We start from the raw sequence: 144,179 nt of genomic DNA on the forward strand, positions 1-144,179 counted from the left end.
TGAGGTCCTGTCTCAAAAAAATGAAATAAAAGTAAAAAGTAAAGAAAAATAACTACATAGCAAAAATAATCAGAAGAATTTTAAGGTCTCCAGCGAAAGGACAAGAGGCTTGTTGTGCTGTACACAAGCACGTGTTAGGTGCGAGTCACCCATGTTGTTGGTGTGTCACTGGTAAAGGGTTGTGACTGCCAAGTTGTTGTCCAGGTTCTTGGCGTTTTGAACAAAGAATTGGACAAAACACCCAGCAAAGCAAAGAAAGAACGAGGCAACGAAAGAACGAAAGCAGGGATTTTCTGAAAACGAAAGGACACTCCAGTGTGGGAGAGGACGCAGCAGAGCTCAAGGGCCCGGATACAGAATCTTCTTGGGTCCAAATACCTACTAGAAGTTTCCTATTGGCCATTTTATGCTCACCTCAAACCTGATTGGTTGCAAAAAGCAAGCAATCAGAGGCTAGGGTGAAGTTACAAAGTTATACTTCTATGCAAACGAAGACTGGACCCCCAGTCAGTCTGATTGGTTGTGGACAGCAACCATTCAGAGGCTGGAGTTAAGTTACAAAGTTGCAAAGGAAGACTCTACCAGTAGTAAGTCTGATTTGTCTGGGACAGCCAGTTTCCTGTCTGCCCTGCGGAAAAGGTGTGGGGTTTGCAAAGGGAGTAGCCTTTGGTCCTTTCGTTACTTAGGCATGGCAAATTAGGGTTTTCCTTTGAGTTTAGCTCTAGGAAGTCAGCGTGAGACAGCCTTAGGTTCCCTGCCTCCGGACCCTATTCTCCTGCCTCAGGTACAGTCACTATCGTGATATTATATATCCCTGTTTCAACACAACCCCAATCCAAGCCCAACCTCAGTTCTTTCAGCCCTGCACCGCTTCGGGGGACCCAGTTGGCTACATGAGGGTCGCTCCGCCCCGGAGACCCGCTTTCCTGAGCTGGGGACTAGACGCGACCTCGCGGGGCTGAAGTTCTGTCCCTTATTGGCTGGGTCAGGGGGCGTGGCACGGCCTGACCAATCGCGGGCGGCGCGCTTAGGCACGTGTGGGGGCAGGCCTGAGAATCAGAGAGGCCTTCTCTGGGGCTGCCAGTACGCGAACCCAGCCGCAGTCCCAGCCAGGCAAGCAGCAGTGGAAAGTGCCGGCTCCCGGCCAGCAAGGGCCGCTTTCTCGCTCTCTCGGTGCCCGCCGCCATGTGGGCTGCCCTGAGGTTAATCCTGCGGCCGTGTGCCCGCGCTTCTCCCGCCGGGCTGCGCGCCTATCACGGGGACTCGGTGGCCTCGCTGGGCACGCAGCCGGACGTGGGCTCTGCCCTCTACCAGGTAGGCTGAGCACCCCGGTGGCCTGGCCGCCGGTGCCAGGCTAGGAAGCAAGTGGAGGAGGGGCAGGTTTCAACAACTGCTGCTCTCTTGTCCGGAGCCACAGTCGATTCTGTGACGCGCGTGAAGTTTGAAGAAGAAAAGCCTAACAGATAAAAGAAAGTTTAGTTCACTTTTAGAGCTGGCCCTGTACTTTGTGTCTTTGAAATCAGTGGTTCTTTTTTTTTTTTTTTTTAATTTTTTTTTTTTTTTTGAGACAGAGTCTTGCTCTGTCGCCCAGGCTGGAGTGCAGTGGCGCGATCTCGGCTCACTGCAAGCTCCGCCTCCCGGGTTCACTCCATTCTCCTGCCTCAGCCTCCCGAGTAGCTGGGACTACAGGCACCCGCCACTGCGCCCGGCTAATTTTTTGTATTTTTAGTAGAGACGGGGTTTCACCATGGTCTCGATCTCCTGACCTTGTGATCCGCCCGCCTCGGCCTCCCAAAGTGCTGGGATTACAGGCGTGAGCCACTGCGCCCGGCCAAAAAAATCAGTGGTTCTTAAAGCCTGGTTTAGAATTGTCACCTGGGGAGCTCGTTGAATAGCTGCCTGAGCCCCACGCCCACTCTGGACCTTGTGGGTCTCAGGTGGAGTCGCGGTGTTTACGTTGTTAGTGAAGTCCTTAGGGGACTTTGGGCAGCCAGCTTTGGGAACCACTGGCCTAGAGCAGCCCAAGAGTGGCGCTGTGCTTACATACAGCCCTGAATTACACACAGCCCTGAATTAAAAAATTACAACTTTTAAATTTGAGTTTAAAAGTTGGTTATGATGGACGGGCCTGGTGGTTCACGCCTGTAATCACTTTGGGAGGCCCTGGCGGGTGGATTACCTGAGGTCAGGAGTTGGAGACCAGCCTGGCCAATGTGGTGAAACCCAGTCTTTACTAAAAATACAAAAACTAGCTGGGCGTGGTGGCGCGTGCCTGTAATCCCAGCTACTTGGGAGGCTGAGGCAGGCTGAGGCAGGAGAATTGCCTGAACTTGGGAGGCGGAGGTTGCAGTGAGCTGAGATTGTGCCATTGCACTCCAGCCTGGGCAACAGGAGAGAAACTCTGTCTCAAAAAAAAAAAAAGTTGGTTATGTTAATAGAAAATATCCCACAGTATATTTGAGTGACTTTTCTTGGAATTAGGAGGCATCCAATATAAGGCCAAAAAACTCAAAACTTGTGAAATATCAGAGCTGGAAAATTTCATTGTGTTCCCACGATTTCTAAGCCTATACAGATAACATCTAAATAGTGCAAACAACACACAATTATTTGTCAGGACAGAATGTTTAATTCAGAATCATTAAGTGGTTATTGTGGTCCAGGCACTATTTTAGATATTTGGTATAGATATGTGGGAATGGAACTAATAATTTTGTAGGGAATATGGACAAGAAAGCAGGTAACTGTGGTACAGTGTGAGAAGGGTTGTCTAAAGCTTGAGAAGGTGGTTACAGAAGGCTACAGATAGGAAGTAATAGGTGAGATGAATCTTGGATAAGAGCTGGCCAAGTTCAGGGTGCAGGATGGAAGGCAAGACTGTACAAACCAAGAGAGTTACGAGAACATAGGTACTGAGTTATGAAAGTGTATATCTGGTGTGAGGACTTGAATTCCATGTCTAGGGCATGGAATTCATTGAACAGTGTCTGGTGATGGGATTGATTGATTATGGGGCCAGATAGAGGAGGATCTTGCATGCAAAAGCCACATTTAGATTCCATTTTGCAGGTTGTCCATTAAAATATTTAAGTAGATAAGTGGCATGATCCTATGGATATGGTAGAATCATCAGTGTGGTGGCAATGTGGAGGATGGATTGATGTAGGGAAAAAACTAGACCTAGGTGACAGTGGAGAGTTGAGTCTTGAGATGAAGTAGTCAAAGTTAGAATTGTATGTAGGAGGGGGGCATAGATACCCGAGGAGCAAAGACTGTAGAGTTAATAACTGAGTGGAAGGGGAAAATGGATGACTTTGGAGTTTTCCAACTGAGCGGAATATTTAGGTAGGTGGAACTGCCATTAATAAAAAGAAGGCTTTGGTGATGGGTTTTGTATGACTCACGTTTTGCTAGGTTGCGCTTTGTAACAAACAATCAAAAAATCTCAGTAGCTCACAACAGCAAATATTAGTCTCTCACTTGTTTTTGTTTTGTTTCTTAATCTCTCACTGGTGTTGGTGGCCTTTGGTTAGTTAGTTGCTGCTGTGACTGTTCCACTGCAGGGTAGGTTCAGGTCTGCTCCACGTGTCTTCCCATTCCTGGACTGAGGCTGAAGAGCAGCCCTGAATTAAACATGCCCTTCTCATGGCCGAAGGCACAAGAGCAAGAGGCTGAACACAAATTGGATTTAAAGTTCTTGCTGGCATGTGATGAAATTCATGTGTGCTCATATTAGACAAAGCAAGTCCATGAGGGTGGGGGAGAATGGGATGAATGATCCAGTTTAGCTGTGTTTCCTGATTACAAATAACAGCAACTATAATAAGTAATAATAATGCAGAAATGTTATAGTGTTCCCATCATTTTTCTAAAGGCTTTATATGGTTTTACTCATGTATTTATCATAATGATCCTGTGTAGTAGGTACAATTGTTATTTCTGTTTTATAGGTGGGAAAACTGTGGTATTTAGCGTCCAAGTAATTTGTCTGAGATAACACAGAGCCTGAATTTGAAGCCAGGTGGTCTGGCTCATAACTCTTAAGTCCAGGGTCTTAACTGTTGCTCTATAATGCTTCTTACTCACCCAGCTCTACCTAAGTGGGTTCTATGGTTGAAAAGACGGGGTGGGGACTTGTCAGTGGCTCGGCTCCAATTCATTATGACTGTCAGGCACTAACCGCTGTGGTTGCTCAGCTTCACAAGAAAATTACTAGGTTGTAGAAACTGTTGTTTTGTAGGTGATTACACACACACACACACACACACACACACACCCACACACCCCCCAACCTGGGGCCCTGAGAGATCACAAGATTTGCCAAATGTCAGTATCAGTAAGTAGGGAAACTAAAAGTTGAACTTAGTTTTGCCACTAAACTACACTGCCTCTTGGTTAGTGAGCCTCATGCTAACGAGGCTAGGTTGGTTGACAAAGGATTGCCTGGGAGGTGAACTGTAGCCAGTACTGGCTCTTCTGTGATTTAAGTCTGATGGGCTGAGCCTGGCACAGATGTTGCCCAGTCTGTACAGGCAAATGTCAGCTTCAGTGGGTGACTGCTTTTCTTCTTTGACCCACTGGTTGTGTAAGAGTACGTTGTTTAATTTCCATATATTTGTGAATTTTCCAGTCATCCTTCTGCCATTGATTTCTAGTTTCATTCCATTGCAATTGAAAGGATACTTTGGGCCAGGCGCGATGGCTCATCCCTGTAATCCTAACGCTTTGGAAGGCCGAGGCTGGTGGATCGCTTGAGGTCAGGAGTTCTAGACCAGCCTGGCCAACATGGTGAAACCCTGTCTCCACTAAAAAATAAAAAAAAATTAGCTGGGTGTGGTGGCGCACGCCTGTAATCCCAGCTACTTGGGAGGGTGAGTCAGGAGAGTCGCTTGAACCCGGGAGGCGGAGGTTGCAGTGAGCCAAGACTGTGCTAGTGTACTCCAGCCTGGGTGACAGAGCCAGACTCCGTCTCAAAACAAAACAAAACAAAACAACAAACAAACAAAAAACCAACAAAAAAAAAAGGATACTTTGTGTGATTTCAATCTTTTAAAATTTATTAAAATTTATTTTGTGGCCTGACATGTAGTTCATCTTGGAGAATGTTCCGTGTGCACTTGAGAAAAGTTACTTTTTTCTGCTGTTGTAGGGTGACAATTTCTGTATATATGTGTTAGCTCCAACTGGTTCTTTCCCTAATACCGTGCTACTTCTTTGTTTTTTATTTTCTGGATTTTGCAGAGCAAGAGAATGTAGCAGAAATCATGACCCCCAGAGCTCTTGGAGCTGTAGAAAATAGGAAATAATGGAGATATACTGTAGACTGAATATTCATCTAAGTTTGAACAATTAGGAAGTTGCTTAGTGTTCTGTCAAATAGAAGGAACTAAATAACAAGAGATGCTAATACATGGGGGGCAAAATGTATTAGTGGGCCAAAGTCTGAATTTCAAAGATAATTAGTTAAGTATTGTTCGAAAGTAATATGCTGACCAAAGAAAATTTAAAAATACAGAAAGGTTAAAAGTTAGTCCCTCTACCTCTTTTCTACTTCTCACTGTCAATATTTCCTTATGTAGTACCTAGAAAATTTCTGAATACATACCAGCATAGAGTTTTTTTTTTTTTTTTTTTTTTTGAGATGGAGTTTTGCTCTTGTTGCCCAGGCTGGAGTGCGATGGCATGATCTTGGCTCACCGCAACCTCCGCCTCCCGGGTTCAAGTGATTCTCTTGCCTCAGCCTCCCGAGTAGCTGGGATTATAGGCATGCGCCACCACGCCCAGCTAATTTTGTATTTTTAGTAGAGATGGGTTTTCTCCATGTTGGTCAGGCTGGTCTCGAACTCCTGACCTTAGGTGATCTGCCTGCCTCGGCCTTCTAAAGTGTTGAGATTACAGGTGTGAGCCACCACGGCTGGCCGAGTTTGTTCTTTTTTAATAATTTATTTATTTATTTGAAAGAGTCTTACTCTGTCACCCAGGCTGGAGTACAATGGCACGATCCTAGTTCACTGTAGTTTCAAACCCCTGGGCTCAAGAGATTCTTCCACCTCAGTTGGCCAAGTCGCTAGGACACACCACCATGCCTAGATAATTTTTAAATTTTTATTATTTTTACTTTTATTCTTTTTGTAGAGATGGAAGTCTCCCTGTGTTACTCAGGCTGGTCTCGAACTCCTGGGCTTAAGTGATGCTCCTGCCTCTGCCTCCCAAAGCTCTGGGATTACAGGTGTGAGCCACCACACCCAGCCTATTCTTTTTAAAACACAAAATAGGATCCCTGGCCAGGTGCGGTGGCTCACACCTGTAATCCCAGCACTTTGGGAGGCCGAGGTGGGCGAATCACTTGAGGTCAGGAGTTCGAGATCAGCCTGGCCAACATAGTGAAACCCGGTCTCTATTAAAAATATAATAATTAGCTGGGCGTGGTGGCACACACCTGTAGTCCCAGCTACTTGGGAGGCTCAGGCAGGAGAATTGCTTGATCTCAGGAGGTGGTAGTTGCAGTGAGCCAAGATCGCACCATTGCACTCCAGCCTGGGCAACAGAGTGAGATTCTGCCCCCAAAAATAAAAATACAAAATTAAAAATAAAAATAGGATCCTTTGTTTCCCTCTGGGATTTGTTTTTACAACTGTACTTTGTCAGTAAGCAAGCATTGGTTGGAATCTCAGATAGTGACTGATGGGACAGGAAAAATAAGATGGTATTCTAAACTTCAAAAAGCTTATATTCCTTAAAATAGGAAAACAAATAGAGATCAATTTAAGTTCAGAAGATGTTTAAGGAAGAAAGATGTTAAACGGAGTAGGAGTGGCCAGAAGTAGAGTTGAAGATGAGATAAAACATGAATTAGGCTTACAGAGGGGTAAGATTTGGAGAGATGGACAAGTGGGGTGGTGAAGAAGACCTTGAACAAGACAGGCAGGGGTGAATCTTTTCCATAGGATCCAGTGGTCCAGTGTGGCTGCCATGGATAGGGGTGGCCCAGTGTGGCGGCCACACAGACTTGGCACAGACCACTGTGTTTTGTTTTGTTTTTTTTACCTTTATTTTGGTAAAAAGGAATTGCTTTCTAATATTTCTCTCCCCCATCTCCTCTATTTCTGTTTTAGGAGAACTACGAGCAGATGAAAGCACTAGTAAATCAGCTCCATGAACGAGTGGAGCATATAAAACTAGGTAAACACAGCATTTATTCCTCAGTTTATGCCTTTACTTAAGATGTCCTAAAATAGTTATTGGTTTTGGGAAAAACTACTGGAATTAAACTTTTGACTTTTTTTTTTTGAGATGGAGTCTTGCTCCGTTGCCCAGGCTGGAGTGCAGTGGTGCCATCTTAGCTTACTGCAACCTCGGCATCCTGGGTTCAAGCAATTCTTCTGCCTCGGCCTCCCAAGTAGTTGGGATTACAGGTGCCTGCCACCATGCCCGTCTAATTTTTGTGTTTTTAAAATAGAGACAAGGTTTCACCATGTTGGCCAGGCTGATTTGGAACTCCTGATGTCAAGTAATCCATCTGCCTTGGCCTCCCAAAGTGCTGCAATTAGACGTGAGCCACTGCTCCTGGCTGAGCTTTTGACTCTTAAGACTATGCATTTGTTGGTATGCAGGCATTTAATTTTATTTTTTGTATTACTTGGCCAGTTTCTCTTCATAGAATACTACCACTTTTGGGGGGGAATTAAAGATTTAAATTCATAAATTTTATGAATAAATAATTTATTTTTAATTTTTATTATTATTATTTTTTTTAAGAGATGAGTTCTTGCTCTGTTGCCAGGCTGGCCTCAAACCCCTGGCTCAAGCGATCCTCCCGTCTTGGCCTCCCAAAGTGCTGGGATTACAGGTGTGAGCCACCATACCTGGCCAGTGATTTCTTAGTAGGTGTTTAATATTTCTTCCCTAAGTGCTGAATCTCAGATGGAAAGAATTCTTCATATTTGATTGACTGTTTCAGATAACTTTTATCAACAAGTATATAATACTTAAAATAATATATAATACTTTAAATGTAAAATTGTACATTTAGAGTGGAGTAGTTTAAATACTAGATCTCAGGAGTATGAAAATAGTGAAAAAGACTGGATTTGGAAAGTATGGTCTAGAATTGCTTATTTACTTGTTTATTTAGAGACAGGGTCTCCTCAGTCTGTTGCTCCGGCTGGACTCGAAGTCGGGAGCACAAGTGATCTTCTTGCCTCAGCCTCCCGAGTAGCTGAGACTATACATGTGCCCCGTACCCAGCTACGGAATTCATACTTTTGAAGCCATTTTAGATTAAGGTGGTGTCTCCAGAAAAAGAATCCAGGCTCTTGCTGAAAAGAAAATGTGTTTTGTTAGGGGCAATAACTCAATCGTTATGTCCATTTTGAGAGTTTGATTTGGTGAACCCACTATCCCCCTTAGACATTAAGGTGGTGGGTTTTGGGGCCAGGCATGGTGGCTCATTCCTGTAATCCCAGCACTTTGGGAGGCCGAGGCAGGCGGATCACATGAGGTCAGGAGTTCGAGACCAGCCTGACCAACATGGTGAAACCCTGTCTCTACTAAAAATACAAAATTAGCCAGTGTGGTGGCACATGCTTGTAATCCTAGCTACTCAGGAGGCTGAGGCAGGAGAATTGTTTGAACCTGGGAGGCGGAGGTTGCAGTGAGCCAAGATGGTGCCATTGCACTCCAGCCTGGGTGACGGAGCAAAACTCCGTCTCAAAAAAAAAAAAAAAAAAAAAAAAAAAAAAAAAGATGGTGGGTTTGACTCAATGGAAGGGTGAGGAGTCCTGTGGCATTGGGTGCCTGCTGGGGATAGTGAGTGCTGAGGAACCTTGGTGAAGTCTGGTGGCCACAGGAGGGTAGAGGACTGAGCCGGACTCCCTGGGGAAGGAGGTAGGGAGAAGGGGGAAAGGACAAACTTGGCCTTCACAGTTTTGCCAAGAATTAAATGTCAGGTAGCTTAATTATGTGCTCTGTGAGCCTGCATCAAGAATAACCCTCTTTCTGGTTCTTCCTAATAAAACCAGAATTCACCAGCTGCTCCAAATTGTAAGGCCCCACTCTAGGCAGAATTGCTAAAGAATGATGTTGTCTTAAGTCTGTTTTTTTTTTTCTTTACTGAGATGGAGTCTTGCTCTGTTGCTCAGGCTGAAGTGTAGTGGCACGATCTCGGCTCACTACAACCTTGGCCTCCCGGGTTCAACTGATTCTCTTGCCTCAGCCTCCCAAGTAGCTGGGACTACAGGCATGCACCACCACACCTGGCTAATTTTTCATAGTTTTAGTAGAGATGGGGTTTCACCATGTTGTCCAGGCTGGTCTCAAACTCCTGACCTCAAGTGATCTGCCCACCTCAGCCTCCCAAAGTGCTGGGATTACACGTATGACCCACCGTGCCCAGTGTTAAGTCCTTTTTTTTTTTTTCAGTGTGTCTTATCACACCTCTCTGTCACCCCTACTCTCCTCTTCTCCCCTTCTCCGTCTCGCAGCTTAGTGGGCACTTTCGCTGATTCTCCAAAGACCTTCACCCAGATCTGGATTTCCTTGCAGTGCCTTAGGTCATTTTTCCTTTAATATGTATTTTGTTTTTCTTTCCAACTTTTATTTTAGGTTTGGGGATACGTTTGCAGGTTTGTTACATGAATAAATTGCACGTTGTGGGAGTTTTGTGTACAAATAATTTTGTCTACCAGTTAAACAGGATTATTGACATATAATTGACATACAGTAAACTGTTACTTAAAGTGTGCAATTTGATGAGTTTTGACATGTGTATACACCCATGAAACCATCTGGGCAATCAAAATAATGAACATATAATTCCCTAAAGCTTCCTTGGCCCTTTGTAACCTCTTCGTCCCTCCCTCCCCCTCCCCTCAACACACCTCAGCAGGGGGGACTCAGCCAGTAGTTGGAGAAAAGAGAAAAGCAATTTGACTTAACTCACACTATCTTGTACAGAAGTCTGTCTTTCCCTCCCAGAAGTATTTTCATTTTAAAAGAAGATTAGACATGTGATACAATTTTCTTGGCAACCTAAAGGCAGATTTAATCTTTTTTTTTTTTTTTTTTTTTTGAGACGGAGTCTCGTTCTGTCGCCCAGGCTGGAGTGCAGTGGCCGGATCTCAGCTCACTGCAAGCTCCGCCTCCCGGGTTTACGCCATTCTCCTGCCTCAGCCTCCCGAGTAGCTGGGACTACAGGCGCCCGCCACCTCGCCCAGCTATTTTTTTGTATTTTTTAGTAGAGACGGGGTTTCACCATGTTAGCCAGGATGGTCTCGATCTCCTGACCTTGCGATCCGCCCGTCTCGGCCTCCCAAAGTGCTGGGATTACAGGCTTGAGCCACCGCGCCCGGCCGGCAGATTTAATCTTAAAAATATGCTATGTATCTCTTCAGGGAAGAAAAAATTCCTTTCGGGTATAGCAGAGTCCAGGTTTGAAAAATAAGGTCATAGCCGGGTGTGGTGGCCCACACTTGTAATCCCAGCACTTTGGGAGGCTGAGGCGGAAAGGCTGCTTGAGTCTGATCTTGAGGTTACAGTGAGCTGTGACCACGCCACTGCACTCCAGCCTCGATGACCAAGCTAGACCCTGTGTCAAAACAAAGAAAGGCTGCGTGCAGTGGCTCATGCCTGTAATCCCAGCACTTTGGGAGGTCAAGGCAGGAGAATTGCATGAAGCCAGGTGTTTGAAACCAGCCTGGGCAACATAGTGAGACCTCATCACAGAAATTTATCTGGGACCACGTGCCTATAGTGCTAGCTGCTGGGAAGCCTGAGGTGAGAGGATCACTTGAGTTTAGGAGTTCAAAGCTGTGGTGAGCCATGATGGCACCACAGCACTCCAGCCTGGATGACAGAGTAAATTTTGTCTCAAAAAAAAAAAAAAAATCCTACATGGAAGATTGTTTGAAATTATTTTCTTGCCTAAATAAAGAAATAACTTTCTGAAATAGCTGAACATTTCATTAGACAAAGACTATATTAAGATGAAATTCTTGGGCACCAATAAAAATAAACTAATTTTTCATTATTAAAGGTACAATTTGATACTTTTGTTCTTGCTCCATTACCTTGGTTTGCCGAGAGTGGGTTATAGATATTCCCAAGAATACCCCTGTGGGCTCTTCAGTTATAATTTTTTTTGTCTGTCATGATGTGAGCAATGTTGAGAAGCACTGAAGACAATCTCTGAGTCAAGTAAGGGACTTTTAAATTGCTAAAGTGTTCAATTCGCCCAGTTGCAAGCCTACAAAGTTACAGATCACTAATGTCTTCTTTAGGTAAATTTACTGCACTTATCATGGAAGTAATCTCTAAAATTATATTTTTACCTGGTACAAATGAAGATAGGAATTTTCCAGATCTATCATAGCATGTATGTAATAAATGTGGCGGAGATGAGGCAATATTTGCAATATGTGAGCTGCGGAGAAAATACTCTGTAATTTGAATAACTACTAGTGAATGCAGAACATAGACTCTAGTATATACTCTACAATCAGGGATAGATTGATTTTTTTTTAATACCAGTTTTTATAATTACTTCAGAAAACTGGCAACTTGTGAGTTGAGTGAGTGATTAGCCTTTTCTCAGAGGATATGTTGAACTTTTAAAAAGTGCTATATTTTGGATTAAGTATTACGTTTCTCTGGCATTAAGTTGAGACCTTTTTATCGTGTCAATCTAATCTAATCTAATCGTGTTTTTATCATAGGTGGTGGTGAGAAAGCCCGAGCACTTCACATATCAAGAGGAAAACTATTGCCCAGAGAAAGAATTGACAATCTCATAGACCCAGGGTGTGTACACAGCCAAGTACTGACTCAGAGTGTTCTCTGTTCCATGGTACTTTATTAGACAGTCTTGTAAATCAGTTATTTTGAATTCTAGTTCTTATCGTAAGATTCAGGAACATGTGTCTATTGAGAGCCTACTATGTGTCAAGCACTACGTGTTGATGTATTTATTGAGAGCCTACTATGTGTCAGGTACTAGTGATATATCAGTGACCAAAACAGATGCAGATCTTTGCCCTACTGGAGTTTACATCATAGCAAAGGGAGACAGAAAACAACAGTAAAGATTGTAACTTCTGTAGTGTGTTAGTAAGTGATAAATATCATGAGAAAAAGAAAAGGTAGCCCAGAGTAAAGGAGAGGAAGATATGGGGCAAGTTGCAGTTTTAAGGGGTGGTGCCAAGGTAGGCCTCATTGAGAAGGTGATGTCTGAGTGAAGATTTGAAGGAGGAGAGAGAGAGAGAGAGAGAGCCTTGTAACTCTCTGGGGAAAGAGTGTTTCAGGCAGAGGGAACGGCCAGTGCAAAGGCCCTGAGGTGGGAGTGTGCCAGATAGTGCTGGTATGCTCAAGGGGCAGCCAGAAGGCTGGGGTGGTTGTGGTGGAGAGGGGGAGGGGAGAGGAGTAGGAGATGGGTCAGATCTTGTATGGCCTTGTGGGTTATCGTAAAGGTTTTGGTTTTCACCATGGGAGAAATGGGGAGCTATTGTGGGGTTTTGAACAGGAGATGATTATGATCTGACATAGCTTAAAAGAGTGATTCTGGCTGCTGTGTTGTGAGTAGACGCAGCAGCAAGGGTGGAAGCCCTGTGACCAGTTAGAGGACGATTGCAGGGATTTGAGGGAGACGTGATAGGGACTCGGCCTAGGGTGGTGGTAGTGGTGGTGGTAGGAGTGCAGGGTTCTGGTTGTATTGTGAAGACAGAGCCAACCCAACAGGATTTCCTGAAGGATTGGATATGGGGTACAAGGGGGAGAGAGGGGTAAGTGAAAACTCCCAAAGTGTTTTTTCTCCTGACGTGCACACACATCCAACCTGGAGACAGCACTGTTAACACCTAGTCTATTACCCTTCCAGGCCATTTGTATGCATATATATACCAGACACCTACATTTTTAAAAAACAAAAATGAAATCATGCTAAATTTGCTGTTTTGTAACCAACTCTCTTTTTTCCCTCCTAATGTATCTTGACCATGTAAGTAAGTGAGAGGCAGACTGGTGGTTAAGAGCCTGGCCCCTGGAGCAAGATTGCTTATGAAGCTCCCGGCTCTGCTACTTACTTACTGTGTAACCTTAGACAAGTGGCTTGATCTCTGTGTGTTTCAGTTTCCTCATCAGTAAACCAGGGTCACAATAGGATCCATCTCAGAAGGTGGTTCTAAGGAGGACATGAGTGAGTGTGTTTTTTTTGTTTTTTTTTTTTGTTTTTTTGAGACGGAGTCTCACTCTGTCGCCAGGCTGGAGGGCAGTGTCGCGATCTTGGTTCACTGCAACCTCCACCTCCTGGGTTCAAGCAATTCTTCTGCCTCAGCCTCCCAAGTAGCTGGATTACAGGTGCGCACCACCATGCCCAGCTAATTTTTGTATTTTTAGTAGAGACGGGGTTTCACCACGTTGACCAGGATGGTCTCAATCTCTTGACCTCGTGATCTGCCCACCTCGGCCTCCCAAAGTGCTGGGATTACAGGCATGAGCCACCACGCCATGCTGTAAGTGAGTGTTTCTAAAGCTCTTAGAAGAGAGCCTGGCACTTAGAAAGGATTTTTATTTTTATTAATTAATTAATTAATTAATTTTTTGAGATGGAGCCTTGCTCTGTTGCCCAGGCTGGAGTGCAGTGGCGCCATCTTGGCTCACTGAAACCTCTGCCTTCTGGATTCTGGTGATTCTCCTGCCTCAGCCTCCTGAGTAGCTGGGATTATAGGCAGGTGCCAACATGCCTGGCTAATTTATTTTATTTTATTTTTATTTTTATTTTTAGTAGAGACGGGGTTTCACCATGTTATCCAGGCTGGTCTCAAACTCCTGACCTCAGGTGATCCACCTGTCTCGGCCTCCCAAAGTGCTGAGATTACAGGCATGAGCCACCGTGCCTGGCCGTTTATTTGTTTTTTGAGACAGGGTCTCATTCCGTTGCCCAGGCTGGAGTGCAGTAGCACAGTCACAGCTCACTGCAGCCTTGACCTCCTGGGCTCAAGTGATTCTTCCACCTCAGCCTTCCAAGTAGTTGGGACCACAGGCGTGTGCCATCCTGCCCAGCTATGTTAAAAAAATTTTTTTTTAAAGATGGGATTTCCCCATGTTGCTCAGGCTGGTCTCGAACTCCTGGGCTCAAGCAGTGCACCCACATGAGCCCCATAAACTGTTGGGATTACAGGCGTGACCCACCCCACCTACCTCCAAAAGTTTTTAAGAGATGGGGTCTCAGCTGGGCACGGTGGGTCACGCCTGTAATCCCAGCACTTTGTGAGGCTGAGGTGGGCAGATCACTTTCAGGTAAGGAGTTTGAGACCAGCCTGGCCAACATGGTGAAACCCCGTCTCTACTAAAAATACAAAAAATTAGCTGGTCGTGGTGGCGCATGCCTGTAATCCCAGCTACTCGGGAGGCTGAGGCCGGAGAATCGCTTGAACCCAGGAGGTGGAGGTTGCAGTTAGCTGAGATCGCGCCACTGCACTCCAGCCTGGGTGACAGGGTGAGACTCCATCTCAAAAAAAAAAGAGACGGGGTCTCACTATGTTGTCCTGGCTGGCCTCCAACTCCTGGCCTCAAACAATGCTCTTCTGTCAGCCTTCTGAGTAACTGGGATTACAGACCTGAGCCACCACAACCATTTTAGATTTTTAAAAATAGATTTTATGTACAACATGTGTATTTGAAACATTGTCCCATTGAGGAAAAATCTTTTCCTTTTCCGTGTGTAACTGTTTAAATGTGTAGTTTTTAATGACATTAATTCAAACAGCATCCTTTCTTCCCTTTAGGTCTCCATTTCTGGAATTATCCCAGTTTGCAGGTTACCAGTTGTATGACAATGAGGAGGTGCCTGGAGGTGGCATTATTACAGGCATTGGAAGAGTATCAGGGTGAGTATTCTACCTGTGCTTCATAATGTAGGTTAAGAAGAAGACTTTGATGAGGCACAGGTATCCAGCACTCACTTTGCATATTAGCATGCGATTTATATGCTATTTATATTATGTAGGACTGGCTGGGCATGGTGGCTTATGCCTGTAATCCCAGCAGTTTGGGAGGCCGAGGTGGGTGGATTACCTGAGGTCAGGAGTTTGAGATCAGGCTGGCCAACATGGTGAAACCCTGTCTGTACTAAAAATAAAAAAATAAGCCAGCATAGTGGCACACACCTGTAGTCCCAGCTACTCGGGAGGCTGAGGCAGGAGAATCGCTTGAACCTGGGAGGTGGAGGTTGCAGTGAGCTGAGATCAAGCCACTGCACTCCAGCCTGGTGACAGAGCAAGACTCTGTCTCAAAAAAAAAAAATAAAAAAGATTTCTTTCCATGGAGACAAGGTCATGGAAGGAGACCAGTCTTTATCTTTTCACTAGAGATGCTCTAGTATTAGATATTATGGCTGAAAAAAATTCAGTCATTTAATAGGTATAAAGTAGCACTTAATTATAGATTCTTTCTTTTTTCCTTTTTTGTTTTTTTTAGAGACGGTGTCTTGCTCTGTTGCCTAGGCTGATCTTGAACTTCTGGGCTCAAACGATGTTGAGAATAGGCTAGCATATCATTATAATTTTTTTTTTTTTTTGAGTTGGGGTCTTACTCTGTTGCCCAGGCTGGAATGCAGTGGCATGATCATAGCTTACTGTAGCCTCAAACTCCTGGCATCAAGTGATCTTCCTGCCTCGGCCTCCCAAAGTGCTGTGATTATAAGCATGAGCCACTGCCCTGGCCTTCATTATAGTTCAAATTGACCTTTTTTACATAAAAATTGTTGTTGAATGGTTTATATCATCACTACTCTTTCTCTTACAAATGACAGATGAACCGGGTTTGCTCAAATTAAGCAAAAAAGAGAATATATTGGTTCTCTTATCTGGTAGAGTCTGGGCATGGCTGGATCTGGGAGCTCAAATGGTCTTAGGTATTATTAGGTCCCAGGCTGTTTTCTGCTCCTGGCCCTGACTTGCTGTGTGTCAGCTTTGTTGCTAGGCAGCCCCCAAAATCCAGAGGCAGCGATGGTCATAGGCAGTTCCTGGTTTATATTCTATAAGTTTAGCAGCTGCAGTGGAAGGCAAGATCCGCTTAGGCTTAGACCCTGTCCCGTTGCCGAACCTCAGTAGGAACTCTGGGTAGAAAGACCTGGTCCCTGTGCCCCCCTTTAAGGTGGGCTCTGGGGTCAGTCCTACTTGACTCACCTGGATTAAAGATAAGAGGCAGTTTCTGAAAGAAAGTTTAGTTTTGTTGCCAAAATAATAGATGCTGGGTAGGCAAAACCAATAGATATGCAATCTAGTATTTTTGTGGGCCAATTTGATTTCTCATTCTGTAATAGGTCTGTGACCTTTAATAGACAAGCAGATACGGCTGTGTCCCTTGTCCATGGTCACATATCTAGCAAGTTGGCGGAGCCAGGATTTCAGTCTCACTTTGTCTGACTTCACAGCCTGGCCTCTTTCCAGTACCAGAGCTTCTTAAACTTTCTAGCGTAGCACCCCCAGTGGTAGGAAGTGTGAGCACACACGCTGGAGTGTGAGGTTATGGCCCAGCAACCTATGAGAAGCCTGCATTTCCTTTGAGGTCTAGTTCGTTTAATGTTAAATCATTAAAAGTTTGCATTCTACTCTATGAAATGTTCATTGCAGTGCAGAAAAAGGTTTTATATGACCTAGGGAATAAAATTGACGCTCAAAGAAGAGTCCTGTTTGTCTTGTGGTGAGCCCTGCTGGCCACATATCCTAGTATGAGAAGCCCAACACTACCCTGTGCTGGGTGTTCAGTTGCCATTCTCTATCTTCAGCAGGGATTTAATGACTCACTCTTTAGAGTTGTAGGCAGTATAAAGTGAGGTAACACAAACATGATAAAGAAAATTGAATTTTGTAAAGAGCACACTGTTGTCATCTCAGATTTCAAGGGTACCTCTGACCTTAAGGTTTCCTGCCGGTGCTGTGCAGTTTCCCCAACCAGCCATTGTTGTCGGCCGCCCTGCTCTTTGTGACTCATACCCAGTAGACTGGCTATGGTGAGAAAGGGCACTGTTGATGACTCAGTACACCCTTCACGTGTTTTCAGTATATTATTTTAAAGTTTGCATTCATTCTGACTTCACGCAAGATAAACGTTATATTTTAGACTACTTTTAGTTTTATAGAAAACCATGGGGCTGTAATGTTGAAGAACAAAAATACAAAAAATAAATCTTACTACTATAGGTCAGTTTTCATTTGTGCAAAATACCCTCCTAAAAGGAGACTTTGAAGGCTTATTATGAGGAAATTCTTTTCCCTTGAGACTTGGATTTTTTTTTTTCATTGTTATCATCTTGTTAGGACCCTTTCATTCAAAGAACCATTATGACACATGGCTTAGGTTGTTAGTTTTTCATTACTAATCTAGGACCGATGACTCTTCAAAAACCAAGTATGAGTTTATAAACTTGTTAAAAGTATTCATTTTGTATTATATAAATGAATATGTGAACTGTGATTAAAGCTTGCATTTATGTCCTAAGACTGTTGCCTGCTAATGGATGTTAATAGTAATGTGTACTGGAAGTTGAAGGTCGTATTGGGGTGTCTTGTAATGAATGTAATTAGTTTTGAAGAAATCTCTTAAATTCTCTCTCCAATGAAATTTCTGCCTTTTAGAGTAGAATGCATGATTATTGCCAATGATGCCACTGTCAAAGGAGGTACCTACTACCCAGTGACTGTGAAAAAACAATTACGGGCACAAGAAATTGCCATGCAAAACAGGCTCCCCTGCATCTACTTAGGCAAGTCACAAGAGTGGTGAAATACACTGTTATTAGCTGGTAAAATGCAAGATACTTGGGAAGGCTGTATGTATTACATTTGGGATGGGCATTTTAAAAATGTGTTGATTTCTCCCATAATTAAAAGGAAACACAAGTTCTTTGCTGAAAACTCTGGGGGAAAGGAACCAGGAACTGCTCATAGTGCTAGTGCATAATAGACATTTTGATGCATGCCAGTTTTTTTCTCTACACGTTGTGTGGTTTTTTTAAAAATTTTTGTTCTCTAGATTCTGTTTTTCTTTTAACCTTATGGATTCAAACTGTGAAAAAAAATAGTCAATGTTTATAGATCTCTTGAGTGCCAGGTACTGTGTTAGATGTTCAAGTATTATATAATTTGAGCAGATGTAATTTAAAGTAAATTTAATTTCCAATGAAAGTAAACTTATATTTGAAATTATAATACATTTAAATCAAAGAACCTGAAAGCAAAGCAGTTTAAAAGGGGCCTTTCCTGGATATTGGGTTAGTCTGGTAAAATTCCAACATATGTTGGTCATTTATGCAGGTATTTGAACGGGTACTGATGTAGAGGTATTTTTTTGTTTTTGTTTTTTCTGTGAAATTGAATTTACCTGGTTAACCCACAATACGAACTGCTCTGCACATAGAGTAAATAGCAAATGAGGCCCAGCTGCTTGCAGGTGCTGTGCCAGTCATCATAGGGGATACAGTGAGGAGGATTTTGTTGTCTCTGTCTTCAGCGAGCTCATAATGAATTGGACACAGCATATAATGTGCAACCAACAAAAGACTTAATGGTTGCAGATTCTGAACAAAGTGCTTTCTATACATTTTTCAAGTCGTCCTAATATATGATATGGCTCCTTTTGTTATCTTCATTTCATGGGTAAGGAAACCGAGGCATAGGATGGCTAGGAGACACACCTGGAATCACACAGCTATGAATTAATGAGCTCTGCTTTGAACGCAGCTGACATATGTACCCACCACTCCAATCTGCAATAAAAACAGTATCAGAAGGCGATATGTATAATTTGTTATATGAATTCTGTAGATGGTTTTTGTATTAGTTTAGAAGAAGGAAAGAGACTTTTCCACCTTAACTCTTCAAGAATTTATGATGTTCCTGGGGCTTTAGCTGGTCCTCAAAGGAGAGAATGTTCTAAATATTTCAAGGAGAATTTTGCACAGAGGTAGGAAAGCCTAATGGGTTTGGGGCAATGAATCCTTTTGGGTGTATTGGGGGTTTGGAGAACGAGGCTGTATAATAGTTTAGAAAGACAGGGCAAGTTTTTTGTGAATGTGACTAAGAACTAATGCTGTCAGTGATACAAGTTTCCCTCTGTGTAGCACATTTTGTTCATAGAGATACTTATTTTTCTCATTTTCCTTGTCTTCAGCTGATTCGGGAGGAGCATACTTACCTCGACAAGCTGATGTGTTTGCAGATCGAGACCACTTTGGCCGTTTGTTCTATAATCAGGCAATTATGTCTTCTAAAAATATTGCACAGGTAATTTTTCATGAATGAAGTGTACAGTGGTGCTTTTTACTCCAAATGTCTTTACTAATTAGGTACTCTGTGGTGGCTTGAAAGTAAAACAGAATTTAAAACAAAATCTAATCTTTTTCCACAGAGAGTATCTTAAGGTTGTCTCCAACTAGAGCCTTTTATTAACTATAGGAATATTCCTATGTTGTAATACGATTATTAAAACAGGTTTTAGGCCAGGTGCGGTGGCTCACTCCTGTAATCCCAGCACTTTGGGAGGCCGAGGTGGGCGGATCACGAGGTCAGGAGATCGAGACTATCCTGGCTAACATGGTGAAACCCCATCTCTACTAAAAGCACAAAAAATTAGCTGGGCATGGTGGCACGTGCCTGTAGTCCCAGCTACTTGGGAGACTGAGGCAGGAGAATTGCTTGAACCTGGGAGGCGGAGGTTGCAGTGAGCTGAAATTGTGCCACTGCACTCCAGCCTGGTGACGAAACGAGACTCCATCTCAAACAAACAAACAAACAAACAAAAAACAGGTTTTTAAAAGGAAAACAGGGTTTAAAAAGAAAGGGCTCCAGTAATTCCTTTTCTAGGGCTATACCCTAGGGAAACTCTAATATATGCATGAAGAAATACTTAGAAGAGTTCATGCCCGGGCACCGTGGCTTGTGCCTGCAATCCCAGCACTTTGGGAGGCTGAAGTGAGAGGATCACTTGAGCCCAGGAGTGAGAGACCAGCCTGGGCAACATAGGGAGACACCGTCTCTACAAAAAATAAAAAATTAGCCGAGTGTGGTGTGGCACATGCCTGTGGTTCCAGCTTTCAGGACGCTGAGGTAGGAGGATCACTTGAGCCTGGGAGTTTGGGGCTACAGCGAGCTGTGGTTGCACCACTGCACTCCAGCCTGGGCAACAGAATGAGACCCTGTCTCAAAAAAAAAAGAAAAGAAAAGAAAAGAAAAATTCATTGTAACATTGTTTGTTAGAGCAAAAGTTAGAGAATAGCCTAATTGTCCATTAATGGGAGATTAATAATACAGTTTTATCTGTTAAAAGGAATGAACTAAAATTGCATCTGTCAACATAAGTCTCAAAAAGTAGATTGAGTAAAAAAATACTAGAATCAATGTACAGCTAATTACTATGTATGTAAAGGTTAAATACATCAAATCCTACTGTATATTATTTGTGTACAAATATGCACGTGGGAGTGATACACTCAGCTTTAGAACAGTGGTTGCCTCTGAGGTGGGAAGGAGGAGACAGGGATGAGGTAGGAGATAGACAGGCACTTCAGCTATATCTCAAACACTGTATTCCTTTTTTTTTTTTTTTTTTTTTTTTTTGAGACAGAGTCTCGCTCTGTCGCCCAGGCTGGAGTACAGTGGCGCGATCTCGGCTCACTGCAAGCTCTGCCTCCCGGGTTCACGCCATTCTCCTGCCTTAGCCTCCTGAATAGCTGGGACCACAGGCACCCACCACCACGCCCAGCTAATTTTTTGTATTTTTAGTAGAGATGGGGTTTCACCGTGTTAGCCAGGATGGTCTCGATCTCCTGACCTTGTGATCTGCCCGCCTCGGCCTCCCAAAGTGCTGGGATTACAGGCGTGAGCCACTGCACCTGGCCTGCCTTCCCATATTTTTATGAACTGTATTTTTAAGTTTCCATAGTATCTTTATCTTTCTCTTACTCTAATTAATTTTCTTGGGCAAGCTATGGTGGTTCACACCTCTAATCCTAGCACTTCGGGAGGCTCAGATGGGGGATTGCTTGAGGCCAGGAGTTTAAGACCTAACGTGGCCAGCATAGTGAGACCCCATCTCTCTGTTTTTTTATTTTTTTTGAGATGTAATTCTGCTCTGTCCCCCAGGCTGGAGTGCAGTGGTGTGCAATATTGGCTCACTGCAACCTCTGCCTCCCAGGCTCACGGGATTCTCCTGCCTCAGCCTCCCGAGTAGCTAGGACTATAGGCACATGCCATCATGCTCAGCTAGTTTTTGTATTTTTAGTAGAGACGGGGTTTTACTATGTTGCCCAGGCTGGTCTCGAACTCCTGAGGTCAAGTAATCTGCCCTCATCAGTCTCCCAAAGTGCTGGGATTACAGGCATGAGCCACCATGCCCAGCCCAGTCCCCATCTTTTAAAAATGAAAAAACAATTTTTTTTATCTGCTTATTTTTCTTCTGACACCCCAAAATTATGTTGGTACCTTTTCTTTAAAGGAAACAAAAAGCACCAAAATGATGCCAAAAGATAAAGACCTTTTCTAGCTTCTGCTGTTTTTGAAGCTTTTCTCCCACCCTAGGTGGCTACTTTCCCGCCCTCCCCACCCCCTTTGAGATGGAGTCTCACTCTGTCATCCAGGATGGAGTGCAGTGGCACAATCTCGGCCCACTGCAACCTCCACCTCCTGGGTTCAAGCAATTCCCCTGCCTCAGCCTCCCCAGTAGCAGGGACTACAGGCATGCACCACCACGCCCAACTAACTTTTTTGTATTTTTAGTAGAGAAGAAGTTTCACTGTGTTGGCCAGGCTGGCCTTGAACTCCTGACCTAAGGTGATCCACCCGCATTGACCTCCCAGAGTGCTAGATTATAGGTGTGAGCTACCACACCCAGCCAACGTTCTTAAGGATTGGCATGGTGTCTTCATTTCTGACTGCTCACTCCTTCAAACCTCCGTGCCCTATGAGAGTTTCACCAGCCGAGACCAGATTGCCACTCTGCACAGCCTCTTGGTATCATCATTTTTTTCCTTTTTCCTGAAATTCTCCTTATGCTTCATGCCACTGGTGTGCCCTTATTTATTTATTTAATGATTTAGCCAGATCTCATTACCTGTCATCTCCCTGATCTTTCTCTAGTCTTGACCCCCCTCTACATCTCCACTTCTGAACCTCAGGGGTTCTGCTTTCTCAGTCAATTTCCTGCTGGTACCTTAGTGTGAAATAACAAGAAATATAAACATTGATCTCTGTCCCCAGTTCCAGGAACAGAGCTCCTAAAATCCTCATACGTTTCTGAGCAGTAGGGTTACTAGGAGGCTCTTTTGTTCCAATATTTGGTGTCTGCCCCAGTTCCTCAGACAGAATTCCTCATACCTTGTAGATAGGGGTACTAGAAGAATCTTTTGTTCTATGATTTGGTCTTTGACCCTCATTCTTGTCACAGAGCTCCAAAATCCCTTGGAATTTCCTGGGTGATAGGAGCCTCTTTTGTTCTAATGAGGTGACTCTTAGTGGGCTCCTGGATGGTGCTGGTCACCAGAAAGACCAAGCCATGACCATAAACTTGGAGCTTTCAGTCCCAGCCCTGTCCTCCAGGGAGGGAGAGGGGCTGGGGATTGAGTTAAAAATGGACTATGCCTCTGTGATGAAGCCTCCATAAAAATCACTAAACTATGGTGTTCAGAGAGCATCTGGGCTGGCAAACTCATCCAAGTGCCAGGAAGATGGTGCATTCCCGCTCTGTGGGGACAGAAGCTCCAGCACTCAGGACTTTTGCAGACTCACCCTATGTATCTCCTCATCTGGCCATTCATATGTATCCTTTATGGTGTCCTTCTTAACCAGTAAACGTAAGTAAAGTGCTTGCCTGAGTTCTGTGGGCCACTCTCGTAAATTAATCAAACCCAAGGATGGGTAGTGGCAGCCCCGATTTACAGTCAATCAGAAATATAGGTGACAGCCTGCTCCTTGTGGATTGGCATCTGAAGTGAGGGCCATCTTGTAGGACTGAGCCCTCAGTCTGTGGGATCTGAGGCTGTCTCTAGGTAGACAGTGTAAGAACTGAATTGGATTAGAGGACAGCTGGTGTCTGCTAGAGAACTGCTTGGTGTGTGGAGAAATACCCCCACATATCTGGTGTTAGAGGTATTGAGTGACTGTGTCAGACAGTAGGAAAATCACTTTTTCCTCGTCTTTTTAGACTTAGGTTCAAACTAGACACTGAACACATTAACTTCCGCTGCTCATTTGTTCCTTCACCTGAGTTCCCATCTGCTGCTAGCACTCCCTTGCTCTCTCCCTAGGACTTGATGTCATCCTTGGCTCTTTTCTCTTCATTTTCCCTTACTTAGTCCTTTTAGGTCAAAAATATACATCTTTGTCATTTTTGTATCCCCGGCAGTTGCTCTGAATCTGGGCACAAAGTCAACACATCCTAAGCCTTTGCCGAATACACTGATGAGTCCTGTTGGTTTCACCTTTGGGTAGGTCCTCTCCACTCTGTTCCTACTGTCACCCCCAGAGGTAGCTCAGGCCTTTGTTATCACTACACTGTGGCTCTAACCTCGCCTGCCTGGCGTCCCTGCCTGCCTAGTTTATCCTTTCCCATACAGTGGACACGTGCTGCAAGGTTATTCTTTTATGTGGCCCCCCTGTTACTATTTGCTACAAAACAAAGCTCCTACTTCTTAGCTCAATACTTAAGTCCCCGTGTGATCAGATTTCAACCTAACTTTCTAGCATTATTGCTCCTGGACCCTAAACTGCAGTCAACCTGATGCAGTCACTAGTCTCCATATATACGCTGGCCTTTTTTGACCGTCTGCTCAGGCCTGTGCTGGTCCTCTTTCCCCTCATCCTCCTGGGTCTGAGTCTCCAACCCATCTTCCAAGACACTTCTCCCATGCCACCCTTTTAAGGAAATCCCGGAATCCTTTACTGGAAGTAATCTTTTCTTTCTCCTAGCTCCCATAGTTCTTGTACGGTGCCTTACTAATGGCATTTATCCCTTTGATCTAGATATATCTGGACTAATTTCCTCTACTAGTCTGTTAGCTACTTGAGATTAGACAATTTAGATGAATTTTTATATCCTCACACATTTCCCTGAGATGCTATTTACTTAATATTTATTAAAAGATGAATCTCCCTATAACTATTAAAGTTGTAACATGATAGATATTGAGTGGTTCTATTTCCTAATTTTAATATTTGTTTTGTTGTTTATTTAAGACTTTGGTTTAGACAGACTGATAAAACAATTCCTTATATTTATTATATAAGTTAATCACTTTTAAGTTCAATTATGTTATGTATTCATTTCAATAGTAAGCACCAGCTTCCTTACTCAAATTTAGTTGTTGTTTTTCTCTCCAAGGTTGGTTTTTATTTAATGTTATTTGCCTTGCCCATTGTAAATTCATTTACCTACTTATTTCAAAGAGTGTGTCTATTGGCAATCATATCTCTATAGTTTTCTATATCTTTGCTGCTATAAGAATGTGGATAGATTCCTATAGACCTTCCAACTTTCAACATTTTCTTTTGCTGTCAAGCAGAAAAGATAGTTAAGCTAGGTGCTTACCTTTATGTTCTCTTCTGTTTCATCTTTCTTTCATGGCAGGTTTTAAGACCCCTTAATTGTTTCTGAAGTTTAAAGAGTTGATGTGTTGGTGTCTGGTGGTCTTTCTTCGAGTCTCATGAGAATGTCTTCTCTGGGCCTTCTCCATATCTCAGGCCTGATGACATGATGATCTTTGCAATGTGCTTCTTTTATTTTCCCAAAGGTGCAGTTTAAATGTGTCCCCCAAAAGTTTATGTGTTGGAAACGTAGTTGCCATTGTGGTGATGTTAAATGGTGGCACCTTTGGGAGGCGATTAGGTCATGAGAGCTCTGCCCTCATGGATGGATTAATGCTGTCATTGTGGGAGTTTGGCCTTTTACTCTCTGTCTCACACACTCTTGCCCTCTCTTGCCCTCCCAACTTCTGCTCTTCTACCATGGGATGACTGTCAGATGGCAGTGCCATGCTCTTGGATTTCCCAGCTTCCAGAACTGTGAAAAGTAAATTTCTTTTATTTATTTATTTATTTATTTATTTATTTATTTATTTATTATTATTATACTTTAAGTTGTAGGGTACATGTGCATAACGTGCAGGTTTGTTACATATGTATACTTGTGCCATGTTGGTGTGCTGCACCCATCAACTCGTCATTTACATCAGGTATAACTCCCAATGCAATCCCTCCCCCCTCCCCCCTCCCCATGATAGGCCCCGGTGTGTGATGTTCCCCTTCCTGAATCCAAGTGAGAGTCTCGCTCTGTCGCCCAGGCTGGAGTGCAGTGGCTGGATCTCAGCTCACTGCAAGCTCCGCCTCCTGGGTTCATGCCATTCTCCTGCCTCAGCCTCCCGAGTAGCTGGGACTACAGGTGCCCGCCACCTTGCCCGGCTAGTTTTTTGTATTTTTTAGTACAGACGGCATTTTCACCGGGTTAGCCAGGATGGTGTCGATCTCCTGACCTCGTGATCCGCCCGTCTCAGCCTCCCAAAGTGCTGGGATTACAGGCTTGAGCCACTGCGCCTGGCTGTAAATTTCTTTTTAAATTTTTCTTTCTTTTTTTTTTGTAGAGATGAAGTCTTGTTGCTCAGGTTGGTGTCGAACTCCTGGCTTAAGCGATCCTCCCACCTCAGCTTCCCAAAGTGTTGGGATTATAAGCATAAGCCACTATGCCAGGCCAAATTTCTTTTCTATATAAATTACTGAGTCTTGGGTATTCTGTTATAGCAGCAGCAAACAGTCTGAGACACTGATTATGGTTTCCATGTCTGGCTTTTTAAGTGTGAGACTTAGAATCCTCCACAGAAGTGGGATCTTCATATGTGTTTTCTTTAGGTCTCATATTACTTTTCATTTTTATAATTTAGTGATAGTCTAGTTTGCTGTAGATTGATCTTTGCTCTGGTGCATTGGTTCTCTTTCTTGTTTTAATATAAGCAACAAGGTGTTTTTGTTTGAATGAATAGTTTATTTCTTCTCAAATAGGCATCATTCATCTAGCCATACTTAGTTGCAATTCCTCAGGCCTTTCTCTTTTCCTTTGTGTTGTATTCTGCCTATTTTCCCTTCGTTTTGGAGACATATTTAAAATTATTCTCAGGTTTCCCGTTTTTCCTCTTACCTTACCTCCCTCCTCCTCCCCGCTTGCCTTAGCTTATTATTTTTGAAATGTATCTTGTTGGTTTTCACTGTTTTCACCTTGGTAATTGTTCTGAGGAGCTTAGGATAGGTACTGCATCCTTTTTCTTTTTTTCTAAGACAGGGTCTCACTCTGTTGCTCAGGCTTGAGTCCAGTGGCACAGTCACAGCTCACTGCAGCCTTGACTTCTAAGGTTCAAGTGATCCTCCTGCCTCAACCTCCCAAGTGGTTGGGACTTCAGGTGCACACCACCATGCCTGGCTAATTTTTATTTTTATATTTGTAGAGATGGAATCTCACTATGTTGCCCAGGCTGGTCTCACACTTCTGGGCTTAGGGGATCTTTCTGCCTTGGCCTCCCAAAGTGCTGGGATTACAGGCATGAACCAATGTGGCCTCTTGTTGTTTTATTTGTTTATTTTTCGAGACAGGCCTCATTATGTTGCCCAGGCTGGTCTTGAACTCCTGGGTTCAAGTAATCCTCCTGCCTCAGCCTCCCGAGTAGCAGGGATTACAGGTGTGTGCTACCCTGCTTGGCTTGTTTTAAAAATGCATTTCAAAGTGGGCGTGGTGGCTCACACCTGTAATCCCAGCACTTTGGGAGGCCAAGGCGGGCAGATCACTAGGTCAGGAGATCGAGACCATCCTGGCTAACATGGTGAAACCCCGTCTCTACTAAAAATACAAAAAATTAGCTGAGTGTGGTGGCGTGTGCCTGTAGTCCCAGCTGCTCGGGAGGCTGAGGCAGTAGAATCGCTTGAATCCAGGAGATGGAGGTTGCAGTGAGCCGAGATTGCACCACTGCACTCCAGCCTGGGTTACAGAGTGAGTCTCCGTCTCAAAAAAAAAAAATTAATTTCAACCTGTCATGGAGATGGATAGGGCCTAGGAGAAATGAAATCACTGTTTGATTACTTTGAGGCTCTCTGACAAAAAGATTGAGGGGGAAACAGAACATACTGGGTAAGATGGACTTTTTGTATTCTGTGTGCATTTCAATCTATCCAGTTGGCATAGATAAGCATGACTACTATCAAATCAGTGGTATTGATCAGTCAGTATAGTTGATAAAGCTCTTAAATTCTTGACAGCTATTGAATTGAGATGTATATTTTGTGGTTTTTATTTTTTAATGGTGGTTTTTCAGGTAGGGGCAGGAAAAATGTGATGTGGGCAGTAGTATCTGCTTTCTACTTTGAATTGAAAAAGAAGTAAGGTGACATTAGAAAAAATTATTATATTTTTAATGGCTTTTTCATCAAGCAGTTGGAACTTTTTTCTCTCTCCAAGTTACATTACATTTATCACAGTATTTCTATGAATTGGATAGTATTCTACAATTTTGCAGGGAGGAACTGAGGTCTAGAGTTCACCTAGCTTTTCAGAATTAGATCAAAAACCTTTTAGCTCCCTGTCAGAGACCCTTTCCATGGGGCAGGCTGCTGACCTACAATATATAATTTGCTTTTGGTGCAAGGAGACCCAGTCTCTATTTGTTTAGGCAAGACCTGGAGGGTAATGAAATTCAATCTAAAGCTTTTCCAGATGATTACCTCTGTTTTGTAGCATCTCATTTCCTTTTGCTCAGAAATGTTGCCTGTGCCTTCTGTGGAGGGGCTGACAAGAATTGTTACTCTCAGGTATGTCTTATCCTCATCCTTCTTGTACTTTCTTACTCTTGATTCAAGTCTTAGAATCACCTTACCTTACAAGAGGTGTTTGTTCCTGTCACAGAGCAGGCCCACCTCACTGGTGACTGGGTGGACTGTAGCCTCTCGGTGGAGTTCTCTGGAGTTTACCTCTGTCCCATTGCAGATGCAGGTCCCTGTGATGTCTGTCCTGGCACAATGCCTGTGTTGTACCACATCACAAGCCAAATCTCTGCCTCCGAGTCTGGTCAGAAAAGTTTCTGGTCGTGCATCTTATGTCCTTTCAGTGTCCTCATGTAACGACTTTGTGGTACCACCAATGAATGCTTTGGGACATGGCAAGTTGTTAATGCTGTTTGGCCCTGGGATTCCTGTGCTTTGTGAGAGGAAGAAGCAGATACAGGAAGAAGCAGATACAGCTGGGCACAGTGGCTCATGCCTGTGCTCCCAGCTTCTTAGGATGCTGAGAGGTAGGAGGATTGCTTGACCCAGGAGTGCTACCTGGGCAATATTGGGAGGCCTCATCTCCAAAAAAAAAAAAGAAAAAGCAGACACAGTGGCAGAACTCTTGTTCCATTCACTTTGTCACCTTTTGTGAATAAGTGAATGACTCAGAACTAAATTACAAAGATTATTAGTTGGGTGTGGTGGTGCACCTGTAGTCCCAGCTACTCGGGAGGCTGAGGTGGGAGGATCTCTTGAGCCCAGGAAGTCAAGGCTGCAGTGAGCTGTGTTTGTGCCGCTGCACTCCAATCTGGGCAACAGAGTCTCAAAACAAAAAGAGAGAAGAGATTGTATGACATTGCATGACAGTGACTAATCATTAGTGAGCTCTTTTATCTCTGTTTTTTAATTTAATTTTTATTTCTGTCATCAGAATTTGTTCTTAGCAATATTAAGATTTTGCCTGTTGGTTACCAGAGGCTGGGAATGGGAGTAGAAGGTTGGGGGAATGTGAGGATGGTTAATGGGTACAAAAAAAAAAGAAAGAATGAGTAAGACCTACTATCTTATAGCACAACCGGATGACTGTAGTCAATAATAATAACTGCACATTTAAAGTAACTTAAAGTGTATAATTGGATTGTTTACAACTCAATGGATAAATGCTTGAGGGGATAGATAACCATTCTTCATGATGTGCTTATCTCACATTGCATGCCTGTATCAAAACGTCTTCGGCTGGGTGTGGTGCCTCATGCCTCTAATCCCAGCACTTTGGGAGGTCAAGGTGGGAGGATCGCTTGAGCACAGGAGTTCAGGACCAGCCTGGGCCACGTTTCTGGTCATGCATCTTATATCCTTTCAGTGTCCTCTTAGTGGAGAATGCCACAGAATTTTCTTTCTGGGGTTTCAGATCACTTGTCCAGTGAGCTTTGTCCAGTAAACTTTGTCCAGTGTGGGCTCATGTAATGTCTTTGTTGTACCACAGATGAATGCAACATGACAAAACCCCATCTCTACTTAAAAAAAAAAAATGAAATTCATGTACCCCATAAATATATAGACCTATTATGTACCCCCCAAAATTAAAAATAAAAACAAGATTTTGCCTGTTAGATACTTGTTTGAGAATTTTGACTCCTTTGTACTTATTTTTTGACTCTTATTAAAAAAATGTTTTTTTTGCGGAACAGAACAGAGCCCTCAGAAATAATACCACACATCTATAGCCATCTGATCTTTGACAAACCTGAGAAAAACAAGAAATGGGGAAAGGATTCCCTATTTAATAAATGGTGCTGGGAAAATTGGCTAGCCATAAGTAGAAAGCTGAAACTGGATCCTTTCCTTACTCCTTATACGGAAATTAATTCAAGATGGATTAGAGACTTAAATGTTTAGAGCTAATACCATAAAAACCCTAGAAGAAAACCTAGGTAATACCATTCAGGACATAGGCATGGGCGAGGACTTCATGTCTAAAACACCAAAAGCAATGGCAACAAAAGCCAAAATTGACAAATGGGATCTAATTAAACTAAAGAGCTTCTGCACAGCTAAAGAAACTACCATCAGAGTGAATGGGCAACCTACAGAGGGGGAGAAAATTTTTGCAATCTACTCATCTGACAAAGGGCTAATATCCAGAACCTATAAAGAACTCAATCAAATTTACAAGAAAAAAGCAAACAACCCCATCAAAAAGTGGGCAAAGGATATGAACAGACACTTCTCAAAAGAAGACATTCATACAACCAACAGACACATGAAAAAATGCTCATCATCACTGGCCATGAGAGAAATGCAAATCAAAACCACAATGAGATACCATCTCACACCAGTTAGAATGGCGATCATTAAAAATTCAGGAAACAAAAGGTGCTGGAGAAGATGTGGAGAAATAGGAACACTTTTACACTGTTGGTGGGATTGTAAACTAGTTCAACCATTGTGGAAAACAGTATGGCGATTCCTCAAGGATCTAGAATTAGAAATACCATTTGACCCAGCCATCCCATTACTGGGTATATACCCAAAAGATTATAAGTCATGCTGCTATAAAGACACATGCACACGTATGTTTATTGCGGCACTATTCACAATAGCAAAGACTTGGAATCAACCCAAATGTCCATCAGTGACAGACTGGATTAAGAAAATGTGGCACGTATACACCATGGAATACTATGCAGCCATAAAAAAGGATGAGTTCATGTCCTTTGTAGGGACATGGGTGCAGCTGGAAACCATCATTCTCAGCAAACTTTCACAAGAACAGAAAACCAAACACCGCATGTTCTCACTCATAGGTGGGAATTGAACAATGAGATCACTTGGACACAGGAAGGGGAACATCACACACCAGGGCCTATTATGGGGAGGGGAGAAGGGGGAGGGATGGCATTGGGAGTACAACTGATGTAAATGACAAGTTGATGGGTGCTGATGAGTTGATGGGTGCAGCACACCAACATGGCACAAATATACATATGTAACAAACCTGCACATTGTGCACATGTACCCTAGAACTTAAAGTATAATTTAAAAAAAAAAATTATAAAGCTAAAAAAAAATGTTTTTTGCAACAGCTTTGTTGAGATATAATTCAAATATCATATAACTTACCCATTTCATGTGTACAATTCAATGACTTTTAGGATATTCACAGAGTTGAATGAATCAATTTTAGAATATTTTCGTTTCCCCAATAGCAGTCACTCTCCATTTCTACCCAGTCCCCCGCAGCCCTAGGCCACCACTAAGCTACTTTCTGTCTATAGATTTGCTTGTTCTGGACATTTCATGTAAAGGGAATCATATATAAGTGGTCTTTTGTGACTGGCTTCTTTTACTTAACATAATGGTTTCCTGGTCTCGAACTCCTGGGTTCAAGTAATCCTCCTGCCTCAGCCTCCCGAGTAGCTGGGATTACAGGCGTGTGCTACCCTGCTTGGCTTGTTTTAAAAATGCATTTCAAGGCGGGTGCAGTGGCTCACACCTGTAATCCCAGCACTTTGGGAGGCCGAGGCGGGCAGATCACGAGGTCAGGAGATGGAGACCATTCTGGCTAACGTGGTTTCCGTGTCTTGTTCCTGGTTTTCCTTCGCTTTCTGGGGTGGCACAGAAAGTTGTACATATTTCTGCAGTATGGTTCATAAACTGTTCTTGAAAAAAAAAAAAAGTTCTTCATACTGTCTGCCATCTCTGGAATAGTTGAACAGTTTAGATAGGTTCTTTGAAGAACAACATTAGATAAGTACTTTCAAACAAAGTCTGTCTCAAGTCTTCAGATGCACTTCAATTGTAGTCACTTAAGATAGATGTTTTTTTATCTCTGTATTAATTGTCCTATTGTGGCAGAACAAATTGTCCCAAACTTGTGCGGTGTAAAACAACACACATTAATTATTTCGCAGTTTCTGTGGGTTGGGAGTCTGGGCGCAGTGTAGCTCTGGGTCTCTCACGTGGCTGCAATCATCTCGGGGCTTGACTAGGAAGGACCCACTTCCTGGCTCACTCCCATGGCTGTTGGCAGGGTCCACCACTTTGCAGGCCTCAGTTTCTTACGAGCTGCTGACCAGAGGCCTTCCTCAGTTGCTTGCCATACGGCCTCTCCCTAGAGCATCTCACAGCTTGTCACGTGGTTTCATCAAAGCGAGAGAGGGAGAAGACAAGAAAGAGGGCCAGCAAGAGCAAGGGGGCCAGCAGGATGGTAGACAGTTTCTCGTGGCCTGACCACAAAGGTGACAATCCATCACTTGCCATATTCTCTTTATTACAAGCGAGTCACTGGACCCACCACATATTCAAGAGGAAGGAACTGCACAGAATGTGAATACCAAGTCACAGGTTTGGGGGGACCATTTTAAAAGCTTGGTTCCCAGAATCTCCTGTCCTTTTCTGAGCTTGTGTAGCTAGTGTCAGAGAGGTGGACTGCTGATTTCCTTGGTTGTTGAGGAACTGTGGAGAAACGTGTCGGAAACGTCCTTAGCCATATGGTAAAATTCCCTGAAGTAGATATGCTAATAATTTGTCAGCTATTCCCTTGTGAGACTTTCCTAGATCTCCTTTCCTAGATCTCCTTTCCATCCTTCTTCCCCTACTCAAATGGTATCTTAGTCATTTCCAGCTGCTATACCAAATTGTCATAGACTACTGGATGTCTTAAACAACAGAGATTTATTTCTCACAACTCTGGAGGCTGGAAGTCCCCAGAGATAAGGGTACGAGCATGGCCTGGTTCTTGGTCAGGGCCCTGTTCCTGACTGTGTTCTCACATGGTGGCCAAAGAGATCTCCTGTCTCTTCCTTATAAGGACACTAATCCTATGGGGGTGGGGGGCCCTACCCCATGACCTCATATCACCAAATTACTCCCCAAAGACCTCTGCCTCCGCCTACTATCACACTGGGGACAGGGCTTCAACAGATGAGTTCGGAGGAGACACAAACATTCAGTCTGTAGTAGATGGTATGATGGCATTTAGTTTTATCATTTCTCTTACTTTTGTCTTACGATGTTTCTTTCTTCCTTTCTTTTTTTTTTTTTTGAGATGGAGTTTTGTTCTTGTTGCCCAGGCTGGAGTGCAATGGTGCGATCTCGGCTTACTGCAACCTCTGCCTCCTGGGTTCAAGCAATTCTCCTGCCTTACCCTCCCGAGCAGCTGCGATTACAGGCATGTACCACCACGCCTGGCTAATTTTGTATTTTTAGTAGAGACGGGTTTCTCCATGTTGGTCAGGCTGATCTCAAACTCCCGACCTCAGGTAATCCACCTGCCTCAGCCTCCCAAAGTGCTGGGATTACAGGCGTGAACTACCACACCCACCCCCTGCCTTTTTTTTTTTTTTTTTTTTAAGATGGACTGTCACCCCGTCGCCCAGGCTGGAATGCAGTGGCGTGATCTCGGCTCACTGCAACTTCCGCCTCCCAGGTTAAGTGATTCTCCTGCCTCAGCCTCCTGAGTAGCTGGGTTTACAGGCATGCGCCACCACACCCAGTTAATTTTTGTATTTTTAGTAAATACTGGGTTTTGTCATGTTGGCCAGGCTGGTCTTGAACTCCTGGCCTCAAGTGATCCACCCACCCCGACCTCCCAAAGTGCTGGGATTACAGGTGTGAACCACTGTGCCGAGCCTGTCTAACTACATCTCAACACAATAATTCCTCTTCCTCTGTTTCCTCCCCCACCTCCCTCCCTCATCTTGGTCTTTGAATTCTTGCTGACAGTTGCTTTCTTTCTCCTCCTTTTGCCCTCTGGTTGTTTTCATGGGACTCTGCCATGCCCGCTTAGTTCTTTAGGTATTATTTTTGAAAACTGTTCCCTTTTAGATTTGACATCACTGTGACTCTTCTCTAAGTTCCTTGACTGTATTTGTTTTTGAGTACTGAAATAGTTTGAGCTGAACTCAGTGTTCTGGTACAGAGAACAGGATGCTAAGGTAAAATTGTGTCCTTTGCTTCCCACAGAAACTTGAAAAAGAAAGCCCATAAAATATTTCAAACATGCAGAAAGTATATAGAATAATAGAACTGAATGCTTGTGTGCTCACTACCTGGATCTATTAAGCGTTAACATTACATTTTGTTATTTTTGCCACAGATTTGAAAAGAATATACCCCTTCAAAAGTTTATTTATCTGTTCAAAATGTATTGATGGACATCTTGGTTATTTACATATTTTTGCTATTGTGACAGTGCTACGTGAGGGTTTCTCTGTGCTCGTAGGCAAGTTTTTTGTAGCCATAGATATCTGTAACACGAACTTCTGGGTGATTGATAAGCAAAACTGTAAGTGATAATCACTTCTGTAATATGTTGACAAATAAATGTTGAAGCCACTTTTAATAACATACATGAAAGCTTTAGTTGAGGAAGAATGCTTTTTGTGTTGGCCATTTAGATGGAAAGATGCTAACTCATGTTACCTTTCATCTTTTGATTATACTAGTATGGCATGCTGTTTTTCAGAACATGCTGTTTGCATGCCTGTAAGGAAAACTGATGGAATATTGGAATTAGTAGCAAAAATTGCTTTCATATGCTAAGTTTAAAAATATTCATTATATACTTTATTTTTCTTTGGTGATATTGTTCATTCCTATTTAGGAGTCATCAGCCAAACCTTTATTTATTATTCTTGGTACCATACTAATTTGCAAGCAAGATTTTTTAAAAGCTTTTTATTATGGAAAATTTTAAACACATGAAACTAGAGAAAATAGTACTGTGAACCCTATGTACACATCACCCAGCTTCAATACAATTGACTTTTCTTTTGAGCAAGGTTTTAAACTGCAGTCTTAACATTAGTTTTATATTTAGAAAATATTACATCCAGTGTAACAAAATATTAATAACATCCATTTGAAGAGTTATTTTAGTATTCCTGTGAGGTAAGTGGCAAATGTTTAGAGGACTTATTATTATTATTAGACATAAAAGTTATCCTTTTAATACAGTTTTGCAAAATTATGGGTATATTGTGGGTTTCTTCTCTCCACTGGTTTCTCAGGCCAGTAGTCTATCAGGCCAGTCTTCTCTCTGACAGAGAGATTAGATTGTCCATAAGTTTTGTACAAGTGAGACATAAGCCCTTGAAAATGTTTTGATACAAGAAGTCAGAAAACTCTTTGAAACATTTAGAGGACTTTGTTTTTTAAATGATGTTCAGGGACCAACCAGTAATGTCCCCTGGTCACTGCAGTGTTTGTGGGATTCTGGATCAAACACTATAGAAGTCACTGCACGAGCTGCATCTCATGTGTTTGTCGTGTGCTTGGATTCCAGATCGCGGTGGTCATGGGCTCCTGCACCGCAGGAGGAGCCTATGTGCCTGCCATGGCTGATGAAAACATCATCGTACGCAAGCAGGGTACCATTTTCTTGGGAGGACCCCCCTTGGTAAGAACATAAGAATGTTGGCTGATGGAAATTAAATATGCATAACATAAAATACACCATTTTAACTATTTTTTTGATGTTTTAAAAAATATTGTGATAAAATATGCATAACATAAAACTTACTGTTGTAACCGTTTTTTCAGTACAGCTTGGTGACGTTTAGTATGTTCATATTGTTGTGCAACCATCACTACCATCTATCTCGAGAACATTTTCATCCTTCCCCACTGAAATTCTCCCTATTTCTGTCACCTCTGCCACCTTGGCACCCCACCATTCTACTTTCTGTCCTTATGAATTTGACTATTCTAGGTACCTCACATGTAAGTGGAATCATATAGTATCTGTCCTTTTGTGATTGACGTATTTCAGTTAGCAAAATGTCCTCATGGTTCTATATTGTAGCAGATGTCAGAGTGTCCCTCATTGTTAAGGCTGAATAATGTTCTGTTGTATGTATACACTGTATTTTGTTTATTCATCCATCAATCGATATTTGGGTTGCTTCCACTCTCAAGCTCTTATGAATAATGCTGCTATGAACGTGGGTGTACAAATCTCTATTCAAGTTCCTGCCTTCATTTCTTTTGGGTATATACCTGGAAGTGAAATTGTTGGATCATATGGAAATCTATGTGTAGTTTTTTGAGGAATCACTTCATCCTTTTCATGGCTGAATAATATTCCATTGTATGGATATGCTGTGTTTTATCTATCCATTCATCAGTTGATGGACATTTAGTTTGCTTCTGCTTTGGGTATTATGAATAATGGTGCTTTGAACGTATAGGTTTTTGCATGGAAATGTTTTTATTTCTATTGGATATGTGCCTATGAGTAGAATTGCCAGATCATGTGGTAGCTATGTTTAACAGTTTGAAAAACTTCCAATCTATCCAATACATGTTTTACATTTCTACCAGCAGCATGTGAGGGTTCTGATTGTTCCACATTCTTGTCAACACTTGTAATTGTGTGTTTGTCTGATGACAGCCATCTTTGTGGGTGTGAGGTAGTACCTCATTTTGGTTTTGATTTGCATTTCCCTAGTGACTAGTGATGTTGAGGCATTTTTTGTTTTTTGAGAGAGTCTCACACTGTTGCCCAGGCTGGAGTGCAGTGGTATGATCTTGGCTTACTGCAACTTCCACCTCCCAGGTTCAAGTGATTCTCCTGCCTCAGCCTCCCAAGTAGCTGGGATTACAGTTGCATGCCACCACTCCTGGCTAATTTTTGAATTTTTAGTAGAGACGGGGTTTCACCATGTTGGCCAGGCTGGTCTTGAACTCCTGACCTCAGGTGGTATGCCTACCTCAGCCTCCCAAAGTGCTGGGATGACAGGCATGAGCCACTGTACCTGGCCAAGGCATCTTTTCATGTGCCTATTGGCCATTTGTATGTCTTCCTTGGAGACATGTCTATTCAGATTCTTTGCTTATTTTTAAATTGGGCTATTTGTCTTTTTATTTAGTTGTAAGAATTCTATATATGTTCTGAATACAAGTCCCTTATTAGATTTGCAAATATTTTTGCTCATTCTGTGGGCTGTCTGTTTTACTTTCTTAGTGATGTCTTCCTTTGAAGCACAAAAGTTTTTAATTTTGATCACATCCAGTTTATGCATTTTTTCCTTTGGTTTCTTGTGCTTTTGGTGTCTTATCCAAGAAGCCTTTGCCTAACCCAAGGTCATGAAGATTTACTCCTCTGTTTTCTTCTGAGAGTTTTATAATTTTAGCTCTTGCATTTGGGTCTGTGATCCGTTTTGAGCTAGTTTTTGGATGTGAGATAAGGAAGGGCCCCGGCATTGCTCTGTATGTGGATCTGCAGTTGTTCCAGCATCATTAGTTGAAAGGACTCTCCTTTCCCCATTGAATGGTCTTGGCAGAAAAAAACTTTTACTTATTTTTTCTTTTACCTCAGCTATACCATTGTTTGACTCAAGAGCGATAGCAAGTTAATAAGCTGTTAGGAGAAAGCAGCAAGGTTCCTACAGTGTATTAACTTTTGTGTAAAATGGAGGGAAATATACATTTGTATGCTTGTATATGCATAAAGAAGTTCTAGAAAAGATACAAAAATACTCCTTAAAATGTAGAGGAGAGGAAACAGGGTGGAAGAAAGACCTTTGATTTTTTTGAGCCTGAGGCTGGGTGCAGTGGCTCATGCCTGTAATCCCAGCACTTTGGGAGACTGAGGTGGGTGGGTCACTTGAGGTCAGGAACTTGAGACCAGCCTGGCCGATATAGTGAAACCCTGTGTCTCCTAAAAAAACAAAAATTAGCCAGGCGTGGTGGTGTGCGCCTGTAATCTCAGCTACTCTGGAGGCTGAGACAGGGGGATTGCTTTAACCTGGGAGGTGGAGGTTGCAGTGAGTTGAGATTGTGCTGCTGCACTCCAGCCTGGGCAACAGAGCGAGACTCCATCTCAAAAAAAAAAAAAAAAAGACACAGAAAAGGACAAATATTTGATTTTACTTGTATGAAATATTGAGAATAGGCAAATTCATAGAGGCGGAAAGTAGATTAGTGGTTGCCAGGGACTGGGAGGAGGGTGGAATGGGAGTGACCGCCATGAGGATGGGGTTTCTTCTGGGAGTGACGAAATTTTCTGGAATTAGGTAGTGGTGATGGTTGCCCAGTTTGTGAATGTACTAAAAGCCACTGAATTGTATGCTTTAAAATAGTGAATTTTATGGTATGTGAATTCTATTCCAAAAAGTTTGTTGCTTCAAAATTTGTCCAGGAATCATCTTTGGTTATGGAATACTAATACAAATTCATTAGAAAGGATGTATTAAATAGAGCTTACATTTTGATGTAAAATAAGTATGTTTCCCAAAAGACAGTGTTAATTTTTCATAACTTTTACTGAAGATCAGGTAGGCCTGAAGGGCTGCCATTTCAAATGTAAAAGTCTTAAGGCATTATTTTAAAAGCCTGTAGCATTATTATTACTATTATTATTATTATTTTAACATGTCTCTTGTATGTGATAGCTGTTATTTGTTAATGAGAGGAAAATGCACTCAAAATTTACCTTTGTATAGTAAAAGGTACAAACTTTCATGGGCCATTCTTGTTTATCTTTTGACTAGAAACTGAGTAAAGATATGGCTACAATTCGAAAATATCTTTTTGGAAATATAGGCAGATCATAATAGTGGAATAACATGAAGGGTTTTGAGAGAAGAGTTTGTCTAAGGGTCAGTAGTTACAATGTCCATTCAGTTAATTCAGTTAACTTGTACATTATAAAGAAGCCACTTGGCAGCCAGGGAAGCCTGAAGTTCTGTTGGACCCCATCCAGCAATCCACCTTTGAAAGACTGCATTCAGGGGGAGAAAAAAGCAGTAGCAGCAGCCTCATCCTTTAGAGAATTCTAAATTCTGACACATGTTTGACTGAATGTTGAGAAAGGGCTTTGAAGGGTTTGCACATAGTGTGGGGTGTAGTTGCTGTAGCTTTTAGTAGCTTAGAGTGGTTGAAAAAAATGGATAGTAAGACAAGTTTTTGAAGGAGCTTTTTGTTCTCCTGTCTTTTGTTTATCTTTTGAACTTGTCATTTAGTCGAATGAGCTGTTTTAATTTCCTCTTTGACTTCTATCATCTTTGCACCTATCACACTATCAAACGTGGGTGTTCAATAAATATTAACTGATGACAAATTCTTATTTTTTTTGGTTGATATTAGTCAGATACCTGAAAATAAATATAATTTATCTGTTGTTTATTCCTTTTTGCAACTTTAAATATCCAGACACCTCTTATAATTTGTTATTGTCTGGACTGATGTTAATTTACCCTGAATGTTTTGGAAGGAAAAGAACCAGGAATTCAGTTCTGGGGGCGGAATAATTGGAGGTGAAAATTTTAACTAACTCTCTCTGCAGAAAGATATTTTATTTAAGACAAAGCTTTTGATGTAGTGAGTAATAAGTTGTTTCTATGCTGTATTTTCTTTTCTTTTTAATTTTTTTTTCAGGGCTCCCCTCAGGAAAGACTTTCTCTTTACCTCCAACCTCTCTGTGCTGTATTTTAGATTAATGTTCATTATTCTAATGAAAGCTTTTCTTATTTGGGTTGATTAATTTGTTTCTTTTTCTTCAGAGAGGTAGGAATCAATAAATAGTTCCTAAGGGGTTGGATTGGCATTTAGCCTTAAATTATTTTTCTTTCTTTTTCCTGGTAGAATTTTTCTGGCTATAATTAAGTTATTCTTAATTTATTACTGAGGTTTCTTTCTTTTTGGCCACATTCTGCTAGATCTTAGGTTTAGGTAATCTTGGAGATTTTTTTCCTACCTCTCTTTCCTAGGCAGAGTTTGTGATAGTAAATGGAATTTTTCAGCATGTTATTAAGTATTCAAAGATGAATAAATCACAGTTCCTGCCATCAAGGAATTCACAGCATAGAGGAGATGACAGACATACATGCACATTACTGAACTACATTCTGACACATGCCGTTTTGGAGGTGTAAGTACAACACCCTTGGACCATGGATAGGCAGGCAGTCCTCTATTAATACCATGGAGAAGGCCTGGGCGGGTCAGGAAAGCTGCAAAGAGGAGGCAACTTGAGGTGGGACTTGAAAGGTAAGTGGGAATTCGTCAGGTAGGTGAGAAGAAGAGATCCCAGGCCTTGGGAGGAACACACACACAGACACAAAGGCTTGACCACATGTGTCAGGGCAGCATGACATAGGGAAAGAGGATGGCCTTTCAGGTCTTTCAGGCTGGAAGCTGGAAACGTGTGGGCTCGAATTATACTCTATTGCTTGCTGTGGACTGTAAGCAAGTTCTTGGTGACTCTGGGCTTAGATTTTTCACCTGTAGAGTAGAGATAATAGTCTCCAGGTTTCCTAGGTGCATGGAATGAGAAAGCACAGTCTTCTTTAGTTCTGTGGAAGAAAAAGTGTAGGTACAGTCAGGTGAGGAGATGTGCATGTTGAGGAAGCATTTTTATATCTCTGATGGACCGGTTTCACTGATAATTTTTATCCTTGTTGTAGGTTAAAGCGGCAACTGGGGAAGAAGTATCCGCTGAGGATCTTGGAGGTGCTGATCTTCATTGCAGGTGAAACAGAAATGGTTGTTTCTTTCCAGGATTGAGTGTCATTTTGTTTGTTTGTTTGTTTAAAAGAAGTTTTACATATTTGTTTCGGGTGCTAAACTTGCCAGACCACACCACAGTTTATTTGTTCTTGATCTGCTGGTTTAATGTTCAATTCTTTGAACTATAGACTTGCATTTCCAAGCTAGAGCATCAGCCAAGAAGGAATGGAGAGACAGGTTTCTTATTTATTTGACAGACATCCACTGGGCACCTGTTATGTAGCAGGCACTGTTCTGGGTGGCTGAAAAAAGAAGTTAGATACCATCTTTGACCTCCAGGGCCTTATATTCTAGTCAGGGCGGTGGGCAATCACAAGTAATTGCACAAAATTATGTAAATGTGGCTGATACGTGATAAGGCTTACAAAGGAGAAGAGGGAGATCATAGAGGAGGTGGGTCTACCCTGGGGTGTGCAGGTAAATGTTTAGTAACTGGTTCTCTGGGGAGGAAAAAAAGCCCCAATTTGTGGCATTTGCCAATTTCTGTGGTATGAGTGATCCCACCATGGCTGATTTCAAGCTGCCAACATGATGCCTCTATGTGGAATCAGACACAGATGCACGTAGTTGGCTCTTGTGAGTTAGGTGTGAGCTGGCTTCGTCATATCATTGGCCTAACTGTGTTAGATTAGAGTGCAGGGGTAAGAAGTTCCTCTACCTCCTAGAATGTTGTCAGAAGTAAATGAGATACAATACATGTGGATTGCTTTAGAATGAAACTATACCTGCTTTTGATAAGTTAGCTATAAATGTTGATTGCCATTATGATTATTTTCTTGTTTATCGTCATAGTTGCTCAATAAAGGTTTTAGACTTTTTTTTTTTTTTTTTTTTTAGGAGTAATTGGGAAGCAGTTGAGGAGGGTTTTTTTTTTTTGTTTGTTTTCAGTTTTTTATATTTTTGTTTTTATTTTTTGTAGAAACAGATGTCTCACTGTATTTCTCAGGTTGGTTTAAAACTCCTTGCCTCAAGCAGTCCTCTTGCCTTGCCCTTCCAAAGTGCTGGGATTACAGGAGTGAGCCACTGCACCTGGACTAAATTTTTAAGCAGTTTGACTGTTTTAAAAAAGTAAAGCTGTAGGCAATTAGCTATATTAGGTAAGGGTGTAGATTCTGGAATTTAACTTCTGTTTACCTCCCCTGTTACCTTTGGGACTTAGACAAACTGCTTACCCTCCTTGAGTCTCATTTCCTCATAAAGTGAAAATTGTGAATAGTGCCTGCCTCATAATATGGCATCTACTATATAACTCTATTACTGTTATTCATAATATTCATAATAACCTGTTTAAATTTGTGAGGAAATGATTGGGGGTGATGAATTTTTTTTTTTTTTTTGGAAAGTACCATGAAATTTATTAGTCACAGGTTGCTCTGTGTTCTCTCAAATGCATCTTTATACCTCTCTTAAGTCATCCTTAAGAGCTAATTTGACACAAAGACTTATATATACAGTGTCTCATTAAAGGTTTTCCTTTCCTGCTGTTTTGGTAAGTACTAGACAGTTTTCATAAAAAAGCATTTTATTTTATTTTAAATATTTACTGATTTAGAAGCTGTTCCTTCTGCTTCTATTTGACTTCTGACAGTGTAGTTAGAAGTCAGCATTTATAACTGGTATTATGTATGAAGCATTTAAAAGATATGGTCAGTCATAAAATGATAAAATGTTGTATTAAATTAAAGAAACTGAAAAAGATCTACCATTTGCGAGGCATCTGTGGGCTATGAAAAGGAGTAAACATGGTCTCTGCTTTTGCTCAGTAACTCCCAGTCCTAAAGTAGAGTGTCATGAAATCACTGAGAGCCTAGCTCTAAGATATGTCTCCCAAGGAGTTTGGTGTTTTCCCAGGCAAGCCATAAAAATTTAGATTGCAGCAGCTTAGTCCTTACTCATAAAATGAACAAATTCTATTATTTTCAGGTATGTATCTATGACTTTATAGATTTTTAAATACTTTATTAGAAAGTCATAGTTTATCTACATCTGAAATAACAGGCCATCTAATTGGGACAGGACTAATAACCAGAGCAAGTCCGTACGTCATTCACTGCACTTGAAATTGAACAGGAACTTCCATGGCCCCTGCCACGGAACCGTTTTATCCGTTCCGATTTTTACCCATAATCCCAGGCCCAATGCATTCAAGCCTTTTCATTTGTTGCCTGTGATGGCTTACTGTCAGTGTAACTTCTAGGGAGAGGGCTCAGAGTTCTCTCAGAAATGAGAGGCCAGAGTTGGCATCTCCATTGGGAGCTCAGTTATGTACACAGTTTATGCTGTAACCAACTACATCATGAAAGCGTGCCATCTGTGGTTGGCCTTCATCACACGCAATTGTGCTTAAGGTACAGGGGATGAGTACTTAATAGAAGCCTTTGTCAGCAAGGCCCCTTGGTGTGGCAGAGGAAGGTTCAGGTTAGAAAATAGAAGGCATGAGTTCTTCTGCAGCTACTTGTGGTCTTAGGTCAAAGTACTTAACTTATGCATACTTCAGCTTTTCCTGTTTGTAAAACAAAGGGAATACAGTTTTACCAGGGTTCTTAAAGGGACTACTTAAGAGGCCATTTATTAAAGATGACAAATTTTTTAAGTGTTTTAGAAGTAAAAGTGCTGTCATCTTTAGATGAGAGAAGAGACTTGGGACTTAAGATATTTAATTATTTTCCTTTTCCCTGTTCTGACGAGTTTAGTTTGCTTACTCTGTAGAAAGTCTGGAGTAGGTGACCACTATGCTTTGGATGATCATCATGCCCTTCACTTAACTAGGAAGGTTGTGAGGAATCTAAATTATCAGAAGAAATTGGATGTGAGTACGATATGTTCTTATATCTTTTATTCTCCTGAAATGCATTTCGACTCACTGCACCTTGAAATCATGTCTTTAAACAGGTTAACATGATCCGTATTTCTGCAGGTCACCATTGAACCTTCTGAAGAACCTTTATTTCCTGCTGATGAATTGTATGGAATAGTTGGTGCTAACCTTAAGAGGAACTTTGATGTCCGAGAGGTATGTGAAAGTGGAACTGTGAGCTTTTTGACCAGCTGTGAGTCTCTTTGTATGTGTATCTGTTTTCAAAGCTAAAGTTTGTTAAGATATGTTCATGCCTAGAAATAGATGTGGATCTCAGTAAGGAGTGACATATGTGGCAACGATACCTTTCCCTACTGTAGATATCATTGGTACAGAGTAAATACTAAAAGAGGGGAGTGGGGGACCTCAGTGACTGGAGAGTTTTCGTTGCGCAAAGCGTGATTTGGTCATAAGTAAGACTCCATGTCCTGTGCACATTACGAATGATGTAAAGCAGCTTAACAATTGTCAGCTATTTCTTTTCATTGTTCTTATTTTGGGAAATGGAGGAAACGTCAGTAAGTCGTTGGAAGAAAAAGCATACCCTTTTAGATCAACATGACATTTGCATGATTAGACCTGATTACAGTTGAAAAAGTTGCTATGGTTACACATTGTCGACATAGTGTTCTGTAATTTAGATGGACAACTTTTAGGGTTTAGAGCATAGTCTTTTATTTTGTTCAGTATCCATAGTTGGCCGAGTAGTTCTTAAATTAGGAAATTATCTTAATATCAAATTCTGTGCTGGAAGTTTTAATATTTCAAATTATATTTTCCCCTTGACTATAAAATGTTATATATTAGTTGTGAAAAATATGGAAAATACAGAAAAGAAAAAAATAAAATTGCATATAATTCCACCCTCTAGAGAAGGTGGCTAATATTTGGATGTTTTAGCTTAATGTGCATATACACACATTTTTATGTAGTTGAGATAGTGCATATGTATTTTTTTTATTTTACTTTTTCTAGTTTAAATTATAAACATTTCCCCGTGTCTTTAGAAATTCTTCATGAAATATTTTCTACGGCTAGATCTTAATTCCTATAATAGTACTTGGCAACATGGGAAGTAATCAGTGACTATTTTCTGACTGCATTGATGGATGTAACGTTCTGTTGTATGGATTTATTTAGGCAATACCCTAGCATTGCTAGTGGGTCTTAAATCCTGGATTTTGTTGAGCTTCAAGTGATACGTCACTTTAGCAAAGGTGACTTAGTTAATTGTAAATTTTTAAATTAGGTTTTTAGTTTGACTTTTAATGAATTATAAGCATAGAAAAAAATGGTACTTAAATTCTGACATACTTGAAAAATGTGTTGGGCCGGGTGCGGTGCCTCATGCCTGTAATCCCAGCACTTTGGGAGGCGGAGGCAGGCAGATCCCTTGAGTCCAGGAGTTGGAGATCAGCTGGCTAACATGGTGAAACCCCGTCTCTACCAAAATTACAAAAATTGGCCTGGCGTGGTGGCATGTGCCTGTAATCCCAGCTCCTTGGGAGGCCAAAACAGGAGAATTGCTTGAACCTGGGAGCAGAGGTTGCAGTGAGCCAAGGTTGCACCACTGCATTCCAGCCTGGGTGACAGAGTGAGACTTTGTCTCAAATAAATAAATAAAAGTAAATAAATAAATTACAAAAAATGAGTTGTTCCAGATAGCCAAGTTCTTTAGTTGGCTAATAATTCACCCTTTTTCACGTAACCACTTTTTCCTTTATCCACAGTATTTATTGAGTATTTGTTCTATTCAGGGGTTGTTTCAGGTGCCAGGCATACAGAAGCGAACAAACAAACAGATACAAATACATGCCTTCATGTTGTTTTCATTTCATTTTAATGGAAATCTTTTTAAAAAATAGACTTGTCTTCTTTTTTTTTTTTTTTTTAATGGAGTCTGGCTCTGTCGCCCAGGCTGGAGTGCAGTAGCGCGATCTCGGCTCACTGCAAGCTCCGCCTCCTGGGTTCACGCCATTCTTCTGCCTCAGCCTCCCCAGCAGCTGGAACTACAGGCGCCCAACACCATGCCCGGCTAATTTTTTTGAATTTTTAGTAGAGATGGGATTTCACCATGTTAGCCAGGATGGTCTCAAACTCCTGACCTCCTGACCTCGTGATCCACCCGCCTTGGCCTCCCAAAGTGCTGGGATTACAGGTGTGAGCCACTGCGCCTGGCCGACTTGTGTCTTCTTAAATAGTAATCTGGACTTATACCTTTTGCTGATCCATGGTCATTATTGTGAATATAATTTATTACATTTTTCTATAGTGGCAAATAAACCTTATATGGAAGTCTTTTTTTTGTTTTGTTTTGTTTAGAGATCTGACTTGCCATGTTTCCCAGGCTGATCTTGAACTCCTGGGCTGAAGCAGTCCTCCTGCCTCAGCCTCCCAAAGTGCTGGGGTTACAGGCGTGAGCCACCACACCCAGCTCCTTATATGGAAGTCTTAATAGTGTATGGTGCTGTGGGACAATGTTGGAATCAGAGTTGGGAAACCTGGGTTCCAGTTCTCATTCTCCCAGTCAATAGTCCTGGGTTTTAACCTCTCTGAACATTGCTTTCTGCTTCTAGAAATAGGGATAGTATCATGTTATCTGTCTGCTTCCTTTAACCCCCCATTCAACAGTTAAAAACTTTACATTCTTTTAAAAAATTGTATTAAAGTTATAGCTTTTAAGTTCAGCTTAAAGATACATTATTCTATGTATAAGTCTAGGAAATGTTCACATTTCCCCACTTCTTCCTAAGAAATTTTCAAATATGCTGAGATGTTCAAAGAATAATGCAATGATCACCTGTATATGAACCTCTTAGAGTCAACAATTGTTAGAATTTTGTGCCATTTGTGTGTGAAACACATTTTAAAGCACAGGCACACCTCAGATACGTTGTGGGTTCAGTTCCAGATCCCTGCAATAAAGTTAGTATCACAATAAAGTGAGTGAGTCACGTGAATGTTTTGGTTTCCCAGAGCATATAAAAGTTATGTTTATACTATATTGTAGTCTGTTAAGTGTGCAGGAGCACCTTGCCTTTAAAAAGTACATACCTTAATTTAAAAATACCTTATTGCTTTAAAACATGCTAACAATCATCTGAACCTTCAGTGAATCATCTTTTGCTGGTGGAGGGTCTTGCCTTGATGCTGACAGGTTGCTGAAGGTTGGGGTGGCTGTGGCAATTTCTTAAAATAAGACAACAATGAAGTCTGCCAGACTGACCGACTCTTGCTTTTATGACATATTTCTCTGTAGTATGCAATACTGTTTGCTAGCATTTGTTCCAGGGTAGAACTTTCTTTTTTTTTTTTTTTTTTTTTTTTGAGATGGAGTCTCGCTCTGTCACCCAGGCTGGAGTGCAGTGGTGCAATCTCAGCTCACTGCAAGCTCCGCCTCCTGAGTTTACATCATTCTCTTGCCTCAGCCTCCCAAGTAGCTGGGACTACAGGTGCCCACCACCATGCCTGGCTAATTTTTTGTATTTTTAGTAGAGACGGGATTTCACTGTGTTAGCCAGGATAGTCTCAATCTCCTGACCTTGTGATCTGCCCGCCTCGGCCTCCCAAAGTGCTGGGATTACAGGCGTCAGCCACCGCGCCCAGCCCGGGGTAGAACTTTCAAAATGAAAGTCAGTCCTCTCAAACCTGACTACTGCTTTATTAACTAAGTTTATGTAATATTCTATATCCGTAGTTGTCCTTTCACAGTGTTTGTAACATCTTCATCAGGAGTATATTCTATCTCAAGAAACTTCTTGTTTTGCTAATTCATAAGAAGCAGCTCCTCATCTGTTCTAGTTTGAACATGAAATTGCAGCAGTTCAGTTACCTCTTCAGACTCCACTTCTAACTATAGTTATCTTACTAATTCCACCATATCTGATGTGACTTCATCCATTGAAATCTTGAGCCCCTCAAAGTTACCCATGAGGGTTGGAATCAACTTCTTCCAGTATCTTTAATTTAATTAAATATCCTTAATGTTGATATTTTGACCTCCTCACATGAATCGTGAATATTCTAGCATCTAGAATGGCGAATCCTTTCCAAAAGGTTTTGGATTTACTTTGCCCAGATCTGTCAGAGGAATCACTATCTATGGCAGCTATAGCTTGCAGAAATATATTTCTTTTCTTTTTTTTTTTTTTTTTTAGACGGAGTCTTGCTGTGTCACCCAGGCCAGAGTGCAGTGGCAAGATCTTGGCTCACTGCAACCTCTGTCTCTTGGGTTCAAGCAATTCTCCTGCCTCAGTCTCCCAAGTAGCTGGGATTACAGGTGCACGCCGCCACTCCCGGCTAATTTTTGTATTTTTAGTAGAGACAGGGTTTTACCATATTGGTCAGGCTGGTCTTGAACTCCTGATCTCAGGTGTTCCACCTGTCTCGGCCTCCCAAAGTGCTGGGATTACAGGCATGAGCCACCACGCCTGGCCCAGGAAATGTTTTTCTTAAATAATAAGACTTAAAAGTAAAAATGACTCCTTGATCCGTGGGCTGCAGAGTGGATGTTATAATAGCAGGCATGAAAAGAACACTCATCTCTTTGTGCATCTCCATCAGAGTCTTGAGTGACCAGGTACATTGTCAATGAGCAGTAATATTTTGAAAGAAATCTTTTTTTCTGTGTAGTAGGTCTCAACAGTGGCCTTAAAAATTCATTAAGCCATGGCACAAATACATGTGCTGTCATCCAGGGTTTGCTGTTATGTTTATAGAGCACAGGCAGAGTAGATTTAGCATAATTCTGCAACTTAAAGTCACCAGCTGCATTAGCCTTTAATGAGAGAGTAAGCCGGTCCTCTGAAGATGTGGACTGACTTCTCTCCAGCTATGAAAGCCCTAGGTGGCATCTTCTTCCACCAGAAGGCGGTTTCATCCATACTGAAAATCTGTTGTTTAATGTAGCCACCTTCATCAGTGATCTTAGCTAGATCTTCTGGATAACTTGCTGTAGCTTCTATAATACATCAGCACTTGCTGCCTCACCTTATACTTTTGTGGTACAAATGGCTTTTTTTTTTTTAAACCTCATGAACCAATCTCTGCTAGCTTCAAATTTTTCTTCTACGACTTCACCTATGCAAGCCTTCAGGGAATTGGAGAGAGTTAAGACCTTGCTCTGGATTAAAGGGAATGTTGTGAGTGACTTGATTTTCTATCCAGACTACTCCAACCTTCTCCATCTCAGCAACAAGGCTGTTTTCGCTTTCTCAACATTATGGATTTTTTGTGAAGATAAGTGAATGTATTTTATGTGGCCGGGTGGTGTTAATTGTAATGCAAATACAACATAGTTTTTCACTAAATGGCCCTAGATTGCTGTGCCCTTTGAGCGGTATCTCTGTGTGGAAGAATGATAGTTGTTACGGGTTAATTGCTTGTTAAAGGTACAATTTTTAGAGGTATATAGCACCCAAAACAGATAACTATGACATTCCCATTATATTACTGGATTTTTTAGGTAAAGAAGTAAAAAATAATTCAGAGTAAACTTTTACTTGATGGGAGAGAAAGATGTTGGGAAGCATTCACTCAGTTTTCAGCCTTTGCATCATACAAAACAAGCTTTTGATTGATGTGGCAAACAGAAAAAGGGAAGTGCAAACTATGTAGGAAAATAGTATGTATCCTCTAAAATAGTTTCTGAAGTTGAAAATAGGCTTCATGTTTAGAACTCCTTACAGTAGTCCTGATATATGGTGATAAGCCCCAGGGATAAACTATTCAACAATTTCTACTCCTTTGTACATATGTGGATGATCCTTCAAGTGTAACAGATTCAGAATCAATGAGTCTTTATTAAGGGCTTAATAATAGTGATAGCTGCACTTTAATGAGAGCCTGGCAGTATGCTTTAGTTAGCACTTTATTTTTATTTCTTACTTTTTTATTTTTCTTTTTTCTACCCTGTTAACTGATAGCGCTGTTTATCCTTTTTTTTTTTTTTCTAATTTATTATTTCTTGCTGAAAGGAATAGTTAGCACTTTTTACATTTTTTTTTTTTTTTGTAACAGATGAGGAAACTGAAGCTTAGAGAATTTTCTAGTTTCTCAGTGGGAGAGCTGAGAGTCAGAGCTGGCTTTTCATCTCAGCATGATTTTTATAGGTTCCTACTTTCTTACAAGTAGATCATATCTTCCCAGCTCTTCTGTTCCATCATTCCAGAAGTGAGAACTGAGACTCAGAGGGGTGAAGTGACTTACTCCAGGGCACACCAGTCATACATGGTACCTTAGATTGGAGCCTGTGTCTTCCGACTGTGAGCCCTGTCTCTGCCCATCTTTCTGATTGCATCCCTGAACCTCTGCCGGTGCATTCGAACCGTCCTTGAAACTCTAAGTCTAGCAACCAGCACTTGGAACCTTTCCTGCTTTTCTTGCATACAGCATGGTGCTGTTGCTTGTATAGTGAAGTATAAAATCAGAACCCAGAATGACTTCAGGGCATTGACCAGGCATGTCAAATGAAATTCTAGTGAGATTTTCTGTGTAGTGTAAAATGTTGTGAAAGTGACAAATTCACTGTGAATTGTTTTCCTGTAAGTAACTTTAATACAAAAATTATTTTGTAATATAATTTCTGAAGGCCAGTGTTGTTTTTCCTCTTAGGTCATTGCTAGAATCGTGGATGGAAGCAGATTCACTGAGTTCAAAGCCTTTTATGGAGACACGTTAGTTACAGGTATAAAGGTGAAGAATTGAAAATATGAACATTTTCTGCTGCTTTGAAAATCAGGAATCTCTTGTCTCAAGACTTTGATACACTTGGCATGGGCTTTGTTGTTGAGAGCACTACAAATGTGTGAGCCAGTTTTCAAAAGGAACTGCTTTATAAAGACAAATTTGTAGCTTAATGGCTTCATGGATCCAAATAGTTTAAAATGGTAATAGCCAGATGCTGTAGTGTGGGTCCCTATCTGTGATTTTGTGATATTAGTTGTATAAAAAGGTTCTTATAGTAAAATTAGTAGAAAATACTTCCAGTTCTTTTTGTTTTTCTGGATAACAATAATTATTTTGAAAATTTCAGCACTGTTTCCTTTGTTCTTCAATGTCCAATTCGACGAGGAAGTTTTATATTGTGTTTAGCTTCCCAAAAGGATATAGAGTGAGTTAAACCTTCTCACAGCCTCTGTGTAGGTCTTAAACTGATTCATGCAGACACTAGATTGAGAATTCAGTATATCTTGTCAGGAAAACCAAAATAAGGATGTTTTTAAAAGTTTTATTTTTAATCTAAAGTGTTTAGTTCATAGGCCTTTGAAGAAGTTTTTAAGGTAGATGCTAGACCTATAATAATCTGTTTAGGACAAATGGAAGAACAAATTTTATGAATTTCACTTGGTCATAAAAAACTTGAAAATATAATAGTTAGTCAAAGGTAATGTCAGGGTAGGAAAAAGCTAGCTACAGAAATCCAAACTGCAAATATACATTGAGGCTTAAGGATAAATCACAGTACTTTGTCCTAGTTTGATTTGTGAACAAAAGAAGGGTTCACACTGGGAGTAGAATTTATGTTTTTGTACTTAGGTGTTTAAGTGATTAAAAGCTTTTTGTTTGATATATAGACAGGATTTGTCACCAAATTGTTCAGAATGTAACAGTCATTGTGTAGCAGTTTAAAACAAGTCAAAGCTGTTTCTGCTTTCTCTAAAGATGGATGGGCTCTCTTTGTCATCTGCTTGTATGGATTTGCCTCCTACTTGCTAAAAGCCCTGTGGCACTCTTGTCCCCAAGAATACACACCTGGTTTCTTCCATCTTTTGACTATACTGGAATTCAAATACATTTAGAGACAGAGAAGGGGAGTGAGAAGGAGAAGAAGGGAATGAGAGGCTGGTGGTGGGGGGTGGGGGTGGGGGTGGCGGATAAGAAGGGTGGGAGGAGGAATGAGAAGGTGGGAGGCATAAAGGGTGAGGAGGTGAGAGGGGAGGACAGATTTTTCTGGGTCTCAAGTGTCTCTGGAAGTTCCTCAGGGTTTCCTCCTGCCTCAGCAGTTACCATGTGTAGCCTCTAGTTGTTTCTTGGACACTGTGCTTTCCCATTTCTAACTCAAGTTTGGATCAGGCATTTGCTGAAGGCCCTCCCTCTATGGGTGTCCCTAATAGGGTGGGGACATGTTCCCTACTCAGCACATCCTGTCTGTACCTGGAGATCCTCTAAGCGGCGCCTAGTGTGGGTTGAATCTAAGTAGTTAACAGGGTTGCACATTTGCAGGGGTAGCATCTTTCCAGTGAGTGATGTTAAATTCCCATGTCTTTGTGCAGTGAAGCAGGACTAAGAATGGATTACTGGACTTTTTGGAAGTTTACCCCTTTGTGAATTGCTTCTGTAAGTGGCAGTGCCATTTAGGATGTACTGCATAGGGTTTTGGCTGGGATTTTAGGACTGAAAGACATGTAGGTGGCATCAAATCAGGGTTTCATTGTATCACATTAAATTAACATGATAAATTATCCGGGTGTAGTGACTCCTGGGGCCTATAGTCCCAGCTACTTGGGAGGCCAAAGTGGGAGGATCACTTGAGCCCGGGAGTTCGAGGCTGCAGTGAGCCATGATCTCACCATTGCATTCCAGCCTGGGTGACAGAACAAGACCCCGTCTCATAAATAGATAAATAAGAACATGATGATTTTTAAAAAGTCATAAATCCAGACAAAGCCAGAGTAAAGAAAAACAAAAAAAAAATAAAACAAAAAAACAACCAAATCTTTCAAGATTCAGGCTGGGTGTGGTGGCTCATGCCTATAATCCCAGTACTTTGGGAGGCCAAGGTGGGAGGATCACTTGAACCCAGGAGTTGGAGACCAGCCTGGCAACATAGCAAAACCCTATCTCTACAAAAAATACAAATACTAGCTGGGTGTGGAGGTGAGTGTCTGTAGTCTTAGCTACTCAGGAGGCTGAGGTAAGAGGGAGGATCACTTGAAGCATGAGAATTTGAGGCTGCAGTGAGCCATGATTGTGCTACTGTGTTCTAGCCTAGGCAACAGAGTGAGACCTTGTCTCAAAAAAAAATTCAGTTTTCTGGCTTATCAGTATGTTGACACTCTCTCTTATCTGTTAATTTTTCTTCAATAATTATTTTGATATTAAAAATGATATTTTTATAGTATCCCTAGTGTCTGGTACATACTGGACACTCAGATATATTAAATGAATAAATGGATAATACACTCAGCCAATTATTTAACCAAATCAGTCAAGACAAATGGATAACTCTACATGTATCATGACCCTTTCTAGAAGCAAAAGAAACCAGACTCTAGGACCTTAGGAACAAGAAGATTGTGACATGAGCTGTTTTATACCATAGACAAAATCTCTTTGCATTTTAATCTTGGATCCAATATTAAAGAATGTGTAAATATGCCTCTTTCTTGTGAATTAAAAGCCCTTGGAAAAACACAAACCATAAATCTTCTTTGAATTTTCTTTTGAGGATTTGCTCGAATATTTGGGTACCCAGTAGGTATCATTGGAAACAACGGAGTTCTTTTTTCTGAATCTGCAAAAAAGGCAAGTACTGTTAAAAATATTTCAAGATTTTCTGTTTTAATGTAACATAACATTGAAGGTCAAATAATGAGTTAAAATTTCTTGCATAAAAGTATAAAAATGCTTAACTAGATGCCTCAGCAACCAGAATACTGTGTGTGCAGGCGTGTGTGTGTGTGTGTGTGTGTGCATGCGTGTATATGTGCATGTACGTTAGTATTTGAAACAGTTTTTATGGTGGTTTACATTAACGTGCTGTGATGAACCATCTGGAGCACTATTAAAAATGTACTCATTTTAGGAAAATTCTCCTAAGATACTTGAGTTACAATTGCTGTAGAGGACATGTACATGTTCTCATGATAGAGAATACTTGTCCTGAAAGTGCTTCATGTCCTGGAGGGACTCAGAGGACTCATGGTTCAAAGATTCAGGTGGTTCTGAGACATGATCTGTTTATTCTCTTCTATCCCATTATCACTTTAACTTTATTGTATTTTTACTTTTTGGAAATGGGAATAGTGGGTCTTTGTTACTGGACCCATGGCTTTAAAAAAGGAAATTCTTTTTGTTTATTATTATCATTATTTAATTTAACTCCAAGACAGCAAAAGAAAGAGGGAGTTCTTGAATATCTTTTCGCTTAGTTATTATTTGATTTCATATATCGTCTCAGATTTACCTAAACTTGGATAAATATAATTCATATACTTATTTGATAAAAATGTCTTTAAAAAAATTTTAATTCACCAAACTGCTTCGGGAAATAAAATGTTTCCTTAAGAAAAAATATGTTTAGTATTGCTTTTTCTCTTGAAATAACAGGGTCAAAGGTCTCTTTATTGATGCAGGTAATAGGCAGCTAAGCTCTTTCATACCCTAATTGAGGAAGAATTTGTCTTTGGTGAAATTTTTTATCAATAAATTTGGTTTCTGTATTCTGCCATTTATTATTACTCCTTCAACTCAATGATAAAATGAGAACAAGGAATTAAAAGTAAAGAAAATATAAATAAAAAATCACTTATAATTATACCAGAAATAGCTTTTAGTAACATTTTATTATTTTTTCTTAATAGTTTCCCTTTTTAAAAAATTGATACGCTATATATAGAGAGGTTTTGCATGTTTTCATTTAATAGTATATAGACAGTATTTCTCAAAATATTAGATATTCCTGAAATAATGACTTTTAATGAATATATATTTATTTCAATAGAGGAAATGTCAGACTGAGTCCAGACAAACTCTGCCTGGCTTTATGTGTCAGCTTGGCACAAAGAAACCCCTGAGGAGTTACGTTTGGCCTCAGCCTGACATTTCATTTGTTGAAATAAGCCCCAAAGGTCTGTGTGATTTTCTCATTCTTGTAAATGTAGTCATATTGAAGTCGAGCAATTACTTTGCGGTTTTGTACCTGACAAGGCATTTCCAGCAGACGTAAAGAGATCTTCAGAGTAAAACATAAAGGAAATGGCTTATAAGAGTTTCCTTACTCATACAATCTTTAGGGAAGGAATAGCTGTATTTTTGTATGATTAAATAATTTCCTAAATTCAAGGTTAGAAGATCTCTATCACTCATCTAATCTAAAATCCCATTTATCTGGGGAATGTTGGCAAGAAAGATGTATTTACTATAATCTTGATGCATGAAAGAATTTCAGATGATCATCAAAACGGAAATGTCATCCTTCAAATGCTGGGAGGGTTTATATTCTGGCTTTTCTAAAGTGGAGAACTAGAGAATTATCATATAGCAGAGTTCAGCAATTCTCATTGGCATCAGTTATTTCTTTTCTGTTACTTAAGTTTCACTTGCTGTTTACAATGTTAGTGATTGACCTCTTTCTTTCTTTCTTTCTCTTTCCTTCTTTCTTTCTTTCTTTCTTTCTTTCTTTCTTTCTTTCTTTCTTTCTTTCTTTCTTTCTTTCTTTCTTTCCTTCCTTCCTTCCTTCCTTCCTTCCTTCCTTCTTTCTTTCCTTCTTTCTTTCCTTCTTTCTTTCTCCTTCCTTCCTTCCTTCCTTCCCTCCCTCCCTCCCTCCCTCCCTCCCTCCTTCCTTCCTTCCTTCCTTCCTTTTTCTTTTCTCTTTTCTTTTCTTTCGTCTTTTCTTTCTCTTTTCTTTCCTTGGAGTCTCACTGTGTTGCCCAGGCTGGAGTGCAGTGACGAGATCTCGGCTCACTGCAAGCTTCTCCTCCCAGGTTCACGCCGTTCTCCTGCCTCAGCCTCCCGAGTAGCTGGGACTACAGGCGCCTACCACCATGCCCGGCTAATTTTTTTGTATTTTTAGTAGAGATGGCGTTTCACCATGTTAGCCAGGATGGTCTCGATCTCCTGACCTCGTGATCCACCTGCCTCTGCCTCCCAAAGTGCTGGGATTACAGGCATGAGCCACCACGCCCGGCCTTTGCTTCATCCTTGACACAATAGTCTTAGAGCCATGTGCCAGTGATTATACAGGTGATTGTGAAAACGAGGATAGTACAGACCTACAGTTACATATCCTATTGACAATGGAGTAGCACTGTACTCTTACTATAAGGTAAGACTAGCCAAACAAAGGGTATTCTTAGCCAGGAGTGGTGGCACATACCTGTAGTTCCAGCTACTCAGGAGGCTGAGGCAGGAGGATTGCTTGAGCCCAGGAGTTTGAGCTGCAGTGAGCTATAATTGTGCCACTGTACTCCAGCCTGGGCAACAGAGTGAGACCATGTTTCTTAAAAAAAAAAAAAAAGAAAGAAAATTAATAAGAGAAAAAATTTTAAAGGGGAGTATTCTTTCTTGTATTTGGCTGAAGTTGTGGTATTTGTAGAATGCATGATGATAATAGAGTTAATTCCCTTTTAAAAAGATTTTTGTTATTTGCTTATAGGGTACTCACTTTATCCAGGTATGCTGCCAAAGAAATATTCCTCTGCTATTCCTTCAAAATGTTACTGGTAAGAAAATAGCTTAATCAGTTTGGTTGTATTGATTCCAGAGCTGTACCATCAGTGTGGCTGATGTATTGGACAGCACACATGTAGACCACTTCATCAGAGCAGTAAGTTCTACTGGACACGCTCTTTCTGGAGGCCCTTTAAGAGTTAGCACTTTTCTTCATGAATGTTAAATATTCTGAGGAAATTATCCATATTTTCTTTCCCTCAAATAGCTGGGCCTACAGGCATGTGCCACCATGCCTGGTTAATTTTTGTATTTTTGTAGAGACATAGTTTCACCCAGACCACGTTGCCCAGACTGGTCTCAAACTCCTGAGCTCAAGTGATCTGCCTGCCTTGGCCTCCCAAAGTGCTGGGATTACAAGTGTAAGCCACCACACCTGGCTGATTATTCATATTTTCTAAGCAAAGCCATTTCTGAGTTATATACATGATCAGCATTCACATGGCCATCCTTTACTCCTGTGTGTGCACAGCCACACACCCAGAAAGCAGCAGGAGCATGATCTGATCACTGAAGAGAGCATCATGCTTTTTCCAGGACTCTGTTCCTCCTCCTCAAGATTTCAGACACATGCTACGGTCTTCCCTTTTATTGTACAGTTAATTCTACTTGAAGCAACATCATTTTAAAATGTATGTGTATACCCTGATCCAAAGTCTGGGGATTTGAGTTTTGGCCCCAAAGAATTGTATGACCAAAGTGTGAGATACGTCACCTCTCTGGACTTCATACTCCAGAGATGACCTGAACATGGTGGATACATTTATTTTTAAGGTCTGTTATGGTTCAAGAGTTCTCTTTCATAAGAATTCTCTGATTCTCTGGTATCCTTCATTATATGTTGCAGAGTGTCTGACATATACAAGGCACTCAGATATGTTGGTTAGCAGAAAACAGCCTCCCCCATCCCAGGCTACCTCAGCTTCAAAGGAAGGAGAGGCTCTTAGTAGTTGTTGGGATCAGGCAAGCCTCTATGAGAAGGAAGAGTCAGGCTCTTGGAAGTCAACAGGACTTGAAATAGTACTGGTGCTAAAGCTTCTTCATCCTGTGAGCTACTTAGGTTCATATTTGGTTAGATGAGTGTTGAGAGAAGTTATATCCAAATGGCAGCCTAAGAGGGTCCTATGTGGCAACCTATGTAAGAGGGCAGATAGAAAGGATTCTGAAGCCTAACTATACCAGAGTTCTTGTTTCTAATAATGATTCCTGGATTGTTAACCACCACGCAGTTAAAACTCTGTGGTTTGAAGATATCTACATTTTTGTTTTGTTTTGGCCCTGTTGGGTTGAGTTTAGTTTTTCAGCATTGCATTTGAGATTCCTGTGCGATATTCACCTGGAGGCATATCGTAGACAGGTGGATAAGTCTCAGCACAGAAGAGGTGTTTTAGGTAGAGATGAAAATGTAGATGTCATCCGAATATGGAGGTGATTTTAAAGCTGTGGGAATAGATAAGAACCCCCCTGAGAGAAGAGAAGGTTCAGTGACAGTCTTCGAGTACCTCTGATTTTTTCCTTTTTCTTCAAGAGTAAAGGAAGATGGGGAGCATGATTATGCAGTTTTCTTAAGATGGGAAGAAGAAGGATTTGAGAAAGCCAAGTGAGAAGCCTCACTCGTCTTTTTGAAGGCAGGATCCCCTCCAGAGAAGAGAGGGGTGGTGGGTCGGGTTGGGTGCGGTGAGAACTGGAAGACAACTGATATTTGAAGTAGGTATGGTGGGAATGTTACAGGGAGTCAAGGCTGGGGAGATTGAGGAGTTTCTGAGCTTTTCTAGGGTCCAGCTGAGTAGGGTAGCTGCAGGAAGCAGATGGTGCCAAGTAATGGGCTGTGCTGCCTTTCCTGTGGTGAGTGCAGGAGGGGCACGTGCTCTGGAGGAACTGGTTGGGTTGAATTGGATGACCAGATACTGGAGTTTGGCAAACCAGGGATAGTGACAGTCAGTGAGGCAGGTGAGTGTGCAGGTCCACAGATGGAAGAAATGCCTTCGCTGGAGACTGGGTGGGGGAAGGAGACAAGTGAAGCCCAACTCAGTGTTATAAGGTGGAGAAAGAGGAACCCAAGTTCTGGAAGGCAGTGAAGTTACAGAGCAGCCTCCAGAGAGCTAGGGGCTTGAAGAAATAGAAGGATCCTGTATTGAAATGGAAAAATAGTTTCTTTTTAACCTTGCTATTGAGTCACTGGCAGGGACTGTTAGCATCTCTGTGAAATATTCATCTTTATGTCATCAAAGTTTTAAAGCATCACTTTAGAAAGAACAGTCTGTTTTAAAACCAGGTCAGTGAAGGCTGAAGCCCTCATTGTTGGGCTCATCACAGCACTTTGTCCTTGGCTAGGCATGTCACATTCTTTTCAGCATCAAGCTGCTTCTTTGACATCATCTCTTTTTTAAAAAGTTTTATTTATTTATTTTTAAATAGAGGTAGGGTCTCGCTTTGTTGCCCAGGCTGGTCTCAAACGCCTGGCCTCAAGTGATCCTCCCGCTTAGGCTTCCCAAATTGTTGGTATTATGGGGGTGAGTCATAGCATCCAGCCAAGATCATCTCTTGAAGATAGATTGCATCCTCATATTGTTTGAAGGTTTCTATGTGCATCCAGATGAACTGCTTTAAGAAAATTTAGAAAGTGATTAGAGAAAACTTTATTTTATCCTTTCAAAGCAAACTTTTTAAGGGTATGTTTCACATATATACATTTTCTTAAGGCGAGAGGCGTTTAGTAAAATGAGTTTAGTAAAACAAGATGTCCTTTTGGTGGAATTGCATTCCACATATTAATCCCATCACCCAGAGGCTGTCTTTCTGATCTTTCTCTCAGGATTTATGGTTGGTAGAGAGTATGAAGCTGAAGGAATTACCAAGGATGGTGCCAAGATGGTGACCGCTGTGGCCTGTGCCCAAGTGCCTAAGATAACCCTCATCATTGGGGGCTCGTACGGAGCTGGGAACTATGGGATGTGTGGCAGAGCATATAGGTAGGGTGTCATGATTTTCTCTGAAACAAAGAAACATACTTTGAGTGTAAAATACATGGTCAGTTTATTTCAGGTTTATTTGAAACACAGAATGCCATTTCCAGATCTCAATCAATTATACCATAATTTGTATCATCTGGAGGGGTGAAATGAAATTTAGTGCCAAAGGTGTTATTTGGAAGAAATCTACAATGGGAGTCAAGAAATACTTGAAATAGCTGATAATGAAAATGCCACACATTAAGATTTGTGCAATGCAGCTAAAGTCTGGCTCTGAGAAAGGTATGTAGCCTTAAAGGCATATATGGGAAAAGAAGTAAGACTGCAAGTCAATGAGCTAAGACTTCAGCTGTGGGAGGTTCAAAGAACAGCATGTTAAACCCGTGACAAATAGAAAGGATATAATGAAGAGCAGACATCAGATAGAAGAATCAGCATAGCCCAAAGTTGGTTGATTTGAAAGGTTAACAAACTTGATAATCCTGTGCTTAAACTAAAAAATAAAGAGAGATGGCACATAGGACCACTATCAGGAATGGAAAACAGGACATGACCGTAGATCATGAGAGGATATTATCAACACTTTTATACCCAGAAATACATGGAGAACTTAGAAGTCCCGTCTGTGCTCAGGCCCCTCCTCTGGAGTCTAGTCTGGGGTGGGTTCCAGGCATTTGTATATTTGTGAAAGCTCCACAGATTATTGTAATGTGCAGCCAGAATCAGGAACCACTAATTTAAAAGGCAAACATGGGCCTCTGAAAATCTATGTTGTATATTGACTTAACTTGCTTATTATTTCTTTTTTTCTCCCAGCCCAAGATTTCTCTACATTTGGCCAAATGCTCGTATCTCAGTGATGGGAGGAGAGCAGGCAGCCAATGTGTTGGCCACGATAGCAAAGGACCAAAGAGCCCGGGAAGGAAAGCAGGTCAGTGTCATTTTCTCTTGTTTCTCCCTGGGTTTGCCTCTCACTATAAACACCCTGGAGTCAAGGAGCAGCATGCTCGGAAGCCCTTAGTGTTCGTGGCTGGGGACCTGGCACACGCTGCCTGGCCATATTTAGACGGTGCTGCCCTGGAAGTTGTTCCAGCAATCGAGGCTCACAGGATTTCTGTTTTTTCTTTTTAAAGCCGTTTCATATGGGGTACCTTCTTTGTGGCCATTTAAAATTTTTTCAGAATTTCCAAGAAAACACTTTGTTTTCTTATTTTTAATTTTTAAGACAGAGTCTTGCTCTGTCACCCAGGCTGGAGTGCAGTGCTGCAATCTCAGTTCGCTGCAGCCTCCGCCTCCTGGGTTCAAGTGATTCTCATGCCTCAGCCTCCTGAGAAGCTGGGATAACAGGCATGCGCCCCCATGCCAGACTAATTTTTGTATTTTTAGTAGAGACGGGGTTTCACTATGTTGGCCAGGCTACTCTCAAACTCCTGACCTCAAGTAATCCGCCCACCTCCCAAAGTGCTGGGATTACAGGTGTGTGCCACCGTGCCCAGCCAAGAAAACACTTTAGAAACTGCCAGTAAGTATCTGAGGCATAAAGATGTTTGATTCTTAGTCATTTGTACTTAGTGAGATTTAAATAAGTCTGATGTACTACTTTGATTTTATGACCAAAAGCAGCAGAATTTTGTTCTTTCTATTTTACTTTTAGATTGTTGTTAAGGATACCCTGAGTGGGAGGGCTCCGTCATCTATTGAGAATTGAATAACATTATCCTGTGTATAAATGAAGAAAAATGGAAAGGGCAGTGGAAACTTGATAAAAGGCAAATCAGCAAGCAGCTGCTTTTAAAATGAATTCTTTTGTTTGTGTCTCTGTTGGAGATTGTTTTGAAATTTTGCATTAATTTTTATTAGTTACAACTTTTAACTCTTGTGTAAGCACCAAGTAGGAAGATGATGGATGTGTGTTCCTGAAGTTGCTTAAGTGCACTGTTGTCTCATTATGGGAAGGAATGAAATGAAGGGAGCCCTGTCTGCTCTGTGCAGGAATCATCAGGTCTTCCACCTAGATTGTGGAGTGAGGTACTGTAAAGCCAGAGGGTGGTTTCTGCCTCCCTGAATGCATCCACCCATGCCTCACATCCCTAGTTGTCTTTTCCAAGCACAGGGAACTCTGGAGGCTTACATTGAGGTTTCAGATTCACTTTAGTACCTATTACTGTCAAAGGAAATGGATAGCTTTGCTTTTGTGCGAGTGGTTGGGGTGTGGGGGTGTGGGCGGGGGAGGTGGTATATGAAATTCTACCTGATACTTCAAAGACATGTCTGAAACTCTATGAAGCCTAGCATGGTGATCTCTCATTAAGTAGTTGTTCTTTGATTACTTCAATATACAGATACTTGAGTTCATTCATTTTCATATAGGAAAGGAAAGCACAGTGTGTTAATGGTTCTCCCTTAGAATTCATGACCTAGAAAATGATATTAAGGTATTAACATATTTACACAAAAGAAGGTAGGGTTTTTTTTTTTTTTTGGAATAAGTCATTTGTTTCTGGTGTCGAGTTGCTTTTTGAGTTGAAAATATTTTTCAGGGTTTCAAATTAAGTTCTGAAGATTTTTACATCTGAATTAATTATCACTTGATCCTTGTAATACTGATGGGAAGGCTGTGAAATTCTTAATTAGGGAAAAATATCTTTCAGTTCTCCGGGAACTTGACTGAAAATGTTATTCAAGATTTGGTTGGTATACTACCCCTTTAAACTTAAACATTTAAGCTTAAGTTTTAAATTTTGGCTATTTTAAATGAAAATCTCATACTTCTCCACGTTGTTAACTGGAGGCTGCTAAGTGTAATGCAGCCCTTTTGTTAGGTTGTGTAATTCACATCCATTATTGTAACCTGTTGTGATACACAGTACCCTGGGTTTTCACCTTATGTGAAATAGCCTCAGGATATTTTCTCTGCTAGGAGAGATGGGATGGGGCACTCACTTGATACTCATGTCTTAGGCGAGAGCATGTATGTTAATGATCACTTGTAATTTGTACATCACCATGCACATGTTAGTTGTAACATTATTATTCATGAAATCTGTTGTTTCTTTTGAATTGAGATGATCTAAACAGGGCCAGTTGTTCACTGAAGCTGACTTACTCATGGCCTTTTTTCCTTTAGTTCTCCAGTGCTGATGAAGCAGCTTTAAAAGAGCCCATCATTAAGAAGTTTGAAGAGGAGGGGAACCCTTACTATTCCAGTGCAAGGTGGGGGCCAGAACATCACTAACTCCCTGATGGGTGTAGATGGTGGTTAGGGGAGCAGCTTTACAGAGCTCTATGTAGTCAGGATGGTCCAGCATTCATAGGAACTGGAGAATAACCTGTGGACACACTTAATTTTGTACTGTTGTTTCTTTACAATGTGAATGGCTACTGCTGAAATGCCACCCCTCCTCCCAGCGTCCCTGCGCTGTGGACTCACCACCACTGGTCTGATTCCCGCTTCTCTTGTCTTGCCCCTAGTTGAGGTGTCTGGGGCCCGCAGGGGTCCTGCAGCCCGAGGTGGGCCATGCTAGGAGCTGAGAATAAGTTATAAGCTGGCTATGTTACTTCAGCAGTTCTAATTTTTGCTTAAAAACCCCTCTTCTTGATCATTTTGTTGTTACCCCATTTTAAGCATGAGATTGCTTGAACACTTACTGGCATCTGTTGACAAGCATGCTTGTACGTTTGGAAGGTGATTAGTCGCTGCCAGGGTCTGTGTGTCAGCGCCAAATAATTACCTCACAGACCATTGCTGCTGTTGGCTCTGTTTGTTTCTTACACCACTTAATGAGGTAATAAATTATCATGCCTGTCCCAGCTGAAGACCCGCTGGTGCCTGCTTTCACATCTGTCTTCAACAACTTTAGTGTTCTGCCTTCTGAAGACTAATCTAAGCTTCATGTCTTCCTTTCATCCCTTGGGCAGATGGAAAAAAGAAAGTAACTCTTTCTGCATCTTGTAAAATTAGCTTATGTTGTAATTTATGCTGGCGAAGGCAAACTGGAGAGGAGAGGGGAGAGAAAAGAAAATCAGGCCAGGCACAGTGGCTCACACTTATATTTCCAGCACTTTGAGAGGCCAGGGCGGGCGGATTGTTTGAGCCCAGGAGTTTGAAACCGGTGGGGCAACATGGCGAGACCTGGTCTCTACAAAAAAATATACAAAAATTAGCCAGGTGTGGTGGTGTGCACCTGTAGTCCCAGCTACTCAGGGTGCTGAGGCAAGCAGATCAGTTGAACCTGGGAGGTCAAGGCTGCAGTGAGCCGAGATCATGCTACTGTGCTCCAGCCTGGGTGACTGAACAAGGCCCTATCTCAAAAAAAAAAAAAAAAAAAAAAAAGGCAAAAGTTAGAGTCCATTACAATTATTTGAATGGTTCCTTGGTGGATACAAAGACAAAACATACTGATTTTCAAGAACATAATTAGTTTGAGGAGATAAATAATACCATTTGGGTGTGTGTATGTGTTTTGTTTTGTTTTCTTTAAAGACAGAGTCTCACTCTGTCACCCAGGTTGGAGTACAGTGACGTGATCTCAGCTCACTGCAATCTCTCCCTCCCGGACTCAAGCAATCGTCTTGCGTCAGCCTCCAAAGCTGGGACTACAGGCATGTGCCACCACTCCTGGCTAATTTTTTTGTATTTTTTGTAGAGATGGGGTTTCACCATGTTGGCCAGGCTGGTCTTGAATGCCTGAGCTTGAGTGATCCTGCCTCAACCTCTCAAAGTGCTAGGATTACAGGTGTGAGCCACCTGTAATCATGGGTGGTCAGCATTTGGGATTTTTAAAAGGTCTTTTGCTAAATATATATTTTTACAAACAAATTTGCAGGTATATTTTGTTGTGGTGGTTTGATTCATTTAATTAAGAGCAAAATATTTTATAGTCTTTGAGAGCTAAACATGTTCCTGATTTGATCATCATGTAAACAGACATATAGTAGCCAGTAAATGGAAAGAAGCAATAGAAAGCCATATAAGAGGTTCGAGATGAAATATAAAATATATATTGTCAAGCTTTTCTATAGTTTTCCACAGAGGATTTTGACTGAAATACACAGGGACAGCTGAAATATTGAAGTTTGAAAAATTGCGTATTTGGTGTGAGCCATTAGCTTGTTTTTCAGCCCTGGCTAAGATAAGTCATCTCTTGCGAAAGAGTTATTATTTTCATACTAACATTATTATTATTATTATTATTTTTAATGGATTACATTCAAGGCAGAAGAGTAAATGGCCCAGAGAGACTTATCTTTGGAAATAAATGTTAACAGACAGTAAAGCTTTCTGTGGATCTGTAGTTTTTTGTTTTTTTGAGACAGAGTTTTGCTCTTCTTACCCAGGCTGGAGTGCAGTGGCCTGATCTCAGCTCACCGCAACCTCTGCCTTCTGGGTTCAAGGGATTCTTCTGCCTCAGCCTCCCGAGTAGCTGGGATTACAGGCATGCACCACCACACCTGGCTAATTTTGTATTTTTAATAGAGATAGGGTTTCTCCATGTTGGTCAGGCTGGTCTCAAACTCCCAACCTCATGTGAACCACCCGCCTTGGCCTCCCAAAGTACTGAGATTACAGGTGTGAGCCACCCTGCCTGGCCGGATCTGTAGATGTTTAACCCTTCTGTTGAAACAGTTGGTGGCATGGAGACAGCAGCTTTCTTTCAAAGCTGAAAGGATTTCCAAGCCAGTTTACCTTCCTTGGGTTTAGTAAATCTCAGCTTCACAGTAAAATTCCCTGACCTGCTTAGGTTTGAACATGGCTAGGTCTGTCTTTTCAGAGACAAAGCTTGTCATGATCAGTTACTGTAACCTACAATGTTTTCCTTAATCCTAATAGGTTATATATGTAGCGTGCCAATTTGCTTCTGCTCAGTTGTTTTTATAATCAAACTTGTATCAGGCATTTCATTAGCGCGTCTTACCTGGGGCAGTCTTTTTAATGAACATTATTAGGCAGCCCCTTCATCACCATGCTTGATGTGCTGCAGGCTTCAGAAGGGAGTGTAATCAATTCGCCTGATTGCGGATGACAAGAATGGCTTTCTTTTTATTGGGTGTTGATACTTTAGGGTCCCTATTATGAATGTTTTATGAGCAAAGATTTGATTCATGTCTGTCAATGTAAGAACGGTTTAATAATTGATGCCAGGTTCCGATACTGAAGGGAGTTTGTATAAAAAAAGCAAACTGCCACCTGCTAATAACCTTTGAAAAATAATATTTCTCAGTCATTTTTCCTTATACATTTGAGATTGTCAATGAAAAGGAAACTAAAATTTCTACTTAAAAGTTTCTTCCGCAAGCAGTTTAAAGTTCCTGTTTTTCCTATTGTAGCAAAAAATAAAGACCTACATTTGAAGATGTCTATTTTATTAATAAAATGTACTGAAGCTGGCCAGGTGCGGTGGCTCACACCTGTAGTTACAGCACTTTGGGGGGCCGAGGTGGGCGGATCACCTGAGGTCAGGAGTTCGAAACCAGCCTGGCCAACATGGCGAAAAACCATCTCTTCTAAAAATACAAAAATTAGCCAGGTGCAGTAGTGCATTCCTGTAATACCAGCTGCTAGGGAGGCTGAGGCAGGAGAATTGCTTGAATCCAGAGGGCAGAGGTTGCAGTGAACCGAAATTATGCCACTGCACTGCACTCCAGCCTGGGTGACAGAGCAAGACTCCATCTCAAATAACAATAATAATAATAATAATAATAATAATAAATAAAATGTACTGAAGCCTATTCAATAATTTTCATAGTTCCTTAAGAGTTTGGGGGGGGTTGGGGAATATACCTTTTCCGGTGAAGTTTGAAGTTATTACCTGGATATATATGGTTCTCCATATTAATGACAGAATATACCAACTTGGTTTGTATATTTGTGTGGGAAGAAAAGGAATAGGAAAATTTTTCCTGAAATAAGTAAACATATTTTCAAACCAGGGGTTACTTTGAGATCTCTTGTAAAAGTAGTTCCTTAAGCCTTAAGACATGACATTCTGTGGTGGCCTGGGATGAAAGTCGTATCATTTTTTTCCACCTTTTCCCCCTCTGTCTTGAACATAGTTTCTGTTGTGGATGCTAATCAGTAGATTCATATATTACCTGAAGGAAAACTTTCTTGGCATTTCTGCGCGTGGAGAGTGTATAAATGGTAGTTCGATGGTAAATTCATAACTCTTTGTTTCTTCTTTTGTCAGGGTGTGGGATGATGGGATCATTGATCCAGCAGACACCAGACTGGTCTTGGGTCTCAGTTTTAGTGCAGCCCTCAACGCACCAATAGAGAAGACTGACTTCGGTATCTTCAGGATGTAACTGGAATAAAGGATGTTTTCTGTTGGACATGTACCAAAAATTAATACATGTAGTAACCTTAGAAATTTAGACTTCTCGAACATGAGGCTATTACAGTAATTTTTTTAACACAGTGCATTGTACTTTTCTACCTTAAAAAAATCAGCGAGGATATTTATTTAATGAACGTCAATTCCTTTTAAATTTTCTTAGAGAATCTTCTCTGTAGCTCAGTTTTACCACCCATAAAGTGGAGACAGTAATTTACAGTTATCCTTTCTGACCCACAAGGTATGAAAATTTCTATAATCTGTAAACTCAGTTCTGTAATCTGTATTATTGAGATGATTAATATGAAGTTGTATTTTCACTGAAATGATTGTTTTGCTGGTTATGCTTGGTGATATTTTAGCAGGCTTATTTTTGACAGGCGTCTGTTACTTCAGTGGCATAAAGTGCTCTCACACTGCTGTGCAGCCATCACCATCATTCAGCTCCAGAATTTGTTCTCAGTCCCACACTGAAATTATACCATTCAAACAGTAGTGCTCCCATTTCCCCCTCCCTCTAGCCTGTGACATCTCCTTATTCTTTTTTTTTTTTTTTTTTTTTTTTTTTTGAGACAGGGTGTTTCTCTGTTGCTCAGGCTAGAATGCAGTGGCATGATCTCGGCTCACTTTAGCCTCCACCTCCCAGGTTCAAGCGATTCTTGTGCCTCAGCCTCCCAAGTAGCTGGGACTATAGGCATGCGCCACCACACTCAGCTAAATTTTGTATTTTTAGTAGAGATGGGGTTTCACTATGTTGCCCAGGCTGGTCTCGAACTCCTGACTTCAAGTGATCCACCCGCCTCAGCCTCCCGAAGTGCTGGGATTACAGGCGTGAGCCACCACACCTGGCCATGTTTCCTTATTCTTAAATGTATGTGATTCTCATGGTTTGATTTACTCTTGCTGGGCCATTTCAGCCCCTGTCATGGCTTCAATTGCCATCTAAATGCAGATGATTACTGCCTTGACAGTTCTTAACCCAGCTCTCCCCTGAGCTGCAGGCCTGCATATCCAATAGGTCTACTGGACATCTGTATTGGTTGTTGTGGAGGAACCTCTAGCTTGCTTGTTAAGCCCTACTGATTTTCACTATCCCCTGAATTCCCCCACTTATTTTTGTCTTTCACTATCACAGGCCTTAGAAGAGGTCTACCTGCCTCCAGTCTTACTAGTCCAGTCTACCCCCTGGAGTAGGCCATCCTGAAGTGAAAAGTAATGTCACATGGTGCTCCCTTCAGTGATTTCTTGTAGAAGTACCAATCCCTGAATGCCACCAAGATCTTAACCTTCACATCTTTAATCTTTTTTCTTTGACTCCTCTTTACACAGGAGAATGGCTCCAGCTGTTCTAGCTGTCTTTCAGTTCTTTGAACCTTCCCACCTTAGGGTCCATCAGGTTCCCTCTGCCCAAATTGTTCTACTCTCCCGTCTTCTTCAACACATCCTTCAGTTTAAGCACTTGCTTCTCTCAGCTTCTCACAGTTGTCTCTGTGACCTCCCTTAGCTTCTCTACTCTATGCTCTTGTGAAACACTATCTACTTCCTTTGTCGTAAACTCATCGTTTTACTATACACATTTCTTTCATATTGTCCTCCTGCTAGAATGTAAGCTCCGTGAGAGCAAGGATCCTCCCGTTTACCCTGTACCTCCAATGCCTGGCACTTGTAGGTGCTCAAATATATGTTGAATGAATGAAAAATCCATATTGTAATTGATGTCCTCCGGCCACATAGTTTTAAAATTAGGTGATTGATTGTATGACCGAATAGAACTATCAGATGTTTTCCTAATAAAGTCAATATTTCAGACATTTGTGTGTGATACTTAATATTTCAAACATTTGTGTGTACTTAATATTTTAAACATTTGTGTGTGATGTTCAGTGTGTATCAGGAAGTCAATTTAGTTTTTGTGGGGAGAATACAGATAGATGATCAAATTCAGTGGTAGGTTATGTTTTCAGAAGAAACACATTAAGTATATTAAAATAGTAAGTTACATTAAAATTTTAATGAAAATGCACATCTATGTCAAAACAAAATTTTCTATGTAAAGACTAGGTAATAGTCCTTTAGTAGGAACCATTAACAAGTCAAGGATTCATGGATATTTTAGGACTGCGTTTGCCTTTCTGGGAAGAAACTGGCCATCAATAAAACCACATTTAAGTGAATTGGATTTTTATTTATTTTTCTAGAGGCAGGGTCTTGCTGTGTTGCCCAGGCTGGACTTGAACTCCTGGGCTCAAGCAATCCTGCTTCAGCCTCCCAAGTAGCTGGGACGACAAGCTTGCACCACTACGCCTTGCTCTATTTTGTATATTTTATCCAATCATAAACATTTATAATTGTCTTATCAAAATAGGTAATACTTTTTTTAGCATTTTGACTATCATAAATATGAATTCCAGCAAGGATAATATGAGCTACTTGGAATTTGAAGAAATATACAAGTTAGTCTCTACATTTGCCCCTGTTGGTACTTAAAGAATGAAAAAGACAAGATTACTTCTATTTTTCAGTTCATAAGAAATATATTTTCAAATTGAATTTGTTAAAAAAAAAAAAAAAAAAAAAAGGGCCCGGCGCAGTGGCTCAAGCCTGTAATCCCAGCACTTTGGGAGGCCAAGATGGGCGGATCACGAGGTCAGGAGATCGAGACCATCCTGGCTAACACAGTGAAACCCCGTCTCTACCAAAAAAGACAAAAAACTAGCCGGGCGAGGTGGAGGGCGCCTGTAGTCCCAGCTACTCGGGAGGCTGAGGCAGGAGAATGGCGTGAACCCAAAAGGCAGAGCTTGCAGTGAGCTGAGATCCGGCCACTGCACTCCAGCCTGGGCGACAGAGTGAGACTCCGTCTCAAAAAAAAAAAAAAAAACAAACACTTTTGCACCAGCAGAAGGCACTATTGATAGATGTTTGAGTGCCACTTGATCATCTGCCAACATGCTTATGTGCATGTCTCTCGGGAGAGAGGCCATATGTTTCCTTCACAGGGACAAATCAAAGCAGATTTTGGGATGATTTCATTAATAAGATTATTTTTGAGAGGCCACATTAGTTCTAAAATGTATTGAGGTTGGTTTTATGAAAGATCAAATCTCCACTGAGAGTCTTGGTAATTTTTTTTTCTTAGTGATCTTTTCTGAAGTTTCATATATGGAAAAATGGCAAGAAGACGAGCTAGATTATCATAGCCTAGTGTCATTCATTTCTCTTAAAATGTTACAATTAAGTACAATTAGTATTTAATGATCACACAGATTTTAATCATTTTTGACAAGTTTTGTGCATTTCCACTAAACACTTAAAAACAGTTTGTTTCAGCAGGACACCCTGGCTTACACCTGTAATCCCAGCATTTTAAGAGGCTGAGGCAGGAGGATTGATTGAGCCCAGCAGTTGGAGAACAGCCTGGGCAACATAGTAAGACCCTGTCTCTACTACCTAATAAATAAATTAAAAATAAATAAATAAATAAATAAATAAATAGTGCTTTTATTTTATGCGCTCCAAATTCTTTTGTATCTGGAATCAGGATCCTGAGGACTAAGTTGTTCTTAGGGATGAATGAAATTTCTATGCCTCTTTTACCTTTCTAGGCAAATGTACATTCCATCTAGTTGACTGTGTAATTTATCCACATTGGGGCTTTTGAGAGTGAGAAAAAGGGGGTCTCAATAATAACTACACTGGGAAACAGGTCTGAACAGGGATGTGTGCTCGCTGCCTGTAGCATCATCATGACTAAATACTTTGGCTGCATATCAGCTTTTGAGAATTCTTAGAAGCCTTTGCTCCGGATACCTGCTTCATGGCTTTTAATATAGGTTTCAGTACTATGATACCAGTCACGTAATATGTGTGCATTCGTATTCTAGGGAGTCATTTAATTGACCCTAGAGGAGAGTTTACCATAGGGTGGGGATAATTTTGTTTCCCAACCGTTGGTTTTCTGAGATCAGTGGTTCAATATGTCTGGCAGCTTTCTCTTTCACAAAGGTGACCCAAATCACATGTGTGTGCTACTTTTTAGGGTTAGCAAGAGAGGCATCTATGAGGGAGAATAAGGTCTTGGAAGGTGGTGATTTCACAGAGAAGTTATCACAGGGAAAATATACCCAGAACCAGATGTTAGAAGTAAGCTGGAGGAAAAAACAAAAAAATTTTTTTTTTTTTTTTGAGACAGGGTCTCACTCCAGTGCCCAGGCTGGAGTACAGTGGCATGATCTTGGCTCACTGCAGCCTCTGTCCCCCTGGGCTCAAGTGATCCTCTCACCTCAGCCTCCTGAGTAGCTGGGACTACAGGCACATGCCACCACGTCCGGCTGATTTTTGTATCTTGTAATTTTTGTTTTAGTAGAGATGGGTTTTTGCCATGTTGCCCAGGCTGGCTTCAAACTCCTGGACTCAAGTGACCTGCCTGCCTCAGTCTCCAAAAGTGCTGGAATTGTAGGCATGAAACATTGTGCTTGACCGAGAAAAACGATTTTTTTAAGTGTAATTCAGTAAGTGTTGATTGTAAGAAGTGAACTCAGAAGAAAAACAGGTAGAATTTTAGAATACTCAGACTAGTTTTAAATGTTTCTATAGAAAATGTATTCAACATTTTTCAGCTGCAGCATTGTTAATGACATTCCTTTATCTACAGGATAATTAGAAGTAATTTTTATCTTAAAATTATTTATAATTTAAAAAATCTAACAATGTTACTTGTGGAAAATTTAGGAAGACAAAGTGAAGAAAATAAAATGAAAAAAAAAAAGCTTCATAGTCTCACTACCTAGAGATAACTACTGCTATTAATATTTTTTGTGTACTAGTCTATCTTTTTCTATTTTTTTTTTTTTTTTTTTTTTTTGAGACGGAGTCTTGCTCTGTCACCCAGGCTGGAGTGCAGTGACTAGATCTCGGCTCACTGCAAGCTCCGCCTCCCGGGTTCACGCCATTCTCCTGCCTCAGCCTCCCGAGTAGCTGGGACTACAGGCGCCCGCCACCTCGCCCGGCTAGCTTTTTGTATTTTTTAGTAGAGACGGGGTTTCACCGTGTTAGCCAGGATGGTCTCGATCTCCTGACCTCGTGATCCGCCCATCTTGGCCTCCCAAAGTGCTGGGATTACAGGCTTGAGCCACCGCGCCTGGCCTTTTTGCAAAAGTGCTGTGCTACATGTTATTCTGTAGTCTGCATTTCACTTAATGTATTGTAAATATATTGACCTGTTTACATGAACTATAAACAGAACCAATCATTGACCTGTTTACATGAAATTTAATATTGTGCAAATTTTTTTTTCCTTTTTTGAGATGGAGTCTCACTCTGTTACCAAGCCTGGAGTGCAGTGGCGTGATCTTGGCTCACTGCAACCTCTGCCTCCTGGGTTCAAGCGATTCTCCTGCCTCAGCTTCCTGAGTAGCTGGGACTACAGGCATGTGTCACCACACCCGGCTAATTTTTGTATATTTAGTAGAGATGGGGTTTCACCATGTTGGCCAGGCTGGTCTCAAACTCCTGACCTCAGGTGATCCACCCACTTTGGCCTCCCAAAGTGCTGGAATTATAGGCGTGAGTCACCTCGCCCAGCCTAATATTCTGCAATAATTCTGATGCTGCATGATAATACAGTACATGAATGCTCCCTTTGATTTAACTACTCCCCTACTGTTGTAGGTTATTTCTGGTTTCCCACATTACCGATAATGCTGCAGCGAACATCTGTTTAGTTTCTTTACATATCTGTGATTATTAGGATACATTTTTAGCAATGGTATTGTTGGATAAAAGTGTACAGGTTAAAGTATACACAGACCTCTAAGACATGTTGGTGAGTTTTGCTCTATAAGTGTACGTTATGGTATTGCTGGATATAATGGTTACCCTGGTGTTTTTAGATACAGAAATAGCTTCCCATAGAATTAAATTGTTTATCATAAACCAATGTTTTCTTTCATTGTTAAAAGTTGTGTCTAGGCCGGGACGTGATGGTTCATGCCTGTAATCCCAGCACTTTGGGAGGCCGAGGCAGGCAGATCTCACGAGCCGAGGAGTTTGAGACCAACCTGGGCGACACGGTGAAATCCCGTCTCTACAAAAATAAAAATGAAAAATAAAAAATTAGCTAGGCATGTTAGTGCGTGCCTGTAGTCCCAGCCACTCAGAAGGCTGAGGTGGGAGGATCACTTGAGCCCAGGAGGCCAAGGCTGCAGTGAACTGTGATGGCGCCACTGCACTCCAGCCTGGGCAACAGAGCGAGACCCTGTCTAAAAAAAAAAAAAGCTGTGTCAAAGTGACCATGTCACATTAGTAATGAGTTGTGAAGACTGAGCATTAATGCATGGGAGGTCACGGTCGTGGAGAGAACACTGGGAGGGATTTGGGCCAGTTTCGCTCTAGTTCAGCTACTAACACGCTGTATGAACCTGAGGAGGATGGGAGCGGATTAAAATCAGCCTTTCTGGCCTAGCGATTGTTTTCCTTCCCTCCATCTACATGCCTAAGTCTTTTCTCCACCTCTCCAGATTCCCTCTTTCTCTGCTAGTGGGTGGTGCTAGGGAAGGTGGGCTGAGGGGTGAGGACTGGAGGGAAGGGTAGATACAGTATGCTGAGAGCCTTTTTTATTCCACAGGAAAGCACGTGCCTCAGGGCTCGGTGAAGCTCATGGTGGCAATCATTTACCAGGTTGACCCATTCTCCAGTTGGTCACAGCTTTTGTTCAAATGAGCATACATTTACCGAGGGCTCACTACGCGTCGGGCTTTGGGATGGTACACAAAGATAAGAAGACGTGGCTCCTGGCCTGGTGCAGCATCTGCTCAGTGACTTGAGGGTTATCTTCGCCCTCTTGGTACCCCTCTGTCTTCTTTTGATAACTGTTCTTTCATTCTCCTTTGGGAACTACCCCTCTCCTGTTCTGTGCAGTCTTGGCCAGTGTGGCAAGCAAAGAGCCCTGGATACTAAGAGCTGGAGACATGTTGAGGCTTGGCCAGGTGGACTCTCTCACGTGCTTTGACTCATGAGCAGAGGGACAAAGATGGAAGACAAACGACCCTGAGTTCAAGTAGACCTGAAGAAGCTGTTTGTTCACTCACCTCTGCTCCAGGGTCCCTGGCACAACCCTGATTACTGAGAATCTGTGAGTCAGAGGCATCTGTATCCTTCCAACAATCTTATTTATTGATTTATTTAGTGGAGTCATGTTTCAATGCTTGTAGCAACCAACCCTACCTGGCAACATGTTCTGCAAGCCAGAGGTTACAGTAAGTCAGTCTGTATTTTCAAACTTGGTGAAAGAGTGATGGTATAGACAGAAGAGTAAACTGAGAATTTTGGTCCTCAAATACACAGAGCATTCAAAGGAGGAGGGTTGTGACTTCTCACCACCATCCCCAGTGAGGATGGATTGAATGTTTATTTTTTAAATTTAATTATTTAATGATTGATTGAGACAGGAGCTTGCTCTATCACCCAGGCTGAAATGCAGTGACATGATCATAGCTCACTGCAGCCTTAAACTCCTGGGCCCCCGGGATCCTCCCACCCAGCCTCCTGAGTAGCTTACAGGCATGGGCCACCATGTGGGGCTTCTGGATCAAGGGTTTAAATTATCACAAGGGCAACTCGATTTATTGCAATGTTTTAATCACTGAACTATGTCACTGAACAAGATTTTAGGTTATTTTTAATTGGAAATCTGGCTAAAATCTAAAAGTCTTCCACTGGGGATAGTTTAAAGACAACCATACCAGGAGACAGAAGGAAGTGACTTCTTAGGTAGTCTTAAGTGGCTTTTGGATAGCCTTAAGGCCACAGTGATGGTCTTATTAATGATAAACGAATTGTTGCCCAGGCTGGTCTCGAATTCCTGAGGTCAAGTGATCCGCGGACCTCAGCCTCCCACAGTGCTAGGATTATCAGCATGAGCCACTGCGCCCAGCCCAGAACGTGCATTGCTAACAAGTTTTCAGCTGACCCTGATGCTGCTGGTCTGGGGATTATGCTCTGAGAACCACCACTCTCAATGATCGCTAAATCCCTTCCTAGCTCCAAAATGTTAGGATCCTAAGATAAATTTCCGCTTTGATGATATTATCATTCTTGCGTATTTGCTAGGTAATTGTGCATTTCTCTTCCCCATTTTCAGGGAAGGGTTTGTATTAACTTCTCAGTGAGTAAGTGTTCTTTTAGATCAGTGATTCACAGCCCAGACTGCACATTAGAATCACCTGAGAAAATCCGAGTACGAAAAATCCTGGCCGGGTGCGGTGGCTCACATCTGTAATTCCAGCACTTTGGGAAGCCATGGCGGCGGATCATGAGGTCAGGAGATTGAGACCATCCTGGCCAACGTGGTGAAACTCCATCTCTACTAAAAATACAAAAAAAAAAAAAAAAAAAAAAAAGCTGTGTGTGGTGGCGGGCGCCTGTAATCCCAGCTACATGGGGGGCTGAGGCACGAGAATCGCTTGAATCCAGGAGACGGAGGTTGCAGTGAGTCAAGATCACGCCACTGCACTCCAGCCTGGCAACAGAGCAATAAATCTGTCTCAAAAAAAGGAAAAAGAAAAAGAAAAATCCTGATGCCCTGGCTACATGCCAGGCGAACTAAACAGACCTGTTCAGGTTAGGACCCAGGTATCAGTAGTTCTTAAAACGCTCTCAGGTGACTTTGATGTGCGGTCAAAGCTGAGAGTCACTTCACAGGGAAAGGCTAGATCAGTAGATTTCAAAATGGGGCACCTGTTCATTTCCAGACACTTTCATGAATTTAAAATCTTAAATTTTACATTGTGTGTAGTTTTTCCAGATAGAGCTCACAGCGCACATAAAAGTTGGCCTTATTTTGGTTTCTTGACCTACCTCACTTCAGGCAAACTGCTGGAAGTGGGTACCAATAGCTAAACATTTCTAATGAGATCCCCAGTGATGGAAATAAATAAGATCAGAGCAAAAACAAACAAGCAAAGACAGAAGGAGTTTATATAATGGGCCATCACAGTAGCTGACGTTTTGCTTCCATAGGATCATCTCCAGAGTAATTTCTTTCTGCTCTGGTGGCTTTGTTGTAACTTCTTAGTGGATTAAACACAGGGTTGAGGTCTCTGAGGATTCTTGTCCATTCATTTCCAACCGACCACGACTAGACTTTTAAAAAAGGGAATATTAGGCCAGGTGCAGTGGCTCACACCTGTAATCCTAGCACTTTGGGAGGCCAAGGTGGATGGATGGCTTGAGCTCAGGAGTTCAAGACCAAGCAGGCCAACATGGCGAAGCCCCGGCTCTACTAAAGATATAAAAATTAGCCAGGTGTGGTGGTGCTTGCCTGTAGTCCCAGCTACCTGGGAGACTGGGGTGGGAAGATCACCTGAGCCTAGGAGAAGGAGGTTGCAGTGAGCCAGGATTACACCACTGCACTCCAGCCTGGGTCACAGAGTGAGACCCCCGTCTGAAAAATAAAATAAAATAAGATAAAATAAAATAGGAAATATTTATTACCAACATGGATGACTGATAACTTGAGATTATTATCTTTTTTTTTTTTTTTTTGAGACAGAGTCTGGCTCTGTCACTCAGGCTGGAGTGCAGTGGTGCGATCTCGGCTCATTGCAATCTCCGCCTCCTGGGTTCACGCCATTCTCCTGCCTCAGCTTCTCGAGTAGCTGGGACTACAGGTGCACGCCACCACACCTGGCTAATTTTTTTGTATCTTTTAGTAGAGATGGGGTTTCACCATGTTAGCCTGGATGGTCTCGATCTCCTGACCTCATGATCTGCCCGCCTCAGCCTCCCAAAGTGCTGGAATTACAGGCGTGAGCCACCGGGCCCGGCCACCTTTTTGTTTTTTATTGTGGTAGAATACATATAACATAAAACTTACCCTTGTAACTATTTTTACATGTACAACTCAGTGGCATTAAGTATTAATCGATTCACATTATTGTGCCACTATCACTGCCATCCAACTCCAGAACTTTTTCCTCATCCTAAACTGGAAATCTGTACCTATTAAAAAATCACTCCCCATTCTCTTCTTTCCTTCAGGCCCTGGTAACCACTATTGTACTCTCTATTTCTGTGGATTTGCCTATTCTACCTCATATGAGTGGAATCATACAGTATTTGTTCTTTCGTGTCTGGCTTATTTCACTGAGTATAATGTCATCAAGGTTCATCCAGAGATTATTTTTTGATCAAATATATTCGTGTCACAATTAAATTGGGTCCATAAAGATGTCAGTCTCATTTCAGTTAAACAAACACACAGGTGATGAACAGAGCAACTATTTCCCCGGAGCTTTTAGGAAGCCCCCGGGATGGGCTGGTGTGGTGTGCATTTAGTCCTGCTCCTGGCAACTGTATCCTCTTACTTGCTCGGTCTGGAAACATGAGTGTCATTGTGATTCTTCCCTCTCTTTTACCCTGACATCCAATTGCTCAATACATCTCATTGATTCTGCCTCACCAAAAGCTCACTAAGTCCTCCTCCGTTATCATTGAACTAGCCTCAGCATAGGCCTTTATTCTCTCTTGGATCAGTGTCAGAGCACCCTAACCAGTTTCTCTGGTTATCTGCCATCAGCCATTATTTCATGAATTCACCCAACAAATACACTGCATGAACATTTCTCATCTGGCCTTGAGCCTGTCTCTTCAATTACCATCTTCCGCATAACCCCTTGAGCCATCTGTCTCGAACAGATCTGATTTTACCCAAGTATGTCTTACTCCAGAGCCGCGCTTTCCTCAGTCCACTCACGGCCTCCCAATAAAGGATGGAATAAAGATTCAAAACTCTTGACAGGTTAAATCAAGGGCTCAGAACAACAAGATGAAATTTAAGAGTAATAAATACAGAATCCAGTCTCTAAACTTAGGAAAATAAAGAGCTTACATACAGAACTGGGGAAATCTGGCTTTGCAATAGTTCATATGGAAAAGTAAAATGACCCTGGAGTTTTGTTTGTCAACAAACTTGACATGGGTTAATCCTGGTATGACATACCTCATGATAACTATTTCTTTTTCTCTTTCTTTCTCTTCCCTTCCTTTCCTCTCCTCTCCTCTCCTTTCCCTTCCTTCCTTTCTTCCTTCCTTCTTTCCTTTTTTCTTTCTTTCTTTCTTTCTTTCTTTCTTTCTTTCTTTCTTTCTTTCTTTCTTTCTTTCTTTCTTTCTTTCTTTCTTTTCTTTCCTTCTTTCTTTCTCTCTCTTTCTCTCTTTCTTTCTTTCTTTCTCTTTCTTTCTCCCTCCCTCCCTCCCTCCCTCCCTCCCTCCCTCCCTTCCTTCCTTCCTTCCTTCCTTCCTTCCTTCCTTCCTTCCTTCCTTCCTTCCTTCCTTCCTTCCTTCCTTCCTTCCTTCCTTCCCTCCTTCCTTCCTTCCTTCCCTCCTTCCTTCTCTCTCTCTTTCTTTCTTTCTCTCCTTTCATTCTTTTTTTTTTAAAAATAGAGTCTCACTCTGTCACCCAGGCTGGAGTTCAGTGGCACAATCTCAGCTCTCTGCAACCTCCGCCCCCTGGGTTCAAGCGATTCTCATTCCTCAGCCTCTCAAAGAGCTGAGATTACAGGCACATGCCACGGCACCTGGCTAATTTTTGTATTTTCAGTAGGGACAGCGTTTTACCATGCTGGTGAGGCTGGTCTCTAAGTCCTGACTTCAGGTAATCTGTCTGCCTTGACCTCCCAAAGTGCTGGGATTATAAGCATGAGACACCACACCAGGCCTTTTAAAAAAAATTTTCAAAATGGAATCTCACTATGTTGCCCAGGCTGGACTTGAACTTTTGGGCCTCAGTCTCCTGAGTAGCTGACAGGTGTGTGCCACCACACCCAGCTTAGCTATCCAATTTTAGACTGTACTAATTAAAAAAATGTACCCTGATCATGGGCCATAATAATCCCTGTTCTTTGGGCTGATCATTGCCTTCAGTTCTGTCAGTCATATCCTTGGAAGAATATTAACCAGCTACAGGGCATGCGGGCAGTGGTTCTGAAGCCTGAGGAATGCCCTGCAGCTGTACTAGGGGAGTATATAAAATACAGAGATTCCTGGGACCACCCCCGGATATTTTCAGGTGATTCTAATACATATCTTAGATTGGGTATCACTGATCTGGAGGACATGAACGACATGATGGTGAAGATACTGAAGGAAGTGGGTGTTTAGCCTAGAAGGAAAGGACATAGGGAGACGAAATTAGGTGTTTCTGATCTCTGAAGCACAGTTACTTGTAAGTTGACAGAGTGAAGGGAAGGTGTGGTTTTCAGGGAAGTTTTCATAAGAATTTAGTAATACTGGCTGGGCGCAGTGGCTCATGCCTGTAATCCCAGCACTTTGGGAGGCCGAGGCGGGCGGATCACGAGGTCAGGAGTTCAAGACCGTCCTGGCTAACACGGCATCCAGGGGACCATCTTGGCTAACACGGCAGTCCCCACTGCACTCCAGCCTGGGGAACAGAGCAAGACTCAGTCTCAAAAAAAAAAAAAAAAAAAGAATTTAGTAATGCTGGGGACTGCATGGTTATGGACCAGGCTATCTCAGGAAAGAGTAGAGAGGATCCCAGATGTCAGGGATGCTGTAGAGAAGTACTTCAAACTTGAATGCTTGAATCCCCTAGGGATCTGATGCAAATGCAAATTTGAACCAGGCACGGTGGCTCACGCCTGTAATCCCAGCGCTTTGGGAGGCTGAGGCGGGCAGATCATGAGGTCAGGAGTTCAAAACCAGTCTGGCCAACATGGTAAAACCCCGTCTCTACTAAAAATACAAAAAATAGCTGGGTGTGATGGTGCACACCTGTAGTCCCAGCTACTTGGGAGGCTAAAGCAGGAGAATTGCTTGAACCTGGGAAAGTGAGCCAAGACTGTGCCACCGCACTCCAGCCTGGGAGACAAAGTGAGACATTGTCTCAAAAAAATAAAAATAAAATAAAAAATAAAGCAAATTCCAATTAGTAGGTTTGGAGTAGGGCCTGAGATTCTGCATTTCCAGTGAGCTTTCAGTGATGCCAGTGCTGCCAGGCTGTGGATTTTGCTGTAAGAGAAGGCTGTAGTAGGCGATTCCAGTACTGGTCTAGACCAGATGACCTGAGCGATCTCTCAGGTTAGAGAGGATATTCAGCAAAGTAAATTCAAGATAGAGAAAGCATCTAACAACACTGCATTGGAATCCTTCAGAACTTTTGGTGTGGAATATGCTTTAATTAGGTTAGTTTAATTCTATCATTTTTCTAGAAACTAGGTATTAGAGATGAGTGATCAAGAGCATAAGAGCACAGCTTTAGAATAAAATAAACTTGAGTTTATGCATTGCCCTCACCATTACTAGGACTATGAAGCTAGGAAGTAATGACCCATCTGAGCCTCATTTCCTCATCTGTAACAACCTCTCACTGGTTTTAATTTTTTTTCTTTAGAGACTGGGTCTTACTCTGTTGCCCAGTCACAATCACTCTAACCTCAAACTCCTGGGCTCGAGTGATCCTCCTGCTTCAGCCTCCTGAGTAGCTAGGACTACGTGTGCGCCAGCAAACCTGGCTAAGTTTAGAATTCTTTGTAGAGTTGGGGTCTCACTATGTTGCCCAGGCTGTTTTTGAACTCCTAGACTAAAGCAATCCATGCAAAATGCTGGGATTACAGGTGTCAACCACTGTGCCTGGCTTTTTATATGAATAATTATTGTGTTACTGTGTGTAAAGTACTTAGCATATATATGTGCTGTTCATTATGATTTTTATTAAGTTATTAATTTAACCAAGCATCAACTATGCACTGCTACACTCCTTACTCCTCCTGTGCTCTTGGAGGATTCTTGAGAACTCTGTAACTGTCATGGGCCATGACGGTGAGTTTTCAGAGGCCAGGCACTCTCCCCAAATTTCTGTGAGGTTACTGGAAATACCTTTTTGTGTGTGTCTCATGTCTTGATGATTGGCATTTTCTGACCTTCACCTTCACAAATTGAGAACTAAATATTTTCTCTACATAGTTTGATCAAAATTATCAGTGGATATAATTTGATTTCCTGGACTCATAGCCATTATTTGGATTTAGTGTTATAATAGAGCAGGTGTCTGTTAGGTGTGTGCCCAGCATCTGTTCCTGTTTCTCTCCTGCAGAACTCCAATTGTTTTTTCTTTTGTTATTCATACCTACAAATGTATCCACGCGTCTTGGGAAGCCAGTTAACTCACAGCTCCAGATGGGCCTGACTGGTGAAAAACTTCCCATTCTCTTTCCCAGGGACTGGCCCTGGGATTGGCATGGAGGGATGTCCATTGAGGGAGATATTTCCTTGCCCCAAGGAAAAGCCAGAAAATTTGATCTGTTTCTTCTCCTGGATCTTGTCATGTGGAGATGTGACTCTGGGATCTGTGGAGCCTTGTTGCTGCCAGTTGGAGGATGAAGCCAACACCGAGGAGGCCGAGCAGGATGAGGGATCTATCTCCTTGATCCTGCCATTGACCCACGGAACCACTGCCTTCAAGCTGCGTCTCTGGACTTTACACTGCACGAAATAATACCTATCTTTAATGTTTAAGCCATTTTAATTGTGTTTTCTATTACTTTAGCTAAAAGTACTATTACTAATACTGATGTCTCTTTGCTTTCAGCAATACATCCCAAAAGTGGTGGGAGGATTAAAAAAATATTCTGTAATCGCAGTGAATTGGGGAAGGAATTTTCTCCACTTGTAAGAAAGAATTACTTCCTAAAAAGTTTTTCAAAAGCCATTTTTAGGAACGTAACTCTAAAACCCTTCTTAAAAGAGAAACTATCTACATACCTGTGTTATGTTTGATATGTTTGATCTATATCTCTCGACTTTTTTTGAGACAGGGTCTTGCGATGTTGCCCAGGTTGGATTCAAACTCCTTGGCTCAAGCAATTCTCCCACCTCAGCCTACCGAGTAGCTGGGACTACAGGTGTCCACCCCTGTGCCTGGCCCTGTCTATATTTTTTGGGGAGGTGACACATAAAGTTAGTAAGTATATCATAATTGGGGACATATCAACTCACAGAAAACAAACATTTCAGGATTGTGTTAGTCTGTTGGTGAATTCTTCCTTTTTCCTTCTCTTTTCCTCCTCCTTCTTCTCTTTCTTTATCCACACTTTCTACATAAACATTTTGGGATAAAATTTGAGGAGGAATATTTTAAAATGTGATTTGCAAGCTGGATCCGTTTTAAGACCAAGTTTGCTAGCCCTCGATTATCTCCCTGTCCACATCTTTTCCATGCATGCCAGCAAGGAAGGGGCATGGAAGCAACGAAGGCCTTTTGAAGGGTGCTCCCCTCCACACTTATTCTGTCCGCACCTTTATCTCATGGCCATTAAACCCCAGGAATCCACTCTGGTCTGGAGATATGTCTCCATATCTCGAGGCAATGATGATAACTGATAGCATCGTGAATCAAAGAAACCAGGTTAGTGTGCTGTCCCACTGCTTGACAGCTGTCTGAGGGATTCACTTATGTGCTCTCACTGCTGGAGCTTCAGCGAAGGTGTCTCTGAAATTGCATGGTGAAATTGATCTTGGGCCATTCAGTGAGGGGACTCACGCTGTGTGGGAGGCTCATCTTCCAACCAGTCTCCCACGCATCCCCACTGCCCTCCAATGCTCTCTTCACATTGCAGACCCTCCTGGCATTCTTAAAAATGATTTTTGGTCATGCCACTCTCTTTTGCTTAAATACTTTTGTTAGCTCCCTGTCACTTAGGGATAAAATTTAAATGTCTTTCCTTGGCAACCCTGAGTGTTTTGAGCCTGGCTTACACTTTAGAAATTTTTTAGAAAATCAAATAATACCTACCAATGGTTAAAAAATAAACAAAGAGGCTTAAAACAGTCCCTTGATCCACCTTTCTCATCATCCGTTATCCACAGAGACACCCACTTTTTTATTTTTAATTTTTGTGGGTACACAGTAGGTATATATATTTATGGGCTACATGAGATATTTTGATACATGCATGCAATGTGTAATAATCACATCAGGGTAAATGGGGTATCCATCACCTCAAGCATTTATCTTTTGTGTTCCAAACAATCCAATTATGCTCTTTTATTTATTTTAAAATGTACAACTAAATTATTTTTGACTATAGTCACCCTATTGTGCTAGCAAATACTAGGTCTTATTCATTTTATTTTTTGGTACCCATTAAGCATTCTGTCTGTACTCCCGAACCCCATTACCCTTCCCAGCCTCTGGTAAACATCCTTCACTCTTTACCTCCATGAGTTCACTTGTTTTACATTTTAGCTCCCACAAATAAGTGAGAACACGCGAAGCTTGACTTTCTGTGCCTGACTTATTTCACTTAATATAATGACCTCCAGTTCCATCTATGTTGTTGCAAATGACAAGATCTCATTCTTTTTATGGCTGAATAGTACTCCATTGTGTACCATATTTTGTTTATTCATTCATCTGTTGGTGGACACTTACATTGCTACCAAATCTTGCTATTGTGAATAGTGCTACAATAAAAACGGGAGTGAAGATATTGCTTTGACATACTGATTTCCTTTGTTTTGGGTATATACCTAGCAGTGGGATTCTAGATTATCTGGTAGCTCTATTTTTAGTTTTTTGAGGAACCTCCAAACTGTCCTCCACAGTGCTTGTACCAATTCACATTCCCACCAACAGTGTACGAGGGTCCCCTCTTCTCCACATCCTCACCATTGTTGGTTATTGCCTGTTTTTTGGATAAAAGCCATTTTAACTGGTGTGAGGTGATATCTCATTGTAGTTTTCATTTGGATTTCTCTGATAATCAATGATATTGAACACCTTTTCATATACCTGTTTACCATTTGTCTTCTTTTGAGAAATGTATATTCAGATCTTTTGCCCATTTTTAAATCTGATTAATAGATTTCTTCCTATAGAGTTGAGCTCCTTATATGTTCTAGTTATTAATTCTTCATCGGATGGATAGTTTGCAAATATTTTCCCCCATTCTGTGGGCTGTCTCTTCACTTTGTGGATTGTTTCCTTTGCTGGGCAGAAGCCTTTTAACTTCGTGTGATCCCATTTGTCCATTTTTGTTTAGTTGCCTGTGCTTGTGGTGTATTACTCAAGAAATCTTTGCCCAGTCCAATATCCTGGAGAGTTCCTCCGATGTTTTCTTTTAGCAGTTTCATAGTTTGAGGTCTTAAGTCTAAGCCTTTAATCCATTTGATTTGATTTTTTCATATGGCAAGAAATAGGGGTCTAGTTTCATTCTTCTGTATATGGATATCCAGTTTTCCCAGCATCATTTATTAAAGAGACTGTCTTCTCCCCAGTGTGGGTCCTTGATACCTTTGTAAAAAATGAGTTCTGTAGATGTGTGTGTTGTTTCTGCATTGTCTATTTGGTTCCATTGGTCGGTGTGTCTGTTTTTATGCCAGTACCATCCTGTTTTGGTTACCAAAGCTCCATAGTATAATTTGAAGTCAGGTAATGTAATTCCTCCAGTTTTGTTCTTTTTGCTCAGGATAGCTGTGGTTATTCGGAGTATTTTGTGGTTCCAAATAAGTTTTAGCATTGCCTTTTCTATTTCTGTGAAGAATGTCATTGGTATTTTCATAGGGATTGCATTGAAACTGTAGATTGCTTTGGATAGTATAGACATTTTAATAATATTGATTCTTCCAATCCATTAAAATGGAATATTTTTCCATTTTTTGGTGTCCTCTTTACTTTCTTTCATCAGTATTTTATAGTTTTCATTATAGAGAGCTTTCACTTGTTTGGTTAATTTCTAGATATTTAATTTTATTTGTAATGATTGTAAATGGGATTATTTTTTAAATTTCTTTTTCAGATTGTTCACTGTTGGCATATAGAAATGCTACTAATTTTTGTATGTTGATTTTATATCCTACAACTTTACTGAATTTGTTTATCAGTTCAAATAGTTTTTTGGTGACATTCTAGGATTTTTTTCAAATATTAGATTTTATCATCTGCAAACAAGAATAATCTGACTTCTTCTTTCCCAATTTGGATGCCCTTTATCTCTTTCTGTTGTCTGATTGCTCTAGCTAGGACTTCCAGTACTATGTTGAATAACAGTGGTGAAAGTGGACATCCTTGTTGTATTCCAGATCTTTGTGGAAAGGCTTTCAGTTTTTCCTCATTCAGTATAATACCAGCTGTGAGTCTGTCATATATGGTTTTTATTATGTTGAGGTAAGTTTCTTCTATACTGAGTTTTTTGAGTATATTTTTTTAATCATGAAGGGATGTTTAATTTTATCAAATGCTTTTTTCAGCATCAATTGAAATGATCATATGGTTTTTGTCCTTTGTTCTGTTGACATGATGTATTACCCTGATTGATTTACATGTGTTGAACCATCTTGCATCCCAAGGATAAATCCTACTTGGTCATGATGAGTGATCTTTCTGATGTGTTGTTAAATTTGGTTTGCTAGTATTTTGTTGAGGATTTTTGCGTCAATATTCATCTGGGACTTTGACCTGTAGTTTTTTTTTTTTTTTTTTTAGTGCGGTCTGGATCTCCCTATGTTGCCCTGGGTGATCTTGAACTCCTGGCCTCAAATGATCCTCCTACTTTGGCCTCCCAAAGTGCTAACATTACAGGTGTGAACCATTGCACCTGGCTAGTTTCCTTTCTTCCTCTCTTCTTCCCTTCCTTCCTTCCTTCCTTCCTTCCTTCCTTCCTTCCTTCCTTCCTTCCTTCCTTCCTTCCTTCCTTTCTTTCTTTCTTTCTTTCTTTCTTTCTTTCTTTCTTTCTTTCTTTCTTTCTTTCTTTCTTTCTTTCTTTCTTTCTCTCCTTCCTTCCTTCCTTCCTTCCTTCCTTCCTTCCTTCCTTCCTTCCTTCCTTCCTTCCTTCCTTCCTTCCTTCCTTCCTTCTTTCTTCTTTCCTTCTTTTTTTTTTTTTTGATGGAGTCTCGCTCTGTCGCCCAGGCTGGAGTGCAGTGGAGCGACTTCTGCTCACTGCAAGCTTTGCCTCCCGGGTTCACGCCATTCTCCTGCCTCAGCCTCCTGAGTAGCTGGGACTACAGGCGCCCACCACCACGCCTGGCTAATTTTTTTTTTTTTTTGTATTTTTAGTAGAGACGGGGTTTCACAGTGTTAGCCAGGATGGTCTCGATCTCCTGACCTCGTGATCCGCCTGCCTCGGCCTCCCAAAGTGCTGGGATTACAGGCATGAGCCACCGTGCCTGGCCTCTTTTTTTTTTTTTTTGATGTGTCTTTGCCTAATTTTGGTATCAGGATAATACTGGGCTTGTAGAATCAGTTTGGAAGTATCCCCTAGTCCTCCATCTTGTGGGATAGTTGCAGTAGGATTGGTATTCATGCTTCGTTAAATGTTTGGTAAAATTCAGCAGTGAATATTGGGTCCCATGCTTTTCTTTGCTGGGAGACTTTTTATTATGGCTGTGATCTCATTACTTGTTACTGGTCTGTTCAGATTGTGCATTTCTTCATGGTTCAATATTGGTAGGTTGTATGTGTCCAGGAATTTATCCATTTCTTATAAGTTTCCTAATTAGTTGGCATATAGTTGCTCATAATAGCCTTTAATAATCCTTTGAATTTTTGTGGTATTGATTGTAATGTCCTCTTTTTCCTCTAAGATTTAATTTATTTGAGTCTTCTCTCCTTTTTTCTTAGTCTGGCTAAAGGTTTGTCAATTTTGTTTATCTTTTCAAAAAACCAACTTTTTGTTTAGTTGATTTTTTGTATTGTTTTCTCCATTTCAATTTCATTTATTTATGCTGTGATCTGTATTATTTCTTCCACCAGTGTTGGGTTTGGTTTGCTTTTGACTTTTCTAGTTCATTAAGATACATCAAGTCAGGCACAGTGGCTCACTCCTGTAATCCCGTCACTTTGGGAGGTTGAGGTGGGAGGATCACTTGAGCTCAGGAGCTCAAGACAAGCCTGGGCCACACAGTGAGACCCTGTCTCAACAAAACATCCAAAAAAATTATCTGGGCATGGTGTATGTGCCTGTAGTCCCAGCTATTTGGGAGGCTGAAGTGGGAGGATTATTTAATTTCCTTGTGTTTTTATAGTTTCCAAAATTCCTCTTGTTGTTTATTTCTAGTTTTATTCCATTTTTATCAGATAAGATACTTGATGTTATTTCCATTTTTTGAATGTTTTAAGACTTGTTTTGTGGCCTAACATATGGTCTGTCCTTGAGAGTGATCCGTGTACTGAGGAGAAGAATGTGTATTCTGAATATCCATTAGTTCCCTTCAGTCTACAGTGCAGATTAAGTCTGATTTTCTTTGTTGATTTTCTTTCTGGATGATCCCTCCAGTGCTGAAAGTGGAGTGTTGAAGTGTCCAGCTATTATTTTATTGAGGTCTATCTCTCTTTTTAGCTCTAATAATACTTGCTTTGCATATGTGTATACAATTGTTATATCCTCTTGCTGAATTAACCCCTTTGTCATTATATAATGACCTTCTTTGTCTCTTTTTATAGTTTTTGTCTTGAAATCTATTTTCAGAGATACTTACTTTTAACCATTTCTATACTTTCTTTTTTGGTGATTACAATATCCCTATATGAATGTCTATATTACAATTTCATTGTTTTTCAACCTTAGAAATTTTCTATTTAATTTTTGCCATGAAAAGTCAACATTTGAGTTTAGTTACACAATCAACCCCCTCCTCTCTATTCTTCCCTCAGTGTAGTTACAATACCACAGAGTCATCATCTTTTATCCACAGTTTTATCATTGAAAGACCACTAAGTCTAAAAGGTTTTCTTGGTGGTGGCAGAGTAAGTTTGGTGCCCAAACCCACTTTATGTCAAATTCAATCTCTAAACTATCTTACATGTACTTAGTTATGATAAAGTGTCTAGTGAAGCAAGTGCCTTTGGGGAAAAAGTAGCTACTGCCCCTGACCATTTTGTCAGTAATGATGACTACAAAGGACAGTATCCTGGGGTGGATTCTTCTGGGTATTTTAGAGAAAGCAAATGGCAAGTTTAGATATTTAAATTCTCAGCTCTACTAATAAAGAACAAGAGAACTGTCTCTCTCTCTACCCCGCCCCCCCCCCCACACATACACATGCACAAACACACACACAGAATGGTGACTGGGGGTTAACTCAGAGGGGGGCTGCAGGGATGTGGTGCCAGGCAGAATCGTTTCTGCTAAATAATAAATTCCTAAAATAATCTCTTATTTCTTATAACCACAAAATCAATCTTGCTGAGGACAAAATTTAACTGACTTCACAGCCTTGCCATGTCTCCGTTATGAGAGTTAGGACACTGATTGAGAAGGAATGGGATATCTGGTAGGCTTAGATGAAGCGGAAAATCTTAAGTTCCCAAGTTTCTGTGAGCTTTCCTTGTTGGTGGAAGCAGGCTACCCTTCTGTAGACTAGCCTTTCTCAACTTTGAAGACTTTGCAGTAATCTTACCTGGGTGAGTTTCCTTATAAGAGAATACCTGTTGTCCTTAAGATCTACTTCAATCTCCCCTTGTTGTCTCCCTAGGTCAATAACTAGGGAGACAAGTGTAAAGTCTGACATGGGAGGAAATAGCTAATCCTGCAGAAGAGCTGCAGAAACACAGTTGAAGACATAAAATATGCAAGGTGCTAATACTTATCTCATCCCTGTTGAACTTGTCTGTTTGACCCTTGCAGAAGGCGGAAGAATCTTGGAGAATGACCATGGGTGATAGTCATTCATACTTGACTTCCATTTTACCTGCTCTTGCAGGTATGGTATGCATACTGGAGCAAATTAATACAACTCCTGGCACCTGGTATGCAGATATTGACCTGGAAAATGCTTTTTTAATCTTTACCAATTTGCAGGTATCACCAGAAACCATTTGCTTTTAACTGGCAGGAACAACAGTACATTTTCACGGTCTTTTCTGAGGATTACACCATGAGTCCTGCTTCTCTCATAATGTAGTTCACAAAAGCCTTGGTCATTTTGACATGCCATACAACATTACAATTTTGATGACTAAGTTAATTAGACCTGATGAGAAGGAAGTAGAAAGTACTCATGATACTTAAATGAGACAATTGTGAAACCATGAGAATTGAGGGATCGGTCTCCTCAGTGAAGTCTTCTCAGGGAAGTCTCCTCAGTGAAGTTTCTGTTCAGTTCACACACCCTCCTGCAAGGTGAAAGGGTTGCTGTACATTTCAGCGTCTACCGAGAAGAGGAGGCATAACCCTTGGTAGGCCTTTTTGGATTTTGGCGGAAACATATTTGAAAATGCTATTTCTGCCTTTTTCCTTGTAAACTTTCAGTTTGCAATGAGTAACAGAGCAAAAATAGGGGAATCATCTGGCTGTATAAGGCTGTGGGAGAGCATTGCTTGATGAACTGAATTTCAGATGATTCCTGTTCTAGATCTCCTTGCTGCCCTTTACACATTCTGGTCACTGAGTTTGGAGCCTGTCGTAGTGGAAACAATTATGCCTGGCACCACATCCCTGCAGCCCACCTCTGAGTTAACCCCCAGTCACCATTCTTTGTGTGTATGTGCGTGTGTGTATGTGCGTGTGTGTATGTGTGTGTGTGTGTGTTTGTGGGGAGAGAGAGACAGAAAGAGAAAAAGACAGGGTCTTGCTGTCTTGCTCAGGCTGGAGTGCAATGGTGCAATCATAGTTCACTGCAGCCTTGAACTCCTGGGCTCAGACAATCCTCCTGCCTTAGCCTCCAGAGTAGCTGTGACTACAGGTCACAAGACCCAGCTAATTTTTGTACTTTTTGTAGAGATGAGGTCATTTATCTCTATATTGACAGTTTCTTATCTGAAGTACCTGCCTCTCTGCTTGGAGTCTGCTTGGGGGCTTTCTCCTGTGCTGTGAGAGCTTTGCTCAGTATGCAGGGCAGCTTGGAGGTTTTGGGGACTTTTTTTTTTTTTTTTTGTGAGACGGAGTCTTGCTCTGTCACCCAGCTGGAGTGCAGTGGCATGATCTTGGCTCACTGCAAGCTCCACCTCCTGGGTTCGAGCCATTCTCCTGCCTCAGCCTCCCGATTAGCTGGGACTGCAGGCACCTGCCACCACACCCAGGTAATTTTTTTTGTGTGTGTGTTTTTAGTAGAGATGGGTTTTCACCGTGTTAGCCAGGATGGTCTCGATCTCCTGACCCTGTGATCCGCCCGCCTCGGCCTCCCAAAGTGCTGGGATTACAGCGTGAGCCACCACACCCAGCCTTTTTTTTTTTTTTTTTTTTTTTTTTGAGACAGAATCTCGTTCTGTCACCCAGGCTGCAGTGCAGTGGCATGATCTCAGCTCACTGTAACCTCCACCTCTCAGGTTCAAGCAATTCTCATGTCTCAGCCTCCCAAGTAGCTGGGATTACAGTTATGCACCACCATGCCCAGCTAATTTTTGTATTTTTAGTAGAGACGGGGATTTTGCCATGTTGGCAAGACTGGTCTTGAACTCCTGGCCTGCCTTGGCCACCCAAGGTTCTGGGATTACAGGCATGTAATGTGATCTGCCCACCTGGACCTCCCCAAGTGCTGGGATTACAGGTGTGTAATGCCTCCAGGGGCAACAATCAGCCTGTGATAGATGGAAGTCGTTGCATAAATCCTCTGGCTCCCTGGTCTTGCTGTGAGATGACTCTGAGATGTGTTCTGTATCCTCCAGTGCTCCCATGGACTTGAGCTCTAGTTGCCCGCAGCAGTAATCTTCATATTAACATGGACTCTTGGCTTTTTCTTCCTTTCTTTCTCATTTCACTTTGCCCATTCCCTCACTATTGTTTTCTGAGATCGCCTTCCAAATAAATCACACGTATAGAAGTCTTTGTCTCTGAGTCTGCTTTTGGGAAATCGTAAACTCCGGCATCTGTCAAGAGCTCCGTGTATAGATTGAGGCTTCCTCAGCTCTGCTTCGTGGATCAGCATCCTTTCCACTGCTTTCTAGCTTGATGAATTCTTCTGTACATACACTGACGACCTCTCTCCTATGCTCTTCGTTTTTGTTAGCTTATTCCTTACATGCTCCTTTCTGTCACTTTACTGGCATATAAAGAGGATGAGGAACCATATAGCTGGGCTTATTTGGCCTTCAGTCAAAGCCTACCTTATCTCTTTAACCTAAGTTCCTATTCCTTCATCTTCTGTCCACAAGCCAACCATCATAGGACCCTCAAATCTATTTCCCTTTTTCAAGCCTTTGCACATGCTCTCCTCCTACCTGGGATTTCATTCTTGTCATGGCCAACAAACTTCCTGACTTTTCCTCAAAATTCTGGTCAAATGGCAACTCTTGTATTAAATTTTTCCTATTTTTTCTTTCTCTTCAAGCAGTTAATAACGATGAATTCCACATCTGCGTCCTTTAGTTGCCTGTATGTTCTGCAAGAACAATGTCTCTACCTCTTTGTTTCCCACTGTATTCCCAGTCACTGGCACAGTGCCTGACCTGGCCCAGATATTTGTTAAATGAGCAAATAAATCCATTCCTTAAGGGTAAGAAAGGCAATTTAGGTGGACATGTCGCACCTGGAACTTACCTGGTATGCAGATGGACCTCTGTAGGGGTCATTGTAGGAGAGCTATCTATTTCCAACCACTCTTTAGGGGAAGTGCTTACAAGATGGACATTTAGAGTAGTCAATGAAAGACTGAGGTGGCAGCAGATGTGATGGTAGAAACATGAGCAAGAAGTCAGGTTTCTGTGCTCTGCCCCAGTTTTTGTCTATCATCACCTTGGAATTGTTGCTAGGAGTGAGCTGATTCTGTGATATCTCAATCTCCAATCATTTTTTTTACCAGAGGCCATCTGGTGTGCATGTTAAGAGGTGTAGTAAGGCTGGGTGTGGTGTCTCATGCCTGTAATTCCAGCACGTTGCGAGGCCAAGGTGAGAGGATTGCTTGAGCCCAGGAGTTCAAAATCATCCTGGGTAGCACAGCAAGACCCTGGTCTCTATAAAAAATAAAAAATTAGCCAGGTGTGGTGGTGCATGCCTGTAGTCCCAGCTACTTGGAAGGCTAAGGTGGGAGGATCACTTGAGCCCAGGAGGTCAAGGCTGCAGTGAGTCAAGAGTGCACCATTGCACTCCAGCCTGGGTGATAGAGCAAAATCTTGTTTCTTAAGGAAAAAAAAAGAGCCAGAGTGTATCTTGGGTTTCAATCCCCAGCTCTGTCACTTGCTGGTTTTGTAATTTGGGGCAAGTTACTCAAACTGTCTTCATCCCAGTCTCCTTATCTGTTGTGAAGATCAGGTGAATATATATTACATATTATTATATTACATATTGGTTATGCATTATTTATTTTATATATGTATTATATACAATCATTTTTAACCCATGGAGGGCACATACTGAACCCTATGTAATTGTTGGCTATTGTTAATATAGTAATTGCTAGGTGAATCATGCAAGATTTTAGAACAGGTGGCTTGCCTGAAACCACCAAGGAAGTCTAGGCTGGGTCTTGGAGGGTAATCTGTATATTCTGGGATTCAAGGACCACTGAAAAAATCTTAGCTGCCAGAGGATGCAACAACTGGCTGCACCTCACTGAGTAAGAGGACCTGTCACAGAGTCAGACCTATGCCTGGATCCAAGTAACAGGATGAGATGATTCAGAAAGTCTGTCCGATTTCCGTCACTGGAGTTCTGCTGTGTATTTGGCATCAACAAGTGAGTGTTCCCTGAAGGGCTCATTCAAGTCCAAGTCATTGTGTTTTTGTTACTATGGACACACGGATGCAAAAGGAACTGAGCCTTAAAAAAAGATCCCTTGATATTGAAAATGTCATCATGTTTCCTTTGGTTATTGATATTTGAACTGTTAAAAAGTAAATTCAAAACTATTTCTTCACCAGTGAAAACATCAAATGAAAATAAAGGTAATTGGTGTCAAAGCTGTAGGACCCAAGTGTTTCTGGTTAGGTCATGGGCTTATGGTGAAGACGCTTGGATTTCACATAGTTCAATTCTCTCTTTGGACCTCTCTGGACTATTTGTCTATGTCCATTTTCTTTAGGAGTTTTCTCAGGTGGGTTTTGTTGCCCCCATATTTTGAGTTGAAGAGTGGGACCAAGGAATTAGACTAGAGGCAAATTGTTAGAGGATATTTCTATTCCTGGAATAGCAGCGGGTGAAAATACTGGAGAACTCTGGCAGCATCTTTCAATGATCCTTTCTTTAAACACTAGTTATTGCTTTGACTCATGTGTTCACTGTCATATGTTATATTTTTGTTTTTAATTGTTCAGTGATTGCTCTAAGGTTTACAATACACTCTTATCATATTCTCCTGCAAATAATATTACACCACTCCTTAATACTTTAAGAACCTTACAGTAGTTTGCTTCCTTTCTATGCCATCTTTTGTGCTACTATTGTCATATATGTTACATGTGTTATAAGTCCCAACACTCATTGTTATGATTGTTTGCTTTAAATGATCTTATAAACAAGTATAAAAAAATAAAAGAGTATTTTATATTTATCTCCAAAGTTTCCATCTGATGCTCTTCATTCTTTTGTTTAGATCTGAGTTTCCATCTGGAATAATTTTTCTTCAGCCAGAAGAACTTCCTTTAACGGTTTTGTTTTTTGGTGATGTGGATCTGCTAGCAGCAAGTTCTCTCCACTTCCATTTTTCTGAAAATGTCTTTATTTCACCTTCTTTTTTAGGTGGGGGCAGTGACAGTTGGTTCAATATGTGTATCAATAGGATAAAATATATTTATATGTTATATATAACGTGTTTGTATATATGTTTTATATTTATATATATTTGCAGCTGTTTATAATATTTCAGAAGTATATTTAAAGGCATTTACTGTACATCAAGTGTAAAACAGTAGTTTATGGAGCTGGATATATAGTATAATGTTATTTTTTCTACAAAAGTTATATATGTATATTTGATTATGGAAAAGCCTGGCCAAGTGCGGTGGCTCATGCTTATAATCCCAGCATTTTGGGAGACTGAGGCAGGAGGATCACTTGATCCCAGAAGTTTGAAACCAGCCTGGGCAACATGGCAAAAACCTTGTCTCTACAAAAATACAAAAAAATAGCTGGGTGTGGTGGCGCGCACCTGTGGTTCCAGATACATGGGGGGTGGGGGGGTGGGAATGAAGTAGGAGGATTGCTTGAGCCCAGGAGGTTGAGACTGAAGTGAACTATGGTGGTGACACTGGACTCCAGCCTGGCTAACAGAGCAAGACTCTGTCTCAGAACAACAACAACAAAACAAACAAGCAATCTGACAAACCAAACCAAGAAGGAAAGAAAGTAAAAGCTTGACACTATATACATGGGCATGTAAGCAGTGGCATATCAATGAAATATCAGTGAAGTACTTCTTTTTGCTTATTGGAGTTTTCCGAAATTTCTAAAATGAATCCGTTTCATTATTGTAATAAGAAGGTATAATTTGTTTGCTGCAGCCTGTTTGGTTTTTTTCTTCCAATCCTTTCACAGTATTAAAATATATAGCTTAACAAAATTTGCTTAACAGTAAATGTTGAGGATCACTTGAACCCGGGAGGTGCAGGCTGCAGTGAGCCAAGATTGCACTCCAGCCTGGGCAACAGAGTGAGACTCTGTGTCAAAAAAAAATTTTTTTTCTAGTGTGGATTACATCATGGTGGACGGGAGGCAGCACTAGATTGCAGTTCCAACTCGGAGGGACAGAGGAGCATGTGGAGGCTCGCATTGTGAATTTTAGCTCCAGAACAACTGCAGGAATAAATCAGGAAGCCTGAGGGGACCCACAGACACACTGAAGGAGGCGGATTGTTTCTACAGGACCTGGGAGACACTCCAAATACTGTGAGTGCCCACGCTGTGGAAGTGGGAAAGGGAGGTCATTCGCCTCCAAATGCACACCCTCGCTGGAGAAACTGAAAGTCTAGTTTATGGGAGAAGATTTTGACCTTACCAAGAGCTGAGCAAATTTAGAAAACTGAGCAAAATACAGGGATAGAGGAAGCAGCGGGAAAGGCCCTGTGAGCTCACTGGGTCCCCAAGCAGGCCATTCCTGCCTGGCATCACAGGGATCCCACGGGAGGGTGGCCAGAGGCATGAGGGAAATGCCACAGGGAGAAGGAAGTCTCCAGTTGAACTTCATAACAATTTGAACTGGTCAAGAAGCCCCCTGGCCAGATCTCAGGGGAGGGCATGAATCTGGAGTGCAGACTCCACAGGCGGGGGAAGAACTGAAACCCTACTCTCTTTCCCAGCTGGGAGGTGGGTAGCCTGGGGCAAGTTCTCAGCCCTGCTTGCCCACTGCCTGGAAACAGGCTCACTGCTGTTCGAGTGGGCATGGTGGGAGTGAGACCGGCCCTTTGGATGGCGTGGGAGCTGGATGAGGCCTGTGACTGCCAGCTTTCTCTCACTTCCCTGACAACCTGCATGACTCAGCAGAGGCAGCCATAATCCTCCTAGCTACATAACTACAGTGACCTAGGAACCTCACCCCAATCCCCCACAGCAGTCACAGCAAGACCTGCCCAAAGAGAGTCTAAGCTCAGACATGCCTAGCCCTGCCCGCACCTGATGGTCCGTTGCTATCCACCTGGTATCTGAACACAAAGGGCATGTACTCTTGGGAGTTCTAGGGCCCCACCCACCACCAGTTCCTCCCCATACTACCACAGCTGATGCTCTCTGGAAAGCACCACCTCTCCTTAGGAGGCCAATCAGCACACAAACAGAGCATTAAACCACCACAGCTAAGAACTCTCACAGAGTCCATTTCACCCCCCTGCTACCTCCAGTAACAGGTTCTGGTATCCACAGCTGAGTGACCCATAGTAGGTTCACATCGCAGGACTCTGTGCAGACAACCCCCAGGACCAGCCTGGAGCCTGGTAGACTTGCTGGGTGTCTAAATCCAGAAGAAAGATAACAATCACTACAGCTTGGCTCTCAGGAAGCCACATGTATAGGAAAAGGGAGAGAGTACCACATCAAGGGAACACCCTGTGGGACAAAAGAATCTGAACGACAGCCTTCAGCCCTAGACCTTCCCTCTGACAGAGTCTACCCAAATGAGAAGGAACCAGAAAACCAACTCTGGTAATGTGACAAAACAAGGCTCTTTAACACTCCCCCAAAATCACACTAGCTCACCAGCAATGGATCCAAACCAAGAAGAAATCCCTGATTTCCCTGAAAAAGAATTCAGGGGTTAGTTATTAAGCTAATCAGGGAGGCATCAGAGAAAGACAAAGCCCAGTGCAAGGAAATCCAAAAAATAATATAAGAAGTGAAGGGAGAAATATTCAGGGAAATAGATAGCATAAAGAAAAAAGAATAAAACCTTCAGGAAACATTGGAGACACTTATAGCAATGCAAAATACTCCGGAAAGTCTCAGCAATAGAATTGAACAATTAGAAGAGAGAAATTCAGAGCTTGAAGACCAGGTCTTCAAATTAACCCAATCCAACAAAGACAAAGAAGAAAGAATAAGAAAATATGAATACAGCCTTCAAGAAGTCTGGGTTAAATGACCAAACCTAAGAATAATTGGTGTTCCTAAGGAAGAAGAGAAATCTAAAAGTTTGGAAAACATATTTAGGGGAATAATTGAGGAAAACTTCCCTGGCCTTGCTAGAGACCTAGACATCCAATACAAGAAGCAGAAAGGACACCTGGGAAATTCATTGAAAAAAGATCATTGCCTAGACACATTGTCATAAAGTTATCTGAAGTTAAGACAAAGGAAAGAACCTTAAGAGCTGTGAGAAAAAAGCACAAGGTAACCTATAAAGGAAAACCTATCAGATTAACAGCAGATTTCTTAGCAGAAACACTACAAGCTATAAGGGATTGGGGCCCTATCTTCAGCCTCCTCAAACAAAACAATTATCAGCCAAGAATTTTTTATCCAGCAAAACTAATATACGAGGGAAAGATACAGTCTTTTTCAGACAAATGCTGAGAGATTTCACTACTACCAAGCCACCACTACAAGAACTGCTAAAAGGAGCTCTAAATCTTGAAAGAAATCCTGGAAACACATCAAAACAGAACCCATTTAAAGCATACATCTCACAGGATCTATAAAACAAAACTATGGTTTGAAAAACAAAAACAAAATCCAAGGTACACAGGCAACAAATAACATGATGAATGGAATGGTGTCTCACATTTCAGCACTAACATTGAATGCAAATGGCCTAAATGCTCCACTTAAAAGACACGGAACTGCAGAATGGATAAGAATTCACCAACCAACTATCTGCTGCTTTCAAGAGACTCACCTAACACATAAGGACTCACATAAATTTGAGGTAAAGGGGTGGAAAAAGGCATTTCATGCAATGGACACTGAAAGTGAACAGGAGTAGCTATTCCTATATCAGACAAAACAAACTTTAAAGCAACCACATTTAAAAACGTAAAAGAGGGTCACTATATAATATTTCCAACAGGAAAATATCACAATCCTAAACATATATGCACCTACCACTGTAGCTCCCAAATTTATAAAACAATTACTAATAGACCTAAGAAATGAGATAGACAGCAACATGATAATGGTGGGGGACTTCAATACTCCACTGACAGCACTAGACAGACAAGACAGAAAGTCAACAAAGAAACAATGAATTTAAACTACACGTTGGAGCAAATGGACTTAACAGATATATGCAGAACGTTCCATCCAACAACCACAGAATACACATTCTATTCAACAGCACGTGGAACTTTCTCCAAAATAGACCATATGATAGGCCATAAAATGAGCCTCAATAAATTTAAGAAATTGAAGTTATAACAAGCACTCTCTCAGGCCATAGTGGAATAAAACTGGAAATCAACTCCAAAAGAAACCTTCAAAACCATGCAAATACATGGAAATTAAGTAACTTGATCTTGAACGATTATTGGGTCAAAAACGAAATCAAGATGGAAATTAAAAAATTATTTGAGCTGAATGACAACAGTGACACAACCTATCCAAACCTTTGGGATACAGTAAAGGCAGTTCTAAGAGGAAAGTTCATAACATTAAATGCCTACATCAGAAAGACTGAAAGAGCACAAAGTGACTATTGAAGGTTATACCTCAAGGAACGAGAGAATCAGGAACAAACCAAACCCAAACCCAGTAGAAGAAAAGAAATAACGAAGATCAGAGCAGAACTAAATGAAATTGAAACAAAAAATAATACAAAGGATAAATGAAAAAGCTGATTCTTTGAAAAGATAAATAAAATTGATAGACCATTAGCAAGATTAACCAAGAAAAGAAGGGAGAAAATCCAAGAAACCTCAAAAAGAAGCAAAATGGGAGATATTACAACTGACACCACAGAAATACAAAAGATAATTCAAGGCTACTGTGAACACCTTTACACACATAAACTAGAAAACTTAGAAGAGATGGACACATTCCTGGAAATACACAACCCTCCTAGCTTAAATCAGGAAGAATTAGATACCCTGAACAGACCAATAACAAGCAGCGAGTCTGAAATGATAATTTAAAAATTACCAACAAAAAAACAGTTCCCCATTTTGTCCTCCCCCTCTCTCCTGACAACTGCCATTCTAGTTCTGTTTATATGACTGTGACTACTCTAGATATGTCATATCAGTGGAATCATACAGATTTGCCTTTTTGTGTATTTGTTCAGGTTTTTTTTCTTCTTACTAGTGTTCGTTATTTCCCTAGTGATTGTTCTTCGCTGGACTTTATGCAGTTTTGCCGTACATAACCATCACAATTGGCCAGAGTCCCAAGGGGTCCCTTAGGCAGATTTCCGGAGCTCCCTCTCTGCCTAGCTCCCACACACTTCAGACGTTTCTCTTCCACACTCTGAGCTCTTTATCTGCAGCTCACCAGGACCTCTGTACTCTGTGTGGCTTCCCCTCCCTGCGCTGGGATCTGGTTAGAGGACTCATCTGCTTGTTTTTCTCCTCTCTAGGATTATGGCTCTGTACTGCCTGTTGTTCAATGTCTGAAAGTATGTTTTTGGCCAGTATTTTAGTTGTTTCCAATAGGTACAGTCGCTACTAGTACCTCTCTTGTGGCATAAGTCCATATGGCATACAAAAAATCTTTTTCCTCTGGCTTCTTGAGGACAGGAACTATCGCTCTCCTCCGCCCTTTTTCTACTTCTCCTCCTTCACTGTCTTCTTTATTATCTTCACGGCTACCACCGAGGGAGTTCTTTCTGCAAGCTTGTCACTGTTCTATGCAGTATTTAATTTAGTTCTTACAACAATTCCACAAGGTGAGTATTGTTTTACAGATAAGGGGCCCAAGGCTCATACAGAAATAACATGCTCGAGGTCTCATTGCAAAATGTAGCAGAGATGAAATTCAAGCCTAAGACCTTCTCATTCCAAAGCCTTAACAGTAACACTAGCAGCTCTCATTCATTGACCACAAGATATTACATGTATGAGGATATACCTAGCAGGGTTCTTTTAAACAAAATAATTAATGTTAAAATCAACAAAACAGTATATCTTTATGGTGTACAATATGATGTTTGGATATATGTAAACATTGTAGAATACTTAAATTATGTTAATTCACACACACATTATTTTACTTATTTTTTTTTGTGCTGAGAACATTTAAAACATACTCTTTTAGCAATTTTTAAATAGACCACATACTGTTAGTAGCCATAGTCACCATGCTGTACCATCAGAGTCCTTAATTGGAAATGATGAAAGCCAACTCAATCAGCAGGTATTGGGTTCATTCCTAGAATCAACAAGAGTAGGGAGAACCTGGCTTGAAAGATGAGCAGGAATGAAGTGGGGCCGGGTGGCAGGAAAGGCGCCAGGGCCCTGCTCCAGGACAACCCACCCAGGATGCTGCTGCCACTGCCCTTGCATGTTTGGCCAGTCCCTTGCACACTGGGTGCCACAGCTGCCACTGCCAGAGTGAACTTTGAACTGTTCTGCCTCTTTGCAACTGTTGGTCTAGAGTGAGGGCTCCAGTTGTCCCAACTTGGATTATCTGCCTGTCGCCCAGAGGTCAGGTGTCCTAGAGAACAAGCACCTCACCTTTGGGCTTCTGTGCAGGGAACTGGGGCCCTGCCTTCTATCAAGACATCTACAGTGGTGAATTTCCCAAGGTGGTTTAGATGCTGGGAGGCCAAAAAGACCACAGTGATGGTCACTCCAAGGACCATATACGTATTTGTTGAATGACTGGTCAGCTTGAGGCTGGCTTCTCTTTTAGACTTAAAAGGAAAAGAAAAAAAAATTTTTTTAGGTTTGCTTTCTTCTTTTCTGATAAAGCCAGCCCAGCACTTAACTCACCTTTTCTTCTCTTTTTAAAGTGCTTCTCATGTTGCAACATTGTAAGAAAGCAATCCCATAAAACCAAAGTCCTCACATTCTTTCAGCTACTTTTGTCTCTATTATGTTACAATAGTTAGATTTCAAAAATGGTAGCTACCATATCCTTGGCACTGAAACAAAGTACTTTACACACATGACCTTGTTTAGTCTTTGCAACGGCCCTAGGAGATGTGGTGATTAATAGTCTTAGCAGCTCTCTTTTATACATTAGGTCCCTGATACTCAGAGAGGATTTAAGATCCTAGCTACTAAACAGTGCAGCTGAATTTGTGACATTTTTCCTTTTGTTTGTTTTTTTGCTTAATTGTTTTTGAGAAATTGAAAAAATCAGAAAAGTCCAAGGAAAAATAGAGTAGACATCTACATTTCTATCAACAAGAATTAGCTATGTTAATTTATATTTGCTTTCTAGATTTCCTTTTTAAAGAATAAAACATTAGACAGTTATGTTTTTTTTGTCATCTTTCCCCCTTCCAGTCCACTTTCAAATACTTTTGCATAATATATTTATACATTAGTAGCCAATGTATGGTGTTATTTTAACATACGTGTGATCTTAACGTTTTTGTAGATGATACGTGAAATTCTGCATCCTGCTTTTCTTCCTGCTCATATTTTATTTTGACATCCCTCCATGTTAATTCACGTAGAGAAACAGACAACAAAGTGGTTAAGATCACAGGATCTAGAGCCAGACTGCCTGGCTGGGTTGAGTCCAGCCCTACCATTACCAGTTGTGTGACTCTGAACAAATTTCCTGTTTACTCTATGTCTTAATTCCTTTATCTGTGAAATGTGGACTCTAATCGTGTCTATTAGGTTGTTGAGCAGATTGAGTTAAAGACATGCAAAACACTTAGAACAGTGCCTGACACAGGAAACACTCAATAACTGATATTTGCTGTTGTTATTAAAGATGGCCCTGCATCCATCTGTAAGACAAACGTTGAATTGTTTATGTTCATTTCCACCAAATTCCTCTTGTTTTCTTTAGTAAGCATCACCAACATTGGTGCATGAAGGTGAACTTGAAATCACTAGCCACTGAGCAGAATTTGTCCATTTATTCCATTGTGAGCACTTGATAAGTGTGGGCTGTTGTCATTATCTCAGTCACTTCTTTTAACTCTTGCATAACCTTCCATCGTATCCATTCATTTCCTTAGGGATGGACATTTAGGTTGTTTCTTATGTTTTTTCTATTAAAACCAATGCTGTGATCTTCATCCAGGTACATGTCTCCTTACACACACACACATGGGCATGTAGAATTGCCGGGTAGAGATTGAACCCAGGCCTCCTTAATACTGAAGACCTTATGTTGCTCCCACTTACAGAGTCATATGTAGAGATGGACAGTACATTTTGAGGGTGATGATGATCCATGGCTAATGGAAAAATTCTCCAGAGATGCACATTATCCCTAAGAGATCACTTGGAGGAACCTTTGTCAGGGGAGATATTAAAGGTCTCCTTACCTCATAAATGAACCCACAATGAATATTTAGCTGAATGCAATACATATTAAGACAAACAAAAAACGTTTTACAGGGATATTGTCAACATGAATAGTTTTTATTACTCCCAAATTGGAGTTTATTAGAAAAAAAAATTTTTTTTTAATTTTTAGAACTTTTATTTATTCAGTGGACATTTAATCATGGACATTTGTTGCAGAGTTGAAAGAGTGGTGATTTGTGGGGGCAAGATGCATTGAAACAGTATTTCTTTTTCAGTCCGACATAGTAAGTCGTATTACTGAGCCAAGAACTATTTAATTGTCTGTATATCAAATAGCTCAGTAAAGTGTTGGATGGTGTGACTAGACAAGTGGTGGAATATTTCAAAGTGTCAAATTAGCTAAGAATTGTAGAGAAGGAGAAAGAAAGGAGACGGACAGGAGACAAGAAAGGAGGACTTCATTGGTAGCAGAGGTGGGGCAACAGCAGGAAGTCCTGGCTCGAAGGAAGGAAGTTCAACACCTGAGAGAGGACCGTCTGTTCTCTTATCAAGTTCATCTCCAGGGACAAGCTCTATAATTTCCCCCAAGCAGACCATTCTCAGCTTTCAGTAGCCTAAAAAAAAGTGGAAATTCAGATTTAGTCCCTTTGTGTCTCCTTTGGGTCTCTGAGGACCCAAATGGCAGCCTGAAGGCAGGTCTGGGAGTGGATGTGTACCTTCCTGAGGCCCCGTGGGGAGAGGACCTGGTGCAGACTCTGAGCCCTTTCCTTGGTCCTCAGACCCCCGCCCCTTCTTTTCCCAAGTCCTTGGCCTTCCGAGGTAGAATAATGCTCCCCATTATTCCACCCAGTGCCCTAAGACACCTGTGGTGGAGCTGGGGGGCCCTGCGGGCAGAAGAGCGCCCCTGGTGGCGGGATCCGGAGCCAGTTTGCCTGGTTTTGCCGTCCCAACCTGAGCTTCCTCTTCCGCACCTGAGAAAGGGCGCAAATCAGAGCTCTCCTGGCTTAGAGCTGCGGAGTGGCGGGTGAAGGGCTCAGCGGTGTCTGGCGTTTGCCACGTCACATGCTTCCTGGGAAGCAGCAAGCGGAGAGTCGCCTCAGCCTGTGAAAATTCAGGGCATTGCTTTGGCTCGTCCCTGTCCCTGACCCTAACCTTAACCCTTATCTCTGAAGTAGTTTGAGAGGGAGACACAGGCCTTCCCAACAAATGGGCCCCTTTATTCTTTGAGTCGGTGGGAGGCTAGGGCGGCCAGATCCCCCACTCCAGGCAGGTCAGTTCTGGTCAGGAGCAGCCTGAATCTTTAAGGTCATAGCTGTTATTCTTAGAGTTATTTATTTATTTATTTGTTAAAGTCTCACTCTGTCGCCCAGGCTGTAGTGCAGTGGCGCCATCTCGACTCACTGCAACCTCCGCCTCCGGGTTCAAGTGATTCTCCTGCCTCAGCCTCTCGAGTAGCTGGGATTATGGGCGCCCGCCACTATGCCCAATTAATTTTTAGTATTTATTTATTATTATTATTTTTTTTTAGTAGAGATGGGGTTTCACTATGTTGGCCAGCCTGGTCTCGAACTTCTGACCTCAAGAGATCGACCTGCCTCAGCCTCCCAAAGTGCTGGGATTACAGGCATGAGCCACCGTGCCCAGCCGGAGTTATCTTTAGTGACCTCAGGATAAGGCAGCCAGTTGGGGTAAAGGGGTGGATTTAGAAACTTGCCTCAAAGGTGTAGTCAAAGGCAAAGAAAAGCAAACTATGCTTTTAAGTAATGCATGTTGAGGGAGGGCGTGGTGGCTCATACCTGTAATCCTAGAACTTTGGGAGGCCAACATGGGAGGATCACTTGAGACCAGAAGTTCAAGATCAGCCTGGGCAACATAGCAAGACCTCTATCTCTACAAAAAATAAAATTAAAAAAAAAATTAGCTAGGCATGGTGGCATGCACCTGTAGTCCCAGCTACTTGTGAGGCTGAGGCACAAAGATTCCTTGAGCCCAGGAGTTGGAGGCTGCAGTGAGCTGTGGTCACACCACTGCACTCCAGCCTGGGTGAGAGAGAGAGACTCCATCTCTTAAACAACAACAACAACAAACACATTTTGAGGAAGGATCACAGCTTAAACATTTTGTTCTGTCTGTGTGACTCAGTTACAATGAGGTTAACCATTTTCCTTCTTCTTTCCTTTCTCCCTTGGCCTATTCTGCAGACAATGTCTTATTCATAATTATCCTGTCAGTCACTGTTGTGATAAGGATCATGCTTTCTGTGACTGACAATAGGCAATAAATTAATAACAATATCCACAGACATGTTTCCTGTGAAACTCCCTGGTTTCTGTTGCTACACATTTTAGTTAAAAATAAATCACTTAGAAAAAGAAAGAAAGGAATAATTAGTTTACAAGAAACTAAAAAGAAATACTGCAAAACGTAAATTCCAAGCTTATAGCAAATTTCACAGAATTTCACACTAAAAAGCAATCAATTAAATAGATAACCTTTTTAGTGATAACCAATATGATTACAAAAGACCCTGAGGATACAAAATTCATGGAGGATAGAAAATTAATAGATGAAAGAATAGCAGATAAATTATACTTTATGAGTGTTAGGTCTGTTTATGCCTTCTTGCTAAATAGCTTTAAACATAAATTTAGAGTTTTTTAAGTGAAAACACAACTGAAATCCCTTCTCATTCTATTCTTTCAGGAAGGCAGGGTAGTGAGTAGATAGTACATGGGCTTTGGAGGTGATCTGCTTTAAATCCAGGCTCTAGCACTTGGGTGACTGTGTGACAGTAAATGTATTCTGTATTTTACCAACTCTGCTATTTCCCATCCATAAATATTGCAGGCTGCTGTATGTTAGATATGCACACAAAGATGTATCCATATACATAGGCATATCCATGCACACATGTATTAATAAAATATTTAGATGTGTTTCCCAAGATTCATCTTCATATGAGATTTAACTGATCATCCACTGACTGCCCGAACATCCGGTGAATACATTACAAAACATTCCTGCTGGTTTATAAATGGTGACAACAAATGACCATTAGAAATGCTTATAAATACCGCAAGCATTTCTAAGTCTTTACTTAATCTTAAATATTTAGAATCTCTATAATGTGCATAACATTAAATACTTACCATTTATTTTTATTTTGACAGTGTGTAAAGGTGTTTCTATGAATTATACATGATTCTGACTGTCACAGTATCAACTCTTGTCTGATCTGTTAATCCGTTTGTTGTTGTCTTTTTTTTAAAAAAAACAATTGTGTTATTGTTATGCGCTTATTGTTAACTCTCTCAAGAGTTCAGCCATTGGGATCACTAAACATTTGATGCATCAGAACATAGAGGTCACAAGCTTGGACTCTGAAATCAGAGTGCTAGGGTTCAAGGCTGCCTTAGTCCATTTTCACACTGCTATAAAGAACTGCCTGAGACTGGGTAATTTGTAAAGGAAAGAGGTTTAATTGACTCACAATTCAACATGGCTGTGGAGGCCTCAGGAAACTTACAATTATTGTGGAAGGCGAAGGGGAAACAAGGCACCTTGTTCACAAGACAGCAGGAAGGAGGAGTGCCAATTGAAGGGGGAAAAGCCCCTTATAAAACCATCAGATCTTGTGAGGACTCGCTGACTATCATGAGAACAGCATGGGGGAAACTGCTCCCATGAGTCAATCACTTCCACTTGTTCTCTCCTTTGACACCTGGGAATTATGGGAATCACAGGGATTACAATTCAAGATTAAATTTGGGTGGGGACACAAAGCCTCAGCCATATCAAAGCCTCAGCTCTGCTACCTTCAAACTGTGTGATCTTGGACAAATTACTTAGACTCTCTGGGCCTTAGTTTCTTCATCTACAAAAATGGCATAATAACATAGTCTCGTTAGGAGAACTGAATGAATGAATCTTCATAGCGCATGGCCCTGTTCTGAACTGTAATTGCTATAGAAGTCTGAAAGAATGAAATTATCAATTTTGCTAATGATGAAAAATGGATAAATAAGACACTATTATTATATTTATAACTATTAAGATACTAGTAATAAATTAATAGCTATTAAAATATTAATATAGTGTACATTATTCCTGATACAGCTCTTTGAGAGAAACACCTATGTAAAGTATCTGACACATAACAGATATTCAGTAAATAGACATGTATTATTATTGTTATTCTCTCAGGAAAGAAACCTATGCTAGAATATATTTAAAAGTCACTGATTAGATTCAGCTCTCTCTATGGAGCTTTGAATGGAAACTTTTTTTTTCTTTTAAAAGTACAGTGTTTTCAGGTTCAGGAAAAACACGATGACTAAAGCTGAGTCCTGTTAATGTGTCAAAGCCAAGTCAGCAGGTGTCCTGGGTGGCAGGAGGCCCTGGGCATGGGTGATTGGAGTAGTATGAGTAGGTGACAGGGGGACTTTGAGGCTTTTGTCCTCCTGCTCTTGTTTCCTTACCACTCCTTCAAGTCCTGTTTCAGAGTGGAGCAGCAGCCTTGAGAACTCTCTGCCCAGGGTGGCTAGTGACGAGGCCGTCTAGATGGTGGCAGCATGGCAGTGGATGGCAGTGGATGGTGGCTTTCAGGCTGTACCTACCCTGGCTTCCTTGCATAGACATGGTCGTAGGAAGAATTGCCCAGCCATGTGACAAAGGCCCAGGCTCTACCACTCAGAAGTTGTGTGGCTACCTAACTTTTCTGAGCCTTAATGTCCTCATCTGAGAATGGGAGAGTAATTCCTACTCCTTGATTTAAATGAGAAATGTCGGCCAGGTGCAGTGGCTAATGCCTGTAATCCTACCACTGTGGGCCAAGGCAGGAAGATCCCTTGAGCCCAGGAGTTTGAGACCAGCCTGTGGGCAACACGGGGAGAGTCTGTCTATATTAAAAAAAAATTACTTAAATGAGAAATGTCTGTATTTTGCTCAGTGCTTGGGCCAGAGTTACTACTAACAAAGGTTAGTAGTAGCACAGTGGGGTTCTGATATAGTAGTGCACACAGTGGGGTTCTTATGGCAAAATCTATTGAATATCCCCGATGGTGATAGTGCATCTTTCCTTCAGGGTCGCTGTTCAATAAGCCACTCCACGCTAGCCTAGAAATTAATTAAGTTTTTATCTCCCCTACCTTTTCACTATAAATTATAGAAGAATTTTTTTTTTCATTTCTCAAATGCTATGTATTTTAGAACTAGCATTTCCCCAGTGGATGCAGTTACAAAGGAATAAGCTCTCTGACAGTAAGACCCAGGCTTAGTTCAGGGAAATGGTCCTTGAGATGAAATCCGTAGGTATTACCAACACCCATTTCAGCTCAATCTGTCTGATCCCCAGGAAAAGAGGTCTCAGTCATTTCATTCTGAAGGTATCAAGTCAGTATTTTCTGGACCTCATGATGAAACCCTTGCTGTATGGCATTAAAGTCCAGCACTTAGGTCATGTCTGATGTCATCCAGCTGTCCACCATCACTCACTGCACTGTCAGTAGCTCTGGTCACACTTGATGTCCTGAGTGGCAGTGGAAAGTTTGTCCCCAAGGCTGACTTGCTGCAGGCTTATGCAGGAACCCCTGGGCAAAGGCTCAGGAGTAAGGGCCTGGGAGTTTCAGATCTTAGAACAAAGCCCAAATTGTACCTCACAGGAGATGCTCTTGGGCAGGTTTGTGTCTCCCTCTGCGGAACCCAAGGTGTGCTCCTTCAGTGAGTATGTGTGTGACAGGCTGCCCAGGAGGGGTGTGGGATGTGGAGAGAGGGGAGAAAGGGGCTTCTACTTCTCTCCAATGGACTCTCAAAAGGCTTTCCTGGAGAGGGGAGGGAACATAGGAGTGTAGCTGCAAAGGAACCCTGAGATACGCTGGATGTGCCAGGGTCTATGGGGGCATCTGTCACCTGCTGTGCTGTGACCAGGTGAGGGGTGGTTGACTGCAGACAGCACAGCCCCGGCATGCAGGGGAGGAGATGGACAGGGGTGCACATGTCCAGAAGGCTGACCTCTCGCTCATTCCCTTTTTCCGAACAGTTCACTCCGTGGACGCTCTGTGCCTGTGCCTGGCACTTGTTGTCTTTCCAGTCTGAGGAGGAAGATAAACATTTAACAATTAAACAAATACATCAGGCTGGGCATGGTGGCTCATGCCTGTAATCCCAGCACTTTGGGAGGCTGAGGCGGGCGAATCACTTGAGGTTAGAAGTTTGAGACCAGCCTAGCTAACATGGTGAAACTCCTATCTCTACTACAAATACAAAAATTAGTTGGGCATGGTGGCATGTGCTTGTAGTCCCAGCTACTCGGGAGACTGAGGCAGGAGAATCGCTTGAACCTGAGAGACAGAGGCTGCAGCGAGCAGAGATCGTGCCACTACGCTCCAGCCTGGCCGGCAAAGCAAGACTCCGTTTCAAAAAAAAAACACAAAACAACAACAACAACAACAAAACCCAAAATACATCAATCACAGACAGAAATAAGTGTCCCGAAGAACATGGAGTTTTGTGACAAAGAATAAAAAAGGGCAAGTATTATTGAGCAGCTAGAGAAGGCCTCTTTGAGGTGATACTAAGCAAAAAACTTAGAGGATGAGAAGAAATCATCTAGGAGTCGGTGTGGGCCAAGGGGAATGGCATTAAATAAGATGAGCCGAGGCCCACAGCCTAACAGATGCTTATAAATGAGTGAAGGTAGAGAGGTTGGCAAGGGTCAGATCACCCCTATCTTGCAGGCCATGAAAGGAGTTAGGAATTAGCGCTGAAGGGATTTAAGCAGGGGAACTGCAGGGCTCAATGCATATCTAAAAAAGGCCACTATGGCTGCTGTGTTGGAGACTGGGACTTGAAGGAGGCTAGAAGCACAGCTTCTAAGTTGAGTTTTCCTCTTCTCATATCACACTGTCCTGTCATTGTTTGGCGTCCCCCCTCCCCCGCCGACCTCCCACTGCACACCCAGCAGCCTCGCCATTGCTAAAGGACAGAGAATTATTTGTAGCCCTCCATCAGCAGCGCTGACCCACAAGGCAATAATTGCTCACTAATTAGATCAGCTGTGACAGACCTTCCTAGGAAAGGGGCGTAGGTCCTGAGCCTTTGAGTCTAAGTATACTGGCTGCCAGAATGTCTGTTCTGAAGGGGATCTATTTGGGCATCAAAGTTCTTTGTTTAAAAATAATCAGTTATATCAGTTCATAGTCTTACCCACTCCACACTGGCACCAGGGACTCTGGATCAGAGACGGCTTGGGGAAGAGATACAGAGCAAATAAGCGTTAATAAGGAGCAGTCTAACTCGTGGTGAGATGTCATCCCCTCAAGCAAACTTGGTACACTATCTTAATACTGTGGGGAGCTTGGGCAAAAGGCTGTGTGTTGTTCAGCCTTTCTCCCCAGGGCCTTAGGAGGGTGGTTGGAGAGAGACACCACTACATGTTTGAGGAATTAAACTGAATGTAGACAGACGTTGTGGAAGATGGGGAGCCCTGACTGTAGCTACTTTGTGGAACGCAAAGCCCACCAAGATGAGATGGGAAATGTGATTTTGGAACTGATGTGTGTGCTGGAGGCAAGATGGGGTTTTGCCTAAAGAGGCTGTGAGAAAGAAAGAACTGCCTTGGGGGACAGTTCATCTCCTGGGCGACATCTGTGTATCTAAAGAGGATGGAAAGATGAACAACACACAGTCTCTTCTATGAGGATAATTATGTCAGGCGACCATATGCAGACTGCTCAGTTGTGGTGTTCCTATTCCAGAGGGCCAAGTGGCAGGTGATATAGTAATACTGTGATATGCTTGAGGTGTGTGGATAGGCAGGCAGAATTCAGAGGGCAACAGGAATCACGACAGCCTTGGTACGACACTAGCAGGAAGAAAGAGCTACGATTGAAGAAGCATTTGTCACCTTTGTTCCACACACATAGAATGACAGTGTAGTTGTCAGCTGTTGCAGATAAAGGGAAATTAGAATTACATTAGATATCTGGAAGAACGCTCCAACTGTAAGAGTTCTGAGAGGCTGTGATTAGATTATCAAGGGGGGAAAGATGGTTGCCTTATGTGACTGGGAATTTGTGGGTTGTGTGCTATGTGCCAGGTACTATAGTCATTGTATCTGTCATTGCAACTTCATGGAGCTGGTATTTTTATGCCCATTTTATGGATGTGAAATCTGAGGCTCGTAATGGTTTGGTTTGCCCTGTGTCATACAGTGGGTAAGCGCCTGGCTTCATTGCCTGTGTTTCTTTGCCACACTCTCTACCTGGTGATTTTAACAAAAAGCCACAACAATGATTTTTAGGGGCTTAGTCATTCCCCTATTTATTTTTATTGGGTTTCCTCCAAGCCCTTGACCCAGTGGCGCATTCCTCAGAAGCCCTGGTAAAGCTTCTTAGGGCCAGGGCCACCCATCTTGGTTATGAGGACATTCCTATTTCTTCCCTGCAACCACAGTCTTGTTAAATGTCAACTGAAACAGGTATGGATGAGACCTCCTCCGACCCCTGCCAACTGATGGGGCCCAACATTTAGCAGGTCATGCAATCAAGCTCTGCAGATGGACGTGTTCTTTCTTTCCTCAGGAAAGAGATATCCAGGTCATCTGAGGACTGGAAAAAGCTCCAGGTGGGAACCAAGGTGGCCGCATTGTACATCTTCAAAGAGTTTAAATTAGTTGTGTAATTTTTTAAAAAATTGGGAATCTTTCACATAAAAAATAAGTCTTCATCTCCTTTTGAAAAACTAGAAGCTCCACCACTCTCTATTTCCTGGTGTCTGGCACTCTTCATCCCTTACTTTGCTTGTAGAAATCTGAGTTTGTAACCCTTAAGTTAGAACAAAGCTAACTGACCCAAATGCCCAGCTGATATTCTGTGCATAAGCACCAAAAGAGCCATACTGATCGTTGAAAGTAAAGTATAAGATGCTTCTTGCTCCCATCTAGGGGGCTTTTAAACTATGCTTACCTGGGCACTGCCCTGCACCAATTGAATTAGTATCCCCGAGGGTGGAGCTCATACTAGTACTTTTCTTTTCTTTTCTTTTTTTTAAGTACTTTTCTTTTTTAAAAAACTCCCCAAGTGGCTCTAATCTGCAGCCAAGTTAGGAAGCTCCGCTTTAGGGTTTCCCCATAAATAGCATTCCAGCCTTGGGTCTCTGTCAGAGAAATGAGCTCCTGAAATCTTGTATGCAAAGTGGCTGTTTACTCTGCTCCCAGCATCTCTTAGGCGGCCCCATTCATCCTGTTGTGACTGACATGCAATTGGGTCTTTATGACTTTTACGTCTATGCTTTCAGAGTTAAGACACATTTTTACAGAATTGTGGGTGGGGAAAGAGAACAGATGAGGAATGAACCGATGATTATTTCCTTTTCCCTTTGAAATGCTTTGGACGTTAAGACTATCATGTGGCAAAGCTTAAGCTTCCTAGAAAACAAGTAATGACATTTCGAAACAACTTGGTCTTTTAGGTGCATCCTTGCTTCAGAAGTAAGACACATAATAAAAAATAAAACAAACGTGACGGCTTTCTTTGAAGTCTTTTTCATCTCCTGAGGAGAGATTTTCATCAGCAAGCATTGGGAAAGCTTGGTCTCTGTGAGTGTGTGACGGCCGCTGTAGGCGAAGCTACAATTATATCCATTCCAACCAACACCCACTGCAGGGTGCTGGGCAAAGGCCATGTCCATCAGTGATGTCTTCATCCAGGGCTACCCTGGTCAAGAGTGCAAATGACAGAAAATGACATTTGCGTCTGGGCAAAAAGTATCATAAATGTTCACAGCTGTGGCTCCTCAGGGTCCTCCTTATCACTCAGGCATGGTGGGTTTTGTGTTCACTCAGGGTGAGACCTTTGCTCTTCCATCAGCCAAAAGGCTTCCAGGGCCTCCTCTGTTTATTCAGAGGGAAGATATTTGCTGGGACACCAAGACAGGTCTCAGCCCAAAGTTCAAGGTCTTTGTCATAAAAAAGTGGCCAGTTCTGTTTCACATTTGGATAGTCAATGCTTGCACTTGGAGACTCATCCTGACATTTATTTCCAGCTTCCCATGGAAAACAACTTTGTTTTTAAAGAACAAGCAATTCTCTAACCACTAGAGAATCTCTTTTACAATATTTAAAGATTTTTATTTTTAGAATTCAAGCTTTATTTTCTCTTTTGTTCCCTTTTCTATCTCCTTTTTTTAAAAAATGATAAAATTGGTAACAAAGTAAAAAGGCAATGTAAATAAAAAACACAAGGTTTTCAGATATTCTGGATTCAACCTCCTTCCCACTTACCTGGGGACCTACATACAGTTACTTAAATAATCAGTTTTATCACCTGCAAAACTGGGAGCAGAATATCTGCTAAGGTAAGGATAAATAAGTCTTTCATCAAAGTTTGATGACTTACTATTTGGGGGGCTTATCTCTGCATGCCAGGAACTCTTGGGAAGCCCCTTGGAGTGTGTTCATGACCACTTAAATGAGAGGACAGTGGAAATCTCTGCTGAAATGAAAATGACTTGACTTTATCCATTTATACTGGCTTAGCTATGGAACCGTTCATATTTTACAAGGGCTGGTCTTGAACTGGACTCAAGAGGTCCTCTTGTCTCAGCATCCGAAAGTGCTAAGAATTTAGGCATGGACCAAGAATGTCATCTGATGAATTTAGATTAAAGAAAGAAAAAGAGTGACATTGACACTCCTGTGTGGTGCCTGGGTAGCCCTGAATAAGCCTTGTCTTGGCCAGTCCCTTGCCAAGAACACCTTTCCTTTCTTCTCTGCTCAAACAATTCCACCCTTTGAAGCCTAGTTCATATAAAAACCTACTTTTTTGATTGCCCCAGCCTAAAGAGCTTGCCTTTTCTGCACTTTTAATTCACTCATTGTCATTTGTGATTGATGATTTATTTAACTATTTAATTAGTGATTGATGTCCTAGATTCTGTTTCAGTTGAATGGATTTGTCTCATAATGCCATTTAATTTTTTCATTTATCTCTGTCTAGTGGAAACGGCAGTGATCTGAATTTTAGTTTTGGCTTTACTTCAAACTATGTATCCTAAGAAAGATATGTAACCTTTCTGGGCTTCAGAGCCCCAGTTATAAAACTCCATAATTCTGTTTCTTACCTTACCATTCAAGCTTAGTTTCTTACATGATTCTTGTTGATTTGTTTTATTTTGTTGTTAGAGTCATTGTAGTAGGCAGTTTCTAACATGGTTCCCCATGATCCCTGACTCCTCCTATTCACATCCTTGTGTAATCCCCTGCCTTTAAGTGTGGGCTGGACTTAGTGAATTGAATATGGTAAAAGTGATGGAATGTCAAGTCTGTAATTAGTTTGGAAGAGACTGTGACTCCTGTTTTGTTAGTATCTTCTCACATGATTGCTCCAGTGAAGAGGGCCACTTGAAAAGGAATTGAGAGTGGTTTCTGGTCAAGGGTCAGCAAGTAACTTAGTTCAACAGCCTGTGAAGAACTGAATCTTACTAGCAACCACTGAGTTATCATGGAAGTGGATCTGGTCCCAATTGAACTTTGAGATAACTGAGCTCTAGTTAACACCTTGTGAGAGACCCTAGGCTAACACCTTGATTGTAGCCTCATGACAGATTTTAAAGCAGAGAATCCCTGCTAAGCCGTGCCTGAATTTCTGCCCACAGCCATACCCACAGCAATGGTGAGATACTAATTGTGTGTTGTTTTAAGCCAGTAAGTTTTTGGGAAGTTTGTTATGCAGCAGTAGATAACTAATACTATCTGTGAGATATCTACCTGTGTAGATCAGATTAGGCTAAAATATGCTGCAGTAACAAATGACCAAAAATCTCAGTAGCTTACACCCACAAAAATTTGTTCCTTACTCACATTATATGTCCACTGAAGGTTGGCTGTAACTATGGTTAACATTTTCTTCCCTTCAGAACCCTCCAGAACTCAGGCTGACAGAGCTCCCTCTATCTGGAACATTGCAAATCATCCTGGAAGACGAAAAAGAGAGCAGGGCAAAGTATGCATTGGTTTTTACAGGTTCCCAATGGGAAGGTTACATCATATATCTACTTGTATTTCATGGGACAATGCTAGTCACATAGTCACATATCAGTTCAACAGTGCCCCAGAGTATAATCCTCCTCCAAGAAGGGGCGCTACATATTTGTGAACAGTGACACCGTGTAAATGGTACATGGTCAGAGGGAGTGGTAGCCATGCAGTGCCATGATGTACAGAAAAGAGAAGAAACAGCTTACATCCACAAATGGATGTGTATAGAAAGCCCAAGTCTTGTCTAAGAGACAAAGCTATGATTGAAGAGCTATCTTTCCTAGAGAAGGGTGAAAAATTAAGGGAATGTGAAACAGTAAGGGAAGTTGAGGGTTCTTACCAGTCCCATAATCTCCATTGTCACTTCCCTTAGATCCACGACAACCAGTGAACTCTCTGTGACCAATGCAGCTTCAAGACCTGTCCCCTACCACCCTTCTTCTGATTGGTTAGGTTGCCTTCCCTAAGTTCTCTAAGTTTTCTCTGTATAGAAATAAAAGCACCTCCCTTGTCTTTATAACTTTATGAATAATCGTGTTCATAAAGTTAAACTGTGTTTTCAAACAACTGTCTTGCGGCAGTCAATTAATGGGAGAGGAAACCTGACACATTACCCTGGGCAAGTCTGCCATCCTATGGGCTTCAGTCTTCTCAAAGTCTCACTCTAATCTCACTTCCTGAGTAATAAGTAAAGTCTCACTCTAATCTCACCTTCCTGAGTAAGCACAGTCCCTGTGGGCTTTATGCAAATGTTGGAGGAGCTTAAGGAGTGATTGCTAGCCCATCTACCTCAGAGGCCTCACCAGGCTGGCTTTAGAAAAGCAGCTTCATGGGAAGTGTTGAGATCTGAATGGTAATACATCTAGCTTGCAGAGAAGCTTGCAGGAGAAGTCAGACCCTGACTTAGCTGGTAAGCCAAGCCAACATGATGAATCTATTGCTAAAACCAGAACCAGATTAAACTTCTGCTGACACACAGCAGATAAATGTCAGGACCAGAGATCCCCTAAAAAATAAAGGAGAGACTGGTTGATGATTCTTCTTTCCATAAAATATACTTTAACCCCCAGGCCCTGCCTCTCTGGATCATGCCAGATGATATTCTGTTTTTCCTGAGGTTATAATTTATGTCAAAAGAAATAGACCTCACTTAGATGAGTTCTGAAGGAAGCATAGAAGAGTCCCAAAATTGTGGTTTAAAAAGTGACCTTAGACGTCTTTAAAGACAAACTCCTTTCCAGCACAGGAATAATTTTCTCCAAGCCCATAATCTAAGCTATCAAAAACACACTGGAAATTGGTGATCAGGGACAAGATTTAAACTCCCCAGGATTCTTTATGATATGATCCTGCCCAAGATTTTCCCTTTCACATTGCACCATAGAGTGTGAGGGGAAAGCATTGCAGTAGAAGTCTGTGGCAAGAGTGTGGAGACTTTACCTCTTCCAGTTTTGCATTTAGAAAAATTGTTCCATCTTGCAATTGAAATGCACGTAGTTGTCAGAGGAACTCTTGAGAGAGGTCATAGTCCATGCTTCAGATATCCTGCTTCTGAGACTGACTAGCTGTTGAAGAATTTATTCCTCTCTGACACATTTTTTTTTCCTGGTATGAGGATAATAATGGTGTTTCTAGACAGTAAATTGGCAGTGCTTCTAATGTGCTTGGTGAATCACAGATTATGTACTTTACTGAATGGCCATCTAGTTAGTGTCTACAGGTTATCTTTCATTTCACAGCAATTAACTTTCCCCTATACCTCTGGGTATCAGGCGCTATAATAAATACTGGAACTATAAGAGTGATTAGATACATTCCCTGCCCTCAAGGATCTCCTTTTCTAGTAAGTGAGATAGATATATGATAATATAATGGAATACATTAGACATATTAATAAATATGTGTATAAAGATCTGTAGAAACAAAGACAAGGCAGATCTCACAGTGTGATGGAGCCATGATGAGGAAGACTTCAGATAGAATGTGTCTCAAAGCATGATTTTTTTTTTGAACAGATGGTTCACAAAAGAAGATATATTAATGGCCAATAAACGTATGAAAAGATGCTCAACATCACTCGTCATCAGAGAAAGGCAAAGTAAATTCACAAAGACATACCATTTCACACTCACTTGTTTAGGTGAAATTATAGACCAATCATGTCAGTGCTGGCAAAGACATAGAACTCCCCTAGCCTACTGGTGGAAATATAAAATGATACAATTACTTTGGCAGTTTGTTAAAAAATTACACATGCATCTACCAAAGGAACTAGCCTTTTCACTCCTAAGCACTTACTCAAGTGAAGTGAATACATACGTTCATACAAAAACTTGTACATAAATGTTCATAACAGCTTTATTTGCTATATCAAAAACGGAAACACCTCCAATGTCCATCAGCAGATGAATGGATAAACAACTGTGATACATTCACACAATGGAATGCTACTTAGCTATGGAAAGAAATGAATTGTTGATACACACAACAACATGTCTGAGTCTCACAATAATTATGCTGAGTTAAAGAAGCCAGACAAAAAGAGTGTGTACTGTATGACTTCAATTATGCAAAATTCTAGAGAATGCAAACTAATCTGTGATGATAGGAAAGTGAGTAGGTGGTTGCCTGGGGACAGGATGGAGGAAGGATGGATTGCCAAGGGGCAGAAGGAAACTTCTGAAGGTGATTGAAACTCTTATCTTTATTGTAATGATGGTTTCACAGTGTACATATGTGGCAGACAACAACTAAGGTGATGCCAGTGATCTCTGCCTCTTGTATTCACCCCTTTGTGTGATCCCTTTCCTTGAGTATGGATGGGAACTGAATTGCTTCTAACCAATACAATATAGCAAAAGTGATTGACTGTTACTTCTGCAATTACGTTACATTATTAAAGACTCCATCTTTTTTTTAGTTATTATTATACTTTAAGTTCTGGGACACATGTGCAGAAAGTGCAGGTTTGTTACATAGGTATACATATGCCATGGTGGTTTGCTGCACCCATCAACTCGTCATCTACATTAGGTATTTCTCTTAATGCTATCCCTCGGCTAGCCCCCCACCCGCCGACAGGCCCCGATGTGATGTTCCCCTCATTGTGTCCATGTGTTCTCATTGTTCAACTCCCACTTATGAGTGAGAACATACGGTGTTTGGTTTTCTGTTCCTGGGTTAGTTTGCTGAGAATGATGGTTTCCAGCTTCATCCATGTCCCTGCAAAGGACATAAACTCATCCCCCACCTTTTTTTTTTTTTTGAGATGGAATTTTGCTCTTGTTGCCCAGCAGGAGTGCAATGGCGTGATCTCGGCTCACCACAACCTCTGCCTCCCGGGTTCAAGGGATTCTCCTGTCTCAGCCTCCTGAGTAGCTGGGATTGCAGACGCCCACCACTATGCCCAGCTAATTTTTGGTATTTTAGTAGAGACAGGGTTTCACCATGTTGACCAGGCTGGTCTTGAACTCCTGACCTCAGGTGATCCACCCACCTTGGCCTCCCAAAGTGCTGGGATTGCAGGTGTGAGCCCCTGTGCCTGGCCCAAACTCATCCCTTTTTACGGCTGCATAGTATTCCATGGTATATATTTGCCACATTTTCTTTATCCAGTCTATCATTGAAAAGCATTTGGGTTGGTTTCAAGTAATTGCTATTGTGAATAGTGCTGCAGTAAACATATGTGTGCATGTGTCTTTATAGTAGAGTAATTTATAATTCTTTGGGTATATACCCAGCAATGGGATTGCTGGGTCGAATGGTATTTCTGGTTCTAGATCCTTGAGGAGTTACCACATTGTCTTCCATAATGGTTGAACTAATTTACGTAAAACTCCATCTTAGCAGACTGCACTTAGAGACTTACGTTTTTGTCCTTAATGAAATGGCCATATTGAGGGAACTCAGATGGTAAAGAACGAAGGGTGGCGTCTAAAAACTGGGAGTTGCCTCTTAAAAACCTGAGGGTGGCCTGCAGTCAATAGCTAGCAAGAGGTGGGGGCCTTTAATAATACATCCACAAGGAAATAAATTCTGCTGATAGGAAGCATGAGTTTTTTAGATGTTCAAGGTATGGTAAAGACATTCGAGGACTAGGAAGGGGCATGAACAAAGGCAGAGGCATGTGTAGTCATTAGTGCTGTTCCATAATGTTTGCTTTCTAGGCACTTGGTAACACTGTAATTCTTAGTCCTTTTGACTTTGGTGGAGCTGTGTGATTAGTTCAGGCTAATGAGTTGGAAGGAACAGTGAAGTATCACTTATGAGCCAAAGTTTTTAGTTGTTCATCAAAAGACTGTCCAAAACGCCTTTTTCCATTTGGAACAAAATTAGACACTTTAGAGATGGTGGTTGATCTGTCAGTCTGGGTCCCTGAGTGAGCACGATGAATAGAACACTCCATCAATTCTTGATGCACATGGGACATGAGTGAGAAATATAGCTGCGTGTTTTTTATGTCAACAAGATTTGGGAGTTGTTTGTTATAGCAGCATAACCTAGTAAATTTGGTGCAAAACTTAGACATAAGGATGACGTACCTACAAAGTAAAATATATTTGATGGGACTGGTTGGGAGTAGAGAAAAATGAAATTAGAAATATGGCCAGAACCATATTATAAGAAACTTCGACACCATGCTGAGAAGTTGACTTGAACCTATAGACAATGAGCAATCATTGAATGATTCAAAATTGCTCCCTATTAAGTCATATAGCTAATCTCTTGGGTATTCTAATCAGCTGCTACTTTTACACTTTCTATAAGCTTAGGAGATCTGGATCTGGAAAAGTTAGAGAAGATGGGGTTAGCGGTGGCATGCGAAGTGTGGGTTAGGCATGCCACCCCTGCTACACTCCAACAAGGTGTGCTGTGCTGGGATGCCACCCCTGCTACACTCCAACAAGGTGTGCTGTGCTGGGATCCAGAGAAATGTTTCCTTGTCCTAGGAAACAATCTATCTCCTATAGATATAGTGCTATCTCCCTATATCTGAAAAGGGCCACTTTTCTCAGGCTAGGCATTTAGGTCAAAAGCTTGTTTTTAGTATTAGTTTTTGAAAAATGAAATCTTTTGGGTTCACCTGTGCTCCTACCTCCTGTTTATTGGACCCAAATTTGGAGCTATGTACTGCCACTCTGGATTTTCTATTTGTGCTCCACTGTTCCTTTTCAGGTTTGTTTCCCATTATGCTTCCCCGTCTCTCATATTCCCATGCACCCTACTGTCCAGCAACCCAGAGCACTCAGTACTCCCCAGATCTCCTGACTCGGTGACTTGACTTTGCTTCCTGCCCACCCCCAAGGCCCCAGAATGGGATGTTTGTTATTGTTGGAATTCTACCCATTCCCTAGGACTCAGCAACTCATTCAAAGGATGCCACTTTTTCACGAAGATTCCCTCTCGTGGCAATGAATCTCTGACTTCTCTGGGCTCCTCTTTCTCTAGTAGGACCCTCATCTCACTAAATCATTGAATTTTAGGAGTTTGTGGACATGGGCACAAATGACTAGACCCAAAGATCCTCAAGGGCAAGAACTGTCTGAATTATCTCAGCAATCTTCAAAATACTTAGCAGAGCTGTGAGAATATAGGGCACCCAGATTTTGAAATTAAGTCTTGAAATGGAAAGCTTTTCAATTGGAAGCTTAAAAAATTGACTGAAAAGCTTTGTTAATTTCCCCTGCTTTACTCCTTCAGAAGCAGTCTGTAAAGCACATGTTCTTTTCTACTACATCTCCACCACCTCCCAATTTAGTACTGACTCCAAGTGTCCTTTACTTTCAGATTATTTTCTTTCAGATAGTGATAAAGATGTTTAGTTGGAACACAGTGAATAGCAGTTCCTTTGGAAGGCTATGGCTTGGAAATAAAGAGAACACAAATGTCAGTGGGAATTAATCTCTCTTCTGCAGGGAGGAAGAGTGGAGAGCAAACAGTGTAGAAATGAAAAAAATGTCACCCAAGAGACTACAAATGTGTACCAAAGAGAGCAGAGTGATGTTTAACTTGGAGGAAAGTGCAACTAACACAAGTAAGGAGAAATAGTCTTAAATACAAATATTTAGGAAGTCAATAAAACTGAGGACTTAAAAAATTTAAATTTAAATTTTTAATTTTTATTTTACTTTTGTCACAGGGGCTCATTGCAACCTCAAGTTCCTGAGCCCAATCAATCCTCCTACCTCAGCCTCCCGAGTAGCTGTGACTACAGGTGTGTGCCACCACTTTTAAGTTTTTTTTTTTTTCTTTTGTAGAGATGCAGTTTCACCATGTTGACCAGATGTGGTTTTTGTGTGTTTGTTTGTTTGTTTTGAGACAGAGCCTCGCTTTGTCGCCCAGGCTGGAGTGTAGTGGTGTGATCTCAGCTCACTGCAACTTCTGCCCTTCTGGGTTCAAGTGATTCTCCTGCTTAAGCCTCCCAAGTAGCTGGGATTACAGACGCATGCCACCACATCCGGTTAATTTGTGTATTTTTAGTAGAGATGGGGTTTCGCCATGTTGGCCAGGCTGGTCTCAAACTCCCGATCTCAGGTGATCCACCTGTCTTGGTTTCCCAAAGTGCTGGGATTACAGGCATGAGCCATTGCGTCCAGCCAGACCAGACTGATCTTGAACTTTTGAGCTCAAATAATCCTCTTGCCTTGGCCTTCCAAACTGCTAGGATTACAGGCATAAGCCACTGCTCCTTGCTGAAATTGAGGACGTTTTACTGTTGAACAAGACTTGGTTGGGGTGAGGGATAGGAGGAGGGCTAAAGACAACAAAGTAGTCTGATATTTGAGAAATATGACAACCTAAGAGGCCAGTGTTATTCTGAGTTACATAGGAACAGAAATTATTCACAACTGAAGGAGAAAGGAAGGGAGAGAGAAATACTAAACTTGGGAAAAAACATCATTGTGGTGTCAAATTCTGCCATGACCTTCTTATTACCTAACATCTTAGGGCTCTAGAAGTTCTAATTTAGTAATATCAAACACCTATGTTTTAAGGTGTGTGTGTGTGTTGTGTGTGTGTTTTCTTTTTTCCAAGAACAATACAGACATTGTTTTCTTGCCAAGTCACAAATCAACTAATGGATTATTTTTATAGTGAAAAGTTCAGGACTTCAAGAGTTAGCCATGCATAAGAAGAGATTTTAAAAATGTTCTCAGAGAGCAGTATGTTGTAAGTAGACCTTACTGGCACTGGTTTCTTGGCTGTCTGCTTATGATATTTCTCTACTTGAACTATTTCAAAGAGCAGGACTGGAGGCCTACTCTATCTCAGAAAAGATAGTTAAGAGAGATTTGTCCACGTTAAATCTCCAAAGACCATCCTGGCCATTGCTTCTCTTTCATTAGATGACCTGCCTCCCTTTTCTATATCTGGGGTGAGAAGTAGTAATTAAATTCCATTATGACTTTAATTGCTTGGGTGCATCAAAGATGGGCTTTTTTCCCCTAATGGAGTCATTACAAAGTAGTAAGAATATACAAATTCTCCTAACAGGGCATAATATGAAGACTGTGGAACATCTCATGCTTTTGTTTCTTGTTGAGTTTTAACTTATATAAGTTTTCTTTGGGAAGAAGATAGCCTAGACTCTACTGTACCATGCTAGCTAAAGACAGTTTATAAAGTCATTATGTTCAAGATGAAAAAAGCATGCGGTATGTAAGTGACAAAGATGCCCCTGGCTTGTTTCACAGGATTGTCCGAGAGTCCTTTCCCTAACCCCTTGATTAAATGTGCCCTCTTTATAAGAATATGATAGCACCAACTCAAGTTCAGCAAGATTTAAGCTTTGGGGTTATTTTTCAAATGGAAGTAGCACAAAAGGAAAGTTATTACTTGTGTCTGGGTGGAACAAAATTGGAGAGAAAGTATTGCATTGGCAATATCTACATCCTTCAGGAAGAATAGGCTAAAATCTTATTTGGGATTATTTTTCTTCTGAAACTTAGTTTAAAGATCACTGGAGATGGTTTTTGCGGTGAGTGCCAATATGTCTCTGTAAGATTTTAACAGTAAAATGTGCTGCCACTGAAGTTTTGTTGTGCAGAATCAAAAGGTATGTGTGGAAGGCAGAGCTGAGGGAGATGTTAGATACATTTTCAAGTTGGGTTTACCCCACAGCAAAATATTTTGATGCTGTTAATATGTATGCTATTCATTAGAAGAGATATCACTTCTTGAATTGCTTCCCAGTGTGTATCTGAGTACTAATTAAACACTTGATAGTTGAAGTAACCAGGCACATATTGTGGATTAACTATCTTAATGACCCACATAATCTGCTAAGCAATAAATTTGTGGGAGAAAAGAATTGGTAGATGGTTTGGATTGAGTAGTCATAGACATTTACACTAGATTTAAACGACAGAAGTAGTGAACCATTTGGAAATACAGGAAGACTTTTCAAGGTGGGGAAAGTGCAAAGACATCAAAGTAGAAATGAGATTGGCCTGCTAGAGGACCAGAAAGAAGGCTATGTGAGGCTGGAGGGGAGGAGTCTGGGGCAAAGTGGTAGAACATGAGGTGGAGAGGGGTGCAGATCATATAATGCTTTGCAAGTCAGGATGAGGAATTTAGATTCAGTGCTTAGTAAGATTAGAAGTCATTAGTGTATTTTAAGGGGGAAAATACTGTGGCTGGTGGTGAACTATGGAGTAGAGGAAGGCAAGAGAAGATAGGGTGGGAGTTAAGTGGTAGACATTAAGTTGGCTGGGGTAGCTCTCTAGGACTGGGTTGTAGTAATGGGGATGGAGAAGATGGATTAATTTAGGAACAGTTGAGGGAAAGATGGTGTGGTGAAGGAAGCCAGGTGAGCAAGCAGATGGGATTGGTCTCTAGGGCCAAGTGGGAAAGCATTGCTTTTCCTACAGGAACTTTCATGTGCATTCAGGCTGTAAGGACCTCAACTTTTAAAAAGGCCACAGTGTTCTCACAAGTTGTTTGGGAGCTGGTTCAGCATTGACTTCTGATCTCTGGAGATATTTTCATAATCAGGGAGCTGCCTTTCTTTTCATTCTTTCACTCTCTTTCTAGACAGGCTTCTTGGATACCAGGGGTTGGTGGTGGGTGGGTGGTGGGTGGGTGGTTCTGGGGGTGGTTAAATTTGCCTGGGCAGCCTCAGAGTTCAAAAAGGAGGGACAGGGAAGCTTAGCTAAGAACCAGGAGTTTGATATACTTAATCTCTCATTTCATCCTACTGATGACTTTGTGAAGTACATCTTTTTAATCCTAGATCTACAAAAGAGAAAGCTGAGTCTTGGGGAGGTTCTTCATTTTGCTCAAAGTCATACAACTTGTACGTGGTGTAGCCAGGACGGAAGCCAGAGCCTGGCTCTCTGCACTTCCCACACCACTGCTGAATCCGGGTTTGTCTGTTTTCCTTCTCTTCTTTTAACTATCGTCACACAGATTCCATCATAGAACCCATCATGGGGAGGGCCACTATTTCTCTTTCTTTTGTATACTATGTTTTCTTACCCTACCCCACAGAGTAAGGTGCTCAGCAAACGTGGCTGTCTGGAGGCAACACCTGCTTCTCACAGCCACACTTGGGGCTGGGGTGCGAGGCAAGGCAGGGCTGGCGAGGTGGATGGTGCCGCTGCTACCTCTGCTAGGTGATGGGAAGCGACTCTCCTGCCCTAGCGTTGCCCCGAAGGCATTTTCCATTTCCTAGGGCCCTCCCGCTTCCCATTCCTCACCTCTAGCCCCTCGGCTTCAGCTCAGGCCCCTCGGGGAGCATCCTTTGCCGAGGGGCTGACAGCATTTGGGGGCACAGGGTCCTGTTCTCTGCGCTGTAGCCCATCTGTGCGCAGAGCCTCGTTCCCAGGCGCCTGGAGCCCGGCGGGCATTGACGTCAAGCGCCGGCAGAGCGCTGCCTACAGACGGTTGACCCGGGCCCTCCTCCACACCCCCTTCCTTCTTCGCCTCCTCCCTCTTTCCTGCACGGGGGCTTGGGCTCACTATAAAAGGTGGGAGCGCGGGGTGCCCCAGCAACGAAGAGTTTCAGCACCATGGAGAGCTCCCGCGTGCGGCTGCTGCCCCTCCTGGGCGCCGCCCTGCTGCTGATGCTACCTCTGTTGGGTACCCGTGCCCAGGAGGACGCCGAGCTCCAGCCCCGAGCCCTGGACATCTACTCTGCCGTGGAGGATGCCTCCCACGAAAAGGAGCTGGTCGGTATTTCCCTCGCTCCCAACCCTCTTGAGCTGTCGCGCTGTCTCTTCCTTTGCAAGCCTCCCTCCTCCCCCCACCCCCACTCCTATTCCCAGAGTCAGGGCGCGGGGAGCTGAACGCAACGCCCAGGCACCCGCCGCCATCCGAAGAGCGTCTCGAGCCCACGGGCTCCTGGCAGTCTGTTGAGCGAATCCCTCATCCCGGCCCCTCCGAGCAACAGGGGCCTCAGCGGCTCAGAGACCCGCAGTCAGTACCTGGGACAGCGCCCGCTAAGTTTCTACCCCTGGACCATTCCCTGCGTCTGCGGAGTCCCACCGCAGAGAGAGTGTGGGTCCGGGGCTCCTTATAACTAGGGCTGGAAGTGCACACCTGGGCTGGGCTCGCAGCCAAGGCGGCAACTTCAGGCTCCGGGGCGTTGTGTTGCAGATCGAAGCGCTGCAGGAAGTCTTGAAGAAGCTCAAGAGTAAACGTATTCCCATCTATGAGAAGAAGTATGGCCAAGTCCCCATGGTAAGGTTTGTGGTCACTCCCTTCCCGTGTTTTTCCAGGAGAAATTACACCACCTCGAATCGTACACACAATCTTCTCCCTAGGATGTGGCTAAATAACTTAGGTAATGGACTTGCAGGATTCTGTGGGCTTCTTCTTCCTTCCCGGGTGAGGAAATGGGAAAGCAGGAACAGGGGTTATAAGAAAGTGTAAGTCTATTGTTTGTTGCTCAGGAAAAAGGTCTGATTTTTTTCCCCTCTGAATGGGCAAGAAAAGGAGCCAGGAAATGTGATGCTCCCCTTCCCCCGCCCCCCAACCCTCGCCACCTAAAAATGGAAGAAACTAGGATAAAACTAATAATGTAAGTTTCTTTAAAAAATATACTCTCACTGAAGTTATAAGCACAAGGCTCCCTGTTTCAGACCTGACTGTACATAGACTTCCTGTGATGGTGATGGGGTCCAATTGCCCCTTTCAAGAAACAGAGATTGCGTTGACTGTGAGACTTGCCTGTCGGGAGCCTGGGTTTTTTCACACTCGATGACCACATATTTTGTTGTTTGCAGTGTGACGCTGGTGAGCAGTGTGCAGTGAGGAAAGGGGCAAGGATCGGGAAACTGTGTGACTGTCCCCGAGGAACTTCCTGCAATTCCTTCCTACTGAAGTGCTTATGAAGGGGCGTCCATTCTCCTCCATACATCCCCATCCCTCTGCTTTCCCCAGAAGACCATACCTTCATCCCTGGAGTTTGGCTTTAGCAACAGATAAAGTTTTTATTTTCCTCTGAAGGGAAAGGGCTCTTTTCCTGCTGTTTCAAAAATAAAAGAACACATTAGATGTTACTGTGTGAAGGATAATGCCTTGTGTGGTGTTGATACGTGTGTGAAGTATTCTTATTTTATTTGTCTGACAAACTCTTGTGTACCTTTGTGTAAAGAAGGGAAGCTTTGCTTTGAAAATTGTATTTTTGTATGTGGCATGGCAGAATGAAAATTAGGCTAGCTAATCTTGGTAGATGTCATTGCAACCTGGAAAATGAATCACCCTAAGTGACACAAATTGAAGCATGTACAAATTATACATAATAAAGTGTTTTTAATAATTGCCTATAGTGCGTTGTTGTTTCCATGTAAGTAATTTAAGTGGAAATTGTGAGATTAATCATGCTGTTGTTTTCAAAGAGAAATATTTTAAAAATAGCAGCCTATTGGGAGAGTGGCACCTTAGCTCCAAGGAGTTTTGACTGTTAATTAGGAGTTTGCCAAGCCGGTTTTAGTATACTCTATTTTTCTTTGATTGCAGTGATGTGTGTGTGTGTGTGTGTGTGTGTGTGTGTGTGTGAGAGAGAGAGAGAGAGAGAGAGAGAGAGAAGGAGAGAGAGAGAGAGATGAATGAGATGGAGATGGTTGGAATTGAGGTGATATGATTTTGCTTATTAAAACCTTTAGCCAGACCCTTTAAACAGTGAGACCATAAAATATAAACTGTTTCACGTTTTAGTTACATTAAAAGCAATTTGAAAAATTAGAACTTTTGTTTTGACAATTCCCTTATTAGAAAATATACATTGATTTAAAGATCTGGGCTGTATAGGGTTGTTATTTGCCTAAAGACTCTAAGATTATGAGACCCATTCCTTCCCACAAGTAAATTCACACTCTCGGAAAATTCTCTATTCCAGGAGAAACAGTCATTTCAGAAAATTGTTTTAAGGGAAACAAATGAAAATTGGGGGAGGTGAGAATTCAACTCAAGAAATTAAAACATATTAAATGTAAAGTCAAGTAGCCTTTAAATGTTTCTGAGTGCTTATTTGAGGTCACATTTCCAACGGTTTAAACCAGACTAAGTAACATCTAAGTAGCAGTATCACGAGAGAAACAAATGTTAACAGCTTCCTAATCCAAACTCAAGAGGCACTTGCATAATAGCAGATTTTAAAAATAAAGCCCCTCCACTGATTCATAGGGAGTTTTCTGATAGAGAATATTCTTATACACAGTTACCATTTGCAGTGTGATTATTACTGTTAGCATGCCTAATCTTGCAAGATAGATATTATTATTATTTTTCAGAGTAGAAAACAGAAGGCAAGAGAATTATGGAATTTGCTTACATCATACAATCCTAAATAATAATTGTAGTTTTAATCCCTTTGACTCCAAAAATTTGTCCTTTTTCTCCATGTCACTTCAGGCAATCAACAGACTGGGCTTTGAATTCCCCCAAAAGCATATCTTTCTTTAAAAAAATTGTTCACTAGGGGCCAAGGTGTATTTTTTGGAACTGCACTTCCACTTGAATTCCCTTACACAAGGCTATATGTGATTAGAATGTGGTATTTTTGTTTGTTTGTTTGTTTGTTTTGGTTTTTTTGAGACAGGGTCTCACTCTGTCACCCAGGCTGAAGTGCAGTGGCATGATTATGGCTCACTGCAGCTTCGATCTCCCAGGCTCAAGTGATCCTCCCACCTCAGCCTTCTAAGTAGCTGGGACCACAAGCATGCACCACCATGCGTGGCTAACATTTGTATTTTTAGTAGAGACGGAGCTTTGCCTTGTTGTCCAGGCTGGTCTCAAACTCCTGGGTTCAAGCGGTCGGCCTGCCTTGGCCTCCCAAAGTGCTGGGATTACAGGTGCGACCCACGCTGCCCAGGCAGAATGTGGTATGTTTTAACCTTTAATAAGTGCAAGTAGTTATTTAATAGTTTCACAGTCTGCTACTTTTCCAGAAATCATTTCAGTTAGAAAATTCTTGAGCCCCTTAACTATTCCCATCTGTATCATTCCTAAATAAATCAGATCAGGACATTGCTTTAGTGAACAGGCAGGACCATCAGGGATAACATACAGAACTGCCTTCTCTCCTTATTATTAGTATTTTTTTAGAGACAAGGTCTCACTCTGTTGCCTAGTCTGGAGTGCAATGGTGCCATCCTAGCTCACTGCAGACTCAAATTCCTGGGCTTAGGAAATCCTCCCACCTCAGCCTCCCAAATAACTAGGACTATAGGTGCACACCACCACAACTGGCTGATTTTTAAAAATTACAATTTGTAGAGATGGGGTCTTGCTTTATTGCCCAGGCTAGGTCTTGACCTCCTGGGCTCAGACGATCCTCCTGCCTCTGCCTTCTAAAACACTGAGATTACAGGTGTGAGCCACCACATCTGGCCAGAACTGCTTTCCCTTTTAGCCTGGTATGTTTCCCCAAAAGCAAGAGATGCTGGAGGAATTTGGAGTTCAAAGAAAGGAATACGAACTTGACTCTAAACCTTTTTAGCTTGTTCCCCTCACCCTCACCTCTACTCTGTCATCCCTCCTTTCTTGTTTGATAGACTAAGGGATATGGACAAGTGGCTATGGGAAATTGGTAATGGGGAATCTGTGGGCTCTGTATGAAGAGGCTTTTTTTTTCCCCCAAAAATTTTGTCTGGGGGCCCAGATTTTTCATTAATAGTGCTAACATGTTCTGCACTAATGATAGCAGCACTTAATCTTCAATGGCTTGTTAAAAGTAACTTTGCCTTTCCATGTTATCAATATTGGAATGATCAATCTTGGTGAGTGTTGGGGTAGAAGACCAGAGCTGGAGTCCAAAGTTCTGCCCTGTCATACAGCCATAGCTGCTGATCCCATGGGGTGAGTGGCTCATACATCCCATAATCCAAGGGCCAGGTTCCTTTCTCAGAGGTTAACATCTAATCCCTCTACATCCTGGGCATTGCTCAGCATGCAAGAGGCAGTGGAAAACCACACACCTGCTCCTGCTCTTGTCCCCATCATGAGTCCCCCCGCCCCCTTAAATGATGTTGTAGACAGGCTATATGTGCTGCCTGCTTGTCTGCTTGATAGTGGTACATTTTACTGATAGATTTTATAACGACGTTTTTCCATGCATGGGATAAACTCCACTTATTTATGAAAAATGTTATAACACATTATTGGCTTCTATTTGTTGGTATATATTCTAGAACTTTTAAATCTATGCTCCTAAGAAAAATTGATTTGTAATTTTCTTTTCTTATACTGTCATTGCTTAGTTTCAGTGTTAGACTGTAACAGCTTCATAAAATGAATTAGGAAGTTTGTTTTCCCCTTCTCTTTCCTTGTCTTTTGAAATAGTTTGTAAAGAGAGATTGTCTGCGACTGTTTGGTTAAATTCTTTTGTGGGCGGAAGACTTTGATTACTGAGTCAATTTCTTTAACGATTTTTAAAATGACCTTAGAACTATGACTGGGGATAGATGAGAAATGAGAGATTTGCACACTTCAATTGGACTTAATTTAAATCTAGTTAGGAAGGATGTTAAAAAAGATCTAAGAATAGAATAAGAAAGAACTAAGTTTTTGCATTTATAAATTGAAGGATAACTTTAAAACCCAAGATAGCACTTGATTAATCTTTGCTGTGCATAAAAACTACTATCAGAGATATAACACCAACCAACCAAACCACTCACATAGATAACTATTGGTTTATTCTGTTTCCCTGAGTCCATCTTAAAGGTTCTGTATTTTTCTGGAAAATTGTCTTTTTCATTTAAGTGATGAAAATCATTGGCATTGGATTCAAATCTATTCTGTAAGTATAATTTCATCCCACTTTCATTTTTAACATTGCTTAAATACTCTTTCTCTTTTTTTGGGGGGGATTTGTGTATTTATTTGTCTTTGTGTCATTAATCCTCTATAGTTGCTTTGTTTTCTAGCTTACTGATTTCTCGTATTTTCTTTGTTTCCTTCTACTTTCTTAGGCTTTACTTTCTAGTTCCTTGAAAATTAATTTATTCCCAATAGTTTGGAGTTTTACTACACATTTTTAAAGTTGTAAATTTGCTTTGAAGTAGCAATTCTTTAGTGTAGTGGTGTTATTATGACTTACTGCAACCTTGAACTCCTGGATTCAAGTGATTCTCCTGCCTTAGCCTCCAGATTGGCTAGAACTACAGGTGCACATCACCATACCTGGCTAATTTTTAATTTTTTTGTGTAGAGATTGGGTCTCGCTATGTTGCCCATGCTAGTTTTGAACTCCTGGCCTCAAGCAATCCTCCTGCCTTGGCCTCCCAAAGTGCTGGGATTAGTGGTGGGAGACACTGCACCTGGCCCTGAAGTATCACTTCTGATGTGTATTAGGATAACTGATACTAGCCATTGTAACCAATTACTCCAATACCAAACCCAAATCAGATTCTGACACTGGGTTGTGGGGTTCCTCATGTGAATCTCCTCCAACAACGACTGAGGGAGTCTAGATTTCTCATTTTGGGATGCATATATATATATAATGTATTTCATTTTATTCTTTTTTTTTGAGACAGAGTCTCATTCTGTTGCCTAGGCTGAAGTGCAGTGGCGCAACCTTGGCTCACTGCAACCTCCGCCTCCTGGGTTCAAGGGATTCCCTGGCCTCAGCCTCCTGAGTAGCTGAGACTACAGGCACACACCACCACGCCCGGCTAATTTTTTTGTATTTTAGTAGATACAGGGTTTCATCATGTTAGCCAGGATGGTCTCAATCTCCTGACCTCTTGATCCGCCCACTTTGGCCTCCCAAAGTGCTGGGATTACAGGTATGAGCCACCATGCCTGGCCTCATGCGCATCTTTATTTGGATGTGTAGTAGGAGTCTTTGAGTTGAGACTTCCTTCTGCTTTCTAGCCTCTTTTAAAATAATCTGATATTTCATGTCCAGATTTTTAATATTTAAATTTTTATATACTTCACTTTAGGAGTGATTTGTTAACATTTGCCTTAAGCTTTGCAACTACAGAGCAACAACTTTCTTTACCAAATTCTAAGTTTTATTGTTCATCATTGATTCTTTTATAAAATCACCTCAATTCTTGAGTTCTTTAGTTCAGTTAATTGGAGTCTTTCTTTAAGTAACTTTTTGAGGATGGGTACTTGGGTACTATGTCTCTGAATCTTTGCATTCTTGAGTTTGGGTTTACTTTGCTCTTGCAAGGAACTTTTTTTTGTTTTGTTTTGTTTTGTTTTTATAACAGAGGTATCGAAAATTCTTCCCATGTGATTAATCTATTGTTTTCTGGTATTGGGATAAGGGAAATCTTTCACTGTAGTTGCCTTTTCCCCCGGGTATCTTGTCTCTTTCAGTCTCTGAGTAGGTGTTTTTTTTCCTATATTTGAGCTTCATATATGTCACTCAGGGTATCTTGATATAGGTCTGTCTCTATCTTGTCTGAGTCTTGTTGAGCTCTTTCGATGGAAACATTCGAGATTTGCTTTGGGTGAGTGAAAGGTATTTCCCTCATTTTTTTGCTTACTGTTTCTCTGTTGTGTGCTCAGTTTCTTTCTGAGATTCCTTTTACATAAGTATAGGCTCTCTCATATCCATGTTTATGTGAATTGCATCTTCTTTTCTCCTTTTCATCTTGGGGTTTGTCCTCTGAGTCCTGGGGGAAAAAATCTTGAGACTGTTCTCTAATGAATAGATTTGGCTTTATTCTATAAATAATCTACCGTCTACTGGATAAGTCTCTACCATCATTTTCCCAGACTCCCTTTTCTCATAGTTCTGGTGCAAAAAGCAAATACTCCTGCAAGGCACAGACCACTCACTTCCTCAGACTTCCCAGCGGGTGGGTTTTCCACAGCCTCTTTTTTCGGTGACTGCAGAGAAGTTGAGCTATCAGGGCTCTGTAGGGAGACATTGGGACCAGATTTATCACATTTTGTTAATACCTGTCCCTGGCTGGAGATCTCAAAGGCTAGCATATGCCCTCAAAGGGAGAGAGGGTACGATGAGCTCTGAGAAGGGACGTAGGAATGGTACCTCTTGTTCTTTAAATCACATTATGATTATAAAAGCAGTGGATTTTTTTACATAAGCAGTAATAAAATCCTGTATTCTCAGTTGGGGAACGGTTGAAGGAGAGAAGACATCTGGAGAAAGAATTTGGGGAAAAACATAAATATTGAATGAACATTTATTAAGTGATTTGCTGTGTAATGTATACGGGAAACCTCTTTTCCTGTTCTCCAATCAGTTTTTCAGTAAATTCTTTGTTACTTCAAGTAACAATTAATGTGGTTTTATTGAAAAAAAAAATGCTAGGCCAGATGCAGTGGCTTACGCCTGTAATCCCAGCACTTTGGGAGGCCAAGATGGGCAGATCGCTTGAACCCAGGAGTTTGAGACCAGCCCGTGCAACATGGTGAAACCTCATCTCTACAAAAAATACAAAATGCGTGGTGTCATGTGCCTGTAGTCCAGCTACTCAAGAGGCTAAATGAGAGGACCACCTGAGCCTGAGGAGCTTGAGACTGCAGTGAGTCGTGGTTGTGCCACTGCATTCTAGCCTGGGTGACAGAGTTGTACTCTGCATCCAAAAAAAAAAAAAAAAAGTAAAAAATGGCTTATCAAATTTATTTCCTTTGACCAATATCCAGTATAGCAAGATAGATATATTCATTCATTCATTCATTCATCCCTTTATTTGTTATTCAACAGACATTTTAAAGCATCTTTTCTGCGTCAGGCACTGTGGTAGGCTCCAGGGATGTAACAGAGAAGAAAACAGTAAAGACTGCCACCTTCAAGGAGCTTATGATGTTATATAATGAGAAGGCTCTGTTTAGGGGGGACCCATAAAGGTGAACCTATGGAGGGAGAAAGATTCGTACTGTGGCACTGAATTCCTCTTCGCTGTGAATTTGTCCTGGTCCTCTCTTCTCTTGCTTGTTCCCACACAACACTCCTCACTTTCCTTTTCCTAGGTTGTCTGGATCCCTTCGGTTTGTGTATCTCAGCTCCTGATATTGGTTTCCATTCCTTTGGTTCTGATAACCCATTCTGGATACACCCTCCAGGTACTCTTCAGCACTGATCTAGTGCAGTTCTTAATTTTGCCCCCTGGTTTCCAATTTCTGTGGTTGCTGTAAGAGACCACTCCCTACCCTTAACTTTCCAACAGGTCCCTGGAACCAGTCCTAATTCCCACATAGCCATTCTGTAGGGAGAATCTGATAGTATCCACCATCTACAAGAGGGACCCGCCCCCAGTTTTAATTCACGAACACTTCTGCATGAAAACCCAGTCTATTTGGATGAGAAGAGCCAAACCTATGTGTGCAGACTCCAGAAGGCAGAGCTACATACACATGGCCTTGCTTCTCTGCCCACCGTCCCTGTTTCCCCAGAGCACTTCTACACTGTCACCAAGGACAACTGCACCAAGGGCTGTCTGCTCTCTGGATAATTGAAACCATTAGTAATTTACCCAACTCTGGCTGCTGCCTTTCATTAATTATCACTATGCTAATGATGTCCCTCAGGAAAAGGAAAAAATAATAATCCTACCTCCAATGTAGGCTGTGTAGAGACAGACCATCTTTCATAAATAAATCGGGCGTGGATGTTTTGCCTTGAATTCCTTTGAACTCTTCCCTCACAGAGACAGAGGAGGTGGAAGTGGGCATAATAGGATCAAATAAAGCAGGTGTTTAGCCTGTCTGTTCTTTCAGCTAGGGGTCACTTTTACTGATATGCCTTTCTCAGTAAAGGCAAATACTTTCTTAAAATGTAGCAAAAGGAACTGGATATGGTCCTCTAAAACAAAATCGTAAAGTCATGGATGGGTAAAACCACTGATACCCTGTTTAAATCACTACATTTACAATTTAAGAAGACATTTCCCCCAAATTAATCTCACCTTGTACAGTCAAGGAGGACTAAATGAGTTAACATATATGAACAGTACCTGAACGCTATAAGAACTCAATAAGGGTTAGCTATTCCAAAGAATAAAGCTAAGTTCTGCAGCATTTTCTGGGCTCTCTGAGTTTGTGAGTGATGTCTATAGGGTTTGTTCCATGACGTCTCTTGTAGACATGGTGGGACATAATGATGGGGTTTCCCTATTGAATCTGAGCAACAGTTTGGTCACTGCTGTCCTGTTAGTAAGAAGGAGCAGATAGAAACAGAGTAGACTTTCAAGTGGGATGTCTAGATCAAGACAGACTTAGGGAGCTTGAAGCTAAATGCTCTAAAAGTTTTAGTAGCCCTCTGGCTGTAGGGGGTAGTTAGTTATTGTAGAATCCTTAACTTGTTCTGAAATTCTGAAAATTTTATAGAGTAGTGAGAGAAGACCATGCATTCATCCAATAACTCTTTGAATAACAAGCATGTTACTCAATTCATGGTGAAAATTTTTCTTTTTTAGTTTTTTGTTCCTAACTTTATTGCTGTTTTCACAAAATTGACTAAAAGAGAAAATAAGAAGAAAATCATCACTCCTGTTCATTTTTCAAGACTTTGGGGGCTCTTTTCCTTCTGAATCTTCCTTACGAGGCTGCATCTTGCTGTTCTCTGTGAGTGGTTTTTTTTTTTTTTTTTTGCCCTTTTAAAAAATTATAGGCCAGGTGTGGTGGCTCACACCTGTAATCCCAGCAGTTTGGGAGACTGAGCCCAGGAATTTGAGATCAGCCTGGGCAACATGGCAAAACCCTGTCTCTACAAAAAATACACAAAATTAGCTGACTGTGGCGGCATGCACCTGTAGTTCCAGCTACTTGGGAGGCTGAGGTGGGAGGATCACCTGAAATTGGGAGGTGGAGGCTGCAGTGAGCTGAGATTGTGCCACTGTACTCCAGCCTGGGTGACAGAGTGAGACTCTGTCTCAAAAAAATTATAGCAAAATATACAAAACATAATGTTTGTCATTTTAATCACTCATAGTTGTACAATTCATTGGTATTAAACACATTCACAATGTTATGTAATCAACACTATTATCTATACTCAAAACTTTTTCATCACCCCCAACAAAACTCTGTACCCATTAAACAATAACCTTCTCCCTAGCTCCTGGTAACCTCTATTTTACTTTCTGTTTCTATAAATATGCCTATTCTAGGTAACTCATGTAAGTGGAATCAAACAATATTTGTTCTCCTGTGTTCGGCTTAGTTACCTAAACGTGTTTTAAAGGTCCATCCATTTTGTAGTATGTATTAAACTGTCATTTGTTTTTATGGAAGAATAATATTCCCTTGTATGTATACACCACGTTTTGGTTACCCATTCATCTGTTTATAGGCACTGGATTGTTTCCACCTCTTGGCTGTTGTGAATATGCTGCGAAGAATATTGTAATACAAATATCTGTTGGAATCCCTCTGCGTGTGTTCTTGCTAGAGCTGACCCCGTTAGAATGCTTCCCTTCCTCAATGCGATGAGATGGGTTGGGAGCCTTTTGTCCCCTGGGAGCCTTCCTCTTCCTCATGGACCTTGGAAGTCTTTAGGGGAGGTAACTTTAGGCTGATACTGAAGACTTTAGGGAGAAAGATTCCCCTTTTCTTTATTACATTTCCCCACAGGCTTATCTTTCCTTTTCTCTTCTCACCACTGGTGAAATCGCAAAGAACTAAGAGAGAGTATGAGCCTAGAGGCAGTGGAACTAGGAGGTCACTCAAACCGTTTCTGATTAGGTTACTCAAGTCAAACTAGACCAGCCAAAGCATGACCTTCTGAAATACAATTCAGTTTACCAATCCAGGTTTCTGCAGAGAAGGTTGAAGGCAAGGCGATACTTGGTGATACTGCTCTGACTTTATCATCTCTGTCCATTTCTCTTATAGGATCCTGGTTGGGGCTCTAAGGCCTGCTTAAACCTTAGCAGGTGGGTGCTAGAGAGTTTAGGGATCTCATTCACTTTTTTCTATTTCTTTCTTTCTTAATCACTTGACTTACATCTGGTGTATTCAGCAGAGTGACCTGGGTATATCCTCAGGGAAAGCTCTACACAAAGGGCGGGGCTCCTGCATTGGAAGAGACCTTTCAGGGACACTTCAAACCATGCCTGCAGCTGGAAGTTGTTGGGCAGTGTGCACTACCGAGCTGGTCATATTTGAGTTTTGAGAGGAGAGGAAGCAGTTTCTGGGTGAGGGCAGGTTTCTTACTGATCTCAGACTGTCAGTGAAGTTGTGTTTCCTTGTAGGTGAAGGCTTAGGTAGAGATCAGAGCTCTCTTGCCCTAGGTTGAATCTGGAATCTGGTTTTTATGAAGCCAGAGATCCATTCTGGGGCCACAGTAGGCTTATATCGAACTGTAACTGGCAGGGCAGTCTTGCTTTCTTTGGCAAGGCCATTGCAAATGGTAGAGGGTTCTGATGGCTGCCTCTAGTTAGTGGGATCCAGTGCTGCTGCTCATTTCTAGAACTGCAACAGGCTCCCCTCAAACTAGACTGGGCTCCTTGGCTTGGTACCGGATGACGGATTATTTTTTTCTTTGCCCTGTTTCTCAATCTGTTTTCAGCAATCTTCTTCCTGGTCTGTCACGCTAGATAAAATAGATGTTTCTGCAAAAAAGAGATGCATCACAAAGGGAACACGTATGTTCATAGTGTCACAAAGAGATAATACATTGAAAAGACTGATAAGGCCAGATGCAGTGGCTCACACCTGTAATCCCAGCATTTTGGAAGACCAAGGTGGGAGGATCACTGGAAGCCAGGGGTTTGAGACCAGCCTGGGCAACATAGCAAGACCCCATCTGTAGAAAAAAGAAAAAATTAGCCAGGCATCATGGTGCACACCTGCAGTCCCAGCTGCTCAAGAGGCTGAGGTGGGAGAATCACTTGAGTCCAGGAATTTGAGGTTACAGTGAGCTATAATCATGCCACACACTTCAGCCTGGGCAACAGAGCAAGACCTTGTCTCAACAAACAAACAGAAAAACAAACAAACAAAATTATTGAAATCAAAAAAGACAGATAGCACAAAATTTGGACCCTGACAGTCTGGGTTTGAGTACTAGTTCCATTACTATTTAGATAGACAATCTTGGGCAAGTTATTTAACCCCTCCGAGCTTCTCTTTCCTCATATATAAAATGGGTATATAAATAATAACATTTAGGATTGTTGGGAAAGTAAAATATTAATGCATGTTAAGTACTTAAAACAGTGCCTATTTAAGTATTTGGTTTTATTTTTTAGCGATGGTTTACCACTCTTTCCCTCAATAACTTCCCAGGGATAAGGACAATGTCTATTTTGCTTACCCCTGGGTCCCTAGAGATAAGCACAATGTCTGGAACAAAATATAAGTACAATAAATATTGTTGTATGACAGGATACTTTTTAACGGTTCAAGGTTCTTTAAAGTCAGGAGAATAAAACAGTTGAGGAAGTGCAGGGTTTTGGAGTTAAGCACATGGCCAAGGCTATGTTGTGTTTCTGACTTCCTGAGAGACAGGCTTGTCACATGCCGACAGCTGCAGCAAGACCTTGTGTTCTGCTCTTTTTGGAGAAATAGAGACACAGAAAAAGGACAGGAAATGGAATTGTGAGGGACGATTGTTATGAGGGGCTGTGTGCATGGCTCACAGGAGAACGCGAATTATGTTTCCAATCAATTCAGAAAAATCAAGGTTAAAGGGAAATGAAAATGATACTGGAGATTTTAAATAAATGGGATGGGCATAAAGGAAAGAAGTGGCCTTCAGAATGGAGGCATCACTAGTATACTTTTTTTTTTTTGACAGGGTCTCACTCAGTTGCCCAGGCTGGAGTACAGTAGCATGATCACAGTTCACTGCAGCCTCGACCTTCAAGGCTCAAGCAATCCTCCTATCTCAGCCTTCAAGCAGCTGGGACCACCAGTGTGCGCCACCACACCCAGCTAATATTTTTAAATTGTGTTTGTAGAGATGCGGTCTCACTATATTGTCCAGGCTGGTCTCGAACTCCTGGACTCAAGGGATCCTCCCACCTTGGCCTCCCCAGATGCTGGGATTACAAGTGTGAGCCACTGTGCCCTGCTGTACATTTCCATTGGGCTGGTTGGGATGCCTCTACAGAGGAGCAGATCTCTCTACCCCCAGGACATAGGAATCTTAGTGTCACAAACTTTTGTCAGCTATGTCTTCCAAGGGAGCTTTTGGATTGTACCCACTGGACTTTCTACAACAGACATGAATTAAGTGATATCCTAGTAACGATAAAAAATAATTACTTCTGATTTCCTACTCACCCCAGTCCTCACTTTATTTTTCTACAATCTCCCCCTAGATAACACTAAATCTCTATTCTGGCCCATAATAACAGCAATGTGAGTCTATCCTTTAGACAGCAGCATTAAATGGTTGCTGGAAACATTATACCGGAAAATGGATCCTTAGGTTTTAAGCTGAGTAGTGATTGAGTTGGTTCATGAATTACCTCCTTTGCCAAATCCTACATGTCAGGCTCAATCTGGTTGTTCTCGGAAACTTAGGAAAAATTAGATGTAAGAGAGGCTTAGGTTTGAAGCAACCTAGCTTCGGCAGAGCCAAGTGAGCTACATTTTGAAAGACATCCCAGGCCGTGGCTGCTACAGAAAGAATCAAGCTCCTGACGGCCATTTGGCAGTGACTGGGCTAAATTAGAAGAAAGTGGGTGGGGAGAGAAACTTTTCTTAGCAGTTTAATTGGTGCCTTAGTTCATTTGTGTTGAGACTGGGTAATTTATAAACATTAGAAAGTTATTTCTCACGGTTGTGGAAGCTGGGAAGTCCAAGATCAAGGTACCAGCAAGTTTGGTGTCTGGTGAGGACCTGGTCTTTGCTTCCAAGATGGTGCCTGGTTGCCGTGTCTTTTGGAGGGAATGATTGCTATGTCCTCACATGGTGAAAGGGTGGAAACAAAAAAGGGCCTAGCTAGTACCCTCCAGCCCTTTCAACAAGATTGCTAATCCCATTCATGAGGGCTGAGCTCTCGTGACAATCATCTCCTAAAGTTCCCACCTCAGTACTATCACACTGGTGATTAAGTTTCAACATATGAATTTTGGGGGACACACTCAGACCATAGCATCATGCAATTCACACATTTAAAGTGAGAAATGGTTTTTAGTATATTCACAGAGTTGTGCAACTATCACTACAATCAAACTTTGTTACCCCCAAATAAATATTTTTAAATCCCTAAAAGAAACCCTGTGGTCATTAGCAGTTACTTCCCATTCCCCACTCCCCTAGCCTTAGGCAACCCACTAATCTCCTCTCTGCCTCTGTAGATTTGCCTATTCTGAATATTTCACATATAAATGGAATCATTCAACATGTAGCCCTTTGTGTTTGGTTTCTTTCACTTAATGTTTTCAAGGTCCATCCATGTTGTAGCATGTATCAGTACTTTATTCCTTTTAATTGCTGAATAATCCATCATATGGATAGGACACATTTAATTCATCTGTTCATCAGTTGATAAACACTTTAGATTCTTTCTATTTTCGCTACTGTGGAAAGTGCTACTATGAACATTCACATGCAAGTTTTTCTGTAGACATATCTTTGTATTTCTCTTGAATATATGCCTAGAGTGGAATTGCTGGATCATATGTATGTTTAACCTTTTCGAGGAACTGTCAAACAGTTTTCTAACATGGCTGCATCACTTTATAATCCCACCAGAAATATGTGGGTTTCTAATTTCTCCACATTCTTGCCAAAACTTACTATTGTCTATTTTTTTTTTTTTTTTAAATTGTAGCTATCCTAGTGGTTGTGAAGTGGTATCTCATTGTGGTCTTGATTTTTATTTCCTTAATTACTAATGATGTTGAGCATCTTTTTATATACTTATTGGCCATTTGTATATATACACATATTTTTTGAGAAATGCCTCTTAAGATCCTTTGCCCCCTTAAAAATTAGATTATTTGTCTTTTTATTGTTGAGTTGTAAGAGTTCTTTATGCATTCTGGATACTAGTCTCTTACACATGTAATTTGCAAATATTTTTCTCCTGTTATCTGGGTTGTATTTTCACTTTCTTGACTGTGTGCTTTGCAGCATCAAAGCTATACATTTTGATTTAATCCAATATATCAATTTTTTTCTTAATTGCTTGTGCTTTTGGTGTCATATTTATGAAACCATTGCTTAATCTATGGTCACAAATAACTACTCCTATGTTTTCTTCTAGGCGTTTCTATTTTTAAAGCTTACATTCAGGTCTCTATATTATCTATTGCTGCTGTAACAAATTACCACAAACTTACTGACTTAATACAAATGTATCATCTTACAGTTCTGAATGTTAGAAGTCTGAAATGGGTCTCACTGGGTTAAAAGCAAGGTGTTGGCAGGTCTGTTTTTCTTCTAGAGGCTTTGGGAGAGAATGTGTTTCCTTACCTTTTCTAGCTTCTGGATGCCACTCTGGCTCATGGTTCCTTCCTTCATCTTTAAAGTCAAAACATCAGGCTAAATCTGTCTCATGCTGCCATTTTTCTAGCTCCCTCTTCCAACTTCCTCTTCCACGTTTAACAACCCTTGTAATTACATCGAGCCCGCTTGGAAATCAAGGATACTTTCCCTATCTTAAGGTCAGCTGATTACCAACCTTAATTCCATCTGTAACCTTAATTCACTTTTGCCATGTGTTCCATGAAAGGGCCATACATGCAAAGCAGTCCCTAAATACAGAAAGGGCCAAAAAACCAAAGAACATGGCAGACAAATTCAGTGTGTCAGTAAACAATGTTTTATGGGGGGAACTTACAGATGGAAGTGTGGTCTTGGGTGGCTGCAAGACAGGTAGATCTTCACACTTGTTACTCCTCAGATCCAGGGAAGTACACCACAGAAAGGAGTGTGCATGCTCTACATGCAATTAGACAATTGAAGGCGGCCCTCCAGAACAGGCAAGAAAGCTATGTGTGCTGTAGCCTATAATTTGTGTGATAACATTAAGGTTGTTTTGATCTGGAGTAGAATCGATGGTAAATACGTTTTCTTACACTAAAGGCAATAAATAAACTAGGAATCAGGAGGTATTCATGAAGCTAGGGTTAATCAGAAGTCAACATGGCAGATTAGCATCCAAGATGAAGTCACTTTTGTTTCCAGATATGTTACTCAGTATTTTATAAGTTCTGGGGATTAGGACATGTTTTGGGGGAGGTATTGTTCTGCCTACTATAGTCTATGATATAGTCTACGATCTACCTTGAGTTAAATTTTATGTAAGGTGTGGGGTAGGGGTCCAACTTTATTCTTTTGCAGATGGATATCTAAGTTGTCCCAGCACCATGACTATTCTTTACACACAGAATTGTTTTGGTATCCTTGTTGAAAATCAATTGACTGAAAACGTAAATCTTTTCTTTCTCTCTCTCTCTTGCTTCCTTCCTTCCTTTCTCTTTCTCCTTCCTTCTTTCCTTCCTTCCTTCCTTCCCTTCCCTCCCTCCCTCCCTCCCTCCCTCTCTCTCTTTCTTTCTTTCTTTCTTTTTCTTTCTTTCTCCCTCCTTCCCTTCCCTTTCCTTCCTTTCCCTTTCCTTCCTTTTTCCTTCCTTCCTTCCTTCCTTCCTTCCTTCCTTCCTTCCTTCCTTCCTTCCTCTCTTTAAATTTTTGAGATAGCTTCTTGCTCTGTCACCCAGGCCGGAGTGCAGTGGTATGATCTTGACTCACTGCAACCTACACTTCCCAGGCTCAAGTGATCCTCCTACCTCAGCCTCCAGAGTAGCTGGGATTGCAGGCACACACCACCATGCCTAGCTAGTTTTGTATTTTTTGTAGAAATGAGGTCTTGCCATGTTGCCCAGGCTAGTGTCGAACTCCTGGGCTCAAGTAAGGCCTGCCTTGGCCTTCCAATATATTGGGATTACAGGCATGAGCCACTGCGCCTGGCCAGTGAGTGTTTATTTCTGAATTCTCAATTCTATTCAATTGATCTATATGTATATACTTATGCCAGTGTCACACTGTCTTCACTACTGTAGCTTTGTAGGACATTTTGAAATCAGGAAGTGTGAGCCCTCCAACTATGTTCTTCTTTTCAAGATTGTTTTAGCTATTATGAACCCTTTGCATGTCCATATGAATTTTAGATCATCTTGTTAATTTCTGCAAAAAGAGCAGCTAGAATTTTGATAGCAACTGCACTGAATTTGTAGATAAATTTCAGGAGCATTACCATCTTAACAGTGTCTTGTGACCCATAAATGTAGATTGTTTTTCCACTTTTTGAGGGTTTCCTTAATTTATTTCAATAATATTGTGTAATTCTTAAGAGTACACGGTTTGCATCTCTTTAAATTTATTTCTAAGTACTTTATTATTTTTTAAAGTACTGCAAATGACACAGTTTTCTTTTCTTTTCTTTTCTTTCTTTCTTTTTTTTTTTTTGAGATGGAGTCTTGCTCTGTCACCCAGGCTGGAGTGCAGTGGTGCGCTCTTGGCTCACTGCAACTTCTGCCTCCCGAGTTCAAGTGATTCTCCTACCTCTATCTCCCGAGTAACTGGGATTACAGGCGTGTACCACCACACCCAGCTAATTTTTGTATTTTTAATAGAGACAGGGTTTCACCATGTTGGCCAGGCTGGTCTCGAACTCCTGATGTCAGGTGATCCACCTGCCTCAGCCTCCCAGAGTGTTGGGATTACAGGTGTGAGCCACCGTGCCTGGCCAAATGGCACAGTTAATTTCATACTTGGATTGCTCATTGGTCTTTAGTAATATTTCTTTGGAAAATTTCAATGTTTTTCAGTTGTGCCATGGAAAAGGAAGAAAAAAAAGTCTTTAATGGGCCAGCATTTTAAAGGAAAGCTGGTGGAGAATAGAGTATCTATGAGGGCTGAGGGTATCAGCAAAGGGTTAAGAGCTCAGCTTTAGCCGCAAGGTTGCCATATTGCACAACTCCACAGAGTACTGTTCTCATTGCATTCTGTATGGATGGCGTGCTCTAAAGTTGTACAACATAGGAAGTCCTTGTTCAGCTGACCCTTGCAAATACTATTTATAGAGTTCTTATGAACTAGGCACTTCGTATGCATGGTCATATTTAATCCTCGCAAAAAATGTATGGCATGGATCCTTTCTTTGTATTTACAGATGAAGGAACTGGGGCTGAAAGAGTTCAGTGAATGAACCTAAAGTCTCACATACCTGGTGAGTGGCTGAAGGGGATTTGAACCAAAACTTGTTACTGTAACTACTGCACTCTACTGCTCCTTCCACCTGAAGATTTTTTTTTTTTTTCCTGAGTTCCTTTCTATTTAAATCTTGGCAGACTCTAGGCTTTACTTAGAGAGGAAACTGCTCTCTCAAACCAACTGTGAGGCCTGTAAGTGATTCATCATTCTAAGTTATAGATTTTCTTCTAATGAGAAGGATTGTTTGTGTGTTGGTTTCTCTGCCTAGACGAATCCCCTGTCCTTACCTACTGGACTGGGGTGTGGCTCTGCCCTTCCAGATAGCTGAGCCAAGCCACCAGCTTGGTCTAACACGACTCTCAACGGCCTCTGTGGTCACTCTGAATCTGATCAGACCCAAACGCCACTGCTCAGGCTGGCTCCCACAAATATACCCAAGTTTTCTGTCATTATGGATTTACGATTTTGTTTTTTGGAGGTGCTTACTTCCTTGACATGAAATTAAGTAGACTTTATTTATTTATTTATTTTTTGAAAGGAGTTGGGGCTTCTAAAGTCTTGAAGTTATCACTAAGGCATACGAAAGGAGAAAGAGAGAAAAGAAGAGAGAAACACGAAGCTTCCAAAGGGCCTTGGTGCTGGCTTGGGTAGAGGAGATGATATATTTGAGGATTTTATTAAAATAAAACTAGATAAATTGCTTGGTGATGACTCAGGCTAATTTTGGTTGAAAAGCAAAACCTGTGAACTGAGGGGGCCTCAGTATCCCAGCATGATGCTGCTTTAAAAAAATCAGCTTCTATTTCCCATTGTATTTTGCAACTTTGATGATTGATTATCTCAGCATCAAAGATGAAATATCTACGCACATGGAAAATGAGAGAAACAGTCACAGAACTTTCTCTAGCAGTTAATAACACAGCTAATGGATTTTGGGCTGTTTTCTTTGAAAGGGGAACCAAACTGTAGGAGTCTCTGGGGCCTGAGGAAGCTGAGGGCTTTTTTGACCCCGACCACTGCTGACGTCATCCAGGTTTCTGCTTGTCTTGATTAGGCTGAGAATAGCCAAACACTACTCATTGAGACAGATACTGATTTTGGTCAGGAAGTTCTGTCATTGGCAGTAATTACAATTGCTTGTTTTAATTTATCAGATCAGGAAATCTAATAAATTTTCCATGAGTCCTTTCCCCACGTTTTGTTGGTATGTAGAAAATATCTCCAAGTTATTTCTGAGAAAATGTGCCACAAAACAGGACTTAGATATGAAATGAAAACTCTTGCTTTCCTCTTCACTGATACCATTGATGGGAAGCCACCTTTCTAGCGGTATGGCCTGGGAGGAGCAACTTAATCAAGCTGCTTAAGTAAGCATCATACCTCCTTTTCTACACTTGCAAAATGAGAAGAATAATTCTACCTAGCATTTTTTGTAAGAATTAACCAAATTTATTCATTAAAAACTTAGAACACAAGAACACATAGTAGGCACTCAATAAAAGTCAGCTATCATTGTTACTATTATCATTAATAAAAACACAAAAAGGCCTCCAAGACATATGTTGTAAACAATAGAAGTGGGTTATTTTTGAGGTTTGGTACTGAGGTGGTACAGAAAAGTACAGAGGGTTTGGGGAATAACTGAGAATAGCAAGTTGAATTCCATATGTGGTGAAGATAAAAAGAAACAAACTTGTCTAATTATAAAGCACTGCATGTTTATTGTAGAAAACATATTTTATAGAGAAAGAAAAAACATATCCAAACTCTACAACCCAGAAATAACCACTGTTAACATTCTTCTATGTTTTCCAGATTTTTTTCTTTGCATCTATAAATGCATGAATTTTTAAAACGTATTTGAAATTCTGTGATATATAGTGTAATTTTAATTTTTCTATTTTATTTTCTTTCGTTGTTGTATATAATACTTCAGAATAACATGACATGTATGTAAGTTATAAAGCATAATAATAGAATGAACATCTGTGAATCTAGTCTAACCTTTATGTCATCCCTCTATCCCTGGAGGCAACCACTATTCCCAATTTTGGGTTTTTTATTACTTTGTTTTTTAAAATAAAAGCGTTTTTTTGTTTTTAAAAAATATGTCCATATAATATATCATTTGTTTCTGAGTTTTATAAAAGGAATAACATACTGTCTGCAGTCTTCTTGAAATTACTTTATTAAAAACATCAGTATTATACTTCTAAGTTTTATCCCTATTGTTTTGTTTGACAACACATCATTTCCAGTTTTGTATAGTATTCTATTGTGTGTTTATACCATCCTTTACAAAAGTCCATTCTTCTGCTATTAGAGTCCATTCTTTCGCTATCACAGAGTCTGTGATAGACTTTCTCATACACATCATTTAGGGCAGTTTCGGCATCACGTGGGAAACAGTTAGAAATGCAAATTCTTAGACCTCATACCAGACCCATTGAATCAGAAACTCTGAGGTGGGATACAGAAATCTGTGTCTTAACCAGTCCTCCAGATATTTTGATGTTTCCAGACAACTACTGATATTGGGACTTTGTTTGGGAGTAGAATTAATGGGTCAAAAGGGTATCTTAGTTCATTTTATGTTGGTATAACAGAATATCACTGGCTGGGTAATTTATAAAGAAAAGTTTATTCAGTTCATGATTCTAGAGGCTGGGAAGTTAGAGAGCATGGCACTGGCATTTGGTGAGAACCCTTTTGCTGTGTCATAACATGGCGGAGGGCATCCTGTGGTGAGAGGGAAGCACATGCCTGTTAGCTCAGGTCTTTCCTCTTCTTATAAGGCCATCAGTCCATCATGAGGGTCCCACCCTGATGACCTTATCTAATCCTAATTATCTCTCAAAGACCCCACCTCCAATCGACATATGAATTTGGGGACTACGTTCCCCACACATAAAATTTGAGGGGCATATTCAAACCATAGCAAAGGGTATATAAATGTCCAACTTATA

The 144,179-nt window shown here is 41.5% G+C and overlaps 2 protein-coding genes across 2 annotated transcripts; both read left to right on the forward strand.

The window, feature by feature from the left end:
* The first annotated feature begins 1,051 nt into the window (after positions 1-1,051).
* On the forward strand, positions 1,052-67,722 carry MCCC2 (methylcrotonyl-CoA carboxylase subunit 2). The gene is made up of 17 exons (XM_015140262.3): positions 1,052-1,314; positions 7,116-7,182; positions 11,712-11,796; positions 14,778-14,879; positions 17,631-17,758; positions 19,165-19,277; positions 35,074-35,187; positions 40,196-40,260; positions 43,008-43,107; positions 43,216-43,311; positions 49,768-49,840; positions 52,604-52,680; positions 55,532-55,598; positions 58,421-58,577; positions 59,394-59,508; positions 61,705-61,790; positions 65,765-67,722. Exons 1-17 carry the CDS (start codon positions 1,186-1,188, stop codon positions 65,880-65,882), a joined length of 1,692 nt encoding a protein of 563 aa, XP_014995748.2. The 5' UTR covers positions 1,052-1,185; the 3' UTR covers positions 65,883-67,722.
* Positions 67,723-122,648: 54,926 nt separating this feature from the next.
* Positions 122,649-124,433, forward strand: CARTPT (CART prepropeptide). The gene is given in 3 exon segments (NM_001265877.1): positions 122,649-122,843; positions 123,271-123,354; positions 123,900-124,433. Coding segments are annotated over 3 exon segments (351 nt in total). The 5' UTR covers positions 122,649-122,684; the 3' UTR covers positions 124,008-124,433.
* The last annotated feature ends 19,746 nt before the right edge of the window (positions 124,434-144,179 follow it).

This window comes from Macaca mulatta, chromosome 6 (genome assembly GCF_049350105.2).
Source record: "Macaca mulatta isolate MMU2019108-1 chromosome 6, T2T-MMU8v2.0, whole genome shotgun sequence".
Taxonomy (NCBI): domain Eukaryota; kingdom Metazoa; phylum Chordata; class Mammalia; order Primates; family Cercopithecidae; genus Macaca; species Macaca mulatta.

Coding starts and splice junctions, on each gene's coding strand:
- MCCC2 (XM_015140262.3), top strand. CDS start 1,186: ATGTGGGCTGCCCTGAGGTTAATCCTGCGGCCGTGTGCCCGCGCTTCT. Junction 11,797..14,777: donor GACAATCTCATAGACCCAGG/GTGTGTACACAG, acceptor TCTTCCCTTTAG/GTCTCCATTTCTGGAATTAT. Junction 40,261..43,007: donor GGTGCTGATCTTCATTGCAG/GTGAAACAGAAA, acceptor CTTACTCTGTAG/AAAGTCTGGAGTAGGTGACC.